A 137582-nucleotide genomic window follows, 5' to 3' on the forward strand; every position below is an offset into this window, starting at 1 on the left:
TCCATCCACCTCATTACAAACACCTCCATTTCATTTCTTTTTATGGCTGAGTAATATTCCATTGTATATATGTGCCACATCTTCTTTATCCATTCATCCGATGATGGACACCTAGGTTGCTTCCATGTCCTGGCTATTGTAAACAGAGCTGCAATGAATATTTTGGTACATGACTCTTTCTGAATTATGGTTTTCTCAGGGTATATGCCCAGTAGTGGGATTGCTGGGTCATATGGTAGTTCTATTTTTAGTTTTTTAAGGAACCTCCATACTGTTCTCCATAGTGGCTGTATCAATTTACATTCCCACCAACAGTGCAAGAGTGTTCCCTTTTCTCCACACCCTCTCCAGCATTTATTGTTTCTAGATTTTTTGATGATGGCCATTCTGACCGGTGTGAGATGATACCTCATTGTAGTTTTGATTTGCATTTCTCTAATGATTAATGATGTTGAGCATTCTTTCATGTGTCTGTTGGCAATCTGTATCTCTTCTTTGGAGAAATGTCTATTTAGGTCTTCTGCCCATTTTTGGATTGGGTTGTTTGTTTTTTTGTTATTGAGCTGCATGAGCTGCTTGTAAATCTTGGAGATTAATCCTTTGTCCGTTGCTTCATTGGCAAATATTTTCTCCCATTCTGAGGGTTGTCTTTTGGTCTTGTTTATGGTTGCCTTTGCTGTGCAAAAGCTTTTAAGTTTCATTAGGTCCCATTTGTTTATTTGTGTTTTTATTTCCATTTCTCTAGGACCTGGGTCAAAAAGGATCTTGCTGTGACTTATGTCATACAGTGTTCTGCCTATGTTTTCCTCTAAGAGTTTGATAGTGTCTGGCCTTACACTTAGGTCTTTAATCCATTTTGAGTTTATTTTTGTGTATGGTGTTAGGGAGTGTTCTAATTTCATACTTTTACATGTACCTGTCCAATTTTCCCAGCACCACTTATTGAAGAGGCTGTCTTTTCTCCACTGTATATGCTTGCCTCCTTTATCAAAGATAAGGTGACCATATGTGCGTGGGCTTATCTCTGGGCTTTCTATCCTGTTCCATTGATCTATATTTCTGTTTTTGTGCCAGTACCAAACTGTCTTGATTACTGTAGCTTTGTAATATAGTCTGAAGTCAGGGAGCCTGATTCCTCCAGCTCCATTTTTCGTTCTCAAGATTGCTTTGGCTATTCGGGGTCTTTTGTGTTTCCATACAAATTGTGAAATTTTTTGTTCTAGTTCTGTGAAAAATGCCAGTGGTAGTTTGAGAGGGATTGCATTGAATCTGTAGATTGCTTTGGGTAGCAGAGTCATTTTCACAATGTTTATTCTTCCAATCCAAGAACATGGTATATCTCTCCATCTATTTGTATCATCTTTAATTTCTTTCATCAGTGTCCTATAATTTTCTGCATACAGGTCTTTTGTCTCCTTAGGTAGGTTTATTCCTAGATATTTTATTCTTTTTGTTGCAATGGTAAACGGGAGTGTTTTCTTAATTTCACTTTCAGATTTTTCATCATTAGTATACAGGAATGCAAGAGATTTCTGTGCATTAATTTTGTATCCTGCTACTTTACCAAATTCATTGATTAGCTCTAGTAGTTTTCTGGTAGCATCTTTAGGATTCTCTATGTATAGTATCATGTCATCTGCAAACAGTGACAGCTTTACTTCTTCTTTTCCGATTTGGATTCCTTTTATTTCTTTTTCGTCTCTGATTGCTGTGGCTAACACTTCCAAAACTATGTTGAATAATAGTGGTGAGAGTGGGCAACCTTGTCTTGTTCCTGATCTTAGTGGAAATGGTTTCAGTTTTTCACCATTGAGGACAATGTTGGCTGTGGGTTTGTCATATACGGCCTTTATTATGTTGAGGAAAGTTCCCTCTATGCCTACTTTCTGCAGGACTTTTATCATAAATGGGTGTTGAATTTTGTCGAAAGCTTTCTCTGCATCTATTGAGATGATCATATGGTTTTTCTCCTTCAATTTGTTAATATGATGTATCACGTTGATTGATTTGCGTATATTGAAGAATCCTTGCATTCCTGGAATAAACCCCACTTGATCATGGTGTATGATCCTTTTAATGTGCTGTTGGATTCTGTTTGCTAGTATTTTGTTGAGGATTTTTGCATCTATGTTCATCAGTGATATTGGCCTGTAGTTTTCTTTCTTTGTGACATCTTTGCCTGGTTTTGGTATCAGGGTGATGGTGGCCTCGTAGAATGAGTTGGGGAGTGTTCCTCCCTCTGCAATATTTTGGAAGAGTTTGAGAAGGATAGGTGTTAGCTCTTCTCTAAATGTTTGATAGAATTCGCCTGTGAAGCCATCTGGTCCTGGGCTTTTGTGTGTTGGAAGATTTTTAATCACAGTTTCAATTTCAGTGCTTGTGATTGGTCTGTTCATATTTTCTATTTCTTCCTGGTTCAGTCTCGGCAGGTTGTGCATTTCTAAGAATCTGTCCATTTCTTCCAGGTTGTCCATTTTATTAGCATAGAGTTGCTTGTAGTAATCTCTTATGATCGTTTGTATTTCTGCAGTGTCAGTGGTTACTTCTCCTTTTTCATTTCTAATTCTATTAATTTGAGTCTTCTCCTTTTTTCTCTTGATGAGTCTGGCTAATGGTTTATCAATTTTGTTTATCTTCTCAAAGAACCAGCTTTTAGTTTCATTGATTTTTGCTATTGTTTCCTTCATTTCTTTTTCATTTATTTCTGATCTGATCTTTATGATTTCTTTCCTTCTGCTAGCTTTGGGGTTTTTTTGTTCTTCTTTCTCTAATTGCTTTAGGTGCAAGGTTAGGTTGTTTATTCGAGATGTTTCCTGTTTCTTGATGTAGGCTTGTATTGCTATAAACTTCCCTCTTAGAACTGCTTTTGCTGCGTCCCATAGGTTTTGGGTCGTCGTGTCTCCATTGTCATTTGTTTCTAGGTATTTTTTGATTTCCCCTTTGATTTCTTCAGTGATCACTTCGTTATTAAGTAGTGTATTGTGTAGCCTCCATGTGTTTGTATTTTTTACAGATCTTTTCCTGTAATTGACATCTAGTCTCATAGCGGTGGTCGGAAAAGATACTTGATACGATTTCAATTTTCTTAAATTTACCAAGGCTTGATGTGTGGCCCAAGATATGATCTATCCTGGAGAATGTTCCATGAGCACTTGAGAAAAATGTGTATTCTGTTGTTTTTGGGTGGAATGTCCTATAAATATCAATTAAGTCCATCTTGTTTAATGTATCATTTAAAGCTTGTGTTTCCTTATTTATTTTCATTTTGGATGATCTGTCCATTGGTGAAAGTGGGGTGTTAAAGTCCCCTACTATGATTGTGTTGCTGTCAATTTCCCCTTTTATGGCTGTTAGTATTTGCCTTATGTATTGAGGTGCTCCTATGTTGGGTGCATAAATATTTACAATTGTTATACCTTCCTCTTGGATCGATCCCTTGATCATTATGTAGTGTCCTTCTTTGTCTCTTGTAATAGTCTTTATTTTAAAGTCTATTTTGTCTGATATGAGAATTGCTACTCCAGCTTTCTTTTGATTTCCATTTGCATGGAATATCTTTTTCCATCCCCTCACTTTCAGTCTGTATGTGTCTCTAGGTCTGAAGTGGGTCTCTTGTAGACAGCATATATATGGGTCTTGTTTTTGTATCCATTCAGCCAGTCTGTCTCTTTTGGTGGGAGCATTTAATCCATTTACATTTAAGGTAATTATCAATATGTATGTTCCTATTCCCATTTTCTTAAATGTTTTGGGTTTGTTATTGTAGGTGTTTTTCTTCTCTTGTGTTTCTTGCCTAGAGAAGTTCCTTTAGCATTTGTTGTAAAGCTGGTTTGGTGGTGCTGAACTCTCTCAGCTTTTGCTTGTCTGTAAAGGTTTTAATTTCTCCATCAAATCTGAATGAGATCCTTGCTGGGTAGAGTAATCTTGGTTGTAGGTTTTTCTCCTTCATCACTTTAAGTATATCCTGCCACTCCCTTCTGGCTTGCAGCGTTTCTGCTGAAAGATCAGCTGTTAACCTTATGGGGATGCCCTTGTGTGTTATCTGTTGTTTTTCCCTTGCTACTTTTAATATGTTTTCTTTATATTTAATTTTTGATAGTTTGATTAATATGTGTCTTGGTGTGTTTCTCCTTGGATTTATCCTGTATGGGACTCTCTGTGCTTCCAGGACTTGATTAACTATTTCCTTTCCCATATTAGGGAAGTTTTCAACTATAATCTCTTCAAATATTTTCTCAGTCCCTTTCTTTTTCTCTTCTTCTTCTGGGACCCCTATAATTCGAATGTTGGTGCGTTTAATGTTGTCCCAGAGGTCTCTGAGACTGTCCTCAGTTCTTTTCATTCTTTTTTCTTTATTCTGCTCTGCAGTAGTTATTTCCACTATTTTATCTTCCAGGTCACTTATCCGTTCTTCTGCCTCAGTTATTCTGCTATTGATCCCATGGAAAGTATTTTTAATTTCATTTATTGTGTTTTTCATCGTTGCTTGGTTCCTCTTTAGTTCTTCTACGTCCTTGTTAAATGTTTCTTGCATTTTGTCTATTCTATTTCCAAGATTTTGGATCATCTTTACTATCCTTATTCTGAATTCTTTTTCAGGTAGACTGCCTATTTCCTCTTCATTTGTTAGGTCTGGTGTGTTTTGACCCTGCTCCTTCACCTGCTGTGTGTTTTTTGTCTTCTCATTTTGCTTATCTTACTGTGTTTGGGGTCTCCTTTTCACAGGCTGCAGGTTCGTAGTTCCTGTTGTTTTTCGTATCTGTCCCCAGTGGCTAAGGTTGGTTCAGTTGGTTGTGTAGGCTTCCTTGTGGAGGGGACTAGTGCCTGTGTTCTGGTGGATGAGGTTGGATCTTGTCTTTCTGGTGGGTTCGTCCACGTCTGGTGGTGTGTTTTGGGGTGTCTGTGGCCTTATTATGATTTTAGGCAGCCTCTCTGTTAATGGATGGGGCTGTGTTCCTCTCTTGCTAGTTGTTTGGCATAGGGTGTCCAGCACTGTAGCTTGCTGGTCGTTGAGTGAAGCTGGGTCTTGATGTTGAGATGGAGATCTGTGAGAGATTTTTGCCGTTTGGTATTACATGGAGCTGGGAGGTCTCTTGTGGACTAGTGTCCTGAAGTTGGCTCTCCCACCTCAGAGGCACAGCCCTGATGCCTGGCTGGAGCACCAAGAGCCTTTCATCCACACGGCTCAGAATAAAAGGGAGAAAAAATGGAAAGAAAGAAAAAAAGAGGATAAAATAAAATAAAATAAAGCAATTATAATAAAAAATAAGAAAAAAAATTATTAAGAGTAAATTTATTAAGAAAAAAAAATTTTTTTTTAATTTTTAAAAATAGATTTATTAATTTTTTATACTAAAAATAAGAAAAAAATTATTTAGAAAAAATTTATTAAGAAAAAAAATTTTTTAATTTTTTAAAATAAAAAATATGAAAAAACTTATTAAAAAAATTTTTTTTAAAATAGAAAATAAGGAAAAAATTATTAAGAAAACATTTATTAGGGAAAAAAAAATTTTTTTAAGCCAAAAAAAAAAAAAAAAAAAAAAACGGACGGACCTAACCCTAGGACTAACGGTGAGAGCAAAGCTATACAGACAAAATCTCACCCAGAAGCATACACATCTACACTCACAAAAAAAAGGAAAAGGGGAAAAGTTAATATATCCTGCTCCCAAAGTCCATCTCCTAAACTTGGGATGATTCGTTGTCTATTCAGGTATTCAACAGATGCAGGCACATCAAGTTGTTTGTGGAGCTTTAATCCGCTGCTTCTGAGGCTGCTGGGAGAGATTTCCCTTTCTCTTCTTTGTTCGTACAGCTCCCGGGGTTCAGCTTTGGATTTGGACCCGCCTCTGCATGTAGGTCCCCTGAGGGCGTCTGTTCCCCTCCCAGACAGAACCGGGTTAAAGGAGCAGATGATTCGGGGGCTCTGGCTCAGTCAGGCCTGGGGGAGGGAGCGGTACGGAGGAGGCGGGGCGAGCCTGCGGCTGCAGAGGCCGGCATGACGTTGCAGCAGCCTGAGGCGCGCCGTGCGCTCTCCCGGGGAAGTTGTCCCCGGATTACGGGAGCCTGGCCGTGGCGGGCTGCACCGGCTCCCGGGAGGGGCGGTGTGGAGAATGACCTGTGCTCGCCCACAGGCTGTTTGGTGGCGGCAGCAGCAGCCTTAGTGTCTCATGCCCGTGTCTGGGGTCCGCGCTGATAGCCGCGGCTCGCGCCCGTCTCTGGAGTTCGTTTAAGTGGCGCTCTGAATCCCCTCTCCTTGCACGCCGCGAAACAAAGAGGCAAGAAAAAGTCTCCTGCCTCTTCGGCAGCTGCAGACTTTTTCTCGTGCACGCTCCCGGCTAGTTGTGGTGCGCTAGACCCTTCAGGCTGTGTTCACGCAGCCAACCCCAGTCCTCTCTCTGGGATCCGACCGAAGCCCGCGCCTCAGCTCCCAGCCCCCGCCCGCCCCGGCGGGTGAGCAGACAAGCCTCTCGGGCTGGTGAGTGCTGCTCGGCGCCGAGCCTCTGTGCGGGAATCTCTCCGTTTTTCCCTCTGCGTCCCTGTTGCTGTGGGATCCGCGCTGATAGCCGCGGCTCGCGCCCGTCTCTGGAGCTCGTTTAGGCGGCGCTCTGAATCCCCTCTCCTTGCGCGCCGCGAAACAAAGAGGCAAGAAAAATTCTCTTGCCTCTTTGGCAGCTGCAGTCTTTTTCCCGGACTCCCTCCCGGCTAGCACCGAAGCCCGAGCCCCAGCTCCCAGGCCCCGCCCGCCCCGGCGGCTGAGCAGACAAGCCTCTCGGGCTGGTGAGTGCTGGTCGGCACCGCTCCTCTGTGCGGGAATCTCCGCTTTGCCCTCCGCACCACTGTGGCTGCGCTCTCCTCCGTGGCTCCGAAGCTTCCCCCCTCTGCTACCCGCAGTCTCTGCCCACGAAGGGGCTTCCTAGTGTGTGGAAACCTTTCCTCCTTCACAGCTCCCTCCCACTGGTGCAGGTCCCGTCCCTATTCTTTTGTCTCTGTTATTTCTTTTTTCTTTTGCCCTACCCAAGTACGTGGGGATTTTCTTGCCTTTTGGGAGGTCTGACGTCTTCTGCCAGCGTTCAGTGGGTGTTCTGTAGGAGCAGTTCCACGTGTAGATGTATTTCTCATGTATCTGTGGGGAGGAAGGTGATCTCCGCGTCTTACTCTTCCGCCATCTTGCCCCTCCCCTCCTATTTTTAGTTTCTTAAGGAACCTCCATACTGTTCTCCATAGTGGCTGTATCAATTTACATTCCCACCAACAGTGCAAGAGTGTTCCCTTTTCTCCACACCCTCTCCAGCATTTATTGTTTCTAGATTTTTTGATGATGGCCATTCTGACCGGTGTGAGATGATACCTCATTGTAGTTTTGATTTGCATTTCTCTAATGATTAATGATGTTGAGCATTCTTTCATGTGTCTGTTGGCAATCTGTATATCTTCTTTGGAGAAATGTCTATTTAGGTCTTCTGCCCATTTTTGGATTGGGTTGTTTGTTTTTTTGTTATTGAGCTGCATGAGCTGCTTGTAAATCTTGGAGATTAATCCTTTTTCAGTTGCTTCATTTGCAAATATTTTCTCCCATTCTGAGGGTTGTCTTTTGGTCTTGTTTATGGTTGCCTTTGCTGTGCAAAAGCTTTTAAGTTTCATTAGGTCCCATTTGTTTATTTGTGTTTTTATTTCCATTTCTCTAGGAGCTGGGTCAAAAAGGATCTTTCTGTGATTTATGTCATAGAGTGTTCTGCCTATGTTTTCCTCTAAGAGTTTGATAGTGTCTGGCCTTACACTTAGGTCTTTAATCCATTTTGAGTTTATTTTTGTGTATGGTGTCAGGGAGTGTTCTAATTTCATACTTTTACATGTACCTGTCCAATTTTCCCAGCACCACTTATTGAAGAGGCTGTCTTTTCTCCACTGTATATGCTTGCCTCCTTTATCAAAGATAAGGTGACCATATGTGCGTGGGTTTATCTCTGGGCTTTCTATCCTGTTCCATTGATCTATATTTCTGTTTTTGTGCCAGTACCAAACTCTCTTGATTACTGTAGCTTTGTAATATAGTCTGAAGTCAGGGAGCCTGATTCCTCCAGCTCCATTTTTCATTCTCAAGATTGCTTTGGCTATTCGGGGTCTTTTGTGTTTCCATAAAAATTGTGAAATTTTTTGTTCTAGTTCTGTGAAAAATGCCAGTGGTAGTTTGAGAGGGATTGCATTGAATCTGTAGATTGCTTTGGGTAGTAGAGTCATTTTCACAATGTTGATTCTTCCAATCCAAGAACATGGTATATCTCTCCATCTATTTGTATCATCTTTAATTCTTTCATCAGTGTCTTATAATTTTCTGCATACAGGTCTTTTGTCTCCTTAGGTAGGTTTATTCCTAGATATTTTATTCTTTTTGTTGCAATGGTAAACGGGAGTGTTTTCTTAATTTCACTTTCAGATTTTTCATCATTAGTGTATAGGAATGCAAGAGATTTCTGTGCATTAATTTTGTATCCTGCTACTTTCCCAAATTCATTGATTAGCTCTAGTAGTTTTCTGGTAGCATCTTTAGGATTCTCTATGTATAGTATCATGTCATCTGCAAACAGTGACAGCTTTACTTCTTCTTTTCCGATTTGGATTCCTTTTATTTCTTTTTCTTCTCTGATTGCTGTGGCTAACACTTCCAAAACTATGTTGAATAATAGTGGTGAGAGTGGGCAACCTTGTCTTGTTCCTGATCTTAGTGGAAATGGTTTCAGTTTTTCACCATTGAGAATGATGTTGGCTGTGGGTTTGTCATATATGGCCTTTATTATGTTGAGGAAAGTTCCCTCTATGCCTACTTTCTGCAGGGCTTTTATCATAAATGGGTGTTGAATTTTGTCGAAAGCTTTCTCTGCATCTGTTGAGACGATCATATGGTTTTTCTCCTTCAATTTGTTAATATGATGTATCACGTTGATTGATTTGCGTATATTGAAGAATCCTTGCATTCCTGGAATAAACCCCACTTGATCATGGTGTATGATCCTTTTAATGTGCTGTTGGATTCTGTTTGCTAGTATTTTGTTGAGGATTTTTGCATCTATGTTCATCAGTGATATTGGCCTGTAGTTTTCTTTCTTTGTGACATCTTTGTCTGGTTTTGGTATCAGGGTGATGGTGGCCTCGTAGAATGAGTTGGGGAGTGTTCCTCCCTCTGCAATATTTTGGAAGAGTTTGAGAAGGATAGGTGTTAGCTCTTCTCTAAATGTTTGATAGAATTCACCTGTGAAGCCATCTGGTCCTGGGCTTTTGTTTGTTGGAAGATTTTTAATCACAGTTTCAATTTCATTCCTTGTGATTGGTCTGTTCATATTTTCTATTTCTTCCTGGTTCAGTCTCGGCAGGTTGTGCATTTCTAAGAACCTGTCCATTTCTTCCAGGTTGTTCATTTTATTGGCATAGAGTTGCTTGTAGTAATCTCTCATGATCGTTTGTATTTCTGCAGTGTCAGTGGTTACTTCTCCTTTTTCATTTCTAATTCTATTGATTTGAGTCTTCTCCCTTTTATTCTTGATGAGTCAGGCTAATGGTTTATCAATTTTGTTTATCTTCTCAAAGAACCAGCTTTTAGTTTCATTGATCTTTGCTATCGTTTCCTTCATTTGTTTTTCATTTATTTCTGATCTGATCTTTATGATTTCTTTCCTTCTGCTAACTTTGGGGTTTTTTTGTTCTTCTTTCTCTAATTGCTTTAGGTGTAAGGTTAGGTTGTTTATTTGAGATGTTTCCTGTTTCTTGAGGTAGGATTGTATTGCTATAAACTTCCCTCTTAGAACTGCTTTTGCTGCATCCCATAGGTTTTGGGTCGTCGTGTTTTCATTGTCATTTGTTTCTAGGTATTTTTTGATTTCCTCTTTGATTTCTTCAGTGATCTCTTGTTTATTAACTAGTGTATTGTTTAGCCTCCATGTGTTTGTATTTTTTACAAATTTTTTCCTGTAATTGATATCTAGTCTCATAGCATTGTGGTCTGAAAAGATACTTGATACAATTTCAATTTTCTTAAATTTATTAAGGCTTGCTTTGTGACCCAAGATATGATCTATCCTGGAGAATGTTCCATGAGCACCTGAGAAGAAAGTATATTCTGTTGTTTTTGGATGGAATGTCCTATAAATATCAATTAAGTCCATCTTGTTTAATGTATCATTTAAAGCTTGTGTTTCCTTATTTATTTTCATTTTGGATGATCTGTCCATTGGTGAAAGTGGGATGTTAAAAGTCCCCTACTATGATTGTGTTACTGTCAATTTCCCCTTTTACGGCTGTTAGCCTTTGCCTTATGTATTGAGGTGCTCCTATGTTGGGTGCATAAATATTTACAATTGTTATATTCTTCTTGGATTGATCCCTTGATCATTATGTAGTGTGCTTCCTTGTCTCTTGTAACATTCTTCATTGTAAAGTCTGTTTTATCTGATATGAGAATTGCTACTCCAGCTTTCTTTTGATTTCCATTTGCATAAAATATCTTTTTCCATCCCCTCACTTTCAGTCTGTATGTGTCCCTAGGTCTGAAGTGGGTCTCTTGTAGACAGCATATATACAGGTCTTGTTTTTGTATCAATTCAGCAGTCTATGTCTTTTGGTTGGAGCATTTAATCCATTTACATTTAAGGTAATTATCGATATGTATGTTCCTATTACCATTTTCTTAATTGTTCTGGGTTTGTTAGTGTAGGTCTTTTCCTTCTCTTGTGTTTCCTGCCTAGAGAAGTTCCTTGAACATTTGTTGTAAAGCTGGTTTGGCGGTGCTGAATTGTCTTAGCTTTTGCTTGTCTGTAAAGGTTTTAATTTCTCCATGAAATCTGAATGAGATCCTTGCTAGGTAGAGTAATCTTGGTTGTAGGTTTTTCCCTATCATCACTTCAAATATGTCCTGCCACTCCCTTCTGGCTTGCAGAGTTTCTGCTGAAAGATCAGCTGTTAACCTTATGGGGATTCCCTTGTATGTTATTTGTTGCTTTTCCCTTGCTGCTTTTAATATTTTTTCTTTGTAGTTAGCTTTTGATAGTTTGATTAATATGTGTCTTGGTGTGTTTCTCCTTGGATTTCTCCTGCCTGGGACTCTCTGTGCTTCCTGGACTTGATTGACTATTTCCTTTCCCACATTAGGGAAGTTTTCAACTATAATCTCTTCAAATATTTTCTCAGTCCCTTTCTTTTTCTCTTCTTCTTCTGGGACCCCTATAATTCGAATGTTGGTGCATTTAATGTTGTCCCAGAGGTCTCTGAGACTGTCCTTAATTCTTTTCATTCTTTTTTCTTTATTCTTCTCTGCAGTAGTTATTTCCACTATTTTATCTTCCAGGTCACTTATCCGTTCTCCTTCCTTAGTTATTCTGCTATTGATTCCTTCTAGAGAATTTTTAATTTCATTTATTGTGTTGTTCATCCTTGTTGTTTATTCTTTAGTTCTTCTAGGTCCTTGTTAAACGTTTCTTGTATTTTCTCCATTCTACTTCCAAGATTTTGAATCATCTTTGCTGTCATTACTCTGAATTCTTTTTCATGTAGACTGCCTATTTCCTCTTCATTTGTTAGGTCTGGTGTGTTTTGACCCTGCTCCTTCATCTGCTGTGTGTTTCTCTGTCTTCTCATTTTGCTTAACTTACTGTGTTTGGGGTCTCCTTTTTGCAGGCTGCAGGTTCGTAGTTCCCGTTGTTTTTGGTGTCTGCTCCCAGTGGCTAAGGTTCGTTCAGTGGGTTGTGTAGGTTTCCTGGTGGAGGGGACTAGTGCCTGTGTTCTGGTGGATGAGGTTGGATCTTGTCTTTCTGGTGGGCAGGTCCACATCTGGTGGTGTGTTTTGGGGTGTCTGTGACCTTATTATGATTTTCGGCAGCCTCTCTGCTAATGGGTGGAGTTGTGTTCCTGTCTTGCTAGTTGTTTGGCATAGTGTGTCCAGCACTGTAGCTTGTTGGTCGTTGAGTGGAGCTGGGTCTTAGCGTTGAGATGGAGATCTCTGGGAGAGCTTTTGCCATTTGATATTACGTGGAGCTGGGAGGTCTCTGGTGGACCCATGTCCTGAACTCGGCTCTCCCACCTCAGAGACTCAGGCCTGACACCCGGACCGAGCACCAATACCCTGTCAGCCGCATGGCTCAGAAGAAAAGGGAGAAAAAAAAGAAATAAAATAAAGTTATTAAAATAAAAAATAAAAAATAATTATTGAAAATAAAAAAATTAAAAAGTAATAAAAAAAAGAAAAAAAAAAGAAGAGAGCAACCAAACCAAAAAACAAATCTACCAATGATAACAAACGCTAAAAACTATACTAAGAAAAAAAACAAAAAACGGACAGACAGAACCCTAGGACAATTGGTAAAAGCAAAGCTATACAGGCAAAATCACACGAAGTCCACTGCCTCAATTTGGGGATGATTCATTGTCTATTTAGGTATTCCACAGATGCAGGGTACATCAAGTTGATTGCGGAGATTTAATCCGCTGCTCCTGAGGCTTCTGGTAGAGATTTCCCTTTCCTTTTTTGTTCACACAGCTCCCGGGGTTCAGCTTTGGATTTGGCCCCTCCTCTCCATGTAGGTTGCCTGAGGGCGTTTGTTCCTGCCCAGACAGGACAGGGTTAAAGTAGCGGCTGATTCCGGGGCTCTGGCTCACTCAGGCCCGGGGGGGAGGGAGGAGTACAGAATGCGTGGTGAGCCTGTGGTGGCAGAGGCTGGCGTGACGTTGCACCAGCCTGAGGCGCGCCGTGTGTCCTCCCGGGGAAGTTGTCCCTGCATCACGGGACCCTGGCAGTCGGGGGCTGCACATGCTTCCGGGAGGGGAGGTGTGGATAGTGACCTGTGCTTGCACTCAGGCTTCTTGGTGGCTGCGCCTGCAGCCTTAGCGTCTCATGCCAGTCTCTGGTGTCTGTGCTGATAGCCTCGGCTCGCGCCCGTCTCTGGAGCTCATTTAGGAGGTGCTCTGAATCCCCTCTCCTCACGCGCCTGAAACAATGGTCTCTTGCCTCTTCGGCAGCTCCAGACTTTTCCTGGACACTCTCCCGGCTAGCTGTGGCACACTAGCCCCCTTCAGGCTGTGTTCACGCAGTCAACCCCAGTACTCTCCCTGGGGTCTGACCTCCGAAGCCCGAGCCTCAGCTCCCAGCCCCCGCCCACCCCGGCGGGTGAGCAGACAAGCCTCTCGGGCTGGTGAGTGCTGGTCGGCACCGATCCTCTGTGAGGGAATCTCTCCGCTTTGCCCTCCGCACCCCTGTTGCTGCGCTCTCCTCCGTGGCTCTGAAGCTTCCCCCTGCCACGCTCTGTCTCCGCCAGTGAAGGGGCTTCCTAGTGCGTGGAAACCTTTCTTCCTTCACAGCTCCCTCCCACTGGTGCGGTCCCGTCCCTATTCTTTTGTCTCTGTTTTTTCTTTTTTCTTTTGCCCTACCCAGGTACGTGGGGAGTTTCTCGCCTTTTGGGAGGTCTGAGGTCCTCTGCTAGTGTTCAGTAGGTGTTCTGTAGGAGTTGTTCCACATGTAGATGTATTTGTGATGTATTTGTGGGGAGGAAGGTGATCTCCATGTGTTACTCTTTCGCCATCTTGAAGGTCTCCCCACTTTTCAGTTTTTTTTGTCATATGTATTACTGTTATGGCCATCTTTATTAATACATTTTCACATTTCTGATTATTTTCCTATGATAGGTTGTTAAAAAATTGAATCTATTCATCAGAGGGGATCAAAGGAATTATAGGAGAGGTTTTCCCATATACATTTATGTATTCTTAAAATGTTTAACACTTATATTTATTACTTTGTAATGAGAAAATGTTACAAAAATGACCCTACAAATTACTATACTATCCACCTTATATTTGGAGAGAAAAGCAACATTGCTAGAAGATAGTTTCTGCTTCCTAAGGATGATACAGTTGTGCTTATAAAATAAAAGAGATGAATATACTTATTGACACACTGTCCTCTAGAAGGATTGGACCACTTTACGTGATCAGGCGTGTAAGAATGCATGTATCACCTTACCTGTTCATATAATGTTTAAAAATCTTTTGCCTGAAAAAAAACTTTTACCTCTTTCATAGGTTAAAAAGTTTTGTCTTACCGTGCTTTCATTTGCAATTCTTTGTTTACATTTTCATGTGTTTATTGTCAATTTGCATATTGTCTGTGATTGGTATATTCCTATTTGTTAATTTCTCTTGGGGACAGTAAGGTCTTAGTATTTCATTGACTTTTATGGGCTTTTTCAATAGTGAGGATAAAGTACTTTCACAGTTGTGAATAATTTTTAGTTTTTGTCATTTGCTCATTAGTTTTTGACTTTTGATGTTTATAATTCTAGATTTCTAAGCAGTAAAATGTACTATACTTTTCTTACATTTGTAATTTGTAATTTTTTTGTAATTTCTTACATTTCGTTTTTTGTTTAGAAAGTCCTTCCCTATCTGAATATCATTAAATATGTTATATTTATTCTTTTTATTTTCTAACTAATTTGCATTTTATACCTAGTTCTTTAATCTTCCTGGAACTTATTTTTAATTTTGTGTGGGGAGAACGTATTTATTTTGATGTTTTCCTAATAATTGAAAAGCTTTCTAAATACTGTGATCAGTCTCTTTTCTTTTGGTTTGTGGCATTTCCTTTTTCTTTCTTAAGTGCTTAATTACTGTGAGATTTGTTCCATTGATCTCTTTGTTGATATTCTTTTTCCAGGACTACATTGATTTGATTATAACAGGCTTTAAATTTGTATTAATGGCTGATTGGGCGTTGAAAAAAATGTCCTTCAAATATATATGTACACACACACACACACACACACATACACACACACACACATATATATATATACATATATATATATATATATATGCTATTCTTAACTCTTTATTCTTATGTGCTGCCAGACATTCTTACCCCACTCTTATATGCTGGCTGCCTCAGGTGTCAGCTTAAATGGTACTTCTTCAAAGAGACCTTCCCTAACCATCCTGCCTAAAGTAGGGCAGTCTGTGCCAGTATCAGCACAAATAAATCAGTCAGCCTTCAGAAGCATTTCCTTTCACACCAAATCTTCCAGATGCAGTTCTCATGTTCCTCATTATTGGGTGAGCTGTTAAAATGAAGACAACTATTGATCCACCGTCAGCTCCTATTTAATTGCTTAAAATTTCCAGCAATGAAATAGGAGCAAATTCTGTCATTTAAGAGAACTGACCTACTATTGAAGAGTATAAATTCTAAAGTTGTAGTTAAGAAACTTATGCAGTACATTTTTTTTTAATACAGTACATTTTTGATTATGTCCTAGATGAAAAGGACAGCCAGCGTCTGGGACAAAAGATCAGCAAGGCTCTGTAAAACCTTTGTCCCATTTTAAAATGAAGTATTAGGACATCTGTGCCATAGAGATTCAAGCTAGTGTCCCTGAGAATTTTCAGCTGCACCAGAGTGGTGATTGCTCAACAGACTAAACTGGAGAGTGTGGGATAATTATCACAAGAGGACCACACACAATGATGACATGGAAAGTGATTAGTTACAAACAATCAATAGCATAAGAAAAGGATATTAAAAGAAAGTTTTTAGAGGTACTGATTTCAATGAGAAAAGGCTGGTGAGATATTTTGATTCTTTATTAATTGGTTTTCTTCATGCAGGGCTTTCAAAAAGAAAACAAGTAATTTGAGCACACTAACCAACTTTATTTTTCATGAAAAAAGAAAGCCCTTTGTGATTTTAATGCTGCTTAACTCTTTTCTTCACTGTTCATGCGGTTATAATCTTAAGCAAACAAACAAAAAATTGCTATTATAAGGCTGTGGTGCTTCAATGGCAGTAATGGCACTGACCCTAGTACAATTTTCAGTAGATAAACAGAGCTAATTGATTTATAACCATTATTCTAATTAAATAATCATAAATAATAAGCTTCATGTTATCAAGTGTGTTGTTTTGTCCTTATTTCTCACATGTTTTACTTTGGTGAAGAATTACAAGCTGTAAATGGTACAGATGAACCGGTTTTCAGGGCAGAAATAGACACAGATGTAGAGAACAAACGTATGGGCACCAAGGGGGGAAAGTGGTGGTGGGGGGGTGGGTGGTGGTGGGATGAACTGGGAGATTGGGATTGACATGTATACACTAATATGTATAAAATAGATAACTAATAAGAACCTGCTGTATAAAAAAATAAATAAAATAAACTTCAAAAATTCAAAAAAAGAAAAAAAAAAAGAATTACAAGCTGCAATCCAAATGAATTGAAGGGACTATTGAGATGATCCAGTCATTGCTTTTTGAAAAACACTTTAAGCTGCAGACCCCTTTTTTCAAATGAATATTATTCAGATATGAAAATAAAACTTATTATTTATTAATTAATTAATTTATTTTTTGGCTGCGTTGGGTCTTCGTTGCTGCGCACAGGCTTTCTCTCGTTGCGGCGAGCAGTGTGGGGCGCAGGCTTCTCATTGCGGTGGCCTCTCTTGTTGTGGAGCTGGGATCTAGAGCGCAGGCTCAGTAGTTGTGGTGCACGGGCTTAGTTGCTCTGCGGCATGTGGGATCTTCCCGGACCAGGGCTCGAACCCGTGTCCCCTGCATTGGCAGGTGGATTCCCAACCATGGTGCCACTAGGCAAGTCCCTAAAACTTATCTTAAGAAGTAAAATGAAAAAGAAGGCAAAACTGTTCTGATTGAGACAGGACTGGGGAGCCCAGATGCCCCAGTGTGGCCCTGCCAGGCATTCCCTGAAGATGTTCTTTAGAACCCCTAGGGCTTCCCAGGGCTGGGTTCAATAAGCCACTAACCAAACCTTTTGATTTTACAAACAGGAGCAACAACAGTAACTGCCATTTATTGATAATTTACAGTGTGATAGGTGTTCTTACTGCTAATGATTATAATAACCCTGTAGATTAAGTTTCATGATGTTCATAATATAGATTAATAAATTAAGGCTCAGAGTATTTAGTTAACTTCACTGAAGTCATCCTGATGGAACCAGGAATTGAACCCAGAGCCAGATCTTTCTTGGTCTGTGTTCTCCCCTTAGAGAGAGGGTCCTTATCAACTTCTTTCAGTTTCTGTGACACTGTTTTCCTGATCTCTACCCACTTCTCTGACTGCTCCTCTTGTCTCCTTTGCCCGCCTCTTACCCTCTGCCTGCCATCTAATGTTGAATCAGTCCTATGACTATCTCCTCTTGCTGTGTTTTCTTTTCGTAGGGAGGCTCATTCACTACCTTGGCCTCAGTTAACATCTGTGTATCAGAGCTTCCACACTTAACATCTTTAGCTCATATCAGTCCTCTAAGCTTCAGACCCACATGCCCAGTTGCTCCCTCAAACCTTTTCTCAGCATCTCAAAAGCACATTACATTCAGCTCAAGATTTCCCCTCAATTCTGGTCCTTCCTTATTTTTTCCCATTTTTGTTTATGGTGCCACCAACTTGTCCATGGTGTTTAAGTCAGAAACTTCAGAATTTTCCTTGATTGCTTCACTCCCTCATTTCCCACCCTGCCAGTCAAATCCTGGTGATCTTTTTTCTCTGAAGTATTTCTGTAAGCCATCCATTTTCCCACCCCACAGCCACTGTCATAGTTTGGTCATGTCGCTGTTGGCTGACATTATTGCAGTGGTCTCCCAATTTTCCCCAGTCTTTCTGTTTCCCCCTGATGTGCAGCCTCATTGCAGCCAGTCTGAGCTTTTGAAAGTGCCCATGTGATGTTTGAATCCTGGCTCCACCACTCACTACTTATGTGAGCTTGGCAGGCTGCTAAGTCTTTCCAAACCTTAGTTTCCTCATCTGTAAAATGGTTATATAATTCTTACCTCATGTACTTGTTCTAAGAATTAAATGTGGTAGTATGTGCCCGGCATCACTATTAGTGATGATGGTAGAGATGATCATACTCTGCTCAAAACTTTTTCAGGGCTTCCTGTTGCCCTTAAAGTCCAAAACTCTTGTCACACTTCCTTGGTGCTCAGTCTCCTTAATCCCTCAAATGTGCTGTGCCCCCTCCTTCTTGAGGGTCTTCACCTAAGTAGTCTTCTCCTCACAGTAGAAGTGTTGTGTCTTTAAATAGTTAATGGAAGTTAACGCATTCTTCAGATCTCACCCAGCCCCCAAATCTTCTCTTATCTTTTACTACCTTGGATTTATAGCTTTTATCCATGTTTGCAGTTATAATTGTGTATTTTTGTTGCTGTTGGGATTAATGGCTCTTATCCACCGTTATCTGTCTTATCTACCTTTATATGGAGACAGACCATGTTTATTATACCCACCTGCCATTGTATCTCCGTCAGGGAGCTTAATGCCTGCTACTAACTAAAGATCTTTCTTCCGTCAGTGAGGGATTATACTTCAGTATTTTTTTTCTGTTCTCCAATGTTTGGTTAAGTTTATTTTTCAACAGCACTGCCTCCTTTGTGGGCAGAATTGTCTGAAATGGACTCTTTCATGTTAATTACTAGTTCTTGTTCTTGATGGAGAGAACTCCCAAGGTAGCCGGAGCCCTCTCAGAATCTGTCATTCTTCTGGTATTGAAATAGGCTAGGGGTTCGTTTTTCCGCCTAGGATAAAGTGCTGTTCTTGTGTTCCTGTACGTTTTGTGTTTTTGTGGCACTTGTCTATACGTTGGGATTCATATTTTCTTTTGCTTAAGTCTGTATAAGAAATATGACATATTTTAGGTTCACTAACGTCATCAAATGTTCCTTTGTGAACCTCTCATTTAAGTTTTCTTGTTTTTGTTTAGATACCTGGGGTTAAGCAAGTAGCTTTATTTAAAAAGCCAATTTTCCTTATAACATGGGGATCAAAGAATGTGTTCTTAAAAGCTGTCAGAAAAAAAGAATTATATAAGCATCTATCCCAATTCATAAGTTTAGTTTAAAAATATTTTAAACACTAGTAATGAATTAGGTATCCCTGTGTTACTTTTTTGTTTCTCAAATACCTGAGAGAAAAAAGAAGCCTGCTTATTTATTTATTTTCCAATAAATATGAAAGGGATAGAAAGGAAATTCTTGAAACTGTTGATTATTGTTGCTTTCAGATTTTCAGTGTCCTTATCTCTAAGATCATTTTTATAGGAATCTTTGACATCAAAATTTTGGTACTGAGATTAAAGTAGTTGTATTTTGTGGGGATTCTCAGGGAAAGATGCCATTTTAGGAAGTAGGGTGAGCGGAGAGAAATTAGGATTCTTTCCAATCTTTTCTGTTTCTTCTCTCATTCCTTCTTTCAGAGAGAAAAGATCCTATGGATAGAATTTTTGCTTTTTAAAAAAAATTCTCAAGCCTTACAGCGATACTTGGGCTCTGCTAATTAAAGTAGCTTCATAAGTAATAACTTTCTTTGAAAACACTGTCTTTATTCCTTATGGATGGAATTGAATGCACAATCATTTAGCTTTTCTTTCTTTTTTTTTTTTAAGTAGCAACCCAATCCATTTCCACCAAAAATTTCCTTCTAGGAAAGTGGTTTTTTGATTAATGGAAAGTGTTATATGATTAATGGTTCTGTAGATATGAAAGTTATAGGCTGGATATCTGCTCCCTTTTATCATCTGTGTCATGCATCTTGTTTATAGTAAATTGAAAAAGGTACATTTAAATGACCAGTAAGGTTGAAGACACGCTCTACTACCTGGCAGTTTCATTTCTGTGTGTCTCCTTGAGAGAAACTTTTGCACATGTGCACAAGGAGACAGGTAGATGTACATGTGCTTGTTGTAACAGTGAAAAAAGTGGAAAAACATCTAACTGTTCCTCAAGTAGGTGAGTGGATAAGTTGGTATTTATTCACAAAATGGAATATGAGTACACAGTCCTTTCCTCCAAAATACTTAGGGCACATGTATGTTGGAATTTAGATTTTTTTCAGATTTTGAAAGGTAATCCAGTATATAAACTGTATATTGTGTAATACTGCCATTGGGATCTGGACAATACCCAGTAATCAAACATATTAAATCTGTAGCAAAACTTAGGAATATTCATATTAAATTGGATAAATAACTGGTAAATAGCCTCATAGCAGTTGAGTCAGGTTTTTCCATTAAGCTTGGAGAAAAATTTAGTCTTTTTAAAGCTCTTTGGATTTTAGAATTTTGGATAAGGAATTGTGAAACCTGTATTATACAGTTCATAAAAATGAATGAGCTAGAGTTATGTATATCGGTGTGGATAAATCTCAAACACGTTTTTAAAAAATTGAAGTATTGTTGACATATTATATTAGTTTCAATATTTTGCTATTGGGATACATTAAAAAATGATCAACACACTGGGTCTGGTTAACATCCATCACCACACATAGTTACAAAGAACTTTTTTTTCTTGGGATGAGAACTTTTAAGATCTACTCTCTTAGCAACTTTCAAATATGTAATACAGTGTTATTAACTATAGTCACCATGCTGTACATTATATTCCCAGGACTTATTTATTTTTATAATTGGAAGTTTGTACCTTTTGACTCCCTTTACCCATTTCATCCACTCCCTGTCCCCCACCCCTGTCAACCACCAATCTGTTCTCTATCTGTGAGCTTGTGGTTCCCCCCCCCTCCGAAATGGTAAGATTTTATTTTTTTTTATGGCTGAATAATATCCCATTGTGTATATCTATACACATATGTGTATAGATATACACACCACATTTTCTTTATCCATCCATCCATTGATGGACACTTAGGTTGTTTCTATATCTTGGGTATTATAAATAATGCTGCAGTGAACATGGGGGTGCGGATATCTTTTCGAGTTAGTTATTTTTGTTTTCTTTGGATAAAAACTCAGAAGTGGAATTGCTGGATCTAATGGCAGTTCTATTTTTAATTTTTTGAGGAACCTCCATTACTGTTTCCTATAGTGGCTATACCAGTTTACATTCTCAGACACATTATGTTGAGTAACATGAGCAATTTGCAAAGAGAATCAAGAACAGATGACATCACTTCTGTGAATTTTAAATAAGCAACAGTGAGGGGTGGGGGAGAGAGAGAGAGATATCTGAAGCAAATAAGGCAAATTGTTGATGGTGATTTCCATACGTTGTTGTATATTTGAATGAGCCTCTGTAGCCCCAAGCTTCTGCTTTCTTCTCTAACCTTTTTAAGAATGCAGGGTTACAATTGAATTAGGTGATAGAGCATAATACATGTTGGGACTGGAAGTGTTCTTAAAATCGACTAAACTATCCTTCTTTCTTTTAAGTGAAGTCATTCCTACTTGTTAAGAAATTTTCTTGAATATTTATTTACTTTTCCCTTTTCTGACCTATATCTGTTACTTTTTTCTCTTTTAATATATTTATTTTTTGTTGGAGTATAGTTTACATACAGCAAAATACATGGATCTTCAGTATCATAGTTCCATGAGTTTTGACAAATGCCAGTAGTCGTATAATGCAGTCTTACGAAGATATAGAACATTTCCATCATCCCATAAGGTTCCCTTGAGCTCCTTCCCAATCAGTATTTTCCCTGCCCGGAACACATAGATAGTGTTCTAATTCCTTTCACTTTAGATTAGTTTTGCCTGCCCTAGAACCTCCTATACATGGAACCATATAGTCTGTACTCTGTTGTGTTTGGCTTCTTTTCCTCAGTGTACTATATATTTTTTAAAAAGTTTATTCGTGTTGTTGCATGTATCCATAGTCATCCTAATATTGAGTAGTTTTCATTGCATGGATATTGCATAATCAGTTTATCCATTCTCCTGTTGATGGGGTTGTTTCCAGTTTTGGCGCTTATGAATAAAGCGGTTGTAAACATTTTTATACAGATGTGTTTGTGGCCATGTTTTTATTTCTCTTGCGGAAATATCTAGGAGTGGAATCGCTGGGTCATAGGGTAAGTGCATGTTTAACTTTCCCCTAAAAGTATGCAGTCAGCTGAAGTGAAGTGAAAGATTCTGTGGTCATAGACCTAAGTATTCAAATTGAAAATACAACGCGATGAGTAAATATGGATGTAGGAGATGAATGAAAATAATGGTAACACATGTATTTATTGGAGTTTATGTGATAAAATTGGTGAGAGTCGAGAAAACAAATGTATTTTCCTTTTAAATACCCCGTGAAGATCCCATATGGTTTTATTTCCTCTCAACATGCTGCTAAAACATGAAGCAATCTTTTGTATTGTCTGTTTACTACCTAAATTGATTTTCAAAAAAATTTTATTAATTTTTAAAGATTTCTTTTATCTACTTAACATTTTTACAGAAGCATGTGCAAAAGAGTCCTTGATATGCCTTATTTGATGGTTGCCATGGAAAAATTAAGGGATTGTATACAAAAAAAATAATATTTATACCTTGGTGTTTTGCTTTTGAAACAATTATGATTTTCTCCGTAATAGTTTGACTTTTTATTGTTATTTTATCCCCAGATGCTTCTTTGGTTTTATTTATCAAGATTCTCTTTCTCTCTCTTTTTAATTACACTTTTTAAAGATTTGTTCCTTGTAGAGAAATGCAGTTAAATTTTATATGTTGATCTTATATGTGCCAGGCTTGCTAAACTCTTTTTTTTTTAAATATTTATTTATTTATTTGTTTTATTTTTGGCTGCGTCAGGTCTTAGTTGCTGCACGCGGGATATTCCTTGCGGCATGCAGGATCTTTCGTTGCGGTGCGCGGGCTCCAGAGCGCGTGGGCTCTGGTGGGCTCTGTAGTTGTGGCACGTGAGCTGAGTTGCCCCGTGGCATGTGGGATGCAGAACCCACGTCCTCTGCATTAGAAGGTGGATTCTTAACCACTGGACCACCAGGGAAGTCCCTTGCTGGACTCTTAATTATACAGATATTTTGTCTGTAATTTCTTCTGAGTTTTCATCCTACAATCTCTGTATAATGACTGTTTCTTGCTTTCTAATTCTTATACCTTTGATTTCCTTCTCTTGTCTTACTGCACTTGGTCTTAGTATCTCTAGAACAAAATACAACAGTGGACGGTTGTAGTCTATCAGTTGCCTAGTGTAGATTTGATTTTTACAAGAAAGCCCATTATTAAAGAGGTAAGTCTTGAAAAAAAATGTGAGTAATTTGGTTGGTTTATTCTGGTTAGCTGATGTTCTTTGTATATGTTCTATGCTATTTTCTCCCCAAGACAGAATTATTTCTGTAAATAATTTTGATGGGCTTCATTTCAATTTAACACAGTTTAGTGATAGTGTGTGTGAAAGCATCTTAAACAATGGCAGTGTACACGAGTGCTTTTCTGTAAGATTGTAAGGTCCTGATCTCTTTGTACTCTCCCTCAATATCAGTCTTCCTTGCCTCTTCTCTTTCTCTGGAGGAAAGGGGGGGGGGGAAAGGAAAAAGGAATTCTATAGCTTCTGGAAAGCTTTGGGCACACAGTGACTTCAGTGTTGACATAGCTCTGTGGGACACAGACATTAGCTTTATGCCATGCGCTGAAGCTGAATGTCAGCAGGGACCCCCCCGCCCCCACAGCCAAGCTGCTGCCTCCGGTGTGTGTTTATTCAGCTGAATCCACTCCCAGTTGTAGCATTGCCAGGGTTAGCTCTTAACATGTTCACAGCTGATTGGTATCGCTTAACTATTCTTTCTTTACCCTTCTTTCTTCACCCTTCTTCTTGATTTATATACTAGTATTTCAGGGACTAAATCTGGGAATTTTGTTAACCTCATTGACGTCTGTTGCAGGTGCTTGAAACTTTTGGGTTGTAGAGCATGAAGAAAGAAGTGAGGTTGATACTTAAAATGCTGCTAGACTGAACAGTACCTTTATGGTCCCTTGTATTTAATTCTGCCCTTGCTTTGTTAGTACTGAGCATTCTCACGTTAAACACTATGGAAATGGTTACTATAGGATCCCTCTGCTGGTTGATTTTACTTTTAAGGTTAAAAAATTTTTTTATTTTGATGTTATTTTTTAATGGAATGACGTCTTCAATCCTGACATTGCTTAGTATGATATTTTTACTATTGTAATATCTGGTTTGGGATATTATCTTTTCTTCTTTCTGTACTTTTCTTCCTCCACCCATTCCTTCCTCTCTATTTCTGCCTTTTGTTCAGTTTGAGAGTCAGACAGGCTTTCTAGAGGAGGTAATGCCTGATCTAAGGATGAAAGGACAGGTAGGATTTAGCTGGGAGTGAAAGTGAGGGAACGGGTAGAGGATATTCTTTATTTATTTACATTTTATTTATTTATTTATTTAACATCTTTATTGGAGTGTAATTGCTTTACAATGGTGTGTTAGTTTCTGCTTTATAACAAAGTGAATCAGTTATACATATACATATACTCTTTTAAGTAGAGGCTAAGGGGTAAGTAAATGGTATGGGACTTTGGGTAACTGAAAGCTATTTGGAATTTCTAGAACTTGTACTAAAATCAGTTTATTGTCACTTGAGTTGTTGTCTTGATGAGCACACAATAATAGAATGTATTATGACCTTGGGACTTCCCCATTTTGATAGTATTTTTGTTTATTCTTTAATTTCTCCTCTGGGTTATGCTGGCATAAAGGCAGATGTTCTTTTTTCTTTCCTGGATTCAGTAGCAGAGAGTAGCTGCTAGGAATCTGGAATAATTGCTTGTTCATTTTCTTGACTCTGACATCTTTTTTAGAGGAGAATAAGCTCAAAGTAGCATTCATTTAAACAATTTAATCTATTCATTTGAATTCTGGTGTGGTTGTTTCTTGCACTGTAGTATGTCTCTTGCTGGTGTTTATTTAGATCAGTCTGAGAACTTGGTTTTGGTTTAATATTTGAGAGTTTACAGTGTGCTTTGCTGCACAGAAAATAAATCCTTGTCATCAACTGAAAGAATCAACGGAAAGAATACTAGACTAATGATCAGACGAAATGAACTACCTTAGAGGCTCTTCCTTTGTCTCAGTCTTGGAGATTCAGACTCATTAAAAAACTTTGAGTTTCTTCTAAAATGATAGAAATTAGAATACTTTCTTTTCATATTAAAGATTCATGAATCCAAATCATAGTGATCTTATAGAATCTAAACTTCATTTGAGTATGTTGCATATATAATAAGTGCTTTTATGTGTCCCATTTCTCGTTCTTGAATATTCTTAATTTAAAATTTATAATAAGGTATAGTGCTGGTGTGTGAGTGTGTATATATAGCTATTAAGTTTTACCACTTTGTAAGCTCTGTTTTTGGATAAGAACTCTATCCTACACTTTTGGTGTATGTTGTATAGTATTAAAAGTATAAAAGATTCTTGTTGACAGTTAATTATTTGAAAATGCTTCTCTTCACTTCAGATCAAACACAAATAAATCCAGAGTGTATAATTAACATGTTTTTTAAAATTAGGATTGCATTTAGTATTTTGGCCAGTTTGTATTTGAGATAGAATTTTTTTTGTGTTAGCTGGTAAGGAACTAATTGTTACAGAATAAGAGTAATTCTCTCTGTTATAGGGGAAAGATATAATTTTCCAGGGACTTGATTTGCATCTACTATCCAGTAGCCATTTACTTTCAAAATAATGCGTGAAAATTTGTTTTTGTCAATCTTTCATCAAAAATTTATTGAGCACTTACTATACCAAACACTGTGCCGTGCCCTAGAGTAAAAAGATGAAAGTCCCAAGTTCTAGAAAGTTTTTCTTGAAGACAGATACAAAGAAATAAATTGCAGATTGGGCTGGTAAGTGCTCTTCTTAGGGACACATACGGTACAGCACAGATCAGAACATCACAGAGCCTGAGGATCGACTTGGGTGATGTTAGTAAGAATTATTATAAACTCTTTTGCATCTTGCATTGATAAAGTTTCCTCAATGTATGTATTTACATGTTTCAGAAAAAAAATCGTTCTTAATTTAACATGATAGGATGCAGTACTGGTATTTTTTCTAATGGTTATCTTGACAAATAGTGCATTGAACTCTCTGGGATACAGTATAACGTTTGTGATGATGACCATTTTCATGTATCCATAATATTCTTTTTCTGTAACTAAAAATAGCTCTAGACTCCTTGGTTCTGTCATTTTAGAAATCAGGATAAACTGGATCAAAGCGTTCTCTTGTTCAGAGAAACTAATGGAAGTTTTGCCTCAGAAGAGCTTCTGATATTTGTCTAAAACATATGAAGCATTGTTGTGATCTTTTGTTGTTTTTGAGATGTATTTTTCTAAAAAATGATCATAAACCCTATGAGAGATTTAAGAATTTTCATTACTATTGTTCACAACATGCTACCATTTCATTGAGATACAGCTTGGTGTAATTTTAGCACAATCCTTGGACTAAATTTTAAGCAGTTATTTTTCCAGTCTTCCAGCTCAAGCTGAGTGTTAGAGTGAGCAGAAGTAGACTAGTGAGTGTTGGTGTACAATCTGGAATGTGAGAAGTGTGAGATCATTTTGGAGAGTGTCATGAGCAGAATTCCCAAATAGAAATTTTCCTAATATCTGACAACTGAGATTGTCCTGCTAAATTCAGCATGTGTTTTTGGTCGGTCATGGTAAATGTCTGTGATATGTGCAGATATGCTCACTTTATCTTCAGTATGAATGTGCTAGAGAAAGAGCAGCCTGGCTTATTGCCTGCTGCTTCTTTCTTCTCCCAGGCGAGTTGGCAGGAATTTTTAATAAAGTGAATCTAGCTTGAATGTAGCCTAAAGAAGGGGTGCTGATTCCCATTTCAATGGAGAAAATTGCTGTGTAGCCTTCTCGGCTACCAGTCAGAGCATCATTTTAATTCTGTATTCTAATAAAATGGGTGCAAGCAGAGCTGAAGAAGCAGGGCACATTAGTCGTTGTATTTTCTTTCTTCACCAAAACAGTGCTTGCCATACTAGTATAATCACAAGTGCTAAAGTGTATGTGAGACTGTTAGCTGTCGTCAACATCTGTTTCTCCTGATTTGAATGAATTTGGTGATGAGTGTCCAGAAAAGGAGGGACAGTTGTACCTAGAAATCAGTTTCATTGTTGAATTTAACTTCTGATATTTCCCTGTGGGATAAACTTGCTCAGAATTTATTTGGATTTTTTGACTTCCAAAGGTAAAGAATGAAACTGGAGGTTGATTATAGGCTTCAGAGAATTAGCATTTTGACACGTCTTTTTATTAAGGATTTTGAACTCCAACAACTGTTGAGAATCTTTACAGCATGATGCGGGTAGTTAAATTTATTTAAAGAATCATATTCATGAATTCAAATACCTGATAATTTTATTGTAAATTTATTTTTCGTAAGACAAAGCCAGTGCTTTTCGAGAGTTTGAAGACTGCCATAATTGAAAGTTCACTACTTGCTAAGCATAATACCAAAACCAGAAACTGTAAAAGAAGAGGTTCTTATCTTTGCACTAAAAAAATTCTGTATTTACGTTGCCATAAACTATGTTAAAAGAAAAATGACAGATTTGGAAATATATTTGTAACATGCACAGCAGGCAAAAGGTTGTTTTCCAAATATAAAAAGATCTTAAAGTGGATTAGGAGAAAGGTTAAATGTCCCCAAAACAAAATGAGCAAAGAACAAGAACAGATGAGTCACAAAGGAAGGAATACAAAGTGCCTGTAGATATGTGAATAGATATTCAGTCTTACTTGTAATCAAAGAAAAGCCCAAAAAAGAAAGAAGAAAGAAAATACCCAGTTGTCAAAGGAATAGGAAAGTGCTCAGACATCGTTTGGTGGAAGTTTAAATCTGCACAGACCCTTTTAGAGATAATTTGTTGTGTGTATTAAAATCATAACTGCATACCCTCTGATCCAGGAATTCCACCTTTCAGAATTTATCTCCAGGAAAAATTTGGATAAATGTGCAGAGATATACATGTGAAGGTGCCTGTTATAATAGTGGAAAATGAGAACCAAACTAAATATTTATCAATAGTTATAAGTAAATTATTTAATATCAACACGTTGGAATTCTATGGCAGGCATATTTTTTCCCCAGTGTTTAAAATCGTTGTAAAATACAGCTTACATTCACCATGTTAAATTTACCATCTTAACCAATTTTCAGGTGTACAGTTCATAAGGTACATTCATACTGTTGTGCAGCCATCACCACCATCCATCTCCACAACTCTTCATCCTGTAAGACTGAATCTCTGCACCCATCAAACAGTCACTCCCTGTCTCCCGTCTCCCCAGCCCCTGGCAACCACTCTTGTGCTTCCTGTCTCTGTGAGGTGGACTGCTCTAGGGACCTCATGTAAGTGGACTCGTGTAATATTTGCCTTTTGTGACGGGCTTATTTCATTTGGCATAGTGTCCATCCATGTTGCAGCGTGTGTCAGCATTTCCTTCCTTTTTGAGGCTGAAAAATATCATTAGGCATTTTTTTTAATTTAATTTTTGGGTGGGTAGTACATACATTTAGTTCAAATTCAAGAGGAGGGTTAGGAGGAGAGAAAGATGGGAAGTGGCTGGGAAGTGACTGCAGATGTATATGGGATTTCTCTTAAGGGGTGATGGCAGTGTTCTAGAATTAGATAGTGATCAATGTATAACTTTTAATATGCTGAAAACTGCTGACTTACACACTTTAAACCGGTGAACTTTATGGTATGTGTGAATTATGTCTCAATAAAGCTATTATTAAAAAAATTTTCAATGTCAGTTACACCTCAGTTAAAAAAATTTTTATGCGGAATAGAATAAAGTTTTCTTACATGTTGTCCCCCAGTGATTCCAGTTCGTTCCTCCCTTCCTCCCTTCCTCCCTTCTTGCCTTCCTCCTTTCCCCCAAATAACCATTAATTATTTCCTGTGTAATATTACAGAAGTATTTTTATTTCTTATGATATTTTTTATTTATAGTAAATAGTAAATATTTATTGTTCCCTCCCTTTTAACCAAAGTGGTAGCAAATTGAACACAGCCAAGCAGGCATCTCTGAAGTCTTTTCTCTTATTTTTAAAGGTAAAAATGTCCCGTTTTATTGATTACTTGCTTACTGTAGGGGATTTAGATAGTACAAAAAAGTATGAAGAAAAATATAAAATCTACCCATACCCAGGCACTGGTAATTGTTTGTATCCTTTTAGACTTTTCTCTGCATGTTTATACTTTTTAAAAATTAGAGTCGCGATCATCCTATACTTGCTATTATATATCTGCTTTTTTACTCTTAATATGTTGTAACTGTAGTTTTTATCAGTAAATATAAATCTGCATTTAAAAAAATTGATGCATAGTATTAAACTGGGTGGACATTTCTCATTTACTTAACTCATCACCTATTAATATCCATTTAGGTTGTTTCTAATTTTGTCGCTGGTATAAACAACAGTGAGCGTCTTTGTACACTTGCCAGATCGTTTCCTTGAGATATTTACTGCTGTTTTGCAGTTTGCCAAAAATTTTAAACAATGTATGTTTTAACATATATGCCACAAAGATTTCAATGATATTATTAGCTCTGTGAAAAGATGGTGCAGGCATTTATATCCTCACTTTAAATATGAGGAATCTGAAACCCAGAAAGATGGCAATGTGTTCCAAATTAGGTTGCTCTTCAGTGTGAGAGCTGGAACTAAAACTCCTGTCTTCTGATTGTGGGTTAGTTTCCTTCCACTGCAGCACACTGCCAGACCTTGAATACCTTGAATACAAAAGGTGATTTTCTATTGTTGCTTCTTCATTTCTAAAAACATGATTCTTGATGTAACTTCCTTTTAGGTTCTTTGTATAATGTTCTAGAATTTACCCATTCAGATTAAAGGTTCATATACCTTCGTTAGGGATACAGGCTAAAGATATACCCTCTGAAACATTTTACTAGCTTATCTGCACTAACATTTTCATTTACTTACTCAAATTACTCACTTATATTGTTATCTTCTTCTGTATAAATAGCTCACACAGCCTCAGTTTTTTGTGTTTTGTTTTTTGTTTTTAAAGCTTCAAGTTATCTAATTACCTTTGGGTACTAGCTTCAGTGGGCTGCGAGAATTGCTTTAATTCGAATGCCAGCTCTATTACTTACTGTGTGATCTTGGGGTGAGTTATTTAAGTCTCTGTATGCCTGGTGTCATCATCAATAAAATTCAAATAACAGTACATGTGTTATAGTGAGGATTAAATGAATTAACACATAAGGAGTGCTAAGCACATTCTGGCATGCACTCATATGTTTATTATTTAATGTGGTAACTTAATTGTAAAGCACTTAAAGTCATTTTGTATTTTGACATCCTTTGTGTTTTTTGGTGAAATTTTTTGTATGATGTGTCCGTATTCCTATAGGTTTCCCCTGCCTTTCCCCACTCCTCACCTTCAGTTCCGTGTAATACCTTCCGTTAATCTTGAACAGTGTCTTTATTTAGTCAAGCAAAGTGAGGAGCTGCCAGACTTACCTTGTTTCCTGTTGGTAATAAACACAAATTAAATTACGGACATTTTACAGATTATCTCAATCAGTTTTAAAGACAGTGTAAAACAGAATAATGTGACTCCTCATTTGCTAAATGCAGGGTTCTGAGAGCTGTGGTAGCTGCTTTCTCATTCCCCGTAGTCTGCTTTGTTTCTGCTACTTGAGGAGGAAAGCTCATTTGGGTTTTCTTTTTTGTCTTTATACCAGCACATGCAAATGACAGTCCAGGCTCTCCAGGATGAATTGCGGATCCAGAGGGACCTGAACCAGCTGTTTCAACAGGATAGTAACAGTAGGACTGGTGAGCCTTGCGTGGCAGAGCTGACGGAGGAGAACTTCCAGAGGCTGCACACTGAGCATGAGCGGCAGGCCCAGGAGCTGTTCCTCCTTCGAAAGACTCTGGAGGAGATGGAGCTGCGGATTGAGACTCAGAAGCAAACCCTGAGCGCTCGGGACGAATCCATCAAGAAGCTTCTGGAGATGTTGCAGAGCAAGGGGCTTTCTGCTAAGGCTACTGAGGAGGACCACGAGAGAACAAGGAGACTGGCAGAGGCAGAGATGCATGTCCACCACCTCGAAAGCCTTTTGGAGCAGAAGGAAAAAGAGAACGCTCTGTTGAGAGAGGTGAGTGGCCACTTTCTCAGTTGTTAGGACTGTCTTTTTCTCCTGATTAGTCAGCATTTTGACCTAGATAAATTTATATGCTCTCCTGAGCTAGTGCAAGGGAATTTCTTCTTTCTTACCTAAGTTCTGCACTGATTTCTGTTCTGATTTGCTGTCTTGTATGAGATGACATTGGCTGGCATGTATACTGGTTTAATACCTTTCTGGGTTTTTTTTCCCCCTCCTGATTTCTGTAGACTCATTTTGTTGCTAGAGGGGCACAGAATTTTCTTGATTTGTTCCTCATCTATTGATTTGTTCATAGAGACACACACAACAAAACCAGAATTAGAGTAGCTAACTACTGCTCAATTTTAAAATATTAATAATTGAAAGTAAGTGATTCCCTCAGTTTCGGTGTGCTTATAAAGTCCTAGGCAGCAGTAATGGATGTTTGCCCTGTGGTTTCTATGGAAACTGTTGCCTTGCTGTAAAAGATACGTGATAAAAATTATTTGCTGCCCTGGAGGCACAGCTAGAGGGAATGATACAGAGGTATGCTGTCACTTACTTCTAGAGAGGAAACTCAGACTTTAGCTGACCATTGTGTCTACTGATAAGTTTTCACTTTTCTATGTAATGCTTCATTTTAAGAAAGCTTAAGTGAAGAATTCATCTTACATTGAATTAAAAAAAAATGACAGCTCTACTTCTCTATATGAGGTCAGAGTCTTCAGATAATTTTCACATTTGGATAGGGGGAAAAAAAATCTCAGAACTATTTTAGTGCCAGTCTGAATAATCCCTTTTTAAATGAAGGGTGAGGAAGGCGGTTAAAAGCAGCAAAACAGCGACTTCCCTGATGATGGCAACGGTCTGTATCTGCTCTCTGCAATATGGTAGCCACTGGCTGCATGTGACTGTTGGGCAGTTGAAATGTGGTTAGTGTGACTGAGGAACTGAAATTTAAATCTTATTTAAATATAACTAATTTAAAATTAAATTCAATTAATCAAATTTAAATTTAAGTATCTCTGTGTAGGTAGTGGCTACTGTATTAGGTAGTGCAGCGATGCATAATGCATAATGCGGGTAATGTTACCCGCTTTTCTTAATAATTTGTCTTGAACATCTTTCTTTGTCAGTACATGTAGAGTTTTGTAATTTCAGCTGAATTTATAATGTTCTGTTGCATTTATTTATATTTCTTACTGTTGAAAATTTAGACTACTGTTAATTTTTCATTATTATAAAACTGTGCTGCACTGAATATCCCTAACCATATATCCCTGTACATTAATTTGTTTCTTTAGCATAAATTTCCAGAAATGAATTTGCTCAGGGTGTGTACGTTTTCAAAACTCTGAATATCAGTCTTGTCTCCCAGAGTGATTGGACCAGTTTATCCTCCCAGAAGCATATACTGTATTTTTACGGTTAATCTGCAGCTATGTACGTTACAATCTTCAAATTACTGGACTGTATTGTTTTAGAAAGTTTTCTATCAACTACTGTGTTGTAGGCACCATCCTGAGTTTCTTTCAGTTTACTAAGAGTTTATATTTTAATGAGGTAACCTGGAGCCTGGCCATAGAACATTGTAAGAGAAGGTGTAATCATCTCAAATAGCATGCAGCATGAAAACCCTATCAGCATCGTGATGAACTTTGAATGTTACGTTTTTACTCCTTCTGTTCTGAATATTTCAACCTGTGCCCATTTATTTTTGAGTTTTGGAGTTAATAAATAGTGAATAGTTAAGGATTATGAAAAGCCACAGTGTTATTCTGGCAGAGAACAACCAGCAATGTGGTGAATTTGAACAAGTAGTAGGAAAAAACATGAATTTAAGACTAATTTTGAAGTAACAAGCTCTACAAATATTAAGTCCCACTTCTGAACATAATGTGGAAAGAAATATAGGCCTTGTTAGTTGTATCAATACACAATTCCAGTTGCCATTAGTAATGTAGCGTCATCTTACAGGAAACACAGTCTTATGGATTAAAATTATTTAAGAGCAAGTAGAAGTGATTGCTTCAGGAACACATGTTTAGAATGCTGGTTCTCTTTTCTTTTTCTCCTACTTGCCTTCAAGACTTAGCTCAAATTTCAGTTCTTCTGTGAAGTCTTCCTTGTGCAGCTCTATACATATATGTAGATGAGCCAGTAATATTATAGTATACTTCCATGTGTGTTTCTTCATTGTTCACTTAATTTTTTGCACCAAGGATGTAGATATATATATCTATATATAGATATATATAGATATATATATGAAATTTTATCTTGTCAGTGTCTTAACAAATGCACAGTGGGTACTCAAGAAATGTTGGTTGAATAAGTTGAAATGTAGGGAAAGAAGTTTAAGCCTGGAGCTTACAGAAGGAAGGATAGCTTTTCCAATTCTTTTTTCTCCAGTGTGACCACTGGTTGCTAAAACCTAACGAAGGTTAGAAAACAAACTAAAACCCCAAACCAGTTTTGCTTATGAGTTTAGGTATAGAAGTTATAAATAAGATATTGGCAGATAAAATCAGCATTATGATAAAAGGATAATATTCTGACCAAAAGGAGTTTATTCTAGGAATCCAGAATGGCTCAATATGTCATTCACAGTTATAATTTGTAATAGGTGAAAGGAAAAGATAACCTTGTAGTGTTTGATAGCTATCTCAAAGACATTAGATAAAATGTTAGACACTTTGAAAACTAAACTAAATGAACTAAAAATAAGAATTGAATGATACCTTTATAGCATGATTTAAATAAAACAACTCAGTAAATGTGTATGATAAACATATTTTAAACTAGTAGCCAGAATTGTGCTTACTCTGACGTATACTGAGGCGCATCCATTAAAGTTAGGGAGAGGCAAAGATACTGTTCATCAGTATTTACATTATTCTGGAAGTGTTAGGCAGTGCTGTTAGATAAGGAAAATGGAATAAATAATATCAGTAACGGTAATGGAAAGGATAGGGCTAAATTTTCATTACAATGTAGATGGGAACATTAATATAAAGATGCTGCTTTCCCCCAACTCTGTGAATTTAGTGTAATCCCAATAGGAATATTCTTGACACGTGCCCAAATGATGTTGCAGTTTCTTTGCAAGAAGAACAGTGCGGGAACACTTGTTTAAGCAGCTCATGATATATGTGTTTTAAACCCAGTGATATTAAAATCTGTGGTACTGGCACAGTAATAGATAGCTAGATTGATGAGACAGAATAGAACCCAGAAATAATATAGTTTTAAGCATATGATACATGTTTGGGAATAATCGCCATCTATTTGGAAAACCGTACATAGTTACATCAAATTAAGTTCTAGATGAAATAAAGAGCTACTTGTTAAAAAATAACAACACTAGAAGAGAATGTAAGAAAAAGGTTTTAATACAATCTTGAGACAGGAAAGAATCTTTTCTTGCCATAGCAAGAGGCTTAAACAATTAAATTTGTGTATGTTAGAAAATACAGGTAACAGAAGCTAAAATGGTAATTTGGAGTAAAGCTTTGTAACATTTGGCTCGACTGTTTCGTTTCCAGAGTGACAAGGTGCTAGAGGCACTCGGCACAGCCTTTCTTTGCTCATTACTCAACAAACATCCATTGAGCTTCTAGAATGTATGTGACCCTGGGATACACGCTGAGTATACATTTTTCATGTCAGAACACATGGTCTGTGCCCTCCTAGAACTTAAAAATCTGGTGAGAGACAATAAACTGATAATTATGAGAGGAAATAAATTAGTTGAGTCTAATTATGTTGGGAGAGGGGATAAACAGGGTAAGCATCTTTGAGGAGGTACGCTTTAAGGGAGATCTGAAGAAAGTTGAAACAGTCTTGCTGAGCATTTGGGTAAAATCATTTCATGAAGAAGGTTAACAGTTTCAAAGGCCGGATGAGAAGTTTTCAGGAGACAGCAAGGAGACTAGAGGACAAAAGCATGTTGTCTAAGGGGAAAACAGGCATGAGATGAGAGGTTGAAGAGGTAGCCAGGGCCAGAGTCATTCATTCCATTCATCAGATATTTATTGGGCACTAACCCATGTGCAGAGCACAAGGAAATATAGTAGCAGTGAACAAAACAAAAATCCATGCCCTCTAGGAGACAAAGCACTTGCCTTCAGGGTCCCTGCAGGTAATGCAACAATTTTATTCAAAGTGCAAGAGAAAACTGCACCAATGTTTAATCAAGGGAGTGATCTAGTTTAGCTTTTAAAATCTACTCTGGCTGTGTTGAGAATAAATGGGGGAGGGAGAATTACAAGTGAACAAGGAAGTCTAATAAAGAACTTAACAACTCTAGGTTGGGTGAGTGGTGACTTGAAATGGCTATTGTGCATTATATCACTAGTGTGTCAAGAAAGGCAGAAAGAATTGAGAGCTGGCAACACTGGGATATCCATAGGTTTTATTATTATTGGATTATTGTCCATCTTTTAAAAAAGCGGGTTTTCATCAGTTCCAAGACTCATAGTTTTTCCCATCTCAACAGTATGAAATTGAGTTAATAAGTCTTATCCTTGATGGCATCTTAAAATCTCTGTCAGCAAGGCCACAGTCCTGCTTGATTTGTTTGCCTGTGTACTCACAAACAGTTAACAGCTGCTCATTTTAGTCAATGTTGTGAGTATTGTTGCTATTTCTCATGTTAACTTTAGCTGTTGTTCAGTATGTCTTCAGTAATATTATGCTGTGAACCAGCATTGAAACAGTTATTGGTATGGAGAAAGTTACAAAACAGTTCAAAATGATATATGATTAAACTTTATGGTTAAATAAGTAAAAAAGGGTCTTGCAATCAGTATAAAATAAAAATTCTGAATGATAGAAGCTTGGGTCATGGTTTATTTGGAGGCATTTCCTTCTTTTCCTTCCAGCACATTAAACAGTGGTTTACCTTACAATCTTTCCAGCACATTAAACAGTGGTTTACCTTAAAATCAGTGGCATCTTAGATTTGATGAAATACAGTAACATTAAAATGGCATTCATATCCAGGAACATTTGTGATTAGTCTTCCATTTTGTTTATGAACATGATTCTGTAGATAGCAGGTAAATAATTCCCCCAAATAAAAGCCAAAGAAGAAAAACAAAAATTAAATTAAGCATTGTATTTTCTGTTTGTACTGAAATTACATTGTTACGTGACTTATTGTTAGATTTTGTATTGTTTACTGGAGTGCCTTTCCTTTGATGGATAGAAGCGTGAAGACATCTATTGGACACATACTGAACTACAGTCAAGACGTGGTTAGTGCCTGGGGCCAGGCGTATGGAGTTTTAACAGGCTTTACAGGTGATTCTGTGATACACCAAAGTTTGGTTCTCAGTCTGTTGGCACAACATACCTGAATTGGCTATGGAATTTTTGGATTGGCTATCCATATGCATACCAAGCATTGTCTATAGGCTGAATAAATATTTCAGTTCTATATGTGCTCCTGTTTTTTTGAAATGTAGATCCTATTGTGATGAATAAAATACTAATTTGTTGGGAATTCCCTGGCGGTCCAGTCGTTAGGACTCCACGCTTCCACTGCAGGGGCCACGGGTTCGATTCCTGGTCGGGGAACTAAGATCCGCATGATGCACGACATGGCCAAAAAAAAAAAAGAAAAGAAATTAAAATACTAATTTGTTTTAAAACATTTACACGTATGTTAATTTTGGTCTCTATAATATTTTAGTCAACAAACCTTGTTTAGTACAACTGCTCTCATGTTAAGATTTGCAGCAGTGTTTGAGGTTTAAAAGCCCTACTCTTAATCTACAGATTCAATGCAATCCCTATCAAACTACCACTGGCATTTTTCAGAGAACTAGAACAAAAAATTTCACAATTTGTATGGAAACACAAAAGACCCTGAATAGCCAAAGCAATCTTGAGAATGAAAAACGGAGCTGGAGGAATCAGGCTCTGTGACTTCAGACAATACTACAAAGCTACAGTAATCAAGACAGTATGGTACTGGCACAAAAACAGAGATATAGATTAATGGAACAGGATAGAAAGCCCAGAGATAAACCCACGCACCTATGGTCCCCTTATCTTTGATAAAGGAGGCAAGAATATACAGTGGAGAAAAGACAACCTCTTCAATAAGTGGTGCTGGGAAAACTGGACAGGTACATGTAAAAGAATGAAATTAGAACACTGCCTAACACCATACACAAAAATAAACTCAAAATGGATTAAAGACCTAAGTGTAAGGCCACACACTATCAAACTCTTAGAGGAAAACATAGGCAGAACACTCTATGACATAAATCACAGCAAGATCCTTTTTGACCCAGCTCCTAGAGAAATAGAAATAAAAAGAAAAATAAACAAATGGGGCCTAATGAAACTTAAAAGCTTTTGCACAGCAAAGGAAACCATAAACAAGATGAGAAGACAACCCTCAGAATGGGAGAAAATATTTGCAAATGAAGCAACTGACAAAGGATTAAACTCCAAAATTTACAAGCAGCTCATGCAGCTCAATATCAAAAAAACAAACAATCCAATCCAAAAATGGGCAGAAGACCTAAACAGACATTTCTCCAAAGAAGATATACAGATTGCCAACAAACACATGAAAGAATGCTCAACATCATTAATCATTAGAGAAATGCAAATCAAAACTACAATGAGATATGATCTCACACCAGTCAGAATGGCCATCATCAAAAAATCTACAAACGATAAATGCTGGAGAGGGTGTGGAGAAAAGGGAACCCTCTTGCACTGTTGGTGGGAATGTAAATTGATACAGCCACTATGGAGCACAGTATGGAGGTTCCTTAAAAAACTAAAAATAGAACTACCATACAACCCAGCAATCCCACTACTGGGCATATACCCTGAGGAAACCATAATTCAAAAAGAGTCATGTACCAAAATGTTCATTGCAGCTCTATTTACAATAGACAGGACATGGAAACAACCTAAGTGTCCATCAACAGATGAATGGCTAAAGAAGATGTGGCACATATATACAGTGGAATATTACTCAGCCATAAAAAGAAATGAAATTGAGTTATTTGTAGTGAGGTGGATGGAGTTAGAGTCTGTCATACAGAGTGAAGTAAGTCATAAAGAGAAAAACAAATACCGTATGCTAACACATATATATGGAATCTAAGAAAAAAAAAAAAAAAAAGGTCATGAAGAACCTAGGGGCAAGACGTGAATAAAGACACAGACCTACTAGAGAATGGCCTTGAGGATATGGGGAGGGGGAAGGGTAAGCTGTGACAAAGTGAGAGAGTGGCATGGACATATATACACTACCAATCGTAAAATAGATAGCTAGTGGGAAGCAGCCGCATAGCACAGGGAGATCAGCTTGGTGCTTTGTGACCACCTAGAGAGGTGGGATAGGGAGGGTGGGAGGGAGGGAGACGCAAGAGGGAAGAGATATGGGAACATATGTATATGTATAACTGATTCACTTTGTTATAAAGCAGAAACTAACACACCATTGTAAAGCAATTATACTCCAATAAAGATGTTAAAAAAAAAAAGGTGTCAGATATGGGGATATATGTATATGTATAGCTGATTCACTTTGTTATAAAGCAGAAACTAACACACCATTGTAAAGCAATTATACTCCAATAAAGATGTTCAAAAAAAAAAAAAAAAAAGCCCTATTCTTTAACTAGGTTCTAGGCTAGGAATTTTGGCTCTAACATGTCTGAGGAATGCCCACCTGTATCTTTGGCAGTTGTCAGGTAAAAGCAGAGGAGGTTAGAGGGAAAAAAAGAGAAATAAACATATATAGAAAAAAAATAGAAACCTTGGACAAAGAGTAGGAAGAATTAAAAAAGAAAAAGGGTCCCTAGTTAGTTTTCCCTTTCCTAGTGATTTTGGAAAGTGTGAACAGTTGCATCGCATAACTTACTGATTCAGGTTATCCTTCCTCATCTTTTTTTTTTTTTGGTGTGTCATTTGTACCTCATTTCCATTTTGACAGGAAGATATGTTTTCTCAGAAGCATGCTGTTACTTGAGATGGTAAAGGGTCAAAGTGCAGTGCTGTCTGACAACGGCGGAGTTGAGGTACAGGAGGAGTAGTGAGGGTTCCTTCTTCACTTCTCCGTGTGGAGTACAGTAAGCCCAGAACTTGTGTGGAGGATTGAAATCTGCTGAAGGGACGTCTACCCTTGAACCAAGGGTGCTGGAGGCTAAAACCTGAAACTTGAAAGAAAGAAATTTCAGACATAAGTACTACTTTTCAGTCACAAATGCTCCTTTCTCTCAGTTGTGTAAGTAAATGTTGACTTACTTTTAAAAAGAAAGAAACTACTAACAACAGAGAAATTTTGTTCCTAACTTGTTTGTTTTCTTTCTCTAGTCATTATTCTTTATTAAATCAGTGAGAGGAACTGAACACATTTTCTACCGTGTACCACAGTTGACAGTATAACCAGATCCAGATAATTCTACCTGTATGAATCTCTGGGCTTTCTTTAATTTGTGTAGAGTGAAAATTTTCAGGCTAAAAAGAGCTGAATAAAGCAAGCACTAGCACATTCGACTTCTTACATTTGTCTGAATGGTACATTCTTTTTTATTCCCAGAGTCCTCTCCCTTTATTAACAGTGCAGGAGTCAGAGGCTCGATGTGCTCTCTGGGAAAGGCGAGTTGGTCAGCCCACTGACTGCAGGATGTGTTCATAATGAGCTTTAATGCGCAGGCCTTTGAATGGAGATCTGTTACGACTGATGGGTTTTACAAGATCTTAACAGGAAAGCTTTATGCCTGCGAATGGTTTAAAGTGCACCCTAGTTCCTTAGCAGAGGAGGATTTTTTTTTATTCAAATGGATTTCTTTCCTTATATATTGCTGATATGCTTGCTAGAGTTTAAAATGAAATTGTGATAGTTTCACTGTAAAGCATTTGGAAATTTCCCTAATTTGGAAGTAGGTAATGGGAAAGACGTCATATGAAATTAGTTCAGGGTCTGAATTGTGAGATATTTCAAAGAAATGCAGTTTTAGTATTTCAAGTAGATACAGAAACACTAAGTGAAAAATGTGAAGTGTAGGTTAGAGGACTTTATTAAGAGGTGATGATTATTTACAATTAGCAGGATTCATTTTATTTTTGTTACATTTTAAAGTTTGCAGTCATTTATTAAACATATTATTAAATATCTGTGTGCCCAATTTATCACCTGTTTACAGTGTAGGGAGTAGATTCAGTGTGGACAGACTGGAGGCTGGGGGGTAACTGATGAGTTTGTTGTTTTAATGCAGGTGAGAGGTGATTATGGCCTGAACTGATGTGTTCAGATTTTGTCCTGGATTAATGTGTTCTGCATTTTACTGTCTTAATGAAGTGTTTTATCTTGCAGGGGTTAATTGTGGATTAACTCGATCCTTAACGAGACTTGCTTTTACACTCTGTTGGCTCTAGTCTAGGTAGCCTTCCCTCCAGGGCTAGACTGTCTCTGCTCCTAAGACGTGGCCTTTCTGGTGTCTCTGCTCAGTGCCTCTGATGTTCTCTCCACTCTGGCTCTTTGGAGCTTGAATTCTTCCCAGCCCCATGTGAGTGCAGGTAGTTGCTCAACTCATAGCTCTCTGGTAGTTGTTCTTTGACACTGTGGAGTCTTTCCCTGTACGTGCAGGCTTAGTATTTGGTCAGACTCCAGGGGACCCCTGCCAGATCAGACACTGCTGCTCTTCTGGCTAGCTTCTTCCTCTGTGTCATTCTGCTCTGCACATTTCTCCTGTCTTTGGGACTCTTACCCACTGATCTGTCTTCTGAGCTCTGCGGGACTGCTGTTTTCTGTTTGGTCTTCCTCTCCCTGCATCACATATTGGATAGCAAGTCCGGACCATAACCTTGTTAGTTTCTCTTCTCTCAAGGATCATACTCCTGTGCTGCTTGTTTTCCAGCGTCTGAAAACAGTTGCTTTATGCATTTTTGTCTAATTTTAACATAGTTTATGACAGGAGGGCTAGTCTTCTGTCTGTTATGATCAGATTGTGTTGACCTTGCAGAGGGTGAGAAGTAAATAGGAAACTCGTTGAAGGATTGAAAACAGACTATTGCCATGATTTGTTGATGCTTTATCTAGAGTACACCATTGCTTTCTTTAAAATGGACAGAGGAAATGAAAGGAAACTTAACTCGAGGCTGTTGTAGTAATCTAGGCTTAAACTAGACTGGAAATGGAGTGAAATGATAAATTCAAGAAATCTTTTGAAGCTGGAACAATTAGGACCTGCTCTGGAAGGTGGTAGGAAGTGAAGATGTGGGAGGAATGAAAGGAGACACTGTGCTGTTTGGCTTGAACCACCGGGAGGGTAATGCCATTTAAGGAGATGGGCAAGACTCATCAGTCTTCAGAGGAGGGGCTAGGTTAAAGAGGAGAAAATCACGAGTTTTGTTTTGGATGAAATAAGTTTGAGTGACCTAGTAAACATCTATATACATGTCAAATGGGCAGAGCAGAGGGCAGGGCTAGAATTTCACCAGCACTGTTCAGATGGAAAATATCCATCTGTATTCTCTGCCATCACTAGGGGCTGTACCAGGGTACTCTGGAAGTACTGGCTGACTCAGAGACATTCACAGAATCTGACAAGAAAATAGCCTGAGGAGGTCTGGTAACTTCAGGGTGATCCTTGAAGACCCTAACTGTGATATTCTGCCCTCTCCTTCCTTCCTTTCTGATCCTGAACGCACTGACATTTGGATTGAAAAAAGTAGCTATGTTTTTCTGCCATTTGCTACCTGTAGACTGTTTAGGAAAGTTGTTCAGCAGTCTTACCTTCTTTTTTTTTCTGATTGTAGCCGCTCTGGAGAGAGATTTCCATCGTAGACAGCCCGGTGGTTGTTGCTCTGGGGGAGGATGCTATGCAAAGGAGGTTGTCAACACAAATGCTTTCAGTTGTTTTGTACAGTGCGGACTGTGACTACTTTGATTTCTCCTTTTTCTTTTTTTTAAAATAAATTTATTTATTTTTGGCTGTGTTGGGTCTTCGTTGCAGTGCGCGGGCTTCTCATTGCGGTGGCCTTTCTTGTTGCGGAGCACGGGCTCTAGGCGCGCGGGCTTCAGTAGTTGTGGCTCATGGGCTCTAGAGCGCAGGCTCACTAGTTGTGGCGCATGGGCTTAGTTGCTCTGCAGCATGTGGGATCTTCCCGGACCAGGGCTCGAACCCATGTCCCCTGCATCGGCAGGCGGATTCCTAACCACTGCGCCAGCAGGGAAGTCCTGATTTCTCCTTTTAAAAAGGGACTATTTCTAATCCCCTTTTTGGATTGTTTGGAGTTCTGATAATATGTCTTGGAGTCCTGTGGAAGAGTGACACACAACCTGGGGATGTGCCTTAGCTTCACTTCTTGTGGTGGCTGGGGTCTGTGTGACTTACCGTGTATAACCAGGTGTGCAGAGACGGGGACCCTCCTGTACCCCTTAGCCTGAATGCAGTCTGTGTGCTCCCTGGTCCACAGGGAAAGGTCAGGAAGACAGAAAGTGGATCAGAGTGTCTTACAAGGCCGGGGTAGTCATCTTTGCATGTAACTACTACTCCCTCGCCTCTCCACTCCCCTCTTGAAAAAATGAGAGTGAAAAGGAGGACACTTACTCTCTTTTTTGCTTCTCTTGTATAGGAGATGCATCGGAGATTTGAGAATGCCCCCGATTCTGCCAAAACTAAAGCTCTGCAAACTGTTATCGAAAGGAAGGTAAGTGAGAACTTCCTAAGGAATCTTATGTGTCATTTCACACTTTAATGTGTGAGTTTAAGAAAGTGGTATGTAATAATAGTTCACTCATTTTGTAGACTGAGAAGAAATAGTAAGACTTAATGAAAATGACACATTGAAAGAACTTCAGTTTCGTTTCCTCTTGTCCAGCATTTCTTGGAGTCAGCTGTTCTCAAACCTTTTGATATCAGGGCCCCTTATTCTCTTAAAATGACTCATTTCATTTGTCGTTAAGAAAATGTCCGCCAAATACCAAGTTTGTGTGTCAGTTCTTCTCTCGAGTTAAGAATAGGGTTCCGTGAAAAAAGTACCTGATTGGGCGTGCAGCTCACAGAGCACCCAGTGCTGTCCTGGGAGCGGCGTCACACCCAGGTGCAGCAGCCGGGCCTGGCCCCTTCCTGTGTCGTCACACAGCATGGTACAGAGATACATACTCAAGGGCTGAGCATGTGAAGAGTCACCAGGGACATTCCTAAGTGAGCCAGTGTTTTAAAAATGTTCTTTCTTACTTTTTTTTTTTTTTTTCCACACACACTGTATTTTATTTTTACAAGAGATAAATAGACTGACACCAAGCATTGTACATGGATGACCACAACAAAAGCAACAATGATTGCAATTACCAAACATGAAACACACTCATACTATGTCATAATATTGACATTCAGTCCAGTAATCCTCCACTGTAACAGCTCCTTTACTTTGCAGTGAAAATTGATTTGTATATTCTTTGCCTCTGAGTTCTTGTGGGATTTTTTCTTTTTTTAAATTCAACCAGAAAGTCACAAAAATTATACTCATCCTCATCAGTTCACTCAGTCCCATGTAATTAATTTTTTTTTTTTCATCTTGATCTTTTGTTAGCACTTTTATGAGCTCATCAGTTTTTCATTAGAGTTCTGAAAATGCTTATTCATTCAGTTCAGCAGTACAGTCAGGTACCAGAAACCTGTACTTGTCAGAGTCTTTTCCATGAATTTCCTGAAGATGAAACCCTTTTATAGGAACATATTTACAAAAGCATCAGAGTACACCCAGAACTGTCTGTAAATGACAAAAGACTTAAAAATGACCACGGTTAAAGATTTGATGAAAGTTCATAATAATGCAGTTGACAAGAAAATTAGTTATTTCTGAGATATACATTTTAAAGTAATAACTAGGATTATGACTTATAACATTATACCAGAACATATAAGATTTTTAGAAATTTCATGTAATGTCTGAAACATTAATATTAACATATTTCCATACAAATAACCCAATGAAAGTTTAGTATTAGTTGTTTTGTTTGTTTGTTTATACTGCAGGTTCTTATTAGTCATCAATTTTATACACATCAGTGTATACATGTCAATCCCGATCGCCCAATTCAGCACACCACTATCCCCACCCCACCGCAGTTTTCCCCCCTTGGTGTCCATATGTCTGTTCTCTACATCTGTGTCTCAACTTCTGCCCTGCAAACCGGCTCATCTGTACCATTTTTCTAGGTTCCACATACATGCGTTAATATACAATATTTGTTTTTCTCTTTCTGACTTATTTTACTCTGTATGACAGTCTCTAGATCCATCCACGTCTCAACAAATGACTCAATTTCGTTCCTTTTTATGGCGGAGTAATATTCCATTGTATATATGTACCACAACTTCTTTATCCATTCGTCTGTTGATGGGCATTTAGGTTGCTTCCATGACCTGGCTATTGTAAATAGTGCTGCAATGAACATTCGGGTGCATGTGTCTTTTTGAATTACGGTTTTCTCTGGGTATATGCCCAGTAGTGGGATTGCTGGGTCATATGGTAATTCTATTTTTAGTTTTTTAAGGAACCTCCATATTGTTCTCCATAGTGGCTGTATCAATTTACATTCCCACCAACAGTGCAAGAGGGTTCCCTTTTCTCCACACCCTCTCCAGCATTTGTTGTTTGTAGATTTTCTGATGATGCCCATTCTAATTGGTGTGAGGTGATACCTCATTGTAGTTTTGATTTGCATTTCTCTAATAATTAGTGATGTTGAGCATCTTTTCATGTGCTTCGTGGCCGTCTGTATGTCTTCTTTGGAGAAATGTCTATTTAGGTCTTCTGCCCATTTTTGGATTGGGTTGTTTGTTTCTTTAATATTGAGCTGAATGAGCTGTTTATATATTTTGGAGATTAATCTTTTGTCCGTTGATTCGTTTGCAAATATTTTCTCCCATTCTGAGGGTTGTCTTTTCGTCTTGTTTATGGTTTCCTTTGCTGTGCAAAAGCTTTGAAGTTTCATTAGGTCCCATTTGTTTATTTTTGTTTTTATTTCCATTACTCTAGGAGGTGGATCAAAAAAGATCTTGCTGTGATTTATGTCAAAGAGTGTTCTTCCTATGTTTTCCTCTAAGAGTTTTATAGTGTCCAGTCTTACATCTAGGTCACTAATCCATTTTGAGTTTATTTTTGTGTATGGTGTTAGGGAGTATACTAATTTCATTCTTTTACATGTAGCTGTCCAGTTTTCCCAGCACCACTTATTGAAGAGACTGTCTTTTCTCCATCGTATATCTTTGCCTCCTTTGTCATAGATTAGTTGACCATAGGTGCATGGGTTTATCTCTGGGCTGTCTATCTTGTTCCATTGATCTATGTTTCTGTTTTTGTGCCAGTACCATATTGTCTTGATTACTGTAGCTTTGTAGTATAGTCTGAAGTCAGGGAGTCTGAATCCTCCAGCTCCGTTTTTTTCCCTCAAGACTGCTTTGGCTATTCGGGGTCTTTTGTGTCTCCATACAAATTTTAAGATGATTTTTTCTAGCTCCGTAAAAAATGCCATTGGTAATTTGATAGGGATTGCATTGAATCTGTAGATTGCTTTGGGTAGTATAGTCATTTTCACAATGTTGATTTTTCCAATCCAAGAACATGGTATATCTCTCCATCTGTTGGTATCATCTTTAATTTCTTTCATCAGTGTCTTATAGTTTTCTGCATACAGGTCTTTTGTCTCCCTAGGTAGGTTTATTCCTAGGTATTTTATTCTTTTTGTTGCAATGGTAAATGGGAGTGTTTCCATAATTTCTCTTTCAGATTTTTCATCATTAGTGTATAGGAATGCAAGAGATTTCTGTGCATTAATTTTGTATCCTGCAACTTTACCATATTCATTAATTAGCTCTAGCAGTTTTCTGGTGGCAGTTTTAGGATTCTCTAGGTATAGTATCATGTCATCTGCAAACAGTGACAGTTTTACTTCTTCTTTTCCAATTTGGATTCCTTTTATTTCTTTTTCTTCTCTGATTGCCGTGGCTAGGACTTCCAGAACTGTGTTGAATAATAGTGGTGAGAGTGGACATCCTTGTCTCGTTCCTGATCTTAGAGGAAATGCTTTCAGTTTTTCACCGTTGAGAATGATGTTTGCTGTGGGTTTGTCATATATGGCCTTTATTATGTTGAGATAGGTTCCCTCTATGCCCACTTTCTGGAGAGTTTTTATCATAAATGGGTGTTGAATTTTGTCAAAAGCTTTTTCTGCATCTATTGAGATGATCATATGGTTTTTATTCTTCAATTTGTTAATATGGTGTATCACATTGATTGATTTGCGTATATTGAAGAATCCTTGCATCCCTGGGATAAATCCCACTTGCTTGTGGTGTATGATCCTTTTAATGTGTTGTTGGATTCTGTTTGCTAGTATTTTGTTGAGGATTTTTGCATCTATATTCATCAGTGATATTGGTCTGTAATTTTCTTTTTTTGTAGTGTCTTTGTCTGGTTTTGGTATCAGGGTGATGGTGGCCTCATAGAATGAGTTTGGGAGTGTTCCTTCCTCTGCAATTTTTTGGAAGAGTTTGAGAAGGATAGGTGTTAGCTCTTCTCTAAATGTTTGATAGAATTCACCTGTGAAGCCATCTGGTCCTGGACTTTTGTTTGTTGGAAGATTTTTAATCACAGTTTCAATTTCATTACTTGTGATTGGTCTGTTCATATTTTCTGCTTCTTCCTGGTTCAGTCTTGGAAGGTTATACCTTTCTAAGAATTTGTCCATTTCTTCCAGGTTGTCCATTTTATTGGCATAAAGTTGCTTGTAGTAGTCTCTTAGGATGCTTTGTATTTCTGCGGTGTCTGTTGTAACTTCTCCTTTTTCATTTCTGATTTTATTGATTTGAGTCCTCTCCCTCTTTTTCTTGATGAGTCTGGCTAATGGCTTATCAATTTTGTTTATCTTCTCAAAGAACCAGCTTTTAGTTTTATTGATCTTTGCTATTGTTTTCTTTGTTTCTATTTCATTTATTTCCGCTCTGATCTTTATGATTTCTTTCCTTCTGCTAACTTTGGGTTTTGTTTGTTCTTCTTTCTCTAGTTTCTTTAGGTGTAAGGTTAGATTGTTTACTTGAGATTTTTCTTGTTTCTTTAGGTAGGCTTGTATAGCTATAAACTTCCCTCTTAGAACTGCTTTTGCAGCATCCCATAGGTTTTGGGTTGTCGTGTTTTCATTGTCATTTGTCTCTAGGTATTTTTTGATTTCCTCTTTGATTTCTTCAGTAATCTCTTGGTTATTTAGTAACGTATTGTTTAGCCTCCATGTGTTTGTGTTTTTTACGCTTTTTCCCCTGTAATTCATTTCTAATCTCATAGCGTTGTGGTCAGAAAAGATGCTTGATATGATTTCAATTTTCTTAAATTTACTGAGGCTTGATTTGTGACCCAAGATGTGATCTATCCTGGAGAATGTTCCGTGCGCACTTGAGAAGAATGTGTAATCTGCTGTTTTTGGATGGAATGTCCTATAAATATCAATTAAATCTATCTGGTCTATTGTGTCATTTAAAGCTTCTGTTTCCTTATTTATTTTCATTTTGGATGATCTGTCCATTGGTGTAAGTGAGGTGTTAAAGTCCCCCACTATTATTGTGTTACTATCAATTTCCTCTTTTATAGCTGTTAGCAATTGCCTTATGTAATGAGGTGCTCCATTATCGATATGTATGTTCCTATGACCATTTTCTTAATTGTTTTGGGTTTGTTTTTGTAGGTCCTTTTCTTCTCTTGTGTTTCCCACTTAGAGAAGTTCCTTTAACATTTGTTGTAGAGCTGGTTTGGTGGTGCTGAATTCTCTTCACTTTTGCTTGTCTGTAAAGCTTTTGATTTCTCCATCAAATCTAAATGAGATCCTTGCCGGTTAGAGTAATCTTGGTTGTAGGTTCTTCCCTTTCATCACTTTAAGTATGTCATGCCACTCCCTTCTGGCTTGTAGAGTTTCTGCTGAGAAATCAGCTGTTAACCTTATGGGAGTTCCCTTGTATGTTATTTGTCGTTTTTCCCTTGCTGCTTTCAATAATTTTTCTTTGTCTTTAATTTTTGCCACTTTGATTACTGTGTGTCTCGGCGTGCTTCTCCTTGGGTTTATCCTGTATGGGACTCTCTGCGCTTCCTGGACTTGGGTGGCTATTTCCTTTCCCATGTTAGGGAAGTTTTCGACTATAATCTCTTCAAATATTTTCTCTGGTCCTTTCTCTCTCTCTTCTCCTTCTGGGACCCCTATAATGCGAATGTTGTTGTGTTTAATGTTGTCCCAGAGGTCTCTTAGGCTGTCGTCATTTCTTTTCATTCTTTTTTCTTTAGTGTGTTCCGCAGCAGTGAATTCCACCATTCTGTCTTCCAGGTCACTTATCCGTTCTTCTGCCTCAGTTATTCTACTATTGATTCCTTCTAGTGTAGTTTTCATTTCAGTTATTGTATTGGTCATCTCTGTTTGTTTGTTCTTTAATTCTTCTAGGTCTTTGTTAATCATTTCTTGCATCTTCTCAATCTTTGCCTCCATTCTTATTCCAAGGTCCTGGATCATCTTCACTATCATTATTCTGAATTCTTTTTCTGGAAGGTTGCCTATCTCCACTTCATTTAGTTGTTTTTCTGGGGTTTTTTCTTGTTCCTTCATCTGGTATGTAGCCCTCTGCCTTTTCATCTTGTCTATCTTTCTGTAAATGTGGTTTCTGTTCCACAGGCTGCAGGACTGTAGTTTTTCTTGCTTCTGCTGTCTGCCCTCTGGTGGTTGAGGCTATCTAAGAGGCTTGATGGGAGGCTCTGGAGGTGGGTAGAGCTGACTGTTGCTGTGGCAGTCAGAGCTCTGTAAAACTTTAATCCACTTGACTGTTGCTGGGTGGGGCTGGGTTCCCTCCCTGTTGGTTGTTTTGCCTGAGGCAACCCAACACTGGAGCCTACCCGGGCTCTTTGGTGGGGCTAATGGCAGACTCTGGGAGGGCTCACGCCAAGGAGTACTTCCCAGAACCTCCGCTGCCAGTGTCCTTGTCCCCACGGTGAAACAGAGCCAGCCCCCGCCTCTGCAGGAGACCCCCCAACACTAGCAGTTATGTCTGGTTCAGTCTCCCCCAGGGTCACTGCTCCTTCCCCTGGGTCCCGATGCACACACTATTTTGTGTACGCCCTCCAAGAGTGGGTTCTCTGTTTCCCCCAGTCCTGTTGAAGTCCTGCAATCAATTCCCACTAGGCTTCAAAGTCTGATTCTCTATGAATTCCTCCTCCTGTTGCCAGACCCCCAGGTTGGGAAGCCTGACGTGGGGCTCAGAACTTTCACTCCAGTGGGTGGACTTCTGTGGTATAAGTGCTCGCCAGTCTGTGAGTCACCCACCCAGCAGTTATGGGATTTGATTTTGCTGTGATTGCGCCCCTCCTACCGTCTCACTGTGGCTTCTCCTCTGTCCTTGGACGTGGGGTATCCTCCTTGGTGAAGTCCAGTGTCTTCCTGTCGATGATTGTCCAGCAGCCAGTTGTGATTCTGGTGCTCTCGCAAGAGGGAGTGAGAGCACATCCTTCTACTCCGCCATCTTGGTTAATCCCCTATCTTATTTTTCGTTTCTGTCTGAGAGTGCTGACACTGAAGAATACACTGACCGCTAGCGCGGTTTGGCGCTGTTGTCCAGAGGCACGAGCGCTTTTGCCTGTCCTTTATACCTTTAGTGCACGTGTTAACACAGTGGAAAAGGCACATAAAGTCATAGTATTATTATGAAAATAGTTTTGACTTCTCAAAAGGGCTAGGAGGCACCCCCAGGTTTTCACGGACTATACTTTGAAAACTTCTGCTTTAAGTTACTGAGTAGTTAGAAATCTTTAGGCTGAACGTTATGGTGATTGGTGACTAAGCACTTGCCTTCTGTGTTAAATTCCCTGGATTCAAAACCTGGCTTTATTTAACCAGTTGTATGACATAGAACAAGTAACCTAACCTCTCCATACCTTAATTTCTTTATTGATAAATGGTGATAACAATAGTACCTATCCCATGGGTTCTTTTGTGGTTTAAATTAGTTAAAACAAGTAAAACACTTTAAACAGGACCTGGCACACAGTAAACATTCAGTCAGTGTTAGCTGCTATGCTATTATTCTTTTTATTAACAACATATTCCTTCTTGCAAGAGCTAGAAGACTCTTACAGATAGGGACCCCTCCCTCTCCCCCTCCTTCCCTCTCTGTCTCTTTTTTTAACTTCTTTGTATCCCCTAAAAAATTTGACACGGTGTTTTGCATCATGTGCCTTCATTTAATATTTGTTGATGTGACAAGAATCTTTAGTTTTTGGTATATAAATAGTTTTATGTAAATAGATGCTTCTCAAGTACAGTTATCAGAATGGTTCTCTTAATTTAGCTGATTTCCTCTTAAAACTTTGTTTTTATTGTTGTATACATCTTTATTCTCACTGGGGAAAGGGTTTACCAAACAAATACCAAATTAGTGGATTCTGGGTTCTTTATAGTTAGACAATTCATAGTCTTGAACATAATCTTGTAAACAGCCTCTAGAAAGGTGTAATTACATATTCACATTTCCCACAAGTTTATTTGTACATGTTATTTCCTGATCCCTGTTGGAACCTAAAAACACACGAGTGTACCTGTGTTCACAGAATTATTTTGCTTGCCTTTTGATGGCACAGGGCAGTGTACTGGTTTTAACTGGCAATAGATCTATTTTAAGTTGTGTTAACCTCCAGCCATTCTGCTAAGAAGCAAGAGACTGAGATTCTGGTGGCCCAGTGGGGTCAGGTGGATGTTATGTTGAAACTGCAGATGAAATAGCTGAGATGCTGAGAGTGTGGCATGAGCTTGAGAGGATCATGAAGACCTAGACTGGTCTTTGGGGGAAATGGGAAAGGAGGTGATGGTGGACTATAAAAGAGCCCAGCTGTCTTCAAGGTGACGTAATATTCTTTTCTCTCTCCTCCTCCTCTCCCTCCTCCTTTCTCCCACTTTCTTCCCTCTGCTTCCTTCTCCCTTCTCTAACTTCTTCTTTTCCCTTTAGCAGTGGAGGAGCAGGGAGGATACTGGACTGCTCTAGGGTTAGAGTTTTGCTGGGTAGATATGGCAGAATTACTGGGATGCAAGTGAATTGAGGGTGGAGGTGAAGGAGTAGTTGGGATGATGAGTCCAGGAATGTAGCCTGGATAGGAAGGAAGAGAATTCAGAATGGATGGACAGGTTGGGAGAAAATGTAGAAGTTAGGGAGGTGGAGGACTCTGTGAGATACAAGAGCAGCAGTTAATGTGAGTGAAGGTGTGTCAGGCCTGGGAGGAGAGGCCTGGGTGATGTGGTCTTGTAAACTGGATAGCTAAAATGGACCGGAGGATGAGGGCATTGGCATTACGGATGTCAAGGAATTCGGACATTGAAATCCTAGGATTATGGCAAGAGTGGCATTGGAAGGAGAGATCTATTGGCAGCCGGGTGCTGAAGACTTCTTCAGTGGGCGGGGGTGACGGGGAAGCCCCTAGATGGCAGCCGTGCGGAGGGAGAGTGAAGAGGAGTGTGAGCTTTAAATGGGAGCAGCATGGAGGAACCTGGAGGATGCCCACACTTCTCCCTGCCACTCTGTGATGCTGGTGGATTAGTGAACTTCAATGGAGAGCGTTCGGGGAAATTATATCCTTTGGGAAAGCCTGGGTTTACTTAGAGCAGGGAGACAACTTTTGAAAAAAAGTTGAGCATTTGGGAAATTTAACAAGGAAAAGAGGATTTCAGTGGACTCAGTGGGGTTGGTTGATTAATGATGGGAGACCCAGGGCTGGGGAAGTATAGAGTAGTAAGATGATAAAGAATTTATTTATTTAGTTATTATACATTCTAGGAGTAAGAAACCTCCTTGGAAAGGGCTGTCCTCAAATAAACCCAGCCTGAGTACTGGTCGGTGCTACAACTAGTCCAACATATCAGGCATTAATTTTCTGGCCTCATCCCAGAAAGTAGCCTGGCAGGTTCTTTTTCTGCCTCATGGCTTTCAGAGCTGCAGTTATGGTCCCTTTTTAGGTGCAGATTTTATGGTGCATGATTTGATAGTGAGTGTCTGATTTGGTCAAGAGCTGCCTCTCTGTCTGTGTTGGGATTTTCAGATAGTGCATTTGAAGCCGTTTATTTATTTATTCTTCATGGGCCGGGATAGTTTTAAACGAGTAAATCAAAATCCTGGTTTAGGTTTAGAGTGTCTCTGATTGTGTTAATTTAATATGTTTAATTTTGAACCAAATGTAAATTTCACTTGAATAGATTTGTAAAAGAAAATTTTCGTTGTGTTATTTTTAAAGGTAATGCAATGCAAGTCAGAGGAGTACAGCCCTCGCCTCTCCCCCGAACCTAAAAATAGCTAGCTGTAAGTGTCTCATGATAAATCCTTTAACTCTTATCGGCATACTCTCAGATAACAAGGAAAGTCAGTCAAGACAGGCTTGAGGTAAAGTGAAAAGAGGAAGTCAGTCTTAAAATTTCTTCCTAAAGGAATGGTTTCTCTAAAATTCCAAATAAAATAAAGCTATACTGAATTTATGCTCTTCAAGGTCTTTACTTCTTAGGTGAATAAGCATATGCAACTATAGATGTAAAAGTATCTATTCTTTGTAGGAGTTTTTCTGTAATTGATGACATCTAAAGTAATCTGGGGATAAACTAGATACCGTGACAGACAAAACCAAGAAAATGAGTATAGACGGATGTTGTACTAGGAGGTGATATTCGTGGTGATGCTGATTTACAAGGACAGTGACATTTCTTTTTAGAAATCATTATGAGATATTTGAAATGCATGGTGAAATATAGCGAATAAGTAAGATTACTAATGCAGTAAGTAGCCTCCCCTTATCTGCAGGGGATAGGTTCCACGACCCTCAGTGGATGCCTGAAACCACAGATGGTACCAAACCCTATATATACTATGTTTTTTCCTATACATACCTATGATTAATTTTATAAATTAGGCACAGTGTGTAAGGGATTAACAACAGTAATTAATAGTAAAATAGAACAGTTATAACAGTATGCTGTAATGGAAGTTATGTGAATAGGTCTCATTCTCTCTCTCTCTCTCTCAGTATCTTACTGCAAAAATCTAATGCCTTCTTCATCTAAACTAAGCACTTGTCATGCACTGTAGCCGTAACTTTTGCAGTTTGAGGTGCAACAGCAAAACTAGCACGAATTTCTTTTTCCTTCATCCCAATTTCACTGCTGGAAGATTCGTTCTGACTGTAGATCTTAGCAACCTCAGCATATGATTTTTTGTCTTAGTGAGAACTTCCACCTCTTCACTTAAAAGAAGCACCTTACGGCTTCTCTTTGTCAAATCTGAATTGCCAGCATACTACTCTTGTGCTTTGGGGACGGTATTAAATAAAATACTGTCACATAAAAATGGTCACTTGAACACAAGCACTGTGATGCCAGGACTGTCCATCTGATAACCGAGATGGCTGCTGTGAGTGACTAACGGGCGGGGGGTACACTGGACAAAGGGATGATTCACGTTCCGGTGGGACAGAATGGGGTGGTGTGAGATTTCATCATGTTGATTGGAACAGCGGTGCACAGTTTAAAACTTCTGAATTGTTTTTTTTCTGGAATTTTCCATTTGATATTTTCTGACCGCAGTTGACCTCAGGTAACTGAAACCACAGAAAGCAGAACCACGGAAAGTAAAACTGTGGAAAAGGCGGGACCGCTGTGTGATAAAGTGTAACTGTTAACGTAATTATTCATCCCATTGTTTTTCTGCAGTGGGAGGTTATCAGATCTTTATTGTAGATACGGTTATACGCATTATTGTGTAAATCTTTGAAACCTTCTTACTCTTTTCCCCACTCTTTTGGGGGCAGAAATAAGCCTTTTAAGGGGGTCAAGTAAAACGATAAAATATTATAGCTAGAAAAGGTTTTACTGTTAATATTACAGATGTTTTCACTAGAAGTTTGTTGACCATAAAGTACTTAGAAACTTTAACTAGTTTTCCATTGCTTCTACTTCTTTAGTTAATGCTCTCAACTTTAATCAAAAGGGTGCAGAGGAAAGGATAGAGGAAAAATCATACTATAGATCTCAGTCCTCCTCCTCTCCACCATATGGCCATGAAGGATATATTTTAGAAGCAAGGCACCAGTTGCAATATTTCTACATATTTGTTTATCTTTATTAAATTTCACATCTGTAAAGACAGGCTTGTGCAACCTCTCTGACTTTCTTCGAATACTTTAATGTCTAAATCTTCCTTTGTCCTCAGGATTCAAAAATTTCCTCTATGGGGCGTGGGCTCCGAGACTTGGAAGAGGAGATTCAGATGCTGAAATCGAACGGGGCTTTGAGTACTGAAGAACGAGAGGAAGAAATGAGGCAAATGGAGGTTTATCGGAGCCAGTCTACATTTATGAAAAACAAGGTAATGGTGTGTGATACTGTAATTTTTAAATGGGGTTTGAAAAATTGATGCATGTTGCTACTTCTTTAGTGATGATGGACCTCACGCTGTTTTATCAGGCTTCAGGGAAGAATACTTGTACCGTAATTCTTTCAGATAGAACTTTCCCAGAATTAAAGTCAGAATTACTGATGTTGTCTAGTTATTTCAAATTTCACTTAAAAGAAAATTACTTGTATGAGGCTAAGTGTGTATTATCACAGTTTAACATTTCATGTCTACCAGTACTTCTGAGGCGATTAGTAGGATTACATCCAGATGAGTTTTTCTCACTATATGAAACATCGCGTTCTCTATGTCTTGTGAACAAATTTAGAAGTCAAATTCAGCCTAAGAGACTGAATCCACCTCCCCTTTTTTTTCCTGAAATGGCTTAAATAAAATCGTGTTTTCCCTTCAAACACAGTTCCCTAAAGGAAAGCCCTTTGCGCTCTCCCTTGGAGAAGACCCATGTGTATCAGGTTTATTGTTTCCCACGTGCACTTGGGGTGTATGTACAGTAGGATAGGCATCGCTGAGACATATCAGTCTGTATTATAACCTCAGTCACAGTATTCCTTCTTTAGAGCCAAAGGCATTTATTTTGATCCTATAAACTATTTTAGGCAAATTGGAGGATTTAGTTTATTACAGTTATCAGTTTATCAGGTCTGTGGTGTTTTAAAGATCATAATTTCAATTATAAAATATTAGCTAGAAAATAAGTGTTCCTCCCCCTCCCCCTGCCCCCCATATCCCAATTGTGTTAGTTCCCTAATTCCTCAGAAGTGAAAACTGTTCCTTTAATGATACAGTTTCTGGCTTCTTTCTGTGATACCCATACCTGCATATAAGTCAGTAGAATATTCCTCTGTTACTTTAAGAATCTGTTATCAATGACTACGGCCAATTTCATGTAACTTTTAGAACTTAAAAATTCACATATCCAACTTTCTGTTAGTTTTGATTTATCATTCTAACTTGAGAACAAAATAAAATATCATCTCTGCTTCCCATTTGCTGATTAGCACATTTCAGTCCATTACCCTGTGAAAATAGTGAGCCCATCTAGGGTCCTTTGAAGAGGAAATTAGGGGAACAGATTTGATTGTGTTATATGAGTTATTGTTATTTCCAGTTACTGCTCTGGCTCAAAAGCAGATAATAAGAAGACCTAAGTTGACACATGAGTGAAAAAGAATAACAATGTCGTGACAGGTAGAGCAACTGAAGGAGGAGCTAAATTCGAAAGAGGCTCAAGGGGAGGAGCTGAAAAAGAGAGCGGCTGGTCTTCAGGCTGAGGTCTTTGCCGAAAGATTTACCCTTTGCGTGCAGTGATCCCACAGTGGGACCCTGCTGCTCTGGCTCTGGGTGCTCACACTTTCACTCTGTGGTCGGCAGCTTTGCCCGGGACTAGCACTAACCAGCCTGCTCTGCTCTTTAACTGACTCCTGTTCACCGGTTTGACCCACGTGCCACCCTGTGTGCAGCGAGCCCTCATGTGCTCTGGAAGCCCTGTCCCTGGTTTTTTATTGTTGCTTTGTCACTGTGTGGATGGTGCTTCAAAGCTGTTTTTTCTCGACTCCTTTCCTGTTAACCAGAAACTTGTTGATTTCTGTGAATGGTCTCTTTCTCTTCTTAGGTACAAAGAATGTGCAGATGTTCTAGGTCCATCACCCAGGGTTTATTTGAATCTGATTTCTTGAGTGAAGTGCTTTACCTTCATATGTAGACATCATCTTTAAGTCCCCGATAGGTGATTTTGCAACAAATTTTACTTTCTTTGGAACAGATGTGTAGAAGTGATTAGCTTATTTAGTTATCTAGTCAGTTAGAAGTAGCATGAAACTTAAAGTCTCTAAATCTATTCAGTAGCTCAATCATCTGTCTAGAGAACTTGAAATTCCATTTCAAACTGTGATAAAATGATTATAATAAAATAGCTAACACTTGAGTACTTATTATAAGCATTTTATAACCTACTAAGGTAGGTATATTCTCAACCCAATTTATGGATAAGGAAGCTGAGGTAACACAGTGGTGCTCAGGAAGCACAGTTAGTAAGAGGCAGAGTTTGATTTTTACACAAGCCATTTGGTTCCAGAACCTGTGCTGGTAAGCTCTGCACTCCACTGCCCTATACTAGGCTGTGCACACATTTGTCTCACAAGTGTCAGGAAAAAAACTGCTTCTGAAAATTACGGTAGGATAAGACTGGAATGCAGCATTAAAAGAAAAAAAAAAAACCACTTGTGCTAATTTAGTGTGTTTGCTATTTATGGACCACTTTATAGTATAGATAGAAAAGTGAGATATTTTGTCTAAAAGGGTCCAATTTGGTTTGTTGTAACCATGTATTGTCTAGAGAAGTTGATCTATAACTTCTTTTTCCTCAGGTAGTATTATTAATTTCTTTTTGTGTCGAACAACAGGCTAAACATTCTATACATTTTTTTGGTTTAATCTGTACGCAATACAGTGGCACTGGTTTGCTTTCTCCATCTTACTGATTAGGAAACCAAGGCTTAGAGATGTAGTTACCCAAGAAGACACACTCGTTCGTTCTCACATGGGATTGACTGCAAAAGCCTTATGCTCCTAACTTTTAAGGAAAATTTGTGCTTCTAAACTCTTCTATTTAGGATATTTTCTTCTTTTTCTCAGTCTTTATGGTCAGTATAGCATTATTTGAGGATTATTTAGTAATGCAGATGATGAGGAAACTGAGATTTTATATTTATTTTTGATCACATGGTCTAGAGGTAGCTGGAAATTTGAGTAATCTTTAAGCCATAGTTCTTTAGCTGATGAGGTGAGAATATTTTGAATGTTTCTCCTGACTATTCATTCATACCACAAGTGCGTTTTTAGTGCATTCTGTTTGTTAGGGGTGGGATGTTGGTAAAGGGATGTCATGAAAGATGCTACACCATTACAGTATGTGGCAGCTCCTGGGTACGTATCTGTGTTACAGGATGGAAGTAGCTGCTGTTTACAGCTATCTTCCACTGATGTCCTTAGCAGCTGCGAGTATTTTGCATACAGTGAGCACACAGAAATGTTTGTTGAATGAATGAATATTATATTTGTAAGTAGAGATTTCATGCATATGAGAAAAATGCTTGTCTTCCTGATGAAACAGAACAGTAAATTATAAGTTTATTTTTAGTCCTCCTTAAAAGTAATTTTAATTACAGTAAAATTTATTTCATACTTTCTCATGGGAAATTGTTCTCAAAAACTTTGTCCCTTATGCCTAAGATTATTACATTCAAAATACTTTAGATACATTCAACTTTTTAAAAAGTATTTTTTGTTTCATCAGTGATACTGAGATTACTGACTTCTTGTCAAATTTATACTTCCAAGAGTCTATATTTTAGTGCATAGCTACCTTGCTTAGGCAGTAGATACAATGTAAAAACAGATATGATTTCTGTTAATTTGGCTTACATTTAGAATAAAAGAGTAAAAATTCTTAGAAACACGGTAGAAATGTAAAGGAGATGTTTGATGTTAAATGTTTTCTAAGTTAAGATGAGAAAAATTTATGGGGGAGTGAGTGGCACCTGTTGATTTATGGATTACTGTGTCAGAGTAATTCAAATTTGATTACACATGTAGATTCTTAGAGAATGAGATTTTATGCGTTCTTTATTTAGGTTATATACTTTTATCCATTTAGTTGATATGACATGTTGTAGGTAATATAACTTTGTAGGTGGAATCTTTCTTTTAGGACAGTACCCCTAACTCCTCAAAGTTATATAATTTTTAGAAAGCACATGTTTATAATGCCTTTTAACACTAAAGTGGCTTTTTAAGAAAGACTTTATGTACACTTTCATTTGAGAATTAAAAAAAAACAATGAAAAAATAAATGTGCAGCTTTTGAGTTTAAATAGCAATAGTAGGAAGTTTCTTTTTTCTTTCTGTATTCCATCTACACTAATCCTGCTGTATGATTTGACTTATGACTTAATAAGATGAAAACTGCTTTAGTCGTGTTCAGATGCTTACTGCTGTCTCATAGTCATCTAAGTGAATTGGGATTTTTCTTCTTCCATTCCTTTTCTAGTGGATTTCAAAAGTTTAGGGGAGACAATAAATGAAAACTGGAAATTTTGCTATTAGTTGAATAAGCTTTGTTTTTTGGGGGGGGTGGTCAGCTAAGATTAGATGGTGCAAAAAGATGAATTGTGTCCTGTCATAAAGTTAATGCTGTATATCTTGACGTGGATCTGTCAAAGATCCAGATCAGAGGTGGTGGTTTTGTTTCTTTTTTCCTTACACTGCTTTTTCTTCTTCTCTAGATTGGTCAGGTGAAGCAGGAGCTGTCCAGAAAGGACACAGAACTACTAGCCCTACAGACAAAGCTAGAAACACTCACCAACCAGTTCTCAGACAGCAAGCAACACATTGAAGTGCTGAAGGAGTCCTTGACTGCTAAGGAGCCTCGAGGGCTGCCATCCTGCAGACCGAGGTAAAAGGAGTTGTGGGATTTGCACGGAGCCCATTCCTTGGCACCTTTTCTTGTGTATTACCTGTGCACTTCTTGTTGTGTTGAGATACAGGAGCTATGAGTAATGTTATGATGGATTCTTTAGCGATGTGGTCAGTTATAGTACTAAACTATAACCATCTTGTTTCTATTGTTCTTGTATCTAACAAATTAAACCGGTGCAGTTAATATATGTTTTTGATACTTCAGACTTTGACTAAGTCTGTGCTTCTAAGTAGACTTTAAACTAATGTTATGAAATGAAACGATAGTTGTAAAAGCATTTGTTTTCACCCGTGGTAAATCTTTCAGTCATGAATGGGAGTGAGCTTGGTCAGCCTGTGTTGGGTTATTAAGTGTCCTTAATTTTTGGTATTACGAATAGCTTTAAGTAGGCAAACTGTGGAATCTAGAAATGTTTGCGATAAATCTTGTTTTGAACTGCAGATTATTAGACACGTGCCTTCATGGCCTGTTTGAAAATAAAGTTAGAATTTTTAGAAATATTAGAAGATTATCTAGTCTGCCAGCCTTGATTAGAGGTAGGAACACACTAAATAATTCCAGGCAGATGAGAATCTCTCATATTTGCAATGAGAAGGAATTGATGATGCTATTTGGATTTACTGTCTTAAGGAAAATATTTTCTAAAGATCTCAATGAAATAGAGAATTTAGGTAGGAATAGGTAAGCAGTTCTGCTGTATAGAAGAAAAATAAAGCGTATAGTATGGATTAATTTTTTCTTTTCTTTTAAAGAACAAGATAATAGATAAATAAAGGCATAGTGTAATGAAGAAAGGAATGGGTAGTAAAAAGAATGCATAAAAACATCTTAGACCCAGAAGTTCAGAATCTTCAAGCGAGGAGGAATGGGAAAATGATCAAAATGTTTCATGTAGTATTTTATTTTTTTACAGTTTGGGACTTTGTTGAAAATGAGAGATTTGGATGATGTATTTATAATTTTCCTTACAACTTATACTTTTTCTATTTTGATCACGTTTCATTTTATCATGATACCTCAGAGGGATATTTTGGGGTAAATAAGGCTCTGGCTCTGGAGTCACAGTTACTGAGTGTGACCTTCAGTTTTACCACTTGCTACCAGGTGCAGGGTCCTGGGCACATTACTTAAGTTCATTGTGCCTCGTTTTACACCTGTAAGATGAAGAGGAGTTCCTGCCTCATTAGGTTGTTAGCATTAAACTAATTTATTCACTCCTAGTGCCTGACACATAGTAAGGTCTTTGTCTGTCAGTTATTGGCATCATTCTAATTCTTGTAATACTATCAGCTAATATATGTAAACTGTTAAAACGGTAAGAGAACATTGTTGCTTTTCTTTTCAGTGGCATAAATTTTATGTAGAAGGTCTGCTATTTAACATTTTTATCAAGCTAAATTAAGGTTTATTCAGGGAATTGCAAATATAGAATTATCTGAAAAATGTTACCTGCAAATTTATTAATTTGTGGCTTTATTAGAGATTTTCACATCAGTGCCTGGTATGAATGCAGTACTACAAAAGGGTCAGAAGAGGGCGCCAGCGTTTTGGAGCTGAGCCTGTTGCCAAGTGCTGCTGTGATAGTTTTGGATGGAGGTGGCAGGTGTGGGAACCAGGGAACCAGGCAGTTGGTTAATGATCATGCAAACACTTAAAAGCTTGTCACAGTCTAATAGATGACTTCTTCCCCTTGGCAACCCATCCTTCTCTTTGTACCCCCTCTGAAATAGTGTTCTTATTAGCTAGGTCTCACACAGATGGGCTTGTGATTGGTTTCTTGTACCATAGAGAACAAAGACTGTATTTGTGGTCATTCTTGGATGGTTTTTATATTTGTTTTTAGGACTAACTGAGTTTCAGCAATTACCTCTGTAGGTTATTAGGACAACTGCTCAAATATAAGGGTCTCATTCTAAAAGATAACAGTAGAAAAGCTAACTTCCTTTTGAATTTGGGGTGATTATATGAATGTTATATGCCTGTTTATCAGGATTTGCTATTTTTTCTTAAATTACTCTGGTGACACTTGACAAGGCTCACTTTTTCCAAAGCAGCTTTCTCCTGTTGGATCCCATAAAAGACAGTTTGAACCAGCTCTTTGAAAGTTCTCACCTATTTCTATAATTGCTATCTTTCTGTTCCTATAATTGCTCTTTTTTAAAAATATAAATTTATTTATTTATTTTTGGCTGCATTAGGTCTTCGTTGCTGTGCGCGGGCTTTGTCTAGTTGCAGCGAGCAAGGGCTACTCTTTGTTGTGGTGCACAGGCTTCTCACTGCGGTGGCTTCTCTTGTTGCAGAGCACAGGCTCTAGGCTTGCAGGCTTCAGTAGTTGTGGTACGCGGGCTCATTAGTTGTGGCTCGCAGGCTCTAGAGTTTAGGCTCAGTAGTTGTGGCACACGGGCTTAGTTGCTCCGCGGCATGTGGGATCTTCCCAGACCAGGGCTCGATCCTGTGTCCCCTGCATTGGCAGGAGGATTCTTAACCACTGCGCCACCAGGGAGGCCCCCTATAATTGCTCTTTATTGATCTCATCCTCCTCTCTGAAGCTACCCTAGACTTTCATCCAGCTCTCAAATCACAAAATTAAGCACATATGAAAAAGAACATGGATTCAGGAGTTTTTTGTTTTTTGTTTTTAATTTTAAAATTCTTGAAGGAAAAACGGGATGTGGGAAAAGACCTGGTGTTTTTCCTGTTCAGGGTCCATGGAATGAGGTCCTTTTGTGTTGGGCAGTGTACAGTGTATAGTATCTATGGAATTGCTCCAGTTTTATGAACATCTCCTTTAATCGGTTGACCTTCACAGAGGTGGTCTGGATTTTGTAGCACTGTGGTCAAAGCATGGGCTTTGGAGTCAGACCTAGGCTTGAAATAGCCTTCTACATTTATTAGTTATGTGACCTTGGATGAGTTATTTTACCTCTGTAATCCTCCATTTTCTCATCTGTCACTGAGAATAATAATAATACCAACTTCCTAAGGTTAGAATAGATGTTTAATGTGGCTAGAATAGATTTTTTAAATTATGAAGTTCTCATCTGAATTTGGAGGTGAATATTAAATATCAGTGGGTTTAAAATATCACCACTGGTTTTTTTAGATGATAACTTTGTAGCCCTCTCCCCACCTTTGTACAGATAAACTGTGCACTGTTGAATGACACATCTCTGCCTGTGGCCTTTTGCAAGTTTCTCTGAGCTCTTCAACCTTTTGTTGGGATGTCAGACAGACCTCAGTGCAGTTGAAATAGCCTTTTAAAAAGGTCTGCTTGTGTACACTCTCAGTCTCATGACCCAACGCCCTTCAGTCATCCTCCTTTCTAGATGGGAACAGTGGGAGATGTGGTGATAGGAAATTATACTTAGTGATCTTCGGCAAGTCACTTAGTTTCGGCTTTGATTTCCTCAGCTTTAAAATTAGGAGTAGTTTAGATTATTTACCTTTTTAAAAATTTATGGGGACTTCCCTGGTGGCGCAGTGGTTAAGAATCCGCCTGCCAAAGCAGGGGACACGGGTTCGAGCCCTGGTCCAGGAAGATCCCACATGCCGCAGAGCAACTAAGCCCGTGCGCCACAACTACTGAGCCTGCGCTCTAGAGCCCGTGAGCCACAGCTACTGAGCCCATGTGCCACAACTACTGAAGCCCACGCGCCTAGAGCCCGTGCTCCGCAACAAGAGAATCCACCGCAATGAGAAGCCCGCGTACCGCAACTAAGAGTAGCCCCCGCTCGCCGCAACTAAAAAAAAGCCCACGCGCAACAACAAAGACCCAACACAGCCAAATAAATAAATACATAAATTAAAAAAAAATTTATGAAATACAGGAAAAATGCAGAAAATAATATAGTAGACAGTACTCAGATTTAACTTACATTTATGTGTGACCACATTAGGCGATCTTTAAAGGTCCTTTGAAAGAAAAGATTAAAACAAAAAAAGCTCATTCTAAACTAAATATTCAGTGAAAGCAGAAACTTTTGTTAGAATCTCAGGTTTTTAGAACTGGTTGGGGCTAGGAATAGGCTAGGAATAAATATTAGGAAGCTGTCATTATGGGGGTAGTGGCTAAAGCCTTAGGGATGAATTGGTTTCTCCAGAGGAAGGTTGTATCGAGTGAGATGTAAAGAGGGGGAAATGACAGAGGATCCAGTGAAGGAAACTGAAAAGGTGTGGTCAGAGAGTTAGAAAGGCAGTGAGTGGTGATCATGTATTCCATCTTTGTTCTGCATTGGATTTTAATTCTTGCTCTGAGCTCTCTAGTGCTGAATTCAGGCACCAAAACTGGAAATCTGTAATGTAACATCTTTTGGATTTGCTGGGCTTGGCTTATTGTTGTTCTACTGTTTGTCAGTAAAACACTTTTTTGTTTTGGTCACTGCTGAGTAATCTTTTCTTTTTCCTCATCTTTGAGGAAAAATTTAAGTAGATTGGCTATCTTTACACATGTCAAGTTTCCATTTCATATACTATTCATGGGAAGAACTCATTTAGATCTTCTTCAGTTGCTTTCATTAGCCGTTTGTAATTTTCAGCATACAGAGCCTATACATGTTTTGTTAGATTTATACCTAGGTATTTAATTTTTTTGGAGTGATTGTAAATGGTCATACATTTTGAAAATTGAAGTTCAGTATTGCATCATATTTATTTTGACCAGTTCACAAAATATCAACATTTTAAAAAGCTAGTGTAGGGACTTCCCTGGTGGCGCAGTGGTTAAGAATCCGCCTGCCAATACAGGGGACACGGGTTCGATCCCTGGTCCAGGAAGATCCCACATGCCGTGGAGCAACAAAGTCTGTGCGCCATGACTACTGAGCCTGCGCTCTAGAGCTCACGAGCCACAGCTACTGAGCCTGCGTGCCAAAACTGCTGAATCCCGTGCGCCTGGAGCCCATGCTCTGCAACAAGACAAGCCACTACAATGAAAAGCCCACACACTGCGATGAAGAGTAGCCCCTGCTCGCCGTAACTAGAGAAAGCCCGTGCACAGCAGCGAAGACCCAACACAGCCAAAAATAAAAATAAATAAAACAAAATAAATTTTTAAAAAAAGCTAGTATAAATATGCCTCTATTTTCCTTAATAGTATGTTTACTAAGAACTATTTCAGGCACTTAAAATATAGGTAAAATACTAAAACATTTTAAGATGGTAAATGACGTGTAGGAGTTTTGAATTTTAACGTAGTTGGCTTTACCAGTATTTTTTCTTTACGATGTATCCTTTCTGGATCTTTAAAAAAAAAAAAATCCTTCCATGCTGCCCTGTCTTAAAAGATACTTAAAAAGTATCTTTCTTTCTAAAAGTTTTAAAGATTTGCTTTCTATATATAAAGCTTTAATTCATCTAGAATTCATTTTTGTGTATGATATGAGTCAGGGTTCTTCTCCCCTCACTCAGTATGGGTAGCCAGTTGTCTAAAAACAGTTTATCAGATACTCTGTCCTTTCCTCACTGATTACAGTGTCACCTCTGTTTATATGTGTATGGGTCACTAAATGGTGTGAGTGTGTGTATCTGGGCTTGCATTTCTGTGGCAAACGTCTGTTGGTTTATTCCTGTTCTAATACCATGCTTTCTAATTTTGCTTACTTAAAAAAATCAAATTTATTGACATCAAATAAACTGCATATATTCAAAATGTACAGTTTGGTAAGTTTCGGCACATACACCTCTGAAACCAATGGCACGGTCAAGATAAAGAACACCTGTCCCCAAGGTTTTCTTGTACCTCTTTGTAACCCCTTTCTTCTGCCTCTCCCTGATATTCTTCTCTCCTCCCCATTTCCTCCCTCATATCCAGGCAACCCTTGGTCTGCTTTCTGTTACTGTAATTAGTTTGCATTTTCTAGAATATTACATATATGAAATCTTACAGAATTAGTGGTTAAGAGCTTAGGATCTGAAGACAGACCATTTAATCTTAAATCCATGCTCTATCACTTATTTTTAGCTTTGAGATCTTGGGTCTGCTTTCTTCTCAAAGTACCAGTTTTGCCGGTTACCATGGGAAATTGAAATTTTCCACAGGGAAAATACAAGGGAAGAAAATACGATGCTTGAGAATAGAATTCTGAGGCCTTTTGATATACTGTGTATGTGCTTGGCAAGCATATACATGACCATGTGCAGGAAGGTTCAGAAGTCTGAGGGTAGAATGGAGAAAACTGTTTAATACAGAAGTAAAGGTTTGTAAAAATAAACATGACTGGAAAAAAAAAGATGATGTGAGGCTGTATTTGAAATGATTGCTCAGGCTGGGAGAAAAACAAATAAAACCAGAATGGAGGTGAATAACAAAAAGTTAGGGATGATAGATCAGAGGTTATACTATGGACAAAGAGTAGATTTAGTAGGCATAGAAGAAAGGAAAGAACCGTGTTTCAGAAATAAGATTTTCAGAGTTTGAAAGTTCTTAGGTGGACCTTTCCAGAATGTAATAAGGTTTACCCTGTATCATTAATTAAAGTAGAATAGAGGAAAATTACAGGTGCAAGAGTGTTTATTGAGGGAGCAGTGGAACTTGTGCTGACGAATTATAAATGGGACCTGAAAAGACGGCTTCCCCTATTTCTGGCTTGGTGAGACTGGTGGCATTGAAGTGGTTGAGAGAAATACAGTTTAGCAGAGTGAAACGTTGTTTATTTACATGTTTTTCCTCTCCAGCGTGGTCCAACATAATTTGTAAGTACATGATGGCTTATCTATATCAGTCTCAAATGAGACTGGTCTCCTAGGAAATTTTCCACAATACTTATTGAGCAGTAAGTGCCACTAAACATACAGTACTGGTTCTCAGATACCTTATTGTTTTGATATAATATAGTTTCAATATGTTATTGATGTAATAATATAGTTAGTTGTGATATAAGGTAATAATAATATTTCCTGATGTTTTGGTATTCTCTCTGTGAGTCATTACCCATATTACCTATTTTTAAAAATAATTAATTAATTAATTAATTAATTTTTGGGCTGCGTTGGGTCTTTGTTGCTGCACGTGGGCTTTCTCTAGTTGCGGCGAGCAGGGGCTACTTTGTTGCGGTGCGCAGGCTTCTTATTGCAGTGGCTTCTTGTTGCGGAGCACGGGCTCTAGGCACACAGGCTTCAGTAGTTGTGGCACACGGGATCAGTAGCTGTGGCTTGTGGGCTCTAGAGCGCAGGCTCAGTAGTTGTGGTGCACGGGCTTCATTGCTCCGCGGCATGTGGGAATCTCCTGGACCAGGGCTCAAACCCGTGTCCCCTGCATTGGCAGGCGGATTCTTAACCACTGCGCCACCAGGGAAGAACAAAGAAAGAAGAACAAAGCTGGAGGTATCATGCTCCCTGATTTCAAACTATATTATAAAGCTACAGTAATCAAAACAGTGTGGTACTGGCACAAAAATGGATACATGGATCAATGGCACATAATATAGAGCCCAGAAATGCATCCACATTTATATGGGCAATTAATCTATGACAAAGGGCCAAGAATATACAGTGAGGAAAAGACAGCTTCTTCAACAAACGGTGTTGGGAAAACTGGGCAGCTACATGAAAAATAATGAAACTGGACTGCTCTCTCACACCATGCACAAAAACAAGTTCAAAATGGATTAAAAGGACTTCCTTAGTGGCACAGTGGTTAAGAATCCTCCTGCCAATGCAGGGGACACAGGTTTGAGCCCTGGTCCAGGAAGATCCCACGTGCCACGGAGCAACTAAACCCGTGCGCCACAACTACTGAGCCTGCGCTCTAGAGCCCGTGTGCCACAACTGCTGAAGCCCGTGTGCCTAGAGCGCGTGCTCCACAACAAGAGAAGCTGCCACAATGAGAAGCCCGCGCACCACAACAAAGAGTAGCCCCCGCTCGCCGCAACTAGAGAAAGCCCGCGTGCAGCAACGAAGACCCAACGCAGTCAAAAATAAATTAATTTAAGAAAATAACCAAAAAACCAAAATGGATTAAAGACTTAAATGTGAGACCTGAAACCATAAAACTTCTAGAAGAAAACATAGGCAGTACCCTCTTCAATATCGGTCTTAGTCATTTTTTTTGGATATGTCTCCTCAGGCAAGGGAAACAGGCAAAACTAAACAAGTGGGACCACATCAAACTACATATTTTTTGCACAGCAAAGGAAACTACTAACAAAACAAAAAGACCACCTACTGAATTGGAGAAGATATTTGCAGATAATATATTCAATAAGGGGTCCAAAATATACAAAGAACTCATACAATTCAACATCAAAAAAAAAAAAACTTGATTAAAAAATGGGCAGAGGATCTGAGTAGACATTTTTCCAAAGAAGACATACAGATGGCCACCAGGCACGTGAAAAGATGCTCAACATCACTAATCATCAGGGAAATGCAAATCAAAACTACAATGAGATATCACCTCACACCTGTCAGAGTGGCTATTATCCAAAAGACAGCAAATAACAAGTGCTGGTGAGTCTGTGGTCTGTGGAGAAAAGGGAATCCTTGTGCACTGTTGGTAGGAATGTAAGTTGGTGCAGCCACTATGGAAAACAGTATGGAGATTCCTCAAAAAATTAAAAGTAGAACTGCTGTATGATCCAGCAGTTCACTCTGGGGTATTTATCTGAAGAAAACAAAAACACTAATGATAAGAGATACATACACCCCTATGTTCATTACAGCATTAATGAACCAAGATATGGAAACAACCTAAGTGTCCATCAGTGGATGAATGGATAAAGAAGATGTTGTCTGTGTATGTGTATATTATTATTCAGCCATGAGAAAGAAGGAAATCCTACTGTTTGTGACAACATGGATGGGCATTGAGGACATTATGCTAAGTGAAGTAAGCCAGACAGAGAAAGCCAAATACTGTGTGATTTTGCGTATATGTGGGATCTTAAAACGCCAATGAACAAACATAGCAAAACTGAAACAGAATTATAGATATAGAGAACAAACAGATAGTTGCCAGAGGAGAGGAGGATGGGGAGAGGAAAGAAATAGGTGAGGGAGATTAAGAGGGACAAACTTCCAGTTACAAAAATAAATGAGTCAAGGGGATGAAATGTACAGTGTGGGGAATACAGTCAGTAACTATGGAATATTATTGTGTGGTGACGTATTGTAATAGACTTTTTGAAATGTATAGTAAAATCAACTTACACTGTTGTGTTTCAGGAAGTAACATAGGGCTGTAGGTCAGTTATACTTGAAAAACAAACAGAACAAGAGACCAGATATGTGGTTACCAGAGGTGAGGAATCAGGGGAGGGGAGATTGGATGAAGACAGTCAAAAGGTACAGACGTCCAGATATCAGGTAAATAAGTACTAGGGGTGCGGTGCACAACAGGATAAAGATAATCAGCACGGCTGTGTGTTGTATGTGAAAGTCATTAAGGGAGAAAATCCTAAGAGTTCTCGTCATGAGGAAAAGGTTGTCTTCTATTTCTTTAATTTTGTATCTGTATGAGACAATGGATGTTCATAAAACTTACTGTGATAATCACTTCATGACGCATGGAAGTCAAATAATTATGCTGTACACTTTAAACTTACACAGTGCCGTATGTCAGCTATATCTCAAAACTGGAAGAAAACATAAGTACTTATATTAGATTTCTAATTATTTTAAAGTTATATCTAATGGATGGTATTAAACTTTGGTGATAAAGGTACCTGGATACCAAGCTTTAGCTGACTAGTCTTGAGATCTGAAAGTAGACCTTGCTTTGCCTTCCAGATCTCTAAGTTCATTATGGGATTGTCAGCTGCAGCTAGATTGTATTCTCTGATACAGCAAGTGTCATGTTTGGTGACGCTTACGGTTTTCTTTCTAATTTTAGATTTTCTAAAGCAATGTAGCATCACTTGGGAACTTGTTAGAAATACTGATTCTTGAGCCCCAACCCTGCCAAATTAGAAACTGGTGGCTTGGCCTGGCATTCTGTTTAAATCCTCCAAATGATTCTAAGTTTGAGAAACATAATAGATTATACCACTTTTATAGAAGTAGCAAAGCTCAACTCAACCCCTTTATATAAATTCTCCAATTTTGTCCCCTTTATTCAGATCTGTTTATTTTGATTACACCATAATTTAACGGATGTAAATTTTATTTTATCATGGAAGTGCTCACAAAATTTTAGGGTTTCATTTCTAGATAGTCACAGGTGTATTTAGAGTGGTATTTTATTTGATTCTAATGAAAGTTTACTCTAAAAGTATCATTTAGGCAACTGTACACATCTATTTGGAAGGAATTACGTTCCTTTCTTTTCAATTAATCATTTGTAAAAATGTTATATTCTTAGGTGGATGCTCTGCGGTTGCGTTTGGAAGAGAAGGAAACCATGCTGAATAAGAAGACAAAACAAATCCAGGACGTGGCTGAGGAGAAGGGGACACAAGCTGGAGAGATCCATGACCTCAAGGACATGCTGGATGTGAAGGAGCGGAAAGTTAATGTCCTTCAGAAGAAGGTGAGGTGCAGGTGTTCTGAGCCCAGGGCCCCGCATCAGACCCACGTCCTCATTCCTACCACTGAGTTGTACCTAAGTGCTATCAGAGTTTCTCTCTCATTCCTCTGTTTATATTTTTGCAGGTCGTAATTGAAACCATTGCTGCAGGAGGTAGATTGTGAAAACTGTTCTGTATATTCAGTTTTTAAACTTTCGAAGTAAACACTGTTTGGTATCTTCAGTAGTATTTTCCATGCTACTGTCTCTGAAAAGTGCCTTGTAAATTGCCAGAGTATTTGCATTGGCATTCTTCTACCTCTCCTAATCTTCTGTCTTGTACAGCAACTGTAGGGCCATGAATTAGTGTAGTACGTGGGCCGGGATTCTTGCAAGACTGCAATTTTGAATAGAAACACATGCTACTATAATGACATCTAATCTACATATGTCAAGGAAAGGAAGACTTTCTTTCCTATTTTACCTTAATCATAACTGGAAAGAGGCTAACACTGTAATAAATAAGGGAAGTACTAATAATTGTCTTCCCCTCCCCCTTTTAGCTAAATTAAAGGGTACCTTTGAGATAATAGTTATAGTAGACACTGGTATTTATTGTTCTTCTCCGCTGAGGGGATAGATCAGAAATATTTGACATTGTCCCAGTTTATTTTTTATTTTTTTTATTTTTATTTTTATTTTTTACACTAAAATATATTTATATTTATTAATTTTCACTTCACATCTTTCCAAAATGAGTTGAAGAGACATCTCTATATATGTTCACCCACAACATTTATAAAAATCCATTTCTTCTTTTACTTTTTGCTTTTTTTTCCTTAAGAATAATTTGTTACCATATGGGGAAAACTAACAAATTATACAATCTAGCTTCATTGAAAAAGCAAGATTTCAATGCCTGCTCACAAAAATGAAAAGTGCTTTTTCTTGGCAAGGTTAGGTGTCTGCAAAAGACTAAAACATCTCAACCTTTGTATTTTCTATTTTTTTACTCATAACCATATGAATAAGCACTGTTTTTCACAATCATAGAATAATTAAACAGCTAGAAGTAAATCCAAACACAATCCTATTCCAATATACAAACATGTTTATTGACAAAGCAGTAATTCCTTTAAATAATTTGTCAACATAAATATGTCAAATGGGTTTTAAAATAATTTCTCTCTCTGTTCCCCAACAAAAATTACTCTACTGATATGAGCTATATATTGCTGTTCACTTGCTGCTGAACCTAAACTAGTGAGATGATATTGGGTAACTGTTATATAGCACATGACAACTAATTTGAGTGGTAATGAATGTTTAATGATCCTCCTTTCAAGCATGAACATAAAACTTTTCATGTATACCTTACCAAAATTATAACGATTAATCTAAAAATTATAGTTGCAACTGAAATAGCCAGGAATTATAGATTAAAGCCAAGTCAGAATATTGCGTAAATATTCCATATGAACACAAATACAGGGGGCACATAGGAAGCACCAGCTTCCTGTTTTCATTCAATCCAAATCCTTGTTTTGAAATTTATGAAAGTTGTGTGATTAGTAGAGAAGATATTTGAATCCAGATATTAAAAGGCTATTATTTCTATCAATAAATAAGTACAATAGTCAAGGTCATTTTCACTTTTCACTAGCTCACAATTTCTAAACAAAAATAACATGTATATAGAAATGTGTCCCCCACCATGGTAAAGCAATTATACTCCAATAAAGCTGTTAAAAAAAAAATGTGTCTCCTATATGGGTAACATTTTTAGAATACTCTATTTAGATCAAGGAAAGAGTGAACATAAAATTTATCAGAATTGCAGAATTTTTATATCTTAAATTTCATTTTTTTATATATAGATAATTTTCCAATTGTGCCCCTCTACCAGACTATAAATGTGACGTTGGGAAAAGGAAGAAAGAGATCTGAAAAATGAATAAAGTGTTTTAAAATGGTCTCACTGATGGAAAATATCTTTGGTTAAATTTCCAAGTTATATCATTTCTGGTATTCAATTAAGAACCTCATTTCATATGCCTGCGATGTGGCAGAGAAACACCTCTGCCTCCTTTCCAGTTGGGTTTGCTTTCCTTGTTACAGGGTAGTTGAAAACCAGGGCCACTGCAGTCACAAATATGCAATTTTACATCAAATCCCAGGGCTCTATATTATTTTTTAATTGTTTTAAAAGACACATTGTGCTTATAAAATTCAAGAGGGAAAAAACCCCTAATAACATAAAAAAGAGTAGCCAGTAAAATCTGCAGTTTTTCCCAGTTATGACCCTATCAGAGATTAATGTCCAGCTGAATGGTGCATAATACCGGCACCAGCTCATCAATATGATTCTGCCTCTTTAAAACTCCAGCTTCCAGGCCAAGGTGGCATGTGTTGGGTCACATTCTCCAGCTGTGTACATACTCACTGAACACGTTTCTAACTGAGCAGGCATCCTTGACTAAAGCCAAGGCAAGATCAAATGAGAAAAGGAGTTCCAAACGTCCTTTGTAAACTATAAAGTGCTTCAGAAATGTAAGATGGCAACATTCTTAGGTAATACTACAGAAGGACACTAAATCCCTGATGAAGCTTCATTTGTTCACCTCAACAGCCTTGCTGTTGCCCCTACACAGACATGGCATTTAGTCAATAAAGTCTTTGTCTCTCCTGGGTTCTTTCTGGCCTTCCATTCTAGGTTTCTTCTGATGGAGAAGAATTCCTATTAAAGCATGAACACCAATTAATTATATTTTACCAGGCTTATTTTGTTATGCACGTATACATAGGCACTACATACAGTATGTTGCAGAACATGTTAAGAAATATCAGGAGGACATGGGGAGGGGGAAGGGCAAGCTGGGACAAAGTGAGAGAGTGGCATGGACACACACACACCACCAAACGCAAAATAGACAGCTAGTGGGAAGCAACCACACAGCACAGGGAGATCAGCCCAGCGCTCCGCGACCACCCAGAGGGGCGGGACAGGGAGGGCGGGAGGGAGACGCCAGAGGGAGGAGACATGGGGACACATGCACATGTATAACTGATTCAACCTGTCACACAGCAGAAACCAACACAACACTGCAAAGCAATCACACTCCAACAAAGATGTTAAAAAAAAAAAAAGAAATATCAGGAAGTTTATGTATCTTTTTCATTTACCCTGTGTTTTATGGCCTTGTTTATCACCTCCTTGTACCAGCTCACCAAACTTCCCTGGAGGAGCGGCAGACCAAATTCCTTAGCACCCAGTGGCTCTGAGCAAATATAGAACATAGTAGCAAGATGCAAAAGTAATGAGACAGACCGAAGGCACACATCAGGGGGACAATTTGTGAGTGGGGAAAGGGTTTTTTTGTTCGTTTGTTTTGCTTTTTATGGGATAGGGAAACACCTACTTTGGACAGTGGGAGAGAAAAAAGCTGCAGTTGGTCTTTTTAACACACACAGAACAGGTTAATATTGTGCTAAAAATATGTTTATGTATTAGGTTGGTTGAATAATGTGAAGGGTGGGCACCCAGAAGGAAGACATGGAACCTAATGTGCTCAAATATCCTCTCTTGTTGTTTGAAAAGTTGTCTGGAGAGCAGTGCAAAGCCTCTTCTTCCTCTCGGGCCTGGCGAGTCTGCTGCCATGCTGTCCTCAGCAGCGCCGTGGGGTGGTGACTAATTGCCCCCGTAAATCACCGAGCACCACTGTGCTACTCCGTTTATTTTTCTGACAGTAATTTAGTGCTTGCTCTTTCCCACACTTGTCATTCCGTGTTTTTCCTCACATTAGAAGCCCAGGGCACTTCAGTGAGGGCAGGCAAATAGCGGGTCAGGGAAAGGAGATACAACCTTACTACTTGAGAGAAGTCAATACAATTTTCTGTTTGTATAAATGAAAGGCCAGTTTTTAAGTCTTTTATAATAATATTCCTTGAGCCAGAAAAAGATATATTTTCCACATTTTAGTTACATTTCAGCAATTATGTATTATATGCCTATAGGGCTCATGTTCAATGGCAAAGTGAAGTGGACTGATGGTCTCAGATGTTTCCTTGTAAGATAGCGTGTCAAGAACTGGCTTATATATTATCCGTCCTCCAGACTGACATCACACTTCATAATAGCTTGGTATGATGACTGCTGTCAAAATCGCACTGGGCCTGGCCGCGCCGCGGAGGGACCCCGCCGGGAAGGACGCGCGGGCTCGCGCAGTGGGAGCGGAGCCCCAGCGGGTGGCACCCGCGCCGCCGCCTCGGAAGGGAGGCCTCTACCGTCCGACCGCGGACCTGCAGCCGCCGCGTGCGCGCCGCCGCCGGCCCCCGTCCCAGTTTATTTTTAACCTCTAACAATAGCCCAGGAATAAAACTCTCTTCACTAAACCTCAAATTCAGCTTTTCTTTTGTGTACAGAGGACCATGTTCAATATTTGTCCTCTGTTAATTTGGTTTTCATTTGCTTTCAATGAGTAAACATAAAAATTTGATCACTCTAGATGGGTGACTGTAGTATCTTGTTAGTGGATGCTACTTTGTTTTACATTTTTATACATATGTTCTTCTCACCTTACCCCCAACTGCTCACTTCCCCTTACCCGTTTCTTGTATACGCTTCCAGGCACAGTTTACATATACACAGGCAAATACGTAGTCTCTTTTTTTCTGTTTACCTCTTTCTGTGTTCTTCCATAAACATTTTATGCATAATCCATATAAAGCAAAAATGTTTCTCTAAACACAAATGTTACCATTCCTTTATTTCCCTTTCCTTTCCTTTCCTTTTTTCCCATTAATATATTTTGAAACTTCTTCTGGGGCTTCTTCATTGTTACCAACAGCACCTGTGTGGATGCGCTACGGTTTATTACAAGGTTTCCACTGATGGACAGTCTGCTTAAAGTTTCTGCTGTTATGTAAAATGATGCTGCATTTTAAAAATGTGCATATTTAGTTTATTCATATGTGAAGTATATTTCTAGGTAAATTACTTAAAGTAGAACTGCTGGGTGAAAGGATATGCATTTGTAATGTTGGTGGATTTTGCCAAGTCACAAGTACATTGGTTAGAACCCAAAGGTTGTTTCAAACTAATGCACGTCTTATTTTTAACTAGATGAACATTAAAAAAAGTTTTTAATAACTGTGAACAGGGGTTTGAAGTTAGAAATAACGCCTCATTATCCTGGAATAATCATAGTTTGTAAAAATAGAGTGGCAGCACTTATGTTAGCCACTTTATATCTGTAATCTTGTTTAATCCTTGCAACTTTTTGGTAGTGGATTTTAGATCTTGATTGCTCTGTTATAATCAGTGGCTAAATTTTTAGGCCATGACACATAATAAGAAATATATGTTACATTAATCTGTATCAACGTATAGTATACATGCTTAGAGGTACAGCTAAAACAAAATTTTCACAAAATATACTCTGAACTATCTTCTCCCATTTCTTAAAGGAAATAGAAAAATGTTAGTCCCAATCCATTAAGTTATTTCAGTACTCACTAATAAAACACTTTTATACCTTGGTATCCATTCTCCCATGCTCCCCTTTCCCGCCCCCCAAACAAAAACAAGCCCCAAACCAACAAAGTCCGAGACATATTACATAATAAGGGAGGTTCAAATTTGTACAAATTTGTTTAGCTAAAAAAGTGGTAGCTTCAGGTTTTGTCACAAGGTTGGTCTTATTCCAAAATGCAGCTTTTCCCATGACAACAACTTTCCTGTTGGGAGGATTAGACAGTAGTATGTGTTGAAGCTTTTTGACACTACAGGACATCATACAAATATGACATGTATTATGCTTTGTCTAGTCTCTTTGCCTTTCGCCGTGGAGGGCCAGTGGAGTAGGCTCTAGAGGGCCGGTAATTGTGCTCTTTTTAAAAAGTACACTAGCTGCCTCACTAATTTGTCATGTTATAGACTTTGATTTGTCTTAAAACAGTTATCAAATAGGTAGCACAGGTACTTTCAAAACTGGTTTAGATTATTACTGCTTCTTTTAAGATAATGCCTCTATACCTGTCATTTTCAGTGCTTAGAGCCTTTCTGTTCTGCCTACTTACTTTGTTGTAGAAGTTGCTGTACTAACATCATTAGACTCAGCGTTCGTGATGTGTTTCCTGGACCATTGTTTGCTGATAAAATAGAAATAGCTTTAATTTTTGGATCCACATAAAATAAACCAGAAAACACAGTAAGTTTAGAGGCAGTTAAAGGTTCTCAAGAGAGCTATAGTTATGTTTATTATGGTTTTCCTTTCTTGAGGTGCAAACATCCTCTTGCTCCAGGATTCTGTGAGCAAGCTTGATTTTCAGGTGGTTGACAGAGGGGAGCTGGCTGAGTGCGAGATGGGGGTTGAGGGAGTAGAGTGAACTCTGATGAGCTGGGCTGTGGTGATGTGGTGGCTTCCGGAGGCCGTGTGAAAGGTGATGAGCCACACGGACAGGATGTAGAAGGCACCATCTGTGGAGTAGATCATGTAGGAGATCTGGGAGAAGAGCGACAGGATGGAGATGAAATGGCCCAGACACTGGTGACTGTGGAGGCCACATATCTGGCATTTATTGTACTACAGGATGTTGGTGATGGCCAGTACACGTCCACAGCAGTGATGCAGAGATGCACACAGCACGTGATTCCAGAAGACAGCCAGATGTCACATAGGATTTGGCCAAAGTTCCAGGTGTGGGTGATGGTATATGTGATGCAGATGGCTATGACCAAGATGAAAGCCAAGAGACTGGTCTTGGCCAGGGAGCCAGTGAGATAGTTGGCTGGTGTGTGGAGCTTCCTGGTAAGGAAGACGGTGAGAAGCACAAAGGCTTTGGTGAGGACTTTGGTCCATGTGATGATGGAAAGGACCTCAGCAAGAGAGATCTTGAGTTCCTGGAAGGTCCCAGATCCCAAGCCTCTGGGGTTTCTGCAGCATTCAGGATCTGTTAGAGGCCCCCAGGAAGAGGCCTTCTGCTGACGGGTTTGGAGGGGGCATTCTAGGTGGCTCTCTCCATACTCATAGCTCCTTCTTCCACAGTTGTCTTCCCCACAGAACAAGGGCGTCCTTCCATTTCACACTGGAGGGCGACATTTATCACATGAATAGACACAGTGAAAAGACCCCAGGTCTTACTTGTATTAAGAACACGGAGGTGACTCAGCTGTAATCAAAGATTGTTCTAACTCAGACGAATCCCAAGGTTTCTCACTCTTCTGGAACTCTGGTAGACACATGCTGAATTTGTTAGATAATCATCAGGTTACCCACCAGTGTGGACAGAGCTCTGCAGGTCTTGCTTTTGGCCTTTGGGCTCTTTCCAAAGGCTTGAGGCTCTTACTGTTTGGTGATGTATTCAGAATTTCCCCCACTCTTTTCTATTTTGAGAAGATTCTGGATTTCAGGTTGTCTCCTGGGAACTTTTAAAGCTAGAGCACCAGCTGATTAAGAGAAGCAGTTCAGTCAACAGCCCACAGTTTTTCCAGGTTAATCTTGACACATAATGAGGTACTTGTTTTGGTTCCTTTTCCACTGATCATTTCTGAGCCGGGAGAGAGAAATGTTCCAGTTACCAAGACTTGAAGAATGCGTGAGTGCGGAGAACACAAACAAATGGCTCGCTGTGAGTTCCCCAAGAGGAGCACGGGGTCAGCAGCCCCTCCCTGGCCACACGAGTGCTGTGTTTGCTGTGGTGCGGCCCTTCCCCCTTCCTCCTTGCTTGTCACCTGGTTGTGTCCCACCTTAACTACAACCCCCAGCCGAGCACCTTCCGCTGGGCTCTTCCCGTCCCTATGCCTTTGAGATGCCCCCTATTGCTTTCTTGTTGTTGTTAAATTAACAGGCTTTATTTTTAGGGCATTTTCCCATTTACTCCCTGCCCACAGTTTCCCGTTATTAACATCTTGCATTGGTGTGGTACACGTGTTAAAATTGATGAACCGATATTGGTACATTATTATTAACTGAAGTCTGTAGCTTACAGTAGGTTTCACTCTTTGTCTTGTACAGTTCTGTGGGTTTTGCCGAATGTATAATGACATGAATCCACCATTACAGCGTCATACAGAGTATCTTCACTGCCCTAAAGATCTCTGTGTTCTACCTATTCATCGCTCTCCCAGCTCGCTACCACGGATGTTTTTACTGTTTACAGTTTTGCCTTTTCCAGAATGTCATGTATTTGGAATCATACAGTATGCACCCTTTCCAGGACTTGTTTCTTTTACTTACTATATGCATTTAAAATTCCTCCATTTCATTTCATGGCTTGATAACTCACTTCTTTTTATCGCTGAATAATATTCTGCTGTCTGATGTACTATAGTTTGCTTATGTAATTACCTGCAGAAGGACATCTTGGTTGCTTCCAATTTTTATCAATTATGAATAAAGCTGCTATAAACATTCACATACAGGTTTTTGTGTGGGCACAAGTTTTTAACTCATTTGGGTAAATACCTAGGAGCATGATGGCTGGATATATGGTTAGACTATGTTTAGCTTGTAGAAACTTCCCCTATATTGCTTTTTGTTTGTTCGTTTGTTTTTGACTGCGTCAGGTCTTAGTTGCAGCATATGGGATCTTTCGTTGCGGCGCACAAGCTTTTCGTTGCGGCGCGTGGGCTTCTCTCTAGTTGTGGCATGTGGGTTTTCTCTCTCTAGTTGTGGCGCATGGGCTCCAGAGCGCATGGGCTCTGTAGTTTGCAGCACACGGGCTCTCTAGTTGAGGCGCGTGGGCTTAGTTGCCCCGTGGCATGTGGGATCTTATTCCCCCGACCAGGGATCGAATCCATGTCCCTTGCACTGGAAGGCGGATTCTTAACCAGTGGACCACCAGGGAAGTCCCTATATTGCTTTTTAATTGGGAACTTTGAAACACATGAGCTTTGCAAAACGTGTTATACACTTGAGTATTCTTTTTTTTTCTTGGTCCATGTGTATTAATGTTTTGGCTTGCTGTAAATCCCTGGGTTATTCCCACTGTAGATTGTTGCTGTAACTTTGCTACTAACTTCTAGTGTGCCCACAATTATTTTTTTAATAGAAAAAATAATTCTGAAGTATACTTTGGGGGAGAGTGTTGTACAATCATTGTAAAAGTTTAGCCTCTGAAACTTTTTTTGTCTAATTTTTATGCATAATGTAGAATCACTAGTATATTTGAAATATATTTGTTTTGAAATATTTGAAATATTGAGTAAATGTACTCAACTGTTTTAAAATCTAGATTTTAATGCACTAAGAAGGGGGTCAAAGGGTGCAAACTTGCAGTTATAAAATAATTAAGTCCTGGTGATGTTACGTATGGCATGGTGACTAAATATAGTTAACAGTACTGTACTGCATGTTTGAAAGTTGCTAAGAGAGTAGATCTTAGAAGTTCTCATCACAGGAAAAGAAATTTCATAACTATATATGGTAACAGATGTTAACTAGACTTACTTGTGGTGATATTTTGCAGTATAAACAAATACTGAATCATTATGTTGTACACCTGAAACTACACAGTGTTACATGTCAGTTATACCTCAATTAAAGAAAAGACACTAAGAAATGACAATGTGGATTAAAAAATTAGCTAGTTTTGAATTATGAAAGTAATATATGTTCAAGGTAAAAAAAAATTCAAGAAGTACAAAAACATATGAAATGAACTTATCTTTTCTCATCCTTTGACCCTCTCAGTGCAGCTCCTTAGAGATGTAACTTGTTAATAATTATTTGTATACTCTTCTATAAAATATCTATGCATATATAGGCATACGTATGCTACACACCATTTTTTAAAAAAGACAAGTGGGATCATACTTTATTATTCGTTTAAAAATAAACGTATTTTTGTGTCTTTTTATACGTAGCTTTATCTCATTGTTTTTAATGTCTGCTTGGTTTTCAGTGTCTTACTTGCACCATAATTAACTGATGTCCTATAGCTGTATAAGTAGATATTTATAGGGTTTTTTCTTGTTTATATATTTGTTATAGTAGCATAACAATTAATGACATAAACATACCTCATTCATGAATTGATATTGTATGCATCTAAAAAAATTGATGGATGCCCAGTTCTCTAAAAAGCTTGTGCTTTTATATATTAAGATGAGTTTCTGCACAGCTTCATCAGACATTTTTTGCCAAACCTTTAAAAATTTCCACTGACCTGGTAGATAATTTAAAAATACCTTCTTTCTTCCTTCCTTCCTCCCTCCCTCCTTCCCTCCCTCCCTCCCTCCCTCCCTCCCTCCCTTTCTTCCTCTCTCTCCGCCCCCCCATTTATTTATTTATTTATTTATGGCTGCGTTGGGTCTTTTTTGCTGTGCGTGGGTTTTCTCTAGTTGCAGCGAGCAGGGGCTACTCTTCGTTGCGGTGCACAGGCTTCTCATTGCAGTGGCTTCTCTTGTTGCGGAGCACAGGCTCTAGGCGCACAGGCTCAGTAGTTGTGGCTTGCGGGCTCTAGAGCGCAGGCTCAGTCGTTGTGGCACACAGGCTTAGTTGCTCCGCGGCATGTGGGATCTTCCCGGAACAGGGCTCGAACCCGTGTCCCCTGCATTGGCAGGTGGATTCTTAACCACTGCGCCACCAGGGAAGTTCCAAAAATATCTTCTTTCTTGCTTAATATTTATTTAAATTTGAGTGCATGTTGAGCATTTTTTCATAGGGTTTTCTTCGTTTTGAAGCTACATATTCATGTCGTTTCTACCTTTTTCTATTAGATGGTTTATTTTTTTCCCTTATTGATTTATAGGGGTTCCCTAGTAAGTGAATTGGCCTCTTTCCTCATGTTTTACAAATATATTTTCTTGTTTGTCATTTTCTTTTTTACTTCCTTTATGGTATTTGTTTTAGAATTTATGTGTCAAATTTAGTTGTCCTTTCCTCTGTGTCCTCTAAATTTTCGGTCATGCTCAGAAAGTCCTTATGCCCACCAAGGTTATTAAGTAATTCACGCATGCTTTCTTCTGGTACATTTAAAGTTTCTTTTTTCTTTATACCTAAAAATTGTTTTATAAAATTTATATATTGGCTTTAATGATTCAGCTTTTTCTTCTTAAATGTGGCCAGTCATCATTATAATGTTTATTAAATAATCTACCTTTTTCCTCCTGATTTGAAATGCCAAAAATAAATTGTTTAAATCTGGGCCTGTTTCTGGTCTGTTCCATTTATCTGCCTCTGTTTCTTTGACTGCTTTTTATGAAAAATACTTAGTTTGTTTATAATCCCCCTTCCTGATTTTTGTTGGTAAGCTTTGTTGTCTTTTGCTGAGTCCACAGTGCTTTTCATATTTACATTGTGTTGCTTTTTGAAGGGGAAAAATTCTTTTCTGTAATCGTGATTCATATTGTTTAGCCTTTATTTCTGTGTTTAAGTGAATTTAATGTTTACCACTGTTTGTAGCACCATGGTTTACCTGTTCCCAAGGTTTACATTTCGTTTAATTCTTGGTTCCCCAAGAACTCCTTTGAACACTTTTTCAAGAGTGGTCCTGGCTGCTTGCTTGTTTGTTTTTTTTTAAAGTGTACCTTTTTATTTAAGATTTTTTTTTTTTGGATGTGGACCATTTTTAAAGTCTTTATTGAATTTGTTACAGTATTGCTTCTGTTTGATGTTTTGGTTTTTTGGCTGTGAGGCATGTGGGATTTTAGCTCCCTGACCAGGGATTGAACCTGTACCTCCTGCATTGGAAAGTATAGTCTTAACCACTGGACAGCCAGGGAAGTGCGCTGGGTGCTTGCTTGTTGACCATGCATTTATATTATCTTTTTACATTTTATAATTTAATTATTTGTGAGATTCAAAAAGCATAGAGAATAACATAGTAAGTAATGGTAACTACTCAACTTGGGAAGTAAAATTTCAAACAGAGTCAAAGTTCTTTGGCATATCTTTTCTTGAGAGTATTCCCCTCCATTCTCTCGCAGAAATAAACGCTTGCTTTGGTGTTTATGCATGCACCCGTATCTTAGGTCAGGATGCATGTTTTTGTACAACCTGTGTATGTGTTAATCAAATTTATATAAGAGGAAATATACATGGCAAATAAATATGAAAAGTTATGTACCCTCACTGTAATCAGTGGAATGTAAAATAAGACCAGATTAAGAAACCATTTTATACTTAGCATTGTAAGCTGTGTTCGCAAAAATTAAGAAGTCTGACAGTATCAGGTGTTGGTAAATGTGGCAACTGAATTTCTCACACAGTGCTGTTGGGTTTTTAAATAGGTACAACTATTTTGGAAAGCACTTACTAAACATGAGGGTACCCTGCCAGATACATATACTGTAGAAGAACTCCAGGATGTATGTAAGAATGCTCATAGTAACCTTGTTTGGATTAAGGAAAAAACCAAAACAGAACTGAGGAAATACTTTGCAAATGTTTATTGACAGAATGATTGAGTTAGTAAGTTGTGGTATAGTCACACAGTGGAATATATTATTCTTTTCGTTTTAGGGCAAGGGAATATTTAAGATAAAAATTCAGCAAAGTTATTTCTTCTGGAGGTAGGGAAGGGAAGAGGGTTGGGATAAGGAAGAATATATGAGTATCTTAAGTAGTTTAGGTAATTCTCATTCTTACGATGGGTAATGCGTTTGTGTGTAATTTAACATACTTCATAACAGATAGATACATATTTATATTTGAAATATATTTAAAATACCTGGAGGCAGATTTACTTCTGTTTAATTTGCTGGTACATGGGTGCTTATTATATACTTTATATGTTTCCTTTTGTTTGAATATGAATAATAAAAATGCCTAGAAAAAACCTTCTCTGTACCTACATATCTATCTTCATTGAGAAAGAATTTTTCCTGTGTTTTACTTTAAATTCATTCCTGATTTTATAATTGTGAAATTAGAACCACCTTTCTCTAGAAGTTTATTTGTATATTTTGAAACAATGTCTGATGCAGATGTAGAGTCTCATTTGATAAAGCCCAGCTGTTCGTTTGATTAAAATTTCCTACAAAGCCTGGCAAATGGATTTATTCAGCTTATGGTCAGATATGTCCAATTAAGATGAATGAATGGCTTGGACAGTTTTGACCCTCTTTCCTTGAACCAGAATTTGGCTACTTATCGTATTTGCTGGTTAAGATTAGCTTGGGCCGTATTGAACAAGTGTAATCCTCCTTCAGCAGGATGATTTTTTAGATATTGGGAGCCTATATTTGACAGCCCCCAAATCTTATTTTACTCGGTGAAATATTGCTGTTCCTCCCATTATTCTTACTTGCCCTGATTAATTTTTCTGATGGCAGTTGTTTTTCTACACTCATTTTTCCTCCATACTTGTACTCTTTGGAATTTTGGATCTAGTTGCAAGAGAGATGATTAGAAGTTGATTAATGTTCTGTTCTTGGCCCTCCCTGAAATGTGGTATTGGGAAAACTCACTAACCCTCAGTTTCCTCATCTGTAGACAGGGTATAATAGTTACTTTGGGGGGGTTGTTAAATGATGTAATGTGTATAAAAGCACCTTGGAACCCATGAAGTGTTATATACCATGCATATATTAATAGGTGTTAATATTGTTTGTTCTTATTACATTTTACTTTGCTAAATTCAGCCAATGACTCTAATCTTTGAGAATCTTTTGAAACTTGATTTATTTAGTCTGTTTACCTCCTTCAGTTTTATGCCTTCAACCCTTATGAATATATTCTTTTTTTAAAAAAAGTAAATTTATTTATTTATTTTTGGCTGTGTTGGGTCTTTGTTGCTGCGCGTGGGCTTTCTCTAGTTGCGGCGAGTGGGGGCTACTCTTTGTTGCTGTGCACAGGCTTCTCATTGCGGTGGCTTCTGTTGTTGTGGAGCACGGGCTCTAGGCGCACGGGCTTCAGTAGTTGTGGTGTGCGGGCTTCAGTAGTTGCAGCACGCGGGCCCAGTAGTTGTGGCTCGCGGGCTCTAGAGCGCAGGCTCAGTAGTTGTGGCGCACAGGCTTAGTTGCTCCGCGGCATGTGGGATCTTCCCGGACCAGGGCTCAAACCCGTGTCCCCTGCATTAGCAGGCGGATTCTTAACCACTGCGCCACCAGGGATGCCCATGAATATATTCTTTATACGTCCATGTAGGTGATAAAATGTTGCATAGGCTCAGAAAAGACTTTTGTGGTATATTGTAAGAAAACTCTATCAGATTGATATGTTTATCCAAACAATTCTAAGACCTCCTTTTGTTGTCTGTAGGATTTTTTTTTTTTTTTTTTTTTTTTTTTGGTAATCCCAGTTTGTTTGCAGGTCTAATTTATTTTTTATTTTTAAAAAATTTTTATTTTATATTGGAGTATAGTTGATTTACAATGTTGTGTTAGTTTCAGGTGTACAGCAAAGTGATTCAATTATACATATATATGTAACTATTCTTTTTCAAGTTCTTTTCCCATTTCAGTTATTACCGAATATCGAGCAGAGTTCCCTGTGCTATACAGTACAGTTCCTTTGTAAATCCATTTTCTCCTCTGTTCTTCATCCAGAAGAAATCTGTCTTGAAAATCTGAGTCCATTGGACTCATTATCATTCTGTATAATTCCTTCTTAGAGTGATGTGAGCCACATGCTGATGTACACGTTGGCCTAGCTTTCTAAGCAGTGTGTCTATTTCTATACACTGGAATCTTCTTGGCTTCTCTCCTTTCCCCCCTTACTGAGTACATTTATAGTTGCACAGTCACTTTATGTTCTTGTGGGCATCCCAGTCTTCCCAGGCGTCCTCAGCTGTCTCATTCATGCAGTCAACATTGCCTTCTGCTGTGCACCTGGCACTGTGCTAAGTACACAGAGAGGATGGTTTCTGCTCTCAGAGTCTCAGAGTTGTAGCAGTTAAAGAAGTTACCATACAAATGGTGTACAGTGGGCACAAAGCAAGGCATTCCACATTCGACCTTGTGTGAAAGAAGTCTAAGAGAAGTCTTAGCAGTCGAGTCTTGAAAGGTGTGTGAAAGTTTGCTAGGCAGATGGGGAAGGGGTAAGAGGTCCCAAGCTGAGAGAGCGGTGTGAATGAAAAAGGGGAATAGTGTCCTTTCCAGAGGGTCACGCCCTGGAATTTCACCTCTGTACTTCATACATTTGTAATACGGATTCCTAGAAATTTCTGGTAGAGCTCTGTCTCTCAATGCCTTTTCTTTCTTACTATGATCTCTCCTATTACCTGGTCTCTGGGAAAATTATTCCCATTTCTTACATAATGAGAAGGTTTTCAGAGAATATACTCCTCTTTATTGTCCTATTAGTTTATTTAAGAAACTGATAAATAGAATTCAGTTTTTCTTTCCCCTGGCCCTGAAGATTTTCCATCAGAAACTTTAGAAATTTACCTGCGGTGGTATATTGAAGTATAACCTTACAGGCGGATCTTGAGATTTTCCTGGAGACATGTCTTTTTATTTTTTGAATTAATTAATTAAATTGACTTTTGGCTGCATCAAGTCTTAGGTGCAGCATGCGGGATCTTCATTGAGGCACGCAGGGTCTTTTGTTGCAGCGCGTGGGCTTCTCTGTAGTTGTGGCGGCAGGTTTTCTCTTCTCTAGCTGTGGTGTGCAGGCTCCAGGGCGCATGGGCTCTGTAGTTGTGACGTGCAGGTTCCAGAGCTCATGGGCTCTATAGTTTGTGGCACGCGGGCTCAGCAGTTGTGGCGCATGGGCTTAGTTATCCCTGTGGCATGTGGGATCTTAGTTCCCTGACCAGGGATCGAACCAGCATCCCCTGCATTGTAAGGCGGATTCTTTACCACTGGACCACGAGGGAAGTCCCTGGAGACATGTCTTAATTCTATGCAACACTTAACCTACTTTGCTGCTGCTTCTTTTTTTTTTTAGTTTATTTATTTTTGGCCGCATTGGGTCTTCATTGCTATGTGCAGGCTTCCTCTAGTTGCAGCGAGCGGGGGCTACTCTTCGTTGCGATGCGCGGGCTTCTCATTGCGGTGGCTTCTCTCGTTGCGGAGCATGGGCTCTAGGCTCGCGGGCTTCAGTAGTTGTGGCACGCGGGCTCAGTAGTTGTGGTGCACGGGCTTATTTGCTCCGTGGCACGTGGGATCTTCCCGGGGCTCGAACCCGTGTCCTCTGCATTGGCAGTCGGATTCTTAACCACTACACCACCAGGGAGGTCCCTATTTTGCTTCTTGACTTATCCACTTATTCCATAAGGAAGAGCAGATGGTAACTCTGCTTTCATCCTTTCCTTGTTCTTGGCATCTGCATTCTCTATCATTTTTCTCACAAATATTACTTATAATTGTAAATTTAAGTAATATTTAGCTCTTTTGATGTTTAAGGAGAATACCAGGAAACAACGTGTTACCTTGGCATTACTTTGGCATATTAAATATGCATTAAAAATCCTTGTTTTCTGAAAATAGTAGCAGCTTTGAGAATGGCTCGATTGTGAATCACATACTCTGGACCGATTTTGGCTCTGTCTGGGCCACCACTGCCTGCCCATAGGCTTCCAGCTTTCTAGGTAGTATATGTATTTGTATGCACGGGGATAGCCCTGTGCTCAGAGAATGAAATGAGACAATAGCAGATGGCCAAGCGTGCAGTACAATGGGATTAGCACTGGCCTCTCCTTTCCAGGGCTCTCCGCTATGGTTTAAAGTAGTTTTCTGTTACAGTAAATTTCTTATCTTTATAATAAATCACTGACCTGGAAAATGTAATTGAGCATTTGAATCTGAGCTGCATTCAGAATCTGTGTTAAAATTGTACAGTTTCTTGCTTGATTGATTATAAATGGTAATGTAGCTTGGAGTTTAATTTGCTGACACAGACGTTATCATCTTTCCGTTGTATGCTTCTGTAACTTCTCTTTATTTCACCTTGCCTGCATCTCCAGTTTCCTAGGTTTTGGTATTTAGAGTTTAGATTTATCAGTAGCAGAAAGCTAACTGATAACTGAATTAGAAAGTTTTCCCTTTTTGTGGTCCTAGATTGGTTCTTTAAGTCTTCTGTTATTTTGTTTTCGGTAGGAAGTCAGAAAGAATAGGTTCTTTATCTACTCTATTTGTTTGCTGTAGAGTCTTGACTTAAGGACATGTTAGTTTCTTCACTTTTTCCATATCATAAAATGGAAAGAATATATTTTATCATTGAAAACAATATTTACTAATTTATTCTGAGAAAATTAATATTTTAAAAATTGTGCTTTTATTTTTAATAAGGATTAATTGTAATGTTTTCTAAATATTATTTTTAAATCACAAGCCAGCTGTTAATGAAGCTAAGTTGAAAGAAGAGCAGGTCAGGCCCTGATTGGATTTTAAGTTGGAAACTTAATATACTTAGGCATTAGAATTTTCCCTTTTCTTTCTTTCTTTATTATTTTTTAATAGAACTCAGTTTAATTAAAAATTTTTTTCCTCAGTGGAAAATATGTATAGCTAAATTCTTGAAATATTTTATTGAAAAAACAATGCATAGTAAATGAAGTCTGATTGATGATAACTTTTCTGCTGGGGAATATGCTCCATATGGATTTACCTTGCTTCATATAACTTTTTTCCCCTCACTTTTTCAAGTAAACCTTAAGGAGGGTAGATAGTTGAACTTGCAAAGTCTGATTTAACTTCCATTTGTCAGTAGATAACTGTTTTTAAATGATGCTGGTATTATACAAGTGACATCTTACAATGATTGAAGAATTATTCCCTAAAAAAGGGAGGATCTTAGTTTACTTTGTTACAAAATATCTTTTCATTATGATATGTTCCTTCTCACCATCCCTCCTCTTCCAGAACACCCCTCTCCAAAAAATAAAAACAATAAAAGAAAACACAACATGCCTCATCCTTATCTTCTGATAATCTAGAAACAATACACTTTCGATATCAGTGATTAAAACAGAAAGAGCAATAGCATTGTAAAGATAGACAGGGGAGGAAGACCTCTCGCTGCATAGTAAACTGTTGATGAAGCTTAGTGGAGTAAACAGTCATTTTATTTGTGAATCAGGAATTCAGGAAGGGCTCTCTTGCGTAGTTTGTTCCTGATTTGTTTGGTGACAGCTGGGGGTGTCTGCAGCTGGGTGACCCACTACCGGGATGGTTTCTTCATTTGCGTACATCCTGCCTGGGGGTATTCCTTGGCCTCTGGCTCCGTGGCTCCGTGGCCAGTTAAGGGTTGCGCTAGGAGTTGGTTTGGGTGCAGCGGGGGATTCCTTTTGTCTGTACTCTTTTGGTCACAGTAGTCACAGGACCTAACTTGATTTGGTGGCGGGGGCGTCAAGGAAAATACTCCACGTCTTACTGGAGGAGTGGCAAAGCCACTTACAGAAGAGCACGTGAAGTCGGAGACATTGTTGCGGCCGTCTGTGCAAAATATCTGCTCCAGCTGAATAAAAATGTTGGATAAAGGATTGAGAACATGAGGGCGAGATTTTGTTTGTGTGGTATGGTAACAAAGCTCTCACTTTCTTTTCTGTTGTCGTATGACTTTTTTGTATATTTCCATGTTCTGCTCAGTGTTTTAATCTCTTATTCATAGGACTTCTACTATCATCCATTGCTGTCAACAGAAGTCACTTCAAACCAGAAGGAATTCTAAACAGTTTTAAATTGTTTTACCCAATTGAGGCATTATCACTGGGTATGAAAATAATTGATAGGAAAAGGGTACAGAGGAATAAGGTGTGTGGAAAGGGCAGGTTGACAGCAGAAGGTGAATTCATGCTACGTATTCAATTTGGAGATCATCATAGGTGAGCAGCACAACCGTCTAGATGGAAACTTGTGCGCACTAGTGATCTCACGTGGAAGAGACGCCGTCCAGAAGCGCGTCAGGCTGAGTATGTGCATGGATGACACAGTGATTGCAAGAGCATTTTTAAGTCCATTAAGAACAGAGAAACTTGGCTAAACTGTTATTTGTATTTGTGTTATTTGGGGAATAACGCCAGATAAATCTCAGTACTAGAGTAGTTTCACGCTTCGTTGATGGATGTTGGGAACCTTGACTTTTTTTTTTCTGTTTTCTTATTCTGTCACAGAAACTATGCTTTTTAAAGACTGACGCTTCAAATTAATAGATTATAATTTCATTCCATTTATATCAGTGTTTCTTAATGGGGAAGGGAGGGACAGTTTTGTCTCAAAAGGGGCATTGTACAAGGTCTAGAAATATTTTTTGGTTGTAAAAACCCCTGGGTGGAGGAGGGGGAGGGGGGAACCTTGATTTTTAAAGCTAGCACCATGGGGTTAATTGGATTGATGCTTTTTTTTCCCTCCCTAATTGAGATATAATTCACATACCATAAACTTTACTAATTTAAACTATATAATTCAGTTGTTTTTGGTATACTTACAAGGTTGTGCAACCATCACTTTTGTCCAGTTCCAGAACATTTTCATGACCCTAAAAAGAAACCCATACCTGTCACAACCCCTATACTCTGCATCCACTGCCTACTTTTTGTCTTTATCAATTTGCCTATGCTAGACATTTCATAGAAATGTAATCATATAATATGTAGCTTTTTATGTCTTGCTTCTTTAACTTAATGTTTTCAAGGTTCATTATGTTGTAGCAAGTGTCAGTACTTTATTCCTTTTTATGGCTGAATAATATTCCATTGTAATGAATATAGCACATTTTTTTTTATCCATCCATCAGTTTCTGGACGTTTGGGTGGTTTCCACTTGAATAATGATTATGTTACATCTATGTACAAGTTTTTGTATGAACATACGTTTTTCATTTCTCTTGAGTTTATATCTTGGGATGGAATTGATGTTAACTTTACCTGTAACTTTTTGAGGAACTGCCAAACTGTTTCTAAAGCGGCTGAACCATTTTACATTTCTGCCAACACTAGTTATTTTTCTTTTTCAAATAGCCATTCTAATGGGTGTGCAGTGGTATGTTGTTGTGGTTTTGACTTCTATTTCCATAATGACTAATGATGTTGAATGTCTTTTCATGTAATTGCTGGCCATCTGTGTATCTTCCTTGGAGAAATGTCTATTCAGATCCTTTGCCCATTTTTAAATTGAGTTATTTGTCTTTGTATTGAGTTCTAGAAAGTCTTTATTCGGGAGATTCCATCCATATCAGATAAGTGATTTGCACATATTTCTCCCATTCTCTGGGTTATCGCTTCACTGTCTTGGTAGCATCCTTTGATGCACAAAAGTTTTAAATTTGATGAAGTCCAATTTATCTGTTTTTTCCTTAGTTGCTTATGTTTTTGACATCATATCTAAGAAACCATTGCCTAATTGAAGGTCACAAAGATTTCCTCCTGTGTTTTCTTCTAAGAGTTTTATAGTTTTAGCTTTTACGTTTAGGTCTTTGGTCCATTCCTAGTTAATTTTTGTATGTGGTGTAAGGTAGGGATCCAACTTCATTATTTTGCATGTGGATATCCATTTGCCCCAGCACCATTTGTTGAAAAGACTGTTCTTTTTCCACTGAATGGTCTTGGGACCACTGCTAAAAATCAGTTGTACATAGACACACATGTTCATTTCTGAACTTTAAGTTCTGTTCCATCAATTTATATGTCTGTCTGTTTCCCACATCACACTGTCTTGGTTACTGTAGCTTTGTAGTAGGTTTTGATATTGGACACTGTGAATCCTCTACCTTTGTTCCTTTTCAAGATCGTTTTGGCTTTTGGGAGTCCAAAAAAAGAAGTAACCACCTCCCCCCAACATCAGGTCTTTCAGTTGATCAACACAGGATGTCTTTTAACTTATTTAGGTTGTTTTTAGTTTCTTTCATTGATGTTTTGTAGTTTTCAGTTTACAAGCCGTGCACTTCTTTAAATTTATTCCTAAATATTTTATTATTTTTGATGCTACTGTAAATGGAATTTTCTTTACTTCATTTTTAGATTATTTATTTTTGGTGTAAAGACATACAAGTGACTCTTGTTTATTGGTCTTGGGTTTTGAAACTTGGCTAAATTGGTTTATTATCTTTAATGGTGTTTTAGTGGATTCTTTAGTATTTTCTACGTATAAGATAAAGCCATCTGCAAATAGAGGTAGCTGTACCTTTTCTTTCCAATGTGGCTGCCTTTTATTTCTTTTTCTTCCCTAATTGCCCTTCCCTAATTGTCCAGTATAATGATGAATAGAGGTGGTGAGAGTGGACATCCTTGTCTTGTTCTTTATCTTAGGGGAAAGGTTTTCATTTTTCACCTTAAGTATGATGTTAACTGGGTTTTTTACAGATGCCTTTTATCCAGTTGAGGAAGTTCCCTTCTATTCCTAGTTTACTGAGTGTTTTTTATCATGAAGAGGTGTTGGATTTTGTCAAATGCTTTTTCTGTAGTTATTGGGATGATCATGTGGTTTCTGTTCTTTATTAATATGGTACATTATATTGATTGATTTTTGTATGGTGAATCAATCTTGCATTCCTGGGATAAGAGTGGATGTGTTTTTAAAGAGCCTTGTATTTTTCACCTGGAGAGATGTAGAAACTTGTTCTACCACCATTATCATGGAGGCAATAGGAATGGACCTGAGAGAACATAGCCTTTGGATAAATGCTTTATTTTCAAGTGCTAGGGTATAATATAAACAAGAAGCATTTAAAGGCTTATAGTGTAATGCTTTGTACAACACAGAAGTAATTTTGACTCTTATTAAAACATCATTTCTTTGGACTTTTAAGTAGGTTCGTGAATAATTTGAGGATTTATGTGATGTGTCCATTTTCTATTAATCGTATGCCATATTAATATTCTCAGAGTCTTGCAAGCTCTAGTTTGGAGTGCCCTGACTTCTGTTTTGACTGAAAACATATTTTAAACTTGAAAAATGGTAATTAACAAGTCAATATGGAAGGGTCAGATTCCTTTTGGGACAAAGGTTGTTCTTAGTAGTCTCTCAGAAGACCTTGTAGCAGGAACTTGTCAGAGTATAAATATTACATAGATAAGTATCTAGAAAGAGGCAAAGGATTTGGGAAAAAAATGCTTGATCAAAGTTTTGAAGCACAGTTAATATTTTCTTCTGCTTAAAACTGCTTATAATTTGGCATGAATTAACTTGCATTGCATTCTCACCTGTGGGAATGCCTGTTTGGATAGACGCCTAGGTGCCTGTCAACTCTAGTTGAGAAGTTGAAATAATTAACCTCCTGAAGAAATTATTAAATCAAACTTTGATGAAGTAGCTTTTTGTGCTCTTCCTTCTCTCTGCCATACCGATATGTACACCCTCACCAGAAAATAGCTTCCAGCATCAGTCGTGTATTTTGTCCTTTATCTGTTTTATCTTCCTGTAATTGCCAGACCTCCTTACTTTTTTCTCCTAACACTTTTTTTTTCCTACAGGGGTTTTTCAGATTAGAAAAATCATTCAAGTTGACCAAGGAGAATTTACAAAATTTAATAAGATTCTTGGGCTTCCATTGCATATAGGTGAGGAACTGTTGTTTGGATCTGTTCTCCCTGCATCCCAACCAGGCCAAACTCTTACACAGCAAATTTGGTAACACAGTATCTTTGTAAAACAGCTAAGCAAGTAATTTTAAGTGAAGTGGCTATTCGTTTTAGAAAATATTGTGGGTATTTGAAAAGAATGCCACTAATTAATGATTTTTAACTTTTCTCCTACCCTTTTGACAATCTGATGAAAGCTGTGGGTGCTCTTCATGTAAAAATGCACATGGCTCATTTGTGTGGACTGGGATGTCAGACACACCTTAAAGGCCATCCCTGAACTCCTGCTTCAAAATGCCCACCATTGGTGAAACAATCAAGTTGGGATACAAGGGTCTCTAGGTTTTACAAAGCCATAAAATTATGTATATGGTTCAAATACAGAGTAAATTGAGAGCAATTACAATTTCATGTTAAATATTATTTAACTAGGAAGAGCATACATAGCTGCTGGGTATAATGGATGCTGTGATGAGTGACCCAGATCCCTGCTGAGGGTTGAAGGATGTATTCCCCCAGGTGCTGGAAGTATCCCCTGTGGAGATTGCGTTGGCTAAAGAGACCTACCTTGTACAAGGCCACATCCCTTCCCATTGGTATCCAATGATTGATCCTTGTAGGGTACAAGGGCTTGAATCCATTGCCCTGACTTGGGGCAACTCTGAAAGGTCATCGCAGATTCAGAGCTCCCCATGGGGTTGTCTGAATCCTTTGGGACTTCATGGCAGCCTAATTTCTCTCTCTGCACCATCATGCTCCCCCCCCCAACTTCCTTTCCACTGGTATTGATCCCAAGAGCACCCTCTAATTTCTTGAACAATAAGATCTGTCTCAAGGTCTGCTTCTTGGGAAACCCAGCCTTGTCACACTAGGATTGACTTTTAGTACAAGTTAGCTTACTTCAGGCCATAAAAGTAGGCCTGGCTAAAATAAAAATTGAGTGAGATGAACTTGAATTTAGACTTAAAATATGTGAAGCATCCTATTGCTGTTTCCTTTGGACCTTATATTTCAAATAGGTTTTGCAAGTCTTGGTTTCTCTGGATTCATTTGTTATCTCTCAGTCTTCCTTTGGCATTGCAGAAACCCCCCCAAGTCTCTGACAGCTTGGTTTGGTCCCACAGTATGAACCTGTGGAAGGTGTGGGTTAAATAGAAATGCTCACATGTCCCACAGAAACCCCTAGAGATTTCCCATGTTGGTAAGTGCATATATTAGGAGAATCTCTCTTATCATGATCCTAATCATATTTCTTGTAAATCCTAAGATTTCTCAGATAGGAGTTAGAAAATTATTGCTTTTGTCATTATCATTGAAATGATGTATGTCCATTCTGAATATTTGAAAAATGTGGAAAAGGTATAACAAGGAAAATTCTATGTAAAAATAAACTTTTCCTTCAAATTGGGATAATATTGTACATTTTGATAACTTTTCTTTTTCATGTAATATTATATAATAAAGAAGTTTGCATATCCTTAATTAATCATCAAGTATATGAACTGTAATGGTTGATAGAGCATATTTAATTTAGCTAGACTTCTATTGTTATGTACTTGATTTTTCCCGACTTTGTTATTGGTAATAAGTAATACAAAGAATAGTGGTTCTTTGTGGGGGGATGGGCAGAAACTAAGCCTAGTGTGTTTGCTTTAATCAGTTACTTAAAAATACTGAGTTCTTTCAGCACTAAAATGTAGTGAACTATTAGATCTAAGAGTGTTCTATCTATTGTTATCGTACAGCTTCAAGGGATGCCATTCGTATAGGTGTGAATTGAGGTCCTAGGTACAGTCTCATCATTGCCGCTGCTTCACAAGGATAGCCACCATGGATTTATGGGTCCTCTTTTCTTTTTTTTTTTTTTTGAGCAATTTTAGCATATGAATATCCGTCAAGTTTTTATATATGCCTGCCAGATATAAAAAGAAGTATTTGAGCCATTTCCTTAATTGTCTACCAAGCAGATCTTGATTAGCAGTGTGACCTTTGGTCTCACCAGCTTTTGCTTCATATTATCCAGTTATTTTAATTCAAGAGGTCCCTAGTTCCATTATCTGTACCATGAGCAAGTCTATCAAGGAACTTACTTTCCCTCCCAGCAATTAATAAAATCTAACCAGAGCAATGGACTCTGTATTTTCCTAAAGGTCATAGCTATACTTCCTGTATAGTTCAATTTGAACAGTTTTTAAGATAAAATACAGTAGTACTCTGCTGAAGTTTATTACTTTTTAAATGTTCTCGTCTTTCCCATCACAAGAATACAGTTGTATTTTAGAATTGAAAGGAATAGTAGTGGTCTTTGTCTTGCAGGTAGGTAATTAGAAAGAACAAGTAACTTGCCCAGTGGGACATAGCTAGCTATTTATTCATCACGGTAATCCGTCCATTACTTATATGATGAGAGAATAGCATAATTGGGAGGGAAACTCAACCAAAGAAATAATTGGTTGTCAGCCAGAATCTTTGCTGGGCTTATTAAAGACCCTAAACAGTCACTGAGAATATAGATATGGGAGTTTTAACAACCTAAATTGTGTTTAAAACACTGCTTAGAGTTCCACATGACTTTGTTGCTCTTGTATCCTCTAATCGTTGGAAACACATAACTGGACAAGTAAAATTTAGAGGCCAGTACAGTCTGGGCAAACCCTGATCATTTTGGTAAAGTATAGTTGTGCCTTGTTAGTACATTTCACAGGCCTGCAGGATGGTAGACAAACAATTGCGTAGATCAGGGGACTTAGCGAATTTTTCCTTTTTAGATTCCATTGATTACTGTAGATCTCTTTTGCCAGCTGATTATGACCAGTTCATCCAGACTGTACTTTTACCACTGATACTGAGAGGTATTATTAACCCAAGAAGGTAAAGGTCAGAGCCTTTCTGAGTAACTTGCTTTCCACAATACATTTGACACTGATGGCTGCTTAGAACAAGTGTGGAGGCATCATCAAAAAAATTCTTTCCTTTAAATGATGTTCCAGGTAGCTAGGTGACTGCAAGGAGTATTTTGGGATTTCTTGTCCTTAGAACTACATCCTATAGGAAGTCCCTTCTACGTTTGCTCAGTGATTAGGGCCTCAGCAGCAGAGCAATCAGTTCCACTTGACTAGGAATAAATCACCCATGTTGAACCATGATAGTTTCTGACAGCTGGCAATGCTGATAAAAACCAAAACAAAAGATGTTAAGAAATCTGTGCCAGTGTGGAGCTGGTGTGCAGATTTGATGGATTCACGTGCAGCGTGCATTCTGCATTAGTCTTCCTCCTCTTTCATCGGTTTTTCTCTCTTTGTAAAATAAAAATTGTACGAGGAGAAGAAAGGCTCTATATCATATAATAATTATTTCTATTTTCTTTCTAGCCCAGTTAACAGAGTTAAACTCTAATTAGAGAGGTCATTTTAAGGAAAACGTCTTCCTTCTCTAAATAGTTATTTAGAAAGTGTTTCCTTCTTGAATTCTTCACTCTTAGTTCTTCTCTATGATTTTAGGCTGTATGTATAAACCTGATTGACCCTTCCCCTCCCTATTCATCACCAGGGACACAGATAATATAGACTAAACACAAATTCCTTCGATCTCTGCACAATTTTACTCATGCAGAAATTGAATACATGTTAATAGCTGCTTAATGATTTCTTCTTAATACAGATTGGTTATGCATGAAGTAGGAAGAGCCCATAGAATTATAAAATACATTATTTTCTGCAACAATTTTTTATTAATTTTCAATATTACTAAGTATAAGTTATTAAAGTAAAAGAAGAAAAGCTTTTTTAGCTGTTGTTAAGTGCTCCTTAGTCCGTGTGTATAAATAAACTAGCCTCCTTCTACCCCTTGAAAGGCTAAACAGACTGTCTTAATACTATCATGATATTGATCCTGATATCAAGTACCTTTGGTTCTGCCCACCAGCTTTAGTGTGTTATGTTTGACTATACACGGAAGTACATGGAAGATGCTCTTCTGCATTGGCAGAGGTTTGGTACCTCCACCCTTCCTTCTTTGCTTCTGTAGGGGAGAATATTTTCATATGTGACCGTAGTAATAACATTGTGTTTATTGATAAACATTACTTAATAACAAGGAATCATTTATGGAAAGATGCTTGAGACATCTTTGTGTGATTCTTCTTTCCCCCCCCCCCTAATAATTATAGTCTTGTGGTGGAGCTTCAATAGTTGTTATACATAGATTTCTGAAAACAGTGCCTGATACATACCACACTCTCTGTGTTAGTGGTCCCTCTTGTCACCACTGCCGCCGCCTCCTCCACCACCCCCATCACGAGTAATTTTTTGTTGTTTTTATCATATTGCCATTTTAGGGATTCTGTGGTTTCTGTTTCTACAAAATGGAAAGTTTTTTTCTTGGGTAGATCTTCTGAGCATATTTAAAGGAGTATTTTTCCACTTAGCATGATTCTGAAGCAGTCATCTTTATCATTAATAGTCGAGTATGTGCATAACTGATCCAGTTTTTCTCTTAGCTGTTGTATTCAAAGCTTTTGTAAATAGTATATTTTAGATCCTGTGGATAATTGAACTTGGTACAGAATGGGATTTCCACTATATATTTTATAGAAATTGCATAGTAAATACTGAAATGGTGTGATATGGGACTATTAGGGTGAACAGTTTTCACAGCCTCTATATTGGATTAGTTAAAAGAAGAGAATAATGGCAAGATTAATATGATAGCATTCATACACCCCTTGGTTAGCAACGTCTGAACCCAGAGAGCCTTCATCACGAAATCACGATTTTGAGTCACAACCAAAGTGAGGATATATAAAAGGAGCTTTCAGTAGGATTCAGCTGCTGTCCATCGTGATGCTGGGTAAACGGAAAGTGCTTTGTACACACCCGTCCTCCCACACACCACACAGAGCCTCTTTTGGGTTAATGCTCTTGCAGCTGGTTTGCACATATCTGCATCTACCACAAGTCTTCCTTGCCGATAGCAGCTTGCCCAAAGGAGACAGCTCTAGTGAGCGCTGCCCTTTCTTCACTGTGGAATGGCTATTTCTGCTCTCCAGGAATAGCCATCCTCTTCCTCCCCTCCAACTCAACAGTTTAGACAGCTGGCTAATTGGATAAGAAAGTAGCTTAGGGAGAACTTGTTAATGGGGATTTTACCTGGTTTAGCAGCTTCTGCACCTGAGTATATCAGGAAAAGTCTTTTTGTTTGTTGGTTTGTTTGTTTGTTTTTGTTTTTGCTGGCAAAGAATAATGGATCCCTTTAATAGTTGGACTACATACAAATTATACAAGTGGAATTGTTAACAGTTAACGTCTTAATTTTTTCTTAGATGCTGATGATGGAGGAGAAAGAAGGGTATAATCCTTATTATGCATGTAAGGGCTGTTTGTATATTAGGTGGGCTCATAAAACAAATCTCTGTTTTCTTGTATGTAAAACTTGGTTGGTTCTATGAAGTTTTATTTTTTAAAAAAGGTGGTTGTACTGCTCTTTCTTGGTAAAAAAGTCTAATCAACAGAATGATGATATCTTTTTTGTGTGTGTAAGGTTTATATGTCAGCAACTAGGATGACCCACACAGCTGGTTAAATATGTAAACACCAGGGCATTGCCTTCTGTATGTTATGGAGTACTAGATTTTTAAGTGGCAAAATCTCTTTAGTGGTTGTGAATTTACCTAAGTATTGATCCATATGAGATTCCAATAGGAGTGTCTGATTAAACTAAAGGAAACTAATGCTTTTCATATGTGATGGTCTTTTCTCTCACAGTATGCTTTGGACTTTATCGGCATGGAAAAGACTGGAGCCAGTTTCAATGGTTCACCTGAAGGATTCTTCCTTCTTTAAAGAGTGAAAATCCAAGCCTGACAGTACTCATGGTTCCCTATTCTGAGTTCGCTGAATCTTTTCGCTTAGCTTATTTGTTCTGCTGTGGAATTCTCAGGGACTGTAGAGAGGGACCTTTTTTTCTTCCCCTTGGAAGGGTCTGCTTGGAATGAAGCAGACCCTTAAAGAGCTTATATTAAATTGATTGATGCAGGAATTATTTGAAGGTTGGATTTAGGTTCTTTTCTTGGCAGAAGTTTATGTGTATGCCTAAATACAGTTTATAAAAGTCCAAGCTTATGTATTATTTACTGACTAATGAACCAGTATTTATTATAGACCTGATGTGTGCCAGATATGAAGATACAAAGCTGGGGTAGAGGAGTAAGATCCAGTCTATTTGTGGAGATGTGTATAGAATGAGTAATAACAGTATGGTTGGAGATTCGTGTTATAATGTATAGATAGATGGAAGAATGGAGATAAATGTATAGATAGAGAAAAGAATGGGGGATGTGTATATGTATGTATGTAGATCAATACTTTGTTCATGTGTGATGGCATACAGACTGTGGTCATCTTATTGTCATGGGGGTAAGAGCAAGAAAGTCGTCCCAAAGCAGATAACATTTATGTTGTTTTTTGAAAGCCATGTGAAATAAACCAGCTAGTTCAAGAGTAGACGATGATATTATATTCTCCTGCTTCATTTTTCTCTGTAGGACTTATCACCATCCTACATACTATGTTCATTTCATTCATTCATTCCTTGTCTATCGTATTAGGATTAAGCTCTTTGAGGGTAGGGATTTTTGTCTGTTTGGATTAATTCTATATCCTCAACACCTAGAAAACTGCCTGGCACGTAGCTGAATGAAAGAATGAAGTTTGTGAGTTTTAGAATAGTTGTCTTACTTATTTTCCTTTTGCTTATTAAGAATATCTCTCTACAGTTCCTCCATATTTTTGCTTACTATTTTTCATTGTGTGTACGGGAGTCTCCCTAGTGATAATATGCTGTTTCCACACTATTTCACAAACCCATCCCCTATTTTCCATCTCTCTTAGCTCACTTAGTTTCCAAACTCTCTTACCTGAATTGATACGATCTCCTAGCTGTTTTCATGTCTCTACGTAACTCCCCTTAGATATTGAATATCTTCTCCACAGCTATCAGAATTATCAGTCTGAAATACAGAACTGACCGGACTGTTGCTTTGCTTAAAAGTCCCTAATAGTTCCCATCTGTCTAGAGTAAAATGTGTGCTCGTTAGAATGGCACGGAAGCCCATCCATAGCTTGGATTCAGGTACATAAAGTCCCCTTCCCATCTTATAATGAAAATGGGTCTGTTCATTTTTCTTTGTGTCACTAGTGCCTGGCATATAATAGAGAATTCACCAATAGTTTTTTGAGTAAATGAATGCGTACTAGGGTATATGAAGGAATGAATAACTATAATAATAAATTTCATTGAAAATGCTTGCTGTTGAAATAAAAGATGATATAAAAACCTAACTTGAACACTAGCATTTAAGAACAGTTTTTCCGGGCTTCCCTGGTGGCGCAGTGGTTGTGAATCTGCCTGCCAATGCAGGGGACACGGGTTCGAGCCCTGGTCTGGGAAGATCCCACATGCCGCGGAGCAACTGGGCCCGTGAGCCACAACTACTGAGCCTGCGCGTCTGGAGCCTGTGCTCCGCAACAAGAGAGGCCGCGACAGTGAGAGGCCCGCGTACCGCGATGAAGAGTGGCCCCCGCTCGCCACAACCAAAGAAAGCCCTCGCACAGAAACGAAGACCCAACACAGCCAAAAATAAATAAATAAATAAATAAATTTAAGAACAGTTTTTCCTTTTTACAGCTGATTTGTTTTTCTTAGCATCCAGCTGTTCAATTTGCTGTCCTCCCTCAGCATTTTTTAAAGGAATCTCTCTGGGCATTTACACTGTTGCTTTGGAAGTAATCCAGTTTCTCATGGCTTTCCTCTTTGTAGGTCTTCCCTTTATCCCCATCCCTATATGTTGGGTCTTTTCTCCCTAGCTACTTTCCTTATTTCTTTATAGAGATTTATGACTCTGCATGTATGACCATACCCATGTGTATGTCTTTTCTCTCTTCTGGCTATAAGTTCTCAGTTTAAAGCTTTGCATGAAGTTCTAAGACCCTTAGGGTTAAATTACTTCTACAGAGCACACACTGACAACCCTGATCTACCTGTTTCCAACTTAAAATGATTTTTATTGTGACTGTTTGTATTTCTCTGAATTTCCTTTTTTCCCCCCCCTTAAATGTGTGTGCACAACTCAGATTGAAAATCTCCAAGAGCAACTTAGAGATAAGGAAAAGCAGATGAGCAGCTTGAAGGAGCGAGTCAAATCCTTGCAGGCTGACACCACCAACACTGACACCGCCTTGACTACTTTGGAGGAGGCCCTTGCCGAGAAGGTGGGTGACTGGCCCAGACTCCTCACAGACACATTTCTTCTGCTTTCTCATTAATCTGAAAGTCACTTTAGTGATGAGACTTGATAGAGGAGACAGAAGAAGTCGCTTTGGCAAAAGGGAAAAGAGCTGCCTGTACTGTTGCTGACGTACCCAGTGTAAGGGAGAGAAGATTCGTTTTGTTGTTGCCAATTTAAGCATCTGTTGCTAGGCAGGATGGATTCTGTACTGGAGGGCAGTGGCTGAAGTTTCTAAAGATATCAGCCATGTGCTCCCTGCTTACTATCTTCTTTTTATGTGTATGGTCAGCTAGAATTCGGTGATGTGGGAATGTCAGACACTGACCATCAGGAGGCAACATTAGTTCTCTTTTACTGTGCCGCATTGGGATCTAATATATTCGTGGGTTTTAGTTATTAATACGGTGTACTTGCTGTTTTTCTAGTCGTGGCCTTGCCACTTCATTTTGCCTTCATGAGCAAACCTAGTTTTTTCAGGAATGGTTGACTAAATAAAGAAGTGGCCCAACATGACAAGTGTTAATGTCTTGGAGGAGGTTTAAGGACTCTTGGTGGGGCATTTTAATTGGATTCTTCTTCTTCTTCTTCTTATTTTTTCTTTAAGGGATAGGGTTACTGTTCCTTAAGCCTCTTGGACTCAGAATGTTTCAGGCTTCCTGCCCAGGGATCAAGGCTTGATCCCCGAATATATTCAGAAATAATACCCATAAATATACTTAAAGTGCTTCAACTTTCAAACTTCCTGAGTATCTGTTGACAGAAGTTTTAATGGTTTCTCTTTTCTTTATCCTTCTTTATGCTTTAAGCTCAACAAATCATAATCTCTCCAACCTCCTCCTGTTTGCTGTGTGAGTTGTGAGTTGTTTCCATTGCTTTGTAGGCAACATGTGAATTATATATAGAAAAGAAATATTTGCTACTTATTGTCCTTAGGGTATATGTATAAGTTTTTTGTTGCTTGGGATTTGAATAAATGAGATTATTCCAAAAGAATACTCTAGGGACATCTAATACTAATTAAGGTTATAGGAAAAGAAACCTAGGGGAATCAAAAGAATAAAACCAGATGTATGTTAGGGCAAGATAGGTTGGAAGGTTGAATTCTTTACAAGGTCAATTATTAACGACCTATCACTGTCTTTTGAATGGAGGATGGAAGTGTGAAATTTTTTCAGCTAGAAGCTGAATTGCAGTCATATGATAGAAGTATGAAGGGAATTTTCTCATGTATTGATGTGCTCTCTTATCAGGAGCGGACAGTCGAACGCTTAAAGGACCAGCGGGACCGAGATGAGCGAGAAAAGCAGGAGGAAATTGATAACTACAAAAAAGATCTTAAAGACCTGAAAGAAAAAGTCAGCCTATTGCAAGGCGACCTCTCAGAGAAAGAGGTCAAGATCACCAAAATGGAATTATTTGGTTTGCTTAGCCAGTGCATTGTGTGTATATGTCGTTGGTGTTTACATAATGCGTATAAAAAAAGGGTCTGTTGGAAGATTTAAAGAATCTTCTTATAGCAAGGATTATTTCAGGAAGCTTTGCAGAGATATAGTAGATTGAATCATTTCTTTCCTAAGTCTTACCTCTTACCTCTTCCAACTGTTATGAGTTGGCTTCTTACTTGCTAATGACGTTTTACAGATCCTAAAATAACAGTATTTCTCCAGTTACATTTGGAGAAATATTGTGCTAATGGTGAGAAAGCTGATAGACGAACGGCATATGCACAAGGAGGACAGTTTATGTACATCAGCTCTTAACGATCACCTCAACATTGGCAGAGAAATCTTAAATGATTGTTGACCAATTATGTGACTTAATATACTTTGATTTTACTTTTGAAGAATCTTGTCAATGTCACCTAAATAGCAGAAATGCCTAATGCCTTGTGATCAGATAATAATGAGCTTTAGGGACATTCTCAGGGTTTTCTTTCTAATATCTTTAGGAAAATTTATGGGAATTTATGTTTCTAATAGAATGTTTCTTCCAAAATTAGAAGACAAGAAAAAAGTCAGTGTAGCTACTAAGGTTGACTGCTTACATTCACAAAGCTTGATCTACTTCCATTTATTTTGTGGGAATGGATATGTATTGGTAGGGCTCTTTAAGTCACTATTCAGTTGGTATTTCTTGGGAATTCATTCTGTTTTAGTTAGAACTTGAAAGCCAGAGCTAATGTTGTTGTTCTGTATTTCATGTTCTTGAAATGGAAATATGTCAGTATATGCTAATGGAAAGAAACTACAAACCACCAGGAAAATAAATTTAAGAATTTAAATCTCCATTTTGTTAATAAATAGTATTTATTCTAGATGTATGTTGCTTCTTTTAGGCTTCACTCTTGGATCTGAAAGAGCATGCTTCTTCCCTGGCTTCCGCAGGACCGAAAAAGGACTCACGGCTTAAGACACTAGAAATTGCTTTGGAGCAGAAGAAGGAAGAGTGTCTGAAGATGGACTCGCAGTTGAAAAAGGTTAAAGAAAACTTTTCCAATTTCTTGCTTTGCTTTATTTATTTTTTTTAAGTTTCTGCTTTATAACAAAGTGAATCAGCTATACATATACATATATCCCCATATCTCCTCCCTCTTGCATCTCCCTCCCATCCTCCCTATCCCACCCCTCTAGGTGGTCACAAAGCACCGAGCTGATCTCCCTGTGCTATGCGGCTGCTTCCCACTAGCTATCTGTTTTACATTTGGTAGTGTATATATGTCCATGCCACTCTCTCACTTCGTCCCAGCTTACCCTTCCCCCTCCCCGTGTCCTCAAGTCCGTTCTCTACGTCTGCGACTTTATTCCTGTCCTGCCCCTAGGTTCTTCATAACTTTTTTTTTTTTTTTAGATTCCGTATATATGTGTTAGCATATGGTATTTGTTTTTCTCTTTCTGACTTACTTCACTCTGTATGACAGACTCTAGGTCCATCCACCTCACTACAAATACCTCCATTTCGTTTCTTTTTATGGCTGAGTAATATTCTATTGTATATATGTGCAACATCTTCTTTATCCATTCATCTGTTGATGGACACTTAGGTTGCTTCCATGTCCTGGCTATTGTAAATAGAGCTGTAATGAACATTGTGGTACATGACTCTTTTTGAATTATGGTTTTCTCAGGGTATATGCCCAGTAGTGGGATTGCTGGGTTGTATGGTAGTTCTATTTATAGTTTCTTAAGGGACCTCCCTACTGTTCTCCATAGTGGTTGTATCAGTTTACATTCCCACCAACAGTGCAAGAGTGTTCCCTTTTCTCCACACCCTCTCCAGCATTTATTGTTTGTAGATTTTTTGATGATGGCCATTCTGACTGGTGTGAGATGATACCTCATTGTAGTTTGGATTTGCATTTCTCTAATGATTAGTGATGTTGAGCATCCTTTCATGTGTTTGTTGGCAATCTGTATATCTTCTTTGGAGAAATGTCTATTTAGGTCTTCTGCCCATTTTTGGATTGGGTTGTTTGTTTTTTTGATATTGAACTGCATGAGCTGCTTGTATATTTTGGAGATTAATCCTTTGTCAGTTGCTTCATTTGCAAATATTTTCTCCCATTCTGAGGGTTGTCTTTTCATCTTGTTTATGGTTTCCTTTGCTGTGCAAAAGCTTCTAAGTTTCTAGGTCCCATTTGTTTATTTTTGTTTTTATTTCCATTTCTCTAGGAGGTGGGTCAAAAAGAATCTTGCTGCGATTTATGTCATAGAGTGTCCTGCCTCTGTTTTCCTCTAAGAGTTTTTATAGTGTCTCGCCTTACATTTAGGTCTTTAACCCATTTTGAGTCTATTTTTGTGTATGGTGTTAGGGAGTGTTCTGCTTTCATTCTTTTACATGTAGCTGTCCAGTTTTCCCAGCACCATTTATTGAAGAGGCTGTCTTTTCTCCACTGTATATTCTTGCCTCCTTTATCAAGAATAAGGTGACCATATGTGAGTGGGTTTATCTCTGGGCTTTTTACCCTGTTCCATTGATCTATATTTCTGTTTTTGTGCCAGTCCCATACTGTCTTGATGACTGTTCTTGCTTTGCTTTAAATAACAGCATAGTAGAAAACTCTATAGTGTCCATATGGAATAACTTACCAGTGGAGTAATAATCTCCTAAAATTCAAAATACCATTTATACCTTGATTAATTCTCTTGGCATTCTTATCCTATTTTACTTTACTCCTGAGAGTCCCCAAACTCTTAGAAAATTGGCAATTCAGAGTAAGATTAAAATATGCAGCTCCTTTATAGAGGAAATGTAAGACCACAATGTAAAAATCTCAATTATCTGATATTTTTCTTCTATTAGCATTAGGCTTCCTGGAAAGAGATAATTTAACAGCGATAGTCACCCATACCGGTGAATATTAGAATTTGGTACAGGTATTTACTATCCATTTCATTGATTTACACCTCTCTAATATTTATATGGCAGTTTGTGGTTTTCAAAGCACTGTCATACTTATTATCTCTGAGTTACCAACTCTGATTAACTGGGTCCAGTTCACGTGATTACTGATGAAAAGAGGGCCCAGCCTAGTCTTGAGACTTGGTGGTGTTCTTTTGACATATATTGGGTGTGTTCAGCATGAACACCTCGTGATGAATCATAATTTAGGGTATGCCAGAAATGAAGTCATATTCTTAAGCTAAGGAAAGGAAGAAAATCCAGTAGCTTAAAGTTACTTTTGAATAAGTAGGAAAATACTTTTTTTGAGATTAACTAATTCAGATTTGGTAATTGACTTTTTTCCCCCTCACTAAATAAGTGGAGGTAATTTTCTATTTAATACTGGACTATTGAAGGTAAGACTGTTAGATGTATTTAGGATTATGAAACTGAGCAGTAACTGTCAAGAGTAATAAATGTTATTCACTAATATTCCAAACTCGCCTATTTATGGCAATCCCACGTTTTCTCTTTGTTTATTTTTAATCTCCTTGTTATGATACTTCTATAGCTGGTCATTTTTATGATCTCTTAAACTTTGTGTTTAGGTTCATGAGAAAAAATAAAGTTATCTTTGGGTAGAGGACTTGGTGGCTTCCCCCTACTCTGATTTATTACTTGTTTTTCTGCTAATTGCCATTTTACTTTTCGTATTTTCCCTTCTTTCATTCTGGACAACTGTAACTTTTCATTTTAATTAATTAGTGATGTTTTCCTATTACACTGCTCCCACAACGCCCTCCTCCAACCTAAATATAGGTTGCTCTAGAGTTTGCAATATACATTTTCACTCTTTTCTTTTTCCTCAGCTTTTTCAATGCCAAAAATTGTATATATTTAAGGTGTACAACATGATGCTTTAATCTATGTATGCATTGTGAAATGGTTACCACAGTCACGCTAATTAACACATTCATCAACCTTAAATAGTTACTTTTTTCGTGTGTGTGGTGAGAACACTTTTTAAAAATTGTAGTATAATTGACATATAACATTTTATTAGTTTCTGGTGTACAACATAACAACTCAATATTTGTATATATTGCAAAATCATCACCACAGTAAATCTATTGATCATCCATCAATATACATAGTTATAAATTTTTTTTCTTGTGATGAGAACTTTTAAGATTTATTCTCTTAGCAACTTTGACATATGCAGCACATATTTATAGTCACCATGCTGTACATCACATCCCCAGGACTTACTGTTTTGTAACTGGAAATGTGTACCTTCTGGTCACCTTCACCCATGTCGCCCACCTCTGACTCCCCACTTCTGGCAGGCTACCGGTCTTTTCTATCTATGAGCTTGGTCTTTTTGTTTTTGTTTTAGATTCCATATATAAGTGCAATCATAATGACATTTATCTACTCTGTCTGACTTATCTCACTTAGCATGTTCTCAAGGTCCATCCATATTGTGGCCAATGAAAAGACTTTCCCCCTTTTTTATGGCTGAGTAATATTCCTGTGTGTGTATACATACATACATACGTACATACCACATTTTCTTATCTATTCATCCACTGATGGACACTTAGGTTGTTGAGAACACTTTTTAAGATGTATTCTCTTAGCAAATTTCAAGTATGCAACACAACATTGTTAACTAGAGTCAATATCCTATACGTTAGCTCCCCAGGACTTATTCATCTTATAACTGAAAGTTTGTACACTTTGACCAACATCTTCCCATTTCCCCCACCCCCAGCCCCTGGCAACCACCCTTCTACCCTCTGCTTTTATGAGTTCACCTTTTTCAGATTCCACATTATAAGCAAGATCTTACATGTTTTTAATATGTGGCATTTCCTTCTCATTCTTCCTTGGAGTGTCCATTTTTCTGCTTACATTGCCCCTCTACTCTTGGGTGTTGTCTCCTTCTCCCCTTAGCGCCTTTAACTATTTTTTAAAAATATTTATTTTATTTATTTATTTATTTTTTTGTCTGCATTGGGTCTTAGTTGTGGCATGCAGGATCTTCATTGTGATGCGTGGGCTCTCTAGTTGTGGCGCACGGGTTCCAGAGCGCATGGGCTCTGTCGTTTGTGGGATGCAGTCTCTCTAGTTGAGGCGTGGAGGCTCCGTAGTGGCGGCACGCGGGCTTAGTTGCCCTGCGGCATGTGGGATCTTAGCTCTCTGACCAGGGATCAAACCCGTGTCCCCCGCACTGGAAGGCGGATTCTTAACCGCTGGACCACCAGGGAAGTCCTGTGCCTTTAGCTATTTATCATAGTTACTTTAAATTCCCTGTCTGGTAATTCCAACATCTGTGTCAAATATATGAGTCTTATTTTTTACTAGCAGGGGCTAGAGTGGGAGAAATGCCCTTTCCCCAGGTAGGACAAAGCTCTGTTAAAATTTTTACTCCTGAGGGTCTGTCTTTGGATAGAGTACACTTTGGGCATATTTCACAATTGTTACTCTTCCCCTCCTGCAGCCAGAACCACAAGGGGATTTTTGTTGGCTCTTCACTGTGAGACCCTGGTGTGGTTCCTGGATTAAAGCCCATGAAAGTATGGGCCCCCCTAAAACCGCCGGCCCTGGGACTTTCCTCACTCTTTTGCTTGTACGTCCACACTCAGCCCCCAGCAGTTCCTTCAAATTACCACTGAAGTGTTTCTGCTCACAGCTTCTGCTCCAGGTGAGCAGATCTCAGCTTCAGCTCTGTGGGTTTGCCAGTGTCTCTTGATGCTGGAGGGGTAATTTTTCCTGTGACCTCAGTTCTCTGATAGGTCCTAGAAAAGTCATTGATTTTCTGTTTTTCAACTTTTTCTTGTAAAAATAGTAGTGATGACTTCTGAGTTTTTTACATGTTGGAACTGAAGTTCCAGTAGCTTCCCGTATAGAACAGGCCTACTCATTCCTGTTTTATGAAGGTATTTGTATGAATTTTGCTGTTTAGAATAAAATCTAAAATAATAATATAATAAAAACAATTTATTAATTATATTTGGGAGTCAGCTTTAGTTTTATTCTTTAACACATAACTGTTTATGGAATCAATAAGTTAACCTATGCCCAGGAATTTGAAAGTAGATCACAGAGATCTTAATTAACTATATACTTGTCTTATACAGCTTTTTCAGTTCTGCTAGATGTTGAATGAATTTGACTATTTTATCATGTCTGTTTCTAAACTTAATTTGTATTGGAAATTGCCTTATTGAAAATAAAAAACCCTTTGACTTTAAAAAAATGTCTTAAAATAAATGAGAGCATATTTCCTAATGTAAGATTGAGATAAGAGTCTAGTAATAAAATGTAAGACCCAGAATAATTGTTAAATATCATATTTCAGATTTTATCCCATTCTAGTAGATAAGTGCTTCCCTAGCATTATTACATTTTAAAAGCAGGGCAGTGAAGTAAGTCAGACAGAGGAAGACAAATACTGTATGATCTCACTTATATGTGGAATGTAAAAACCAAAAACCAACCAAAAACTGAACTCATAGATACAGAGACCAGATTGGTAGTTGTCAGAAATGGAGGGCTCTGTGTGTGTGTGTGTGTGTGTGTGTGTGTGTGTGTGTGTGTTTGTATAATGGGTGGAGGTGGTCAAAAGGTACAAACTTCCAGTTATAAAAAAAAAAATGTAACTGTGTAGTGATATTTTGTCTATGTAATATTTAAGCAGAGAAGAACCTTATAAATTGAAGACTAGCTGTTAGATGTTTGATAATCCCCTGTTGAAATTGGAGTATAGGTGGCTTTTGGGGACATGGTTTGCCCACTGCCACTGTATGTACATCTGATAGAATTTGGACATTTTCTTTGTAGGCACACGAGGCAGCATTGGAAGCCAGAGCCAGTCCAGAGATGAGTGATCGAATACAGCAATTGGAGAGAGAGATTGCCAGGTACAAAGATGACTCTAGCAAGGCCCGGGCAGAAGTTGACCTCCTCTTGGAAATCTTGAAGGAGGTGGAAAATGAGAAGAATGACAAAGATAAGAAGATTGCTGAGTTGGAAAGGTAAGGAAAGGGAAGCTGAAGAGGCACTCTCTATGTTAGCGAGGTTGAAGGATGGTTTTAAAACTATGTACTTTTCGGGACATATTTTTCCAATATATCTGCCTCTCTGAATTTACTTTATTACCTACTTTTTATTCTAAGTCAGTGTAACTTCACTGTTGCAGTCTCTGAATGGCAACACAGAGTGGGGATAGATTGGGAAGCTATGGACTTCAGCATCATTGATTGGAAAGAGAAAGTATTCATTGATTAAGAAGTTAAAGTTTTCTACTGGCTAATCAAGAGAGTGCAGATAGCCACTTGCTCTCTCATTATTTATCTGTTTAAGGAACAAATGAACCTCAAGTTCAAGGAGTTAAAATTTTTAATTGGTTTAGACCTTTTATGTTGAGCCGTTGCTCTTTTGGGCTGTGAATTTTTAGACTCTGTATTGTGGAGAAGCAAGCTATTACATTGGTACATAGGTCAAATTTAGAAGGAGGGACATTTTGAGGACAATTTAGGAGACTTGGATGTGATTTTTTATTGAGCTCTGACTTTGACTTCTTCAAAATGAGCTTTGTTTAAACAGAACCAGCCAGATAGCTCTCTTGGAATTTTCTTTGCCTTTTTTTCTTGTTAGGGTATTTTGTACTCAAGATAAAGCGTATGCCTCTTGGCCTCTTCCTTTACACCATGTATTTAACATAAATTCACAAGTGCATAGAAATAGTTCTTCCAGTAGAACTGCATTAATCACTGTATTCTGAAGAGTCAGAGAGACTGGCAGTGACAGAATGAAGTCATTAATCCGTGTGACTCCTTTGAGCCTGATTCTTAGAAGTATTTTATTTTCATGCTCTTGAATGTTGGGAAGCAGTAGACTACTTTCATAAGTTGTTTACTAAGTTTTAAATTTTTAGGATATTGGTAGACTTGATATTTTCCCCTAGAAGTAATTTTTTCCTCTTGTTCTGTACCCATAGAATTTTGATTTTCCAAAAACGAAAAGGATAAAGTCCAACCCTCACAATTCTTCTTCACTAAGTTGAAAGTGTGAATAAATGAGCTGATCACCTACTCATTTGTTTCCTCTTATTTTGATATTAACTCTATTCATGTTTTCTGGTCTGGTTCTGGATAAGGTGGGTGGATAAAGTTATTTAAGTCAGAATTAACAAATTATCAGGGTCTCAAGATTAGATTATGTATGTTTTTTGTACGTCTTCCCTGTTGGCACTGCATCTTTACCCCCAGCACACGTGCACGTGCACACACACACACACACTCTCTCGTTACATACTTACATAAGTACATGCCTTTCTTTGCTTTTGTGTCACCCTGAAATCAACAGCAGTACTTCATAGATTTAATTTATTTTTATTTTTTTAATTTTTTTTTGAAATTCGACTTTTATTCAAATCTTAATTTCATAGATTTTAAAATACGATACTTCTGATGGATTAGCGACTTCCCACTAAATGTATTTCAGTATTTCAGAAAAGAAATTTCTTGATAAAGTTTTATTTTTCAGTTTGATTTTTTTGTATTAGAACTCTGCATTGAAATTATTGCTTGCTATTCCAGATACCTTGCTTGAAAAATGTTTCAATTCATTTTTGGACCCAGTACTGATTTTGGGAGATGGACGTGATTTGAACGAGAGTAAGAAATAGAATTAGATCTATATTTGATATCCAAAGCACACCAGATAGCTTTTATTAGCCACTATATTTCTCACATTTTGGGAAAGAGTTGTAAATGATCTGTTCTTTCCACAGAATATTACTTATAAATTTGAAAAAGTACTATAGAATTTTGTCCTCTGGTCATGTAACATTGTAATCTTATTTTAAGATTCGACACACAGTTTCCTGGCTACCAAGAAAAGAAACAGTTTTAAAAACTCAATTGCTACTGGCTTTGTAATTTGTTATTGAGCAGCATAGTTTAAGATGGGAATAAAAGATGATTGGAATTATTTTATGCCTTTTCTTCCCAGAGTTTTAGTACTGAGCTGCGTGTGCGTGGCTGCTGTGTTTCTTGCTAACCATTTGCTTCTTATGTTGCTATTCCACTATTTCCTGGGTGTGGGTGTCTGGCTCCCTGTCATTTATCATCTGAGTTTCTTCACCTTTCTTTTGGCTTGTCTTATCCTGGTCCTATTCCATTGGGGTTTTGGTCTCTGTGTCTGTCTGTTCATATCCCTCTTGGCCATGCTGTTTCTCAGAAAGCCAGCCTCCCGCACTTTGTACTTTCCACGCCACATTTCTGTCCCTGCACCGTCGGGGGGGTTTGTTTGGGACTTCCTGGGAAAGTGAGTGTTAAGTAAGGGTACAGTTCTGTACTAGAGGAGTTGCCGCTGCCACTCTTGCTGCTGCTGGGGCTTGCTGGGGCTTTTGCTTGATCAGAATTAAAGACCAGCCGGTTATATATCCAGTTGAACAGTACCTCTTAGGTCCATTGCTTGTGGATAAAGTATGTGTTCTCTCTGGTAAGATTCTGATATTGTTGGATATAATTGTCTTATTCTTGGTTTCTAGCCCATCTTTTATGTGGTGGTTCTTTTGCTGGAGTGCCCTTTAAGTAGTAGCCTCTCAGGCCATCGATGCAGCTGTAGTGCCACACCCTAACTCAGGAAGTAGCATGCATTTTTACTGGGTGTTCAGCAACCTTCTAAGTGCAAAAATGACAGCAGAATGTTATCATTGGGCTAAAGAAAATTCTTATTATTCTTTTAAAATTTCCTAGTACTTATGTAAGATTCTCCAATATTAATAGGTTTAGATTAAATCATGAAGAATTCCCAGACTTATTCTTTGTGGTCTTGAGAAAAACAAATAGTCCCTTACACTGCTCTTACAGAACAATAGTAGTTCCTGTCAGATGATTTAGTGTTGTACCAGTGTCTTGAGCTACTGCAATTTTAAACCGAGGATTATGTAGGCCTACCCATACATCTGCAAATACAAAATATTTTTCCCAATTAAATCTAAGAAGTACTATTTCTAAATTAATATTCTGTACTATGGTGTGTATCAGTTGGAGTTCAACCAGAGAGGCAGAACCAGTAGGAGAGATACATACATATATTTATATATATATGATACATATATATCAGTTTTATTACAAGGAATTGTCTTGCATGATTGTCAGCAGCTGGCTAAGCAAGTCTGAAATGTGTATGGGAAAGCTGTCAGGAGGAGATCACCCGCAGGATAGAACTCCCATGGGCATGGGCCAGAACTGTGGTCCGCAGGCAACATTTCTTTTCTTTCCTTGGGAAACCTGCTTTTAGGGCCTTCCAAAGAATTGAGATATGCCCACTTCGATTATCTGGGATAGTACTCTCCTTTACTTAAATGGATTATAGGCTTTACTTATATCTGCAAAATACCTTCATAGCAACATGTAGATTAGTGTTGGATTAAGTTAACTGGGTGCTGTAGCCTACCCAGGTTGACACTTCAAGAAAGTCATCACCTGGTGGTTCTGGATAGTCTCCACAGATGATTTTAAGGGAGAAAATAATAGTAAAAACAAACCTAAAGATTGACATGTTATATAAGTAGATTGATTTAGATTAGCATGAGGAACCCAAAATGTAAATTGAATATTTCTCTTCTAAAGTGAGCATATTATGGTTTCTATTTAGATGCATGATGAATAGCCTTTTCTTTGGCATAATGTTTAAAATGTTTAGTAATGTAGGCTGATGAAATTCTGATAGTAGTATCTTTTCAGACTCCTGAAAGAATTGCTTGTTGTCTGCTCTTTCACTCATGTCCCTTTAGCTAAATACCCATGCCATGGCAGTATACTGGGAGCATTATCCCCCGTGCATAATTTTGCTTCTGTATTTGCTTTATTACATTTTTTTTTCTGATACAGAAGCACTAATGAATCTGCAGAGTTTGGTGTTTGCACTAGAAATCCTCAATTTACTCTAATGTGAGGTTTATTTAAATTACATTCAGCATCCCACTTAGAAACTTTTATGTTTGGAGAATGACACCCATCTTCTGATTTTTCACATAATTTAGGTATCAAGGATTGCCTTTGGTTTGTGAAAGTTAGGAATTTTCAGTGATGTAAAGAATAATAGAATATTATTGTGTAACTTAAATAATTTATAAGAAATTTGGATTTACTATATTTCCTGATTTGTGGGAATATAAAAACTGGAATTTTAATGGATGTAGATTTCGTTTGGGGTTGTGTTTTGAAATTTATAAGAGGGATTAAAAGATGAGAAGAAAGGACATGTTTTCTTAGACATGTTTAATCTTTGAAAACCCTAAAGTTCTTTTTATTCCTTATTCCTTTTAGCTGGTTACTCTCCCTTTAAATATGCATCTCTAAAAACACTACTGTTAGTAAGATTTGTAGTTATCAAGCTCTTGAGAATAATAGCCAATCTGTGAGTTTAGTTTTTCTCTCCGTAACTCACTCTCCTCTTTGCCACAAAGTGTACCCTTTCCTTCTTCATTAATGAATGAATGAATTTTTCTACTTATGAAGGCTCTGATTTGCTGGTCACTGTTCTGGGCTCTGGGGACACAACAGGGAACAAAGCAAACAAAATCTCTGCCTTCAAGGAGTTTATCATCTAGCCTCAGAAGACGAAAGCTCCAGCAAGGAGCGGACTTTTCCTCTGTAGGCGATGCTGGCAGAGGCGTTCTTCCACAGCTTGCCGGTAACTAGAAATTTCAGTGAGGAGGTTTCCATTTGCGGTCTGGTTGAGCTCTCCTGGGAAGTAATACTTAACATACAATTAATGTGTGCCCCAGGATACAGAATTATTATAGAAAAGGGGCTTCTTGTTGAACTTCAGACTCTTAAGTCTGGTCTTCTAATTTTTGTGACCAGTATTAAATGATAATGGCTTGAGAGGTTGTTTGGATACAAGGCTAGCAGGTTGTTTTGGATCCTAGGCTCCTAATTTTAGGTCCTAGAACTGTAGCGTAGATGGAGATGTAAAATGGAGAGGGAAAGCCGGGATAGTGTGCTGCTACTGGTACTATTCTGACAAAGGCAAGAGAACCAGGAATCAGTGTTGTTATTTACACACACACACACACACACACACACACACACACACATATATGTATAGGTACATAAGCACATTTTGGGGCCAGTCTCGTAAGTAGATTTATATTAGGTTTTTATTAGGAGGAAACTTAGTTTTTCTGCTTTGTGATGGTTGCTTTCATTTTCTTTGCTAACTGTCTTTTCCAGACCTCATCTAGAACTATTAGTTCTAGGCTTTTACATCATGATTAAACTTAAATTTTGTGGACTAGCAAGAAAACTTAACCTGTGTTTATAATGTTTCCAAGGGAACTACATTCTGGTTTATAAACAACTGGCTCTATTAAAAAACTGGTATATGATGTATTCATAAGATTTGGAGCTGCTTGATTTTTGTTTTTAAAGCAAGGGTGTTCCCAGTTCGCTCAGAATTCAGGCTCAAGGTAGTTAGCCCCTGAATTAACTGTCTAAATTGCTAAAGCAGTAACTGTTAACCTCATTTTGGTAAGTGAGAGGAATCTATACTTCTGTAGTTCAAGATCAACATAATGAACTGAGCTTGAACACAAAGAATGGGGTCGTTTTGCCATCATGCCGGGAGTGAGATTTAGTCTGTGGTGTTATTTATACGCGTGCATGTGTAAGAGAAAGTACTTCTCTGGTGGTATTTGGAGAATTTAGGGAAGATAGTTGCTAGGCTTAAATCCTCATGGCTCGAGGATATGACCTTTTAAGTTTTTTTATTTGCTTTTAAAGCTTACTAGTACCTGAAATTTTATGTAATGAAAATGGAGTTATTTTTATTTTTTATAAATCTTTCAAAATGTGTTGGCAAACTTAGAGTTTACAAGATATTTCCAACTTTTGATCTGATATTAGTAGATTTAACTCTGTTTTCTTTAAAACTGGGCTTTAGAATTAGGAGATGAATGCTTTTTTGTTATCTGCTTTTTCTGAGTATTTTCTCTTTGACTAAAATTTTCTTTCCCCTTATTCATTTGTGGGAATTTGACCCCTTTTAATTGTTATCTTTTTTGGGGGAAAAAAAACTTTACTGACCTTTCTTAGGTAGTAATTTCTCTTTCCTTTTTTTTTTTTTCTTTTTTTGGTGCTTTTGTTATAGTATCTATCACATTCTGTCCCAGGACTGTACATTGTTGTGGGCCCAATAAATACATACGTTAAAACATAGAGACACAGCTCCTTTCTCATTTTACTGTCTAATCATCCCACATTTCTTCACTTTTATCTTTCCATCCCCCGCACATTCAGACCGTTCATCAAACAGATGGAGATTTAATAGTCCCTTATACCCTTGTTTGTTATATTGAATATATTTTTATATTTGTTTTTCTATATGTTTGTAATATGTTTGCCATTGCCCATATACTTTTCTTTCTGTAAAAATATAAGTAAACGCATATGCATTAAATATTCTTATTTAATATAATTCAGTAGGATTACTTTTCTATCTGCAGGTTAAACAGAAGTATAGATAACCTCTCTCCTCTTCTGTCACAGTGAAATACCAATTCTCACTTGTATTTTTACATTTTAACATCACTGAAACTGGGATACGTGAATAAATAATGGCGTGATTTAATTGGTATATATTTTTTTATTTCTTGGTAATACATAAAGTAATGGTGCATCTTCTTCCTTTGGTGAATTGATATTGAAGATGTGCACAAAGAGAGTGAATAAAATTATTTCAGTGACTGGGGGTGGAAGGAAGTATTTCCAAATTAACGTTATCTTCTCATGTATTCCATTTTAAATGTGTGTAACCAGATGAATATGTTTACTATTATCATTAGATATTTGACTGTTTTAACTGCATCCTGAAAGTTTATTTGCTTAGGTTGACCTAAATTTTTTTTTGACATTTTCATTTGGAAAGTGGGTTTTATGTTTGTGATTTTATATTGGTATCACAGTATATTCAGGCATCTATGGCACAGTATAACCTGAGAATATAAACCTACATATTTAATCTTCATATTTGTAAATATTTTTTCTGTAAAGAAATCCCGAATTGATCATTCAGCTTAATGTCTTCAGAAATCTCCCATAGGGAAATTAATATTAAACTGTATATAGATTTGGTGTAAACTAGTATACAGTTCATGAGGAAAATGGTTCCTTAAAGCATTTCCTTACTTTTAAATTTATAGTCATGTATCTTTGATCCACGAAGGACAGTGTTGGTGAATGTGGTCTTGACGTAGCTGGAATAGAGGAGAAATGAGTGTGGTGATTGTGTGTGCTTTCTTGAGGGAGAATGGGTTATGTTTAAAAAAATGAAAAGAAAAAGGGAAAACGAGATGCTGCGAGTGTTGTAACGGAAGGCGACTGGTTCTTTATCAGATCCTGCTGGCTTCAGCTTGCTTTCTGGGGGGGCCGCTTGTTTCTTCCTTCTTCCTCCTAGATGAATTTCACTGATTTCATTTAAAAGAAGAATAAATCACACCGCTTTACATAGTCAGTTCTATTAGGCCATCTTCCTAAAGTTTCTTGTGGGCACAGCACCTTATAATTTATTACAGTCTTGATAGAAATTTTGCTGGTTACCTCAAGTTTTTACTTTACACTGGAAACATTAGAATTATATATAGTTATTCTATATGCAGATTTTTTTTCTCCTAAATTTATTTCCCAAGAGCTAAAGTTTGATGCCGAAGTGAAATGTGACTCCTGAACTGTAAGATAGTTAAAAAGATCCTTAAGGTTGCTCACTCTCGACAGGAATAAGCTTAATTTTTCTTTTTTCAGGGATTTTCTCGTGTCTCACATAAAACTTTGCATCTATATGAGATTTCAGTAAGTGTCATCATTGATCTAAAATTATTCTAACGTAATGTGTCATAACCAACAAAAATAAAAAAGATCATTGGGAACAGTCATTTAGATAAATGATTGGCCTCTCTTTGACTTTGAACATTGTCTGCATTCTACACTGTTTTCCAAATGCCAAAGATCCATGGATTTTTGTAGATCCCTTCAGGAGTCTGTAAGCATCATAGGACATATAAAGTACGTCCAGGAGGTGTGTCAGCAGACCTACATTCCTCTCACGGATCCACCACGTGTTCGCTGTGTGGTTGTGAGGAGTTTTGTTTGTCATTTTGTTTCTCTGTTTTTCATCTATTTATCTTATGTGATGGCAATCATAAATCTTGTTATCCTTGCCTTTCATTATTCTGACAATGAGTTTTAAAAAACTCTCGTTTTAGTACTGAAATATTAGAAAACATTAAAGTGCAAGTTGAAATGGTGCTTGCATTCAAGAAATAAACTTCTTGTTTTAGATTCTTAAAGTAAAATTTAGATCCTGAAGGTGAGCTGGATGGCACTGGCTGTTAGAAGTCTTAAGTATTTGGAGGATAATATCGATACTACTGTCAATGAAATTGATAAATTTTTAAAAAGGGAAAACTGCCTGTTGTTATGAAAAGCAATAATGAACCTCAGGGGCTTCGTGCTAGGGTAGGAATATGAAGCATGGCTACTTTGCATCTCTTTCTGCTGAGCAGTATTGGAAATGAATTGATGTTTATAGAGCCATATATTCTTCATTATTGCTTTTAGATTGCGCCTTTGGGGGTGGATTTGATAGATTTGGAATGAGAAATAATGGGTGTAATTAGGAAAACATTATTTTCACATTTGAGAAAATTATTTCAAAATTTTCCAAATGAATTAGAGTTCTGTTTTCTACAGAATAACTGAAGCTGTCAGTGTTTTTCTGCTTCTGCTCCTGGATAACTTGGGTCTAAGAAATGGACTGGGGTGGGTAAAGGAGTTGTCAGTTCTAAGATGGGTGTGTATAGAACTAAGCTGACTGACGTTGTAGGATCACAGTTAGCTACTTAAACGAGAAGGGGAGCACCTAGCCTTCTTTTCTTTTCCTTTGTGTTTAAGAAACTACTTTTTTTCCTGCCCTAGGAAATGGTAAATTTTAGACAAAATTTGTTCCTTTAGAAACTTACATTAAGGCACAGTGGTGTAATCTAATATGAAAATACACTTGTTGAAAATCTGAAATTACTAATTTTTGTTGCCAGTGCAGAATCTGTGTGACTCCTTTCCCTTCTCTAATCCTGTGCTTTATATTTTGTCTATGTCTGTGAATAATATTATTTCTGAATATCGCCCTCACTAATTTTTTTCTAACTTTCTCTTTCACACTTTCTTCCTGGATTTGTTGTTTCCTTCAGTCTCACCTCAAGGTCAGTATGCTTGTCCTAAAACAAAGATATGTAACAGAACATTGTATACTAACGTTGTCTTGAATTCCTATAAGCAACTGAAATGATGGAACTTATCCCAGGAATGAGATGTCTAGAAATTCAGTTATGAGTGCAGAAAATGTCATGAATCTTAGATTTATCGGAAGAGTGGATTCACGGTTCTGTGCTTCAAAAGATAGTGAGAGTGGTCAGAAAGCGAGAATCAGACTGACCAGGTTTGGACTGAGAGAGAAACGAAGATGAAAGGAAGCCACTAGAGGAATGAGGAGGTGAAAAATATTGCTTTAATTTTATTCTATTTTCATCCAGAGACATTCTGGCTGTTATAGGGAAGATTAACCAAGATGGCGGAGTAGAAGGACGTGCTCTCACTCCCTCTTCGAGAGCACCAGAATCACAACTGGCTGCTGGACAGTCATCGACAGGAAGACACTGGAACTCACCAAAAAAGATACCCCACATCCAAAGACAAAGGAGAAGCCACAATGAGACGGTAGGAGGGGCGCAATCACAATAAAATCAAATCCCATAACTGCTGGGTGGGTGACTCACAGACTGGTGAACACTTATACCACAGAAGTCCACCCACTGGAGTGGAGGTTCTGAGCCCCACGTCAGGCTTCCCAACCTGAGGGTCCGGCAACGGGAGGAGGAATTCATAGAGAATCAGACTTTGAAGCCTAGTGGGAATTGATTGCAGGACTTCGACAGGACTGGGGGAAACAGAGACCCCACTCTTGGAGGGCGCACACAAAATAGTGTGTGCATCAAGACCCAGGGGAAGGAGCAGTGACCCTGGGGGAGACTGAACCAGACATAACTGCTGGTGTTGGGGGGTCTCCTGCAGAGGCGGGGGCTGGCTCTGTTTCACTGTGGGGACAAGGACACTGGCAGCGGAGGTTCTGGGAAGTACTCCTTGGCGTGAGCCCTCCCAGAGTCTGCCATTAGCCCCACCAAAGAGCCCAGGTAGGCTCCAGTGTTGGGTTGCCTCAGGCAAAACAACCAACAGGGAGGGAACCCAGCCCCACCCATCAACAGTCAAGTGGATTAAAGTTTTACTGAGCTCTGACCACCACAGCAACAGTCAGCTCTACCCACCATCAGAGCCTCCCATCAAGCCTCTTAGATAGCCTCAACCACCAGAGGGCAGACAGCAGAAGCAAGAAAAACTACAATCCTGCAGCCTGTGGAACAGAAACCACATTTACAGAAAGATAGACAAGATGAAAAGGCAGAGGGCTATATACCAGATGAAGGAACAAGAAAAAACCCCAGAAAAACAACTAAATGAAGTGGAGATAGGCAACCTTCCAGAAAAAGAATTCAGAATAATGACAGTGAAGATGATCCAGGACCTCGGAATAAGAATGGAGGCAAAGATCGAGAAGATGCAAGAAATGATTAACAAAGACCTAGAAGAATTAAAGAACAAACAAACAGAGATGACCAATACAGTAACTGAAATGAAAACTACACTAGAAGGAATCAATAGCAGAATAACGGAGGCAGAAGAACGGATAAGTGACCTGGAAGACAGAATGGTGGAATTCACTGCTGCGGAACAGACTAAAGAAAAAAGAATGAAAAGAAATGAAGACAGCCTAAGAGACCTCTGGGACAACATTAAACGCAACAACATTCGCATTATAAGGGTCCCAGAAGGAGAAGAGAGAGAGAAAGGACCAGAGAAAATATTTGAAGAGATTATAGTCGAAAAAATATTTTTTATCATGTTAAAAAGAAATGCTTTATAACTAACGTTTTGAACTTTGATGAGTAATGAATATTTAATCTTTATCAGATGCCACCTTGGCTTGCAAAGATTAATTATGCTTATCATGTTAATAAACACAGTGTATTTTCTTTTGTTTGTGAAGAGTAAAGCTTGGTTTAAACTAGAAGTTTCGTTTTTGCCTTTTGTTTTTCAGTGACTGCCAGTTATGGTGTTAAGTTCATTGGTGACCTCACTCTTTCTGGTTACAGTTTGTCACAAAGCAGTGGTATTACTTTTTCATTTAACTTTCTTTATTCTGGAGAATAATATACGTTTTAAAAAGTACATAAAGCACACACACACACTCACATGCACAGTGTGAATAATACATGTAAAGTGATTGTCTCAGGGAATTGGAATACTGCTGGCATCCCAGAAATCATTTATATATTCCTTCCCAATCATCATTTCTTCCCTTCCTTCATTATCGTGACTTTTATTCTTCTTTGCTTTTCTTTACAACCTGTGTGTATATTTTTAAAAAGTATAGATTCGTTTTGCATATTTTTGCTTTACATAAATAGTGATCATATTTATTCTTTTGTGGCTTCTTTTGTTCAACATCATGTGTGAGGCTTATCCTTGACGGTTGTGCGTAGCACTTGCACATTTGTTGTCCTTGCTCTTCTGTGTGTTTTTTCTTTAATTCAAAATTCCATGTTTTATTTTGAAAGTGTTCTGAAAAGGTATCTTCATTTTGTTCTAATTTTCCATTTTTTAAAATACTTCAGGTGGAAATAAAAGTATTTCTTTTTGGCATAAAGTGAGTTTCGAGATAAGTTGTTACTTTGTTCTTGGCTCAACACATTAAAAGTGTCCTGAAGAGATTAAACAGATTCCTTACACATGAAATGAAAATGCTGCCTGAGAATAGAGGGAATCGCAGGATCTCACAGGCTCTCAACACTGCTGCTGTTTAGCATGGCCTTAGTTGTGAAGGCACTCGACTGCATCCTGTTTGTACTTTTGTGTTTTGAACAGTTATTACTATGATCTACATTAACTAGTCTCAAACTTTTTGGTTTTAGAAGCCCTTTTGTGCTCTTAATAATTTGTAAAGTCCCCAGAGCGATTTTTTTATGTAGGTTGTAATTCTCATATACATATGCAGGCACTTACTGCCCCAGCTCTCCAATGTCTAGATGTATCTGAAGACACATCTCCAACAGTATTAAGATACATATACAGCTGACACTTGAACAACACAGTTTTGAACTCGAGGACCCACTTATACACGGACAGTTTTCCGCAGTAAATACTACAGTACCACACGGTCTGTGGTTTGAAGGCATGGATGCAGAGGAACCTCATATGCGGAGGGCTGACTGTAATTATACTCAGATTAAGCCCTGTGTTGTTCACAGGTCATGTACACAAGGTTATTTGCAGTATTGTACTAATTGCAAAGTATTGCAGACAACCTAATTGCTTATAGATAGGGGAGTGCTTGAATCCACTGTGGTGCATCCACATTGGAGACTGGCAGCTCCAAAAAGGAATGAGGGAGATCTCTAACGAACTGATGTGGAGTGATTTCCAGGACATCTTGTCAAGCCGGGGCGGGGGGTGAGGGGTACACAAAAGACTGTCTATAGTATGCTGCTCATTATGAGAGAACACACATATATCTGATCTTTTTGCCAAAGAAAACAGGAACAATAATCTGGAAACGAAAGAGACCAGTTATCTAAGGGAGTGGTTGGGAGGGGATTAGTAGAAAGAAGGGGGAAGGGGATGGGGGTGGTAGGTTTGAGCAGAAAGTGACACTTCTCTTTACCCTTCTCAAAAACTAAACAAAACCAGTCAAGGTGTGGGGTTGGGGGAACCCCAGAAGGAGTACAAACCCTAACAGATGAACCAGTTTTATAAATAAGTACCATAACTGCCCTCAAAGGGGTGGGGAAGAAGGGAACGGACCTAAGGAGCTTTGGAAGCCATTTTCTTGAATACTGTGAAGCTAAAGACAGAAGAACTGTACATAAATGTTGTAATAATAAAGAAATATATTGTAGATAATGAAGGCTGAGTGTTTTCATTATTCAAGAAAGAATAATGAAAAAGAACCTGGGGTGCTAGACTGGAATCAGAACTGCTAGTAAGAACTCATGGTGTTCAACTTATATGCAGACAGGGAGGTATAGAGATGCTGATGTGTGTCTGCAAAATGCATAACCTCATTCCCATCGTGAGAAAATACCAGACAAATCCAAATTCTGGGACTTTTTACAAAATAACTGAGCAGTATATTTAAACATGTCAAGAATTTTGAAAGACAGGGAAAGACAGACTGAGCACTGTTTTAGATGGATTGGAGGACACTTAGAAGGAATGTCAACTAAATGAAATGTGGGATCCTGGGTTAAATCCTGGAACAGATAAAGGACATTAGGGGAAAACTGATGAAATTAGAATAAGATCTTTAGTTTGGTTAATAGTATTGTGCCAATGTGAATTTCCTAGTTTTGATCATTGTGCTGTGGTTATGTAAGCTCTTTACAGGAGGCTAGGTGAGGGGTGTATGGGAACTCTGTACTATTTTTGCGACTTTTCTGTATGTCTGTAAATAGTTCAGAATTAAAATTTTATTAAAAATAGTCATTGACTCTATATTTCCTCAGCACTTATAATCACCCACTTCACTTTCCCATCTCCTTTAAACAAGTGAGTTATGAATTTCAGAAACATCTTACCACCAAATGTAATGATACAGGATAGATATTGGATAGATATCTTGGGCTTTTTTCATATACCATCTCTAAATTTGCAGTGCAGATATTATTGTGTTCTCCATATTGTTTGACATCCTAAAGCCATCATTTAATTTAGAATTCAGTTTAGCAAGCTGACTATTCCAAAGATTTGACCCAAATCTCAAAGCCATGATGATATCGATAATAGGCTGATATTATTAGAGTTGATATGTCTTGACAAGTCTCTATCCCTCCAAGATATCAGGTTTAATTTTGCTCATTTTCTTTAGCCATACTTGATGTCTTGCATTTATTCAATATAAATTTATTGAATGCTCTCTAAGTGTAGAACTCTGTTGCTAAACTTTGGTTATGCAGTTACGAGAAGACATGTTCCCTGCCCTCTGGAGCATATTGTCTCATGGAGGAGAATATAATGATAAAACTAAGTGGACAAGTAAGTAGAAATTATGGTAAGTGCTGTAAGGAAATAAACCGGGCGTGTGAAAGATAGTGGGGGAGGGAAAGATGGTGGGCATCAAATTTAGGTAGAGCCATCAGAGATGTCCCTTCTGAGGGTATGACATGAAGATGAGGTCTTAAAAAGCAAAGCAGAGGAAGCAGTGTTTAAAGTGGAGGGAATCCCTAAGGTAAGAAAAACCTTACCTTAGGTTGTTCGAGGACCAGAGTGTGGTGAGTGAGGTAGAACACAGGCACCCGTGTGTGTTAGTCATGCCGGACCTTGTAGGCCATGTATGAAGTTTAACTTTGATAAGTAGCGAAACACCTTAAGTAAAGATGGACAGGATTTGTTCTGCATTTTGAGAGTACTTTTTTTTTTTTTTTAAACATCTTTATCGAAGTATAATTGCTTTACAATGGTGTGTTAGCTTCTGCTTTATAACAAAGTGAATCAGTTATACATATACATATGTTCCCATATCTCTTCCCTCTTGCATCTCCCTCCCTCCCACCCTCCCTATCCCACCCCTCTAGGTGGTCACAAAGCACCGAGCTGATCTCCCTGTGCTATGCGGCTGCTTCCCACTAGCTATCTATTTTACATTTGGTAGTGTATATATGTCCATGACACTCTCTCACCCTGTCATATCTCACCCCTCCCCCCCCCATATCCTCAAGTCCATTCTCTAGTAGGTCTGTGTCTTTATTCCCATCTTGCCACTAGGTTCTTCATGACCTTTTTTTTTTTCCCTTAGATTCCATATATATGTGTCAGCATACTGTATTTCTTTTTCTCTTTCTGACTTACTTCACTCTGTATGACAGACTCTAACTCCATCCACCTCATTACAAACATCTCCATTTCATTTCTTTTTATGGCTGAGTAATATTCCATTGTATATATGTGCCATCTTCTTTATCCATTCATCCGATGATGGACACCTAGGTTGCTTCCATGTCCTGGCTATTGTAAACAGAGCTGCAATGAATATTTTGGTACATGACTCTTTCTGAATTATGGTTTTCTCAGGGTATATGCCCAGTAGTGGGATTGCTGGGTTGTATGGTAGTTCTATTTTTAGTTTTTTAAGGAACCTCCATACTGTTCTCCATAGTGGCTGTATCAATTTACATTCCCACCAACAGTGCAAGAGTGTTCCCTTTTCTCCACACCCTCTCCAGCATTTATTGTTTCTAGGTTTTTTGATGATGGCCATTCTGACCGGTGTGAGATGATACCTCATTGTAGTTTTGATTTGCATTTCTCTAATGATTAATGATGTTGAGCATTCTTTCATGTGTCTGTTGGCAATCTGTATATCTTCTTTGGAGAAATGTCTATTTAGGTCTTCTGCCCATTTTTGGATTGGGTTGTTTGTTTTTTTGTTATTGAGCTGCATGAGCTGCTTGTAAATCTTGGAGATTAATCCTTTGTCAGTTGCTTCATTTGCAAATATTTTCTCCCATTCTGAGGGTTGTCTTTTGGTCTTGTTTATGGTTTCCTTTGCTGTGCAAAAGCTTTTAAGTTTCATTAGGTCCCACGTGTTTATTTGTGTTTTTATTTCCATTTCTCTAGGACCTGGGTCAAAAAGGATCTTGCTGTGATTTATGTCATAGAGTGTTCTGCCTATGTTTTCCTCTAAGAGTTTGATAGTGTCTGGCCTTACACTTAGGTCTTTAATCCATTTTGAGTTTATTTTTCTGTATGGTGTCAGGGAGTGTTCTAATTTCATACTTTTACATGTACCTGTCCAATTTTCCCAACACCACTTATTGAAGAGGCTGTCTTTTCTCCACTGTATATGCTTGCCTCCTTTATCAAAGATAAGGTGACCATATGTGCATGGGCTTATCTCTGGGCTTTCTATCCTGTTCCATTGATCTATATTTCTGTTTTTGGGCCAGTACCAAACTGTCTTGATTACTGTAGCTTTGTAATATAGTCTGAAGTCAGGGAGCCTGATTCCTCCAGCTCCATTTTTCTTTCTCAAGATTGCTTTGGCTATTCGGGGTCTTTTGTGTTTCCATACAAATTGTGAAATTTTTTGTTCTAGTTCTGTGAAAAATGCCAGCGGTAGTTTGATAGGGATTGCATTGAATCTGTAGATTGCTTTGGGTAGCAGAGTCATTTTCACAATGTAGATTCTTCCAATCCAAGAACATGGTATATCTCTCCATCTATTTGTATCATCTTTAATTTCTTTCATCAGTGTCCTATAATTTTCTGCATACAGGTCTTTTGTCTCCTTAGGTAGGTTTATTCCTAGATATTTTATTCTTTTTGTTGCAATGGTAAACGGGAGTGTTTTCTTAATTTCACTTTCAGATTTTTCATCATTAGTATACAGGAATGCAAGAGATTTCTGTGCATTAATTTTGTATCCTGCTACTTTACCAAATTCATTGATTAGCTCTAGTAGTTTTCTGGTAGCATCTTTTGGATTCTGTATGTATAGTATCATGTCATCTGCAAACAGTGACAGCTTTACTTCTTCTTTTCCGATTTGGATTCCTTTTATTTCTTTTTCTTCTCTGATTGCTGTGGCTAACACTTCCAAAACTATGTTGAATAATAGTGGTGAGAGTGGGCAACCTTGTCTTGTTCCTGATCTTAGTGGAAATGGTTTCAGTTTTTCACCATTGAGGACAATGTTGGCTGTGGGTTTGTCATATACGGCCTTTATTATATTGAGGAAAGTTCCCTCTATGCCTACTTTCTGCAGGACTTTTATCATAAATGGGTGTTGAATTTTGTCGAAAGCTTTCTCTGCATCTATTGAGATGATCATATGGTTTTTCTCCTTCAATTTGTTAATATGATGTATTACGTTGATTGATTTGCGTATATTGAAGAATCCTTGCATTCCTGGAATAAACCCCACTTGATCATGGTGTATAATCCTTTTAATGTGCTGTTGGATTCTGTTTGCTAGTATTTTGTTGAGGAGTTTTGCATCTATGTTCATCAGTGATATTGGCCTGTAGTTTTCTTTCTTTGTGACATCTTTGTCTGGTTTTGGTATCAGGGTGATGGTGGCCTCGTAGAATGAGTTGGGGAGTGTTCCTCCCTCTGCAATATTTTGGAAGAGTTTGAGAAGGATAGGTGTTAGCTCTTCTCTAAATGTTTGATAGAATTCGCCTGTGAAGCCATCTGGTCCTGGGCTTTTGTGTGTTGGAAGATTTTTAATCACAGTTTCAATTTCAGTGCTTGTGATTGGTCTGTTCATATTTTCTATTTCTTCCTGGTTCAGTCTTGGCAGGTTGTGCTTTTCTAAGAATCTGTCCATTTCTTCCAGGTTGTCCATTTTATTGGCATAGAGTTGCTTGTAGTAATCTCTCATGATCGTTTGTATTTCTGCAGTGTCAGTGGTTACGTCTCCTTTTTCATTTCTAATTCTATTAATTTGAGTCTTCTCCCTTTTTCTCTTGATGAGTCTGGCTAATGGTTTATCAATTTTGTTTATCTTCTCAAAGAACCAGCTTTTAGTTTCATTGATTTTTGCTATTGTTTCCTTCATTTCTTTTTCATTTATTTCTGATCTGATCTTTATGATTTCTTTCCTTCTGCTAGCTTTGGGGTTTTTTTGTTCTTCTTTCTCTAATTGCTTTAGGTGCAAGGTTAGGTTGTTTATTCGAGATGTTTCCTGTTTCTTGATGTAGGCTTGTATTGCTATAAACTTCCCTCTTAGAACTGCTTTTGCTGCATCCCATAGGTTTTGGATCGTCGTGTCTCCATTGTCATTTGTTTCTAGGTATTTTTTGATTTCCCCTTTGATTTCTTCAGTGATCACTTCGTTATTAAGTAGTGTATTGTGTCGCCTCCATGTGTTTGTATTTTTTACAGATCTTTTCCTGTAATTGATATCTAGTCTCATAGCGTTGTGGTCGGAAAAGATACTTGATACGATTTCAATTTTTTTAAATTTACCAAGGCTCGATTTGTGACCCAAGATATGATCTATCCTGGAGAATGTTCCATGAGCACTTGAGAAAAATGTGTATTCTGTTGTTTTTAGGTGGAATGTCCTATAAATATCAATTAAGTCCATCTTGTTTAATGTATCATTTAAAGCTTGTGTTTCCTTATTTATTTTCATTTTGGATGATCTGTCCATTGGTGAAAGTGGGGTGTTAAAGTCCCCTACTATGATTGTGTTACTGTCGATTTCCCCTTTTATGGCTGTTAGTATTTGCCTTATGTATTGAGGTGCTCCTATGTTGGGTGCATAAATATTTACAATTGTTATACCTTCCTGTTGGATTGATCCCTTGATCATTATATAGTGTCCTTTGTCTCTTGTAATAGTCTTTATTTTAAAGTCTATTTTGTCTGATATGAGAATTGCTACTCCAGCTTTCTTTTGATTTCCATTTGCATGGAATATCTTTTTCCATCCCCTCACTTTCAGTCTGTATGTGTCTCTAGGTCTGAAGTGGCTCTCTTGTAGACAGCATATATATGGGCCTTGTTTTTGTATCCATTCAGCCAGTCTGTGTCTTTTGGTGGGAGCATTTAATCCATTTACATTTAAGGTAATTATCGATATGTATGTTCCTATTCCCATTTTCTTAAATGTTTTGGGTTTGTTATTGTAGGTCTTTTCCTTCTCTTGTGTTTCTTGCCTAGAGAAGGTCCTTTAGCATTTGTTGTAAAGCTGGTTTGGTGGTGCTGAACTCTCTCAGCTTTTGCTTGTCTGTAAAGGTATTAATTTCTCCATCAAATCTGAATGAGATCCTTGCTGGGTAGAGTAATCTTGGTTGTAGGTTTTTCTCCTTCATCACTTTAAGTATATCCTGCCACTCTCTTCTGGCTTGCAGAGTTTCTGCTGAAAGATCAGCTGTTAACCTTATGGGGATGCCCTTGTGTGTTATTTGTTGTTTTTCCCTTGCTGCTTTTAATATGTTTTCTTTATATTTAATTTTTGATAGTTTGATTAATATGTGTCTTGGTGTGTTTCTCCTTGGATTTATCCTGTATGGGACTCTCTGTGCTTCCAGGACTTGATTAACTATTTCCTTTCCCATATTAGGGAAGTTTTCAACTATAATCTCTTCAAATATTTTCTCAGTCCCTTTCTTTTTCTCTTCTTATTCTGGGACCCCTATAATTCAAATGTTGGTGCGTTTAATGTTGTCCCAGAGGTCTCTGAGACTGTCCTCAGTTCTTTTCATTCTTTTTTCTTTATTCTGTTCTGCAGTAGTTATTTCCACCATTTTATCTTCCAGGGCACTTATCCGTTCTTCTGCCTCAGTTATTCTGCTATTGATCCCATCTAGAGTATTTTTAATTTCATTTATTGTGTTTTTCATCGTTGCTTGGTTCCTCTTTAGTTCTTCTACATCCTTGTTAAATGTTTCTTGCATTTTGTCTATTCTATTTCCAAGATTTTGGATCATCCTTACTATCATTATTCTGAATTCTTTTTCAGGTAGACTACCTATTTCCTCTTCATTTGTTATGTCTGGTGTGTTTTGACCCTGCTCCTTCATCTGCTGTGTGTTTTTCTGTCTTCTCATTTTGCTTATCTTACTGTGTTTGGGGTCTCCTTTTCACAGGCTGCAGGTTTGTAGTTCCCGTTGTTTTTGGTATCTGTCCCCAGTGGCTAAGGTTGGTTCAGTGGGTTGTGTAGGTTTCCTGGTGGAGGGAACTAGTGCCTGTGTTCTGGTGGATGAGGCTGGATCTTGTCTTTCTGGTGGGCTCGTCCACGTCTGGTGGTGTGTTTTGGGGTGTCTGTGGCCTTATTATGATTTTAGGCAGCCTCTCTGTTAATGGATGGGGCTGTGTTCCTGTCTTGCTAGTTGTTTGGCATAGGGTGTCCAGCACTGTCGCTTGCTGGTCGTTGAGTGAAGCTGGGTCTTGATGTTGAGATGGAGATCTCTGAGAGATTTTCGCCGTTTGGTATTACGTGGAGCTGGGAGGTCTCTTGTGGACCAGTGTCCTGAAGTTGGCTCTCCCACCTCAGAGGCACAGCCCTAATGCCTGGCTGGAGCACCAAGAGCCTTTCGTCCACACGGCTCAGAATAAAAGGGAGAAAAAATGGAAAGAAAGAAAGAAAGAGGATAAAATAAAATAAAATAAAGCAATTATAATAAAAAATAAGAAAAAAATTATTAAGAATAAATTTATTAAGAAAAAAATTTTTTTTAATTTTTAAAAATAGATTTATTAATTTTTTATAATAAAAAAGAAAAAATTAAGAAAAAAATTTTCAATTTTTCAAAATAAAAATTATGAAGAAACTTATTTAAAAATATTTTTTAAATTTTAAAAATAGAAAATAAGGAAAAAATTATTAAGAAAACATTTATTAGGAAAAAAAATTTTTTTTAAGTAAAAAAAAAAACAAAACAAAAAACGGACGGACCTAACCCTAGGATTAATGGTGAAAGCAAAGCTATACAGACAAAATCTTACCCAGAAGCATACACATATACACTCACAAAAAAAGGAAAAGGGGAAAAATTAATATATCCTGCTCCCAAAGTCCACCTCCTGAATTTGGGATGATTCGTTGTCTATTCAGGTATTCAACAGATGCAGGCACATCAAGTTGTTTGTGGAGCTTTAATCCGCTGCTTCTGAGGCTGCTGGGAGAGATTTCCCTTTCTTTTCTTTGTTCGTACAGCTCCCGGGGTTCAGCTTTGGATTTGGACCCGCCTCTGCAGGTAGGTCGCCTGAGGGCGTCTGTTCCCCGCCCAGACAGAACGGGGTTAAAGGAGCAGCTGACTCGGGGGCTCTGGCTCAGTCAGGCCTGGGGGAGGGAGCGGTACGGAGGAGGCGGGGCGAGCCTGTGGCGGCAGAAGCCGGCGTGACGTTGCAGCAGCCTGAGGCGCGCCGTGGGTTCTCCCGGGGAAGTTGTCACCGGATCACGGGAGCCTGGCCGTGGCGGGCTGCACCGGCTCCCGGGAGGGGCGGTGTGGAGAGTGACCTGTGCTCGCACACAGGCTTTTTGGTGGCGGCAGCAGCAGCCTTAGCATCTCATGCCCGTCTCTGGGGTCCTAGCTGATAGCCGCGGCTCACGCCCGTCTCTGGAGTTTGTTTAAGTGTCGCTCTGAATCCCCTCTCCTTGCGCGCCGCGAAACAAAGAGGCAAGGAAAAGTCTCTTGCCTCTTCGGCAGCCGCAGACTTTTTCTCGGGCACCCTCCCGGCTAGTTGTGGTGCGCTAGCCCCTTCAGGCTGTGTTCACGCCGCCAACCCCAGTCCTCTCCCTGTGATCCGACCGAAGCCCGCGCCTCAGCTCCCAGCCCCCGCCTGCCCTGGCGGGTGAGCAGACAAGCCTCTCGGGCTGGTGAGTGCTGCTCGGCGCCGAGCCTCTGTGCGGGAATCTCTCCGTTTTTCCCTCTGCGTCCCTGTTGTTGTGGGATCCGTGCTGATGGCCGCAGCTTGCGCCCGTCTCTGGAGCTCGTTTAGGCGGCGCTCTGAATCCCCTCTCCTTGCGCGCCGCGAAACAAAGAGGCAAGAAAAAGTCTCTTTTCTCTTTGGCAACTCCAGACTTTTTCCCGGACTCCCTCCCAGCTAGCTGTGCTGCACTAGCCCCCTTCAGGCTGTGTTCACGCAGCCAGTCCCAGTCCTCTCCCTGGGGTCTGACCTCCGAAGCCCGAGCCTCAGCTCCCAGCCCCCGCCCGCCCCGGCGGCTGAGCAGACAAGCCTCTCGGGCTGGTGAGTGCTGGTCGGCACCGCTCCTCTGTGCGGGAATCTCTCCGCTTTGCCCTCCGCACCCCTGTGGCTGCGCTCTCCTCCGTGGCTCTGAAGCTTCCCCCCTCTGCCACCCGCAGTCTCTGCCCACGAAGGGGCTTCCTAGTGTGTGGAAACCTTTCCTCCTTCACAGCTCCCTCCCACTGGTGCAGGTCCCGTCCCTATTCTTTTGTCTCTGTTATTTCTTTTTTCTTTTGCCCTACCCAAGTACGTGGGGATTTTCTTGCCTTTTGGGAGGTCTGACGTCTTCTGCCAGCGTTCAGTGGGTGTTCTGTAGGAGCAGTTCCACGTGTAGATGTATTTCTCATGTATCTGTGGGGAGGAAGGTGATCTCCGCGTCTTACTCTTCCGCCATCTTGCCCCTCCCTCCGAGAGTACTGTTTTTTTTGCAGTATTTGGACAACGGATTAGACTGGGATAAGAGTGGTTATGAAGAAAGTGTATGTCAGTAAATATGTCTTGCACACCTGCTTTGTGTAAATAGTGATGATGAACAGCGTCCCTCCTCCAAAGGAGCTCAGGTCATAGTAGGAAGCCCTGTAGTAATAATGAGGATGAGAGGTGATGATAGAGCTTTTTGGAGGCTCAGAAGAGAAAAAAAGAGAGGGTGGATTTGAGATATGTTACATTTAGGTAGAACAGGCAAGAATTCCTCGTGGGTTGGAATGTGGGCACTAAAGGAGAGGAAGGAAGGGGGATGGCTCCTAGGTTTCCTGGCATGTGGAACTGGGTGTGTGGCGATGCTCAGTGATGAGATGGGCGAACCCTGAGGGTGAGGTCAACAGGTTTCCAGGGAAAGAGAACAAGTCCATTTTCAACATGTGACTGTATCTGAGAGATATCCTAATGGAGATGTCAAGCCAGCAGTTGGAAGTGCAGATTTGAAGTTTAGAGAAGTCTGGTGTAGTTAAATTAATTTTGGAGACTTGAGCTTAAAAATCATATTTTAATCCATATGAATCAGATACCGTCTAGAGATAAAATATTGACAGAAGAAAATGGAGTTAGAGCTGAACCCTTAGGATCCTCACCGTTTAGAGCTGGGACAGAGTAGGAGAGGGTGGTGCTCGAAAGGAAACTAAAATGAAGAGGCCAGTTGAAGCAGGAGAGAAAAAGGAGAGTATAGCATCACTGAAGGCAGGAGAGGATTGTTAATGCCGCTGAGAGGCTGAGAAAGAGGACAGCATCCATGTGTGGTCTGATCCAGTGTATCCAGGATGGTCAAGAGAGAAAGTACCCAGCGATCCCCCCTGGTCTGGGGAAAGGGGTGCCTTACACTCTGCCCTGTTGACCTTGGGCATAGTAGATGGTCCCACATCAATCCAGATACTTGCCTTGGCCAGTATTTCTGTCACACGCTCACCAAAATTCACTGCCCCTCGCAAGATCTTTGGAATATCTTAGGTATATGTGTGACTATTCTAAGACGTGGTTATACAATGGGTATTTAAAGAGTTTCTGCCATGGTCCTTGCATACTAACATTTAAACACTTTTACAATTCCAGTTGATATTCACAAATAAAGGACATGAATGATAAAAGCAATGAGGCACAGATTGGTGACAGGCCTTTCCTACTATCATGTTTTTCCTACTATAATGTTTTTCGATTATAGCGCCTCTTCTGTTGACAGTCTGCATTGAATTTTGCCAGGCTTTCTGTTTCCACTACTCAAGAACTGAGCTCTGTATTAGTTACATTTAGATCTGAGTCGTTTCATTCACATTTTCTGTAAGCCATGTTTCACTGCAGTTGGCTACATCAGATTTCAGAATAATCTGTGGTTATCCTCAGTAAACATTTATTGAGTGCCCGTTGTGGAATTGTCATTCTGCTGAGTGCTGTGAGGATATAGAGATAAATAAGAATTTTTTTCCCCCTGTGAACATTAGATATGCTTATTAAAACATCTTTTTGTGCTGGATATGTGAAAAGATGTGCTGTAGTGGAGTTCATAAGTAATTGCTGTGTGGAGAGCTGGAGTTAGGTAAATCCCAGCAACAAGAGCCTCCCAAATAAGCATTATATGGAAGCATAATCTTAGCTGATTTGACTGATGGTCATTTTGGGATTAGAAAAGCTTTGTACTGAAAGCCTACCCATCTTTTAAGGTTCAGATCAAATGTTCCCTCCCTTGTAAAGCCTGCCTAAATCCTTGCAGTGGGAATTAATCACACTCTGTGTTGCAGTTCCATTACAGCTTGTTTCTGCTTTGATTTCAAGGCTTATTTTCTTACCTTGTATTATATGCTGTTAGTTTGTGTGTTGTTTCCCTGTATATTTGAGTTTGGGAATGCTGTCTTGGTACTTTGCCCATTGTTGGTTCTCTATAAAATTGTTTATTGATTTCAGTTGCATCAATAGATGTCAAGACCTCTCATTCACAAGCATCTTAGCCTGTCCTTGGGAGCTTCCTGTCAACCAAATCCTTTCTTTAAGTATTTCTAGCCTCATTTTTAGGTGAGATACTCACTAGCATAGCTACTCTATTCTATACAACCTGATAGTGTTGGTGTTCCTTAAATATAGTTTATTGGTTTTCTAATTTATGCTCTTCTACTTATGCAGTCTTCTTCCTGTGGATGTCCAGTTTTACTGCCTGAAGATTCTGGCTTAAAATTAACTTTTGTTGATGAACTCTACCCTGTTCTTGTTATTGTCTTATCTGTTGTTCCTCAGCCTGTACGTTTAATTATATTTTATTGTTTTATATTTTTCAATACATTGTTGTAGAATTGTTCCTGTGTGATTTAATCATTTTTCTCCACCCCCCACCCCCCGACTAATTTATATCTGCCTTAGGTTAAGGGCTATTTTTAAAATTTCTTTTTAGCCTTTCTTAATCTTTTACAGAGGCAGCTGTTCATTAATTACAGCTACAATTATTGTTATAAGTAATAAAAATTAAAAATTTAGTTACAAATTAAAAAAATTCTGTATAATGATATTATATTTAACACCCTAATATTCTTTAAAATTTCACAGGTTACCCTCTAAGGGCCTCACATATTTTAAAAAAGGAAATGCCATCTTCCCTTGGTTCAGGATGTTTACCTTTTATATTTTTATTCTTTCAGCAGTGACACTTTGTCTTTTGACAGAACTGCAGGTTCTAATACGGCAAAGCAGACTGAACTGGGGGTGGTGGCTCATATCAGTAGTGGTTTGGTGCTTTGTTTTTATTTATGACAAAGATAAGTATCTGAATTTAACCTTGAGAGAGAGGACTGTCAGGGAGATTAATGGGACTGCTGAAAGAACATTGTGAGCCAGCTCTCCTGAGACCAATGACTATTAAGAATAAAGTTCAAAGAAAGTGAAAACAATAGAAATAGAGATGGGGAAAGCAGCTTTACATGTATTTAGGCATATTCTCTTAGATGCAGAATCAGTGAAACATTTGTGTTTTTCTTTACAGATGTATTTTATTTGCTCTACCTACAAAAATTTTTTTTCTTCCATTTTGGTAAGAGTTTTTTTTTTTTTTCTTTCGGAAATGAAGACCACTTATCCTTGCTTTTTCCATTGACCATGGGGATAATGGTTTAAGATAACCTTTTAAAAAATTATCTGACATCCTTCCAGAAATAGTATGTGATGTGTCACATGCAAGATACCTCTGATGTATTAATGTTCTTCTTGTTTTTGTAAAAATAAATTTTGGTTTCTTCTTAACAGACCTTCTTGACCTATTTAAAGATTTAATTCTATATCCTTTCTTCCCTTTGGATTAGTTTTTTTCTTAGGGCTTTTTCTATCTAGAATATGAGCATAAGTGGATTTTTATGGAGTTCTCAACAAATATTAAATGGAGTTAGGGATTATATAGGAAAAGTGTACATACAAATCAGCATCTGTTTTTACAACCCTGTGGATAGTTGCTGAAATTAACTTGAAAATTGTGTTTTCCTGCAGGTAAAGCACCTACTCATATTGTTGGCACATGTGCAAATTTTTAAAGCTTTTAGCTCAAACTGTGCCACTTCTTATCATTTAGGAAAAAAGCAAAACAAGTCTTAAAATGACTTTAAGAAATTCTGCCATGTTTGAAATGTCCTCAATAGACATGTTTTCCTCTGGACAAAATTCAGTTCCATTTGATAGCCAACGAAATTTACTGAAAGAATGTTTATTGATAGTACGATTGTGTAGCCTACTAAGCTATTTCCTGCAGTTAAGTTTAGCCCTCTTCTATGGGAACGTTTAATCACATCATTTGAGCTTATTTCAGGAATGCTCCCCATAAAACAGTAAGTGGTTAAAGTTACATTTGTCATGAAATTTCTCACAAGTACTAGGGTCTCACTTCAGTGAAACATATAGTTTAATCCTTTCCTTTGTGTTATTGTGGAAACTCCTCCTTTGCATTTGGAAAGTGGAATCTCCAAAGAGATTCCTTTTATTTTTAAGAGAGAGCAGAAACAGGTGTATATATAGCACCTTTGCCAAGACCTCAAAAGGCAAGAGACAGCCTCTTATGGACCACATCAACTGTTTATTATATTAAGTAAAAGACTATCTTTGGGGTTTTTGGGGAAGACTTTGAAAATTTGTGCTTGTTCGTTTTAATAAGCATTACTGATCAGAGGAGACGTGTCCTACGATTTGGTAAACCCCATGTCCTTGCCTGAGCTTCTGTTACCAGCTACCAGAATTTTCAAGATGAGAACCTGGCCAGTCTTTGTGGGATATTTGTACTCGATGCTCCATAAAAGTTATTTCTATAAAGCATCATTTTATATATATATGTTTCCATTTCCTTAATGAAATGCATCTGCTTTTGTTTTGACTTTTAACAATTTGAACTGTGAGAGATACTTGAGGGACTTTAAAGAGAACAGGGGGAGAAAATATCTTTACATTTGAACCCAAAGCATTTCCTTAAACCAAAAAGTGGTTGGTGTGTAACCAAATTCTGTCTCTGTGTTAGGCTAGCTTTCTTTTCTTAAAATTGACTTCATCGGGGCTTCCCTGGTGGTGCAGTGGTTGAGAGTCTGCCTGCCAATGCAGGAGACACGGGTTCGAGCCCTGGTCCGGTAGGATTCCACATGCCGCGGAGCAACTAGGCCCTGTGCGCCACAACTACTGAGCCTGCGCTCTAGAGCACGTGAGCCCCAACTACTGAGTCCGTGTGCTGCAACTACTGAAGCCCACACGCCTAGAGCCCATGCTCCGCAACAAAAGAAACCACTGCAATGAGAAGCCCGCGCACCGCAACGAAGAGTAGCCCCCGCTTGCCTCAACTAGAGAAAGCCTGCACGCAGCAACAAAGACCCAATGCAGCCAAAAATAAATAATAAATAAATAAATTTATTTTTTTAAAAAATTGACTTCATCAGTGCATCTGGCTTCAACTTTTCCTCCCCACTAAGCATCTGAACAATTGGTAATTGAATTCTGACCTGTTGAATGATTTTAATGAAATCTTCCGCATGTGTATTTATGTTTGGGGGATGGGGAGGAGGTATAGTGGTGGGGTTGAGGGTGATGAAGAAGGAAGCATGGTCTCTTCACAGTAAGGATAATGGATAGCAGTTAACATTAATATCTTTCAGAGCATGTTAAACTCTCTGGTAAGTGGTGTTTACCCCAGAGGAAGTGGCTCTTAATGTTAAGCTGAGGGAATGACCTCCACTGGCAGGGCCAGGGCAGGGGGATGAGTGGACGTGGGGGGCTGTTCCCTCAGATATTCATGAAATCTGCAGTGACCTTCCTTCTGCTGCTGAGAGAAGCTTAATGAGATCTGTCCGTATCAAGTGATTTCTTTTTATGTTACTGTATAGTGAGCCTTTTTTTTTCTTTTAATTTTGAGGAAGCTATTTGAAGAGAACAAAAAATTAATTTTTAATTGCTGTTGTTCCTTTTTTCCTTTTGCCTTTGCTTTTCTTATTGAACGTTTGATCTGAAGGGAAGGCAGTGGGGAGTAGAGTCTTACAGCTGGTTTATAGCTGATGATGTTGACAGAGCTGATGTCAAGAAGTAAAGTTCAGAGGAGTGTTTTAGGGGAGTGGGATTATGGGATTTGCTAAAGGGTCCGGTCCAGTCTTCTTCTTCAGTTGCCTGAGTGAAGTTACAGCTGTCACAGCTTTTGCCCTAACCTCGTTTGAGTATAGGAGGCTTCTTGTTTAAAGATATGAGGAATTCTTTGGTAGCTTCCTCTTTCCTCTCGTTCTCCCTCTACCATCCCCCCAAAACTAGTCACAAAAACCACCTGCGTTGAACCCTTTCCTCTGTGAATGAAGTGGTCTCATTGGACCCCAGCTAATAAGTAGAGTTGGCGTAAAGAGTAGACTTAATTATCATCAAAATTCATGAGGGATCAGGAGTTTATAGAGGGCTTTACTCAGTGGGAGCCAGCAAGACTCTGAATATTTCATTCTCATATTTTCTTAAAAAACTGGCTTGATTCCCCCAAAATGTGGAGGCTAAACGTATTAATAAACCTCTATTGTATAGCTCTCTAAACATTGACCCAGTAATTTTTTTCAGTTGAACTTTGATTGACTGGCATATTGTTGTGTATTCTTAGGACTGAACTGTCATTGAATTAGGTTGGGTTACTCTAATGTTTACCGTAATCACAAGAAAACATTTCTCATTAGAACTCAATCCAGTTGCAGACTTTCTTCTAAATAATTCCTGACAATGCATATTTTGCTGATCTCATATCCACTGATATGCTGATCCATAACCCAATTTTGTGATGTCTTCTAAATGTCTGCCTTTTACATTTTAGGTATGTTTGGATTTCATTTTAATTTAGTATCATTTGGGTTCCACTTTAATATAATCTCATAACAAAAGCTGTGTCTTTGTAGTAAAGGCTCTGTTATCCTAACAGTTATTTTTCTCTCAGAAGCAGTTTTGTTAATCACTGTTTTCATTCTTTCTTGCTTCATTGATAATCCAGTTTTCTTGTACTGGAGCTATATCCTCGGGTCCTATGAAAACCATCTTCCAAGATGGCCCCAGAGCATCCTTACCTCTTGGTATTTGTGGCCTTGTGTAGTCTTGTGGCAGGGTTAGTCTTTGTGCACAGTAGAAAGTGTCAGATGTGATGATATGTGATTTCTGAAGCTGGATCACAAGAGACATGGACGCCCTGCCTTGCTCTCCAGGGTCACCTGCTCTGAGGAATGCCAGGTGCCATGTGGAGAGGAGCAGAGGCCCCTTGCCAGTGGTCATCACCAACTTGCCAACCATGTAAGAGGAAGCAGAGAACTGAATCCTGGCAGACATCTCAGCTGTCCCCCAGTGAGAGAACCT

At 38.4% G+C, this 137582-nt stretch overlaps 1 protein-coding gene and 1 pseudogene across 1 annotated transcript; one reads left to right on the top strand and one right to left on the bottom strand.

The window, feature by feature from the left end:
- Positions 1-30553: 30553 nt before the first annotated feature.
- LOC133083666 (ELKS/Rab6-interacting/CAST family member 1-like) lies at positions 30554-118099 on the top strand (the record flags this gene model as incomplete). The annotated part of the gene is given in 11 exon segments (XM_061179785.1): positions 30554-30967; positions 42569-42643; positions 54208-54363; positions 58695-58835; positions 58838-58864; positions 69183-69350; positions 99860-99997; positions 101265-101405; positions 102350-102490; positions 108241-108434; positions 118004-118099. Coding segments are annotated over 11 exon segments (1691 nt in total), but the record flags the coding sequence as incomplete, so codon positions are not given.
- On the bottom strand, positions 75552-76330 carry LOC133083667 (5-hydroxytryptamine receptor 1D-like; annotated as a pseudogene).
- Positions 118100-137582: the final 19483 nt, after the last annotated feature.

This window comes from Eubalaena glacialis, unplaced genomic scaffold, assembly GCF_028564815.1.
Source record: "Eubalaena glacialis isolate mEubGla1 unplaced genomic scaffold, mEubGla1.1.hap2.+ XY scaffold_488, whole genome shotgun sequence".
Taxonomy (NCBI): domain Eukaryota; kingdom Metazoa; phylum Chordata; class Mammalia; order Artiodactyla; family Balaenidae; genus Eubalaena; species Eubalaena glacialis.